The sequence below is a fragment of the Pogona vitticeps genome, chromosome 1 (assembly GCF_051106095.1).
Source record: "Pogona vitticeps strain Pit_001003342236 chromosome 1, PviZW2.1, whole genome shotgun sequence".
Classification (NCBI taxonomy): domain Eukaryota; kingdom Metazoa; phylum Chordata; class Lepidosauria; order Squamata; family Agamidae; genus Pogona; species Pogona vitticeps.
This window is the reverse complement of record NC_135783.1, coordinates 166041084-166185262: the sequence shown is the minus strand read 5'-3', so window position 1 is coordinate 166185262 and position 144179 is coordinate 166041084. Positions and strand designations below refer to the sequence as shown.

Below are 144179 nucleotides of genomic sequence, written 5' to 3'. Positions count from 1 at the left end.
CAGTATGTTATTGCAAAGCTGAAGTGTCTTGCTGTTTGTCTGCCACTGCTTAAAATGTATTAAAGCCCTGTTCAAACATTTAATTTACAATTAACATGATTTCATAAGGAAAGCAGGAGACAAATCATGTCCATTCCCTCACTGCTTTCTTCAGTTTAATAGTAGTTTGAAGATATTTTCAAAGAGGCACCAATGTTAGTTTGTTTCTGCACATATAGCAGAAAGAAAAACAAAAGTTTAGTGGCACCTGTTGGTCTTGAAATGTGCCATAGTATTTTTGCGTTTGTGTTTGCTTTTCTTTTTCTTTCTAATTTTTATATGGTCCTGAAGCTAAGAAAGAACAACGTGCTCATGCAGTTGGAAACCCTGACCCAATGCAGATGCTATGCCTAAAACCTTAGTGAGGACTAATAGTATAGTGGGAATGTAGACGCTTATAAAACTTCCCCTTTCCCCATCCAGAGTCACTCAGATGTCTGTCTGATGAATGAGAAATTCTGAAGTGGAACTTGTGATTCGTTTGGCTGAATGGCTAACAGGACCCCCGCGATTCAGAACCTTGGAGCTCTGTGAATGGGCTTCCAGGCTCTACTACTGGAAAGTCTGAATGACTTACAGATGAGGAGAAAGTGTGGAGGCATGGCTGGTGTGCAGCCCATTCCTCCTTTAAGTGCTTTCTACTTTTGTAGGGACAGGGATTCAGATTTTTCAGGAGATTTTTAGGATTTTAAAGGACTTTTTTGAATCACATTGACAGTCTCCAGAGGAAGACCTCTTCACACTGTTGGTCTTCATATGAATAGAACAATTATGGAGTGGTGGGAGTTTGTGTTCCCTTCCTTCACACTTCATCTTTTCATGGATGTCTGAATAAGGCTAGTTCCAAGGATTCTGTAGGCTATTCTTTACCTGGTCAACTAAAGTGAACATGTATATTTAAATTCCTGTGAATCTACGTTGCAATCAATCTCTGCTGTCTCTTACTGAATGCTTTTCCATGTAGTCATTGTATTCTACTCATATATTTGAAGAATTGGGCAATGTTCCCTGCAAGCTTACATTAAAATACAATTATCTTTCAATTGCCACTATGTCTTTTTTGCTTTTGTTTTGTTTTATGTTTCTTGAAATCCTTGCATAGGCAAAATCAGCTTGTCTATTTCTATAAGCTTTATTTATCTACATTGCTTCTATGTTTCATATGCACAAATTTACTTTTAAAGTTGTTGTAAAATCCAAAACTCTTACAGCCGTGAAGAACGCAAAACTTAAAATCACATCCTTGCAATTACCCCCCTCCCCAAAAAAGGGCAAGAATGAAAACATAAGCTATAGGTAAATTCTTAAGTCATGCTGGAATGCAGGAGCATCTCTTTTAAGGGTAAAAAAAGAAGAGTGAGATAATTCAAATACATTCTAAAAATTGAAGAGTTTATAGCCTAATAAGGCTATGAGCAGCAGGACAAGGAAGATCTCCTTGTTAATGTGTCATTCCCCTCATCTATCAGGAATCAGTGAAGTAGAAAAATCCACTTTGGCAGCTGATAAGAGCGGGAAAGAATCAGACATTCAAACAGGTGGGGGGAAAGCCTGGAAAAGGAATAGGAGAGAGAGGAGATCGTTTTGGAGGAAAAGTCAGGGAATATAAAGGAGGAAGAGACAGAGGAGGATTGCTTGATGCAATGGAAGAGGAAGAGCAAAGAGTGTCCCAAAGCTGCTGGGGAAAAGTAGAAAGTGAAGAAAATACACTAACAGAGGGCTGGACATATATCAAAGAAGACTCTTGGATGGGTGAATGGGTACAGTTGCAAGTACCCAAAGAGGTCACAGAATAGAGTGGTGCAGCCAGGTACCCAGGAAACCATCTTACTGGTGGGGGGGAAACTGAAGAAAGGGAGAGAAGAAAGAAAGAGTGGGAACTCAAGGCTAGAGAAGATCACAATAGAGAAAACCTAAAATGGAGCACTCACCCTAGGATGCATGAACCCATTCCAGCCAAGATCATGCACAGCCCTGGGATTAAGTGGGAGAACCCTGGAAGAGAACCCTAGAAGTTTGGTTTACTACCCACTAAAGTTCTAGAGTTGGGGACTGCTATGTGCACTCCTACTTGTCTGTGAGGACAGGCTGATGTGAAGAATGTAAAGGTAAAGGTTCCCCTTGACAATTTTTGTCCAGTCGTGTCCGACTCTAGGGGGCGGCGCTCATCCCGCTCTTCAAGCCATAGAGCCAGCGTTTGTCCGAAGACAATCTTTCCGTGGTCACATGGCCAGTGTGATTTAGACACGGAACGCTGTTTACCTTCCCACCGAGATGGTACCTATTTATCTACTCGCATTTGCATGCTTCCGAACCGCTAGGTTGGCGGGAGCTGGGACAAGCAACGGGCGCTCACTCCGTCGCGTGGATTCGATCTTACGACTGCTTGGTCTTCTGACCCTGCAGCACAGGCTTCTGCGGTTTAGCCCACAGCGCCACCACGTCCCTCGATGTGAAGAATGAGTTACTCCTAATTCAACCAGAAAATGGGTCTTTGTGTACTGGATATTAATGATGAAGGGAAACTGCTGGGGCAAGAGGACCCACTGTTTGTTGAAGAAAAGTTGTTTCATAAAAATAAAAGACTTTGAATTTGGGGAAAAAAGCTTTCCCTAATTTGTCTAACTGTGCGGGAGATGGAAAGTCCCTTGGGGGTCTTGGGTAGGGTCACAGGCAGATATGAAACAAAAGACAAATAATACAGTGGACCCTCGACTTACAGACTTTTCGAGTTAAAGACTTCTCTGGCCGCAAAATTTAGGTTCGACTTGCAGCCGGAGAATCGACCTACAGACCAGAAAAAAACAAAACAAAACAAAATGGAACAAAAACAGAACAAAAACGTCCGGTTACAAATTAATTGGTTTTCAATGCATTGTAGGTCAGTGGAAACTCGACCTACAGACTTTTCGACATGCAGCCACCGTTCCAATATGGATTAATTCTTTAATACTTTAAGACACATACAGTGGACCCTCTACTTACGGAATTAATCCATATTGGAACGGTGGCTGCAGGTCGAAAAGTCTGTCGGTCGAGTCTCCATTGACCTACAATGCATTGAAATTCTAAAATTAAAAATCTATAAAAATAAACCGTATTATTCAGCTTTTTAGCATATCTCCACACACAGAGAAAAATGCTAAATGATATTCTCAGCCAGTCAAGCCATTTAAGTCTATGCGGGGAAAATCCATGGTGAATATTGTCAGCACCACGGCGCTCGAAAGCACGCGTGTATGCCTGGACAGAGAGTAATCAGGAGTTTGCACACGCTAAAATGGGCTGAGTGAGTCCTAGAGCTCAGCTAGCCGTGCTACAACACTCCATCTTACAAGTCTGCCCACATAAGAACACCCTTGTACTCTCAGATATTACTGTTAGAAAAACATGTGGGCTTTGTAGTCCTTAGACTTCCCTTGCGCCACAGGCAGGACTCCTTAAGTATGCTAGGCCTAGGCAGCACTCTCAGATGACCCTAAGACAAGTCTTACTGTTCAGGAAACCAATTGATTTTTATAATCATTATTTTATTAAAGAATAAGCATGTTTCTAGGTATCAAAACCAAACTAGGCCCAAGCAAGCAAATAAGCATTGTGCTGGTTATTTATAAAGATGCAGTGCAGTTAAGAAAACATGAAAAATAGAAAAGTGTTCAAAAACCTTACAAAAATACAAAAAGCCATTAAAAAGAATAAAAACAGTTCCAAAAAGAAAAATCCAGCAAATGTCCCATTGTCCTTAGAAAAGTCCAAGAGCATAGTCCATATGAAGTATTCCAAAAGTAAAAGTCCATAAAGAAATAATTCATAGGAAATAGCCCGTAGGAAATAGTCCTTAAAGAAATAGTCCTTAGGAAATAACCCATAGGTCCAAGGGTAATCCAGTATAGCATAGGAATCAGTCCATGTAAAGAATGGTCATGATAGACTTCAGGGTTGGTCACGTAAGACTGAAGAGTCGGTCATGAAAGACATAGGGTGAATCACGAATGACAATGTCCATAGGCAAAAAGTTCCTTTTTCAAGAGTAACTGGCAAGGGCTTATCGTACCTTCCCACAATGTCATCCAATCAGTTATTGGTCTCATAAATGAGATCAAAAACCACGAAACAGGAAAAACCAGGTTTCCTTCACTCCCGATTGAAGTGAACTGCTTGAGTCAAACACAGTTCCGGGACATGAACTCTTGGACAACCTGTATTTAAGGCTGTTTCGATTTTACTAAAAAGAAACCACTTAATACCGTAGCTTTACTGTTCAATTACTCAATTTTGGTAACGTAAGGCCAAATTCATTATCTATAGGGAAACTGTTCTGTTCAAAGGACTAGAAAGGCCAATTATTAAACAACATGAGTTTATGTTTTCAGATACCCCAAACTCTCTTCTTCCTTTCTCTCTCTCTCAGAGTTCCTTTTTCCAGCCTCCTGTAAATTTCTCCAACCTGCCCCTTCCTGACATATTCGACCAATCACGAAGGAAAGAATTAGCATAGGGTACGCCCTACTTTCCCACCAACACCAAAGAATTGTTTATAATTCAGGTTAGAGATATTTTGAATCGGCTGTGTTTTTCTCTCCAGCTGCAGCGATAAGGTTGGCGACATGAAGCTGAAAATAACTACTAGTAATTTTCCAGAACTTAGCCTGTGTCAGACTCAAAATGGATTTCTCTATGGTTAAAACATGACTACATAACCCATCTCTAATTAGAAAAATACACTTCATCACACAACCCCGCTAAATTTCTTCTAAATTCAGAACAGTTATTCTGAGCTAATTTGAAGTAAATTGATAAAACAACTAAAAGTAAGTGATTATATATGGATTATAACAAACAATAACAGCAATACAATCTTTTGGCACACCATTCAGATATACAAAAAGGAAACAAGCATGTTAGTTTATTAACCACAGTAACTACTCCAACCATCTTCCATCTTCTTTAGCGGTCAGGAACATCTGGATCTTCACAGTACATCCTGGAAAGTCCATCTGCCACCACATTTAGCTTCCCAGGTATATGTTGAACTTCAAAATCAAAATCCTGCAATGCTAGACTCCATCTCAACAATTTTTGGTTCTGAGACTTCATCTTTTGCAACCAGACTAAGGCTCTATGATCAGTTTGGAGTGTAAATTTACGCCCCCATAAATAAGGTCTTAAAAGACCAATATATAGAAAGAGCCTCTTTTTCAAGGATTGCATAATGTCTCTCTCTTTCCAAGAGCTTTCTAGAGAAGTATGAGATAGGATATAGGTTCCCATCTTCCCCTTGCTGTAACAAAATAGCTCCTAATCCAAATTCTGAAGCATCGGTTTGCAAAATGAAAGGCTTATCAAAATCAGGTGATTTCAGTATAGGGGCATTAATAATCTTCGCTTTTAAGGCTTCAAAAGCCCCTTGGCACTCGTGGGTCCAATTAACTTTGACAGGCTGTCTCTTCTTAGTTAGCTCTGTCAGAGGTGTAGCCAATTCACTGAAATCAGGGATGAATTTCCTGTAATAGCCAACTACACCTAAAAATGAATGCATTTGCTTCTTAGTTTTTGGAATAGGCCAATCGTTGATAGCTTGAACTTTGGCTTGCAGAGTATGAATCTCACCTTGACCAACCAAATGACCCAAATACGTGACCTTCCCTTTCATCCATTGACATTTGCTAGCTTTGACAGTAAGTCCAGCTTGATGAATTCTAGACAACACAGTTTCAATATGAGACATATGAGAGTCAAAATCAGAACTGAAAATAGCAACATCATCAAGATAAGCACTAGCAAAAGGTAGACCTTGTAAAACTTTATCTATCATTCTCTGAAATGATGCTCCTGCGTTTTTCAATCCAAATGGTAGCCTTTTGAATCTAAAAGTGCCTACATGAGTGATAAAAGCGGTCTTATCTCGTGAATTTTCGGCTAAATCAAGCTGCCAGTAAGCATTCTTTAAGTCAATTATGCTGATAAAATTTGCCTTGGCCAATTTTTCAATTAAATGATCCATTCTAGGCAATGGATAAGGATCTGAAACAGTAACACTGTTTAACTTCCTGTAATCAACACAGAACCTTATCTCATCAAGGATTTTACCAGTAGAATCTTTTTTTGAAACCAGAACCACTGGAGATGAGTATGGGGATGATGACTCCTCAATTACATCTTTTGTATCTCTTGTTCAATCCGTAGAGCATGATTGCCAACTGCTCTGTATGGACTAGACCGAATTGGTTGATTCTCAGTAGTGATAATTTCATGACTGACCAAATTTGTGTAACCTGGCTTATCTGAAAAAACATCTTGATACTTTTCTAGGATTTGGTACAGCTTTTCCTTCTGGAGTGAAGTACCTGTCAAAACAAGGTTGTCAGACCAAGTACCAGCATCTTCTAATTCAGCTAGCATATCTACAGGCTCATTTTCAGACTGGTAACAAGCAACATTATATTGCAAAACCATTGCAATTCTGTCTTTATACAATTTCAATCTATTGACATGGTAACTTACAGGCTTTTTATCAGAATTCAACATTTTTACTAAATAATTGTTATTCCCCCAGTTTCTGTACCACTTCCCCTGGACCTTCCCAGCCAACTTCTAACTTAGAAGGTCTGAGGGGGTTTAAAACAAGAACCAAATCTCCCACAGCAAATTCCCTGTGCCTGGAATGTCTGTCATGGTAGAGCTTCTGGGTTGATTGAGCATTTAGCAAATTGTCTTTAGCCAATTCTTGCACAGCTAACAGTTTTTCTTGCAGATTTCTGACAAAATCAGCAACTGGAACTGTGCTGCTTTTCACCACACCTTCCCAATCAGATTTCAGGAAATCCAAAGGTCCTTGTAGATTCCTCCCAAATACCACTTCACTTGGGGAGAAACCACCAAGAGAAGAATGAGCAGAACTTCGATAAGCAAATAAAGCAAATGGTAACAGATCATCCCAAATGTTACCATACACCTGTACCATGGTCTTGATCATCCTCAGTAAGGTTTGTTGACCTCTCTCGATTAACCCATGACTTTCAGGATGATAGGCGGAGCTAAATTTTATTTCTATTCCACTAAGTTCACAAATTTTGTCCATTAAGGAGCTACGAAACGCCCCCACCTGATCGCAAATTATCTGAGATGGTACTCCAGTACGTGAGCACAAGTCTATGATGATGCGTGCGATGGTGGAAGCTCTTAGATTGCTCAACGCATAGGCCTCGATCCAACGACTAGCTTGGCAGATGAAAGAAATGATGTATTTCTTCTTAGACTTAGTTGGAACAAAAGGTCCCATGACATCCATTTGCAAACACTGGAAAACTTGATCAGGTATTTCCATCAAGTGCATTTCAGACTTTGTTTTATCTGTCTGATAACCAGTCCTTTGGCAATAGTCACAAGAACTGACATAGTCCTTCACATTTTTGTTAATACCAGGCCAATAAAAATGCTGAGAAATTCTTTTTATAGTTTTTTGCACACCTTGGTGACCACTAGATGGATTGTCATGAGCTAACCCAAGAATCCTCAGTCTGTATTCCTGTGGTACTACAAGCTGTTGTGTGGGTTGCATGTTCAAGTGTGATTTGGGATGATATTCTCTATACAAAAGTCCATTTTGGCCCCACACAAAGTTAACTTGCTGTGGTATTGGGTTTTGAGCATAGTCATCTGCTTGTGCTCTCAAGGAAGCTAGCGAGGGATCAGTCATTTGCTTCACTTTAAACTCAGCTGACCCCATAGGCACTGATTCCTCTATTTCTGCTTCCGTATTAGCTGCATTACCTTGTTCTGCCACTAGATGTTGCTGCTGTTCTAAGTTTGTAGTAGAGACAGCTTCATCAGAACCACCCCCAGTCTCTGCTTTTTGGCTTTGGGAACGGGTGACCACTTTAACAGTAAGACCTTCTTGGCTTTGCTTGAAATTCAAATAGGTGAGGTCATTTCCCAGCAAGAAGTCAGGTTTCCCCGCATGAGTGAGGCAAAGTTTAGTACCACGCCAATTTTTGAACGATAATTCCATGAACGCGAGAGGAATATGTTGTTCTCCCGCCTCTCCTGAACCATAGGTCCTAATGGGTAACCTTAAATTGTCCAAAATCAGCTCTGGGTGCAAAAATTTTTGGGATATGGAAGAAAGTTCAGCACCAGAATCACTATAAGCATTTAAAACCACCTGTCCTTCATCAGTATGCAAAATCACCTCCTCAGAATAAGTCTTCATAGCCAATTCTTTCTGAGATTCAGGGATCACACAACCTGGGTCCATTAGGGTATACTTTTTCCCCTGTGGAGACTGTCTCATAGTTCCTAATTCTCCTCCTCCACGAACATCTAATATTTGAGGCACATAGTAGTTTACCGCTGCCTGTCTATCACTGGTTAGTGAAGCGGTAGTACTCACACTGGGTTGATTCTGTCTAGGCACTGTACCCATAACAGATTGGCTTTGAGTTGGTACTTGTTGGCTCTCTAAGGTGTTAGGGCTTACCAGAGATACTTTGGGTGTGCCTCCCTTGGATTTGCGTGGTGCAGGTACCGGTGTTCTAACATCTGACTTCCTAGCTTGACTAGGGGGTCCTTGAGATTGTCCACATTCCTTTTGTAGATGAGGGCCCCCGCATTTGAAACAAGAAAAAGTGGGTCTGCTTTGATCTGGAGCTAAACTCCTGCGCTGATCAGTTGTAGTCTGCCTATACTCTTGATAGTAAGGCTTTTTAAAATCAGGCTGGCTTTGTCTCTTAGGTGCCTCTGCCACAACCCTGGCTCTAGGCGCTGGTTCAGGCTTCCTAAACGATAACATTTCGTCAGTCCTCAGCGCAAGGGATTGGAGGTCTTTAAATTCTCTCTCAAGCAAAGAGCTCCTCAACTCTAAAGGAACCAAGTTCATAAATTGCTCCATGAACAATGCCTTTCTCATATCTGCTACAGATCTGATTTTCAAAGAGTCCAGCCATTGGTCTCCTAAAAATTCCAGCCTGTCAGCTAAAGCTGCATAACTCTCATTAGGCAGTTTCTTGATTTTTCTAAAATTCTGCCTCAGTAGCTCTTTTGTATAACCAAATCGTTGTTTAATAACCCAAACTAATTCAGACCAATCATAATCTTCCTCAGCCACTTTGGCTAATATTGTGGCCAACTGTCCAGCAACTTGGGTACGCAGTAACTTAACATACCAGTCCCTAGGTATCTCCAAATCTTGGCAAGATTGCTCGAAATTCTTAAGGAAGCTCAACACACAATCGCCCTCCTGGTATCTAGGTAGACTTCCCCTATCCACACTGGCTATAGAGTCTTTAATTGCCTGTTAAGCCTTTCTCTGTTCTTGCAGCTCTTGCACCTTCTGCTCTCTGCACTTAGTCTTTACTTTCTCAGCCTGATTCAAAGTGTTAACAAACTCCTTTTGGGTCCTCACTAGATCTGCAACCAGCTGGGTTAACTCCTCAGACGCATGCATCGGTGTGGTTGGATTACGACCCCCCGCACCAGACGGATTCTCACCACCAGGTTCCTCTGTAGGTCGGGGTTGGGGATGTTGCTCCTGCGCTCGCCCTCTGGAATTTCTCCGGCTTGGAATGGGTAGTGGGTCAAACTCCTTAGGGTACCCACCAATTTGTAAATCCAATTGGTCTTCTTCTCCTTCTTCAACCGAATCTTCAACAATCGATTGCTCCTCGTCAACCTCCGATTCCTCCATCAGCAATCGCAATTCGCTGGATGTTTTCCTCCGGCTAGTTCTCCTCTCAGTAACATGCTGAGCCATGCTGACTGCTTGCAGCTGCTGAGCTGTAAACCTCCCACTGTTTCGGCAATCAATTACCTCCAGCCATAAAACTGCCCTGAAAACCCTGATAAGGTGCCGTGACCTAGCTGTGCTTAGCAATGAAAAAGCTCACTTTAGAAATTTACACTTAGTCCTTTAACAGAATTCGCCCCCACAACTGACCCTTCTCAGCCAGGGCTTCAGTTGAAAAGAAAATAGAGCAGAGAAAAAAAATATTTAAACAGTTAGCAGGACAACCCATGCTGTGTTGCTGCCCTGTTTCACACTGAAACCAGTCCGTGCCTGACCCTCAGCTTCAATTTACCACAGCATCTGGATAAATCCAAAGCAAACCGTGTGTAAAAAGAAAGCACGGGTGTAACACTACTGAAATCAGGTTGTAAATCAGGCCCGTGGATCGTAACACCGCGGCCACCATGTCAGTTATTGGTCTCATAAATGAGATCAAAAACCACGAAACAGGAAAATCCAGGCTTCCTTCACTCCCGATTGAAGTGAACTGCTTGAGTCAAACACAGTTCCGGGACATGAACTCTTGGACAACCTGTATTTAAGGCTGTTTCGATTTTACTAAAAAGAAACCACTTAATACCGTAGCTTTACTGTTCAATGACTCAATTTTGGTAACGTAAGGCCAAATTCATTATCTATAGGGAAACTGTTCTGTTCAAAGGACTAGAAAGGCCAATTATTAAACAACATGAGTTTATTTAAGTGAACAAAGAAAACATTTCTCTACAGTTTCATTTCTAAGCAACAGCATAACGTTTCAGCACCTTCTATAAAAATTAACTAATGAACAAAACAAAATCTAAACTATAAACTAAGGAAAACAAACGATATTCTTACGCAGTCCATATTGTTAAATCAGGTTCCTTCGTCTGGATCAAAGAAATTCAACGCCATGTTTTCAGATACCCAAAACTCTCTTCTTCCTTTCTCTCTCTCTCAGAGTTCCTTTTTCCAACCTCCTGTAAATTTCTCCAACCTGCCCCTTCCTGACATATTTGACCAATCACGAAGGAAAGAATTAGCATAGGGTACGCCCTACTTTCCCACCAACACCAAAGAATTGTTTATAATTCAGGTTAGAGATATTTTGACTCTGCTGTGTTTTTCTCTCCAGCTGCAGCGATAAGGTTGGCGACATGAAGCTGAAAATAACTACTAGTAATTTTCCAGAACTTAGCCTGTGTCAGACTCAAAATGGATTTCTCTATGGTTAAAACATGACTACATAACCCATCTCTAATTAGAAAAATACACTTCATCACATCTGTTACTAGGCAAACAGTCCTCTTGCACCACATGACTTCTTTCCCATAAACAACAGATGTTATTTGGGTTACTGTGGTTTAGCAAAGAGTCACAACAATTCCCATCTATCTAATCACACCGAGTCCTTTCTCAGGTTCTCAGAACAACATTCTCCCTGCTCGCACTAGCAAACATAGCATGTCAGTATTATACAGATCTTTTATACAGAGAACAAGATGGAACCTCTCTTGCTCATTTCTTAATTACAAAACCCATATTCCTTACAAGATTTTCACTCAAAAACCCATCTCATCACAAATATGAGTTGCTTTTGTATCCAGCTGCTCTCCTTCTTGTTATCTTCCATGTTCAATATAATGTGTAGCCATCAAGATTTGAATGCATCTTCCATCTTGTTCTGTCAAAGTGTCTTACCTCCACGTATCTATAGTAGCTCACATCTCTGCAATTTGTAAACAATTTTTGTTTGCTTATACAAGTTTTTTTCATCTGATAATGCAATATTTCATTTATATTGTTCATTCTTGTTTTTCTGCGTTAGAAACTTAATTCTTATCATATATTTATGGTTTGACTAGTCTTGCTAATATAAGAAATACGAAAATACTAATTCCTGACCAATGTTTTCAAAAGCTAGGAAAACCTATAATCCATATTCTGTATTTACTTTTCCAAAAAATGGCACTATTGGATTACAAATGCCATTTCATCCCCACATTACATCTTTTACATCTTTGTTTATGATAATCTCATATCTATGTTTACAAATTCTAACCACTACATTCTTTGAAAAGCAAAACAATCTTTCAGTTGCCAGAATGTTTATGAATTCAGTGACCTTGCTCTTTCAGAACTGGTTCACTGTTTACAAAAGGGGGCTTGTTTTGAAAGCAACACTTTTAAAATTGGTTTCACTTTTATAGCACCTATTCCTTGGCAATAAGCAGGTATCTGTCACATATGCGGTGGCTCAGTTTGCTCTGGCAGCTGAAAACTTGCATTCTTGCTTTATTAAGGATCACAGTGTTGTATAATTGCTATTAGTATGATCAGCGGGTCTGAATGTTTTAAAAGGATGGCCTGATTAGATTGATTTTTGCCTTTCACTTCCCTTGAGAAAAGGTTTGGCAAGCTCTAAACAAATACTGTATCAGCATGCAGTCAGATGGACAGCGGTGGGTTGGAGGCTATCCCGTGTTTTCAACTGAGTGTCATATGTATGACTATATGCCTCATGGGCAAAAGTCATGGATGTGTCCTCATTGCCAGGAGGAACTCAGGGAATGGGTTCACTCCCTTGAACTCTTGGTTGCAGATCGGGAGAAGCAGAGACAGAGAGGGAGGACCACGGTGAGACTTCCAGGTATCATCCCACCTACAGACAAACAGCTCCTCAGCTGCTGGAATTGGAAGTCTCTGGGCTGGAGGACACCAGTCTGGACAAAAGGGAAACCATCCCCTAGGGGCGATTCCTTCTTCAGGTAACGGGCCTGTATCCAGTTGCACTGTGGATACTCCTTGTGGGGAGGGGGGAAGGGAGCTTCTGGTAGTTGGCAATTTGATTGTTAGGAACATAGATCAAGGGGTCCAGGACAGTTGTGAGGACCACACGGTGACTTGCCTGCCTGGTACAAAGTTTGCGGACATCATGTCTCATCTCGATAGGCTGGTAGAGAGTCCTGGGGATGAGGTAGCAGTGGTGGTGCATGTCAGCACCAATGATGTGGGGAAATGTAGTTGTGAGGTCCTGGAGGCCAAATTTAGGATGTTAGGGAGGAAACCTCGAAGCCAGGACCTCAAAGGTAGCATTCTTAGAATTGCTACCTGTTCCACGCACAGGGCCAGCTATGTAGACAGAGCCCAAGGGTATCAACGTGTAGATAAGACAGTGGTGTCAGGGGGAGGGGTTTAGATTCATTAGGCACAGGGGACTGTTTTGGGACAAGCCAGCCCTGTACAAGAGGGACAGACTTCACTTGAACAAACACAGAACCAGGCTGCTGGAACGTAACATTAAGGTGTCAGAGCAGCTTTTAAACTGAATCCCGGGGAAATGAGGGTGGAGAGGGTAGAGAATGATAAATGATGACAGTTTAGGAATTAGGACTGGGAGTGTGATGAGACGCGATAGTTGGTCCACTGGAATGAGAAGCTGTGGGAAAAAAAGAAACAAACAAGCAGCCCTTCTTGGGGGACCCCGCATGTAGGTGCTTTTATGCAAATACCCGAAGAGTCCAAACAAAGATGGGAGAGCTGAAACATATGTTACATAGGGATAACATTGATATAGTGGCCATAATGGAAACCTGGTAGAATTCAGAAAGCCAGTGGGATACTGCAATCCCAGGCTATAAACTCTATAGGAGGGATAGGGAAGGGCATGCTAGAGGTGGAGTGGCTGTCTATGTCAAAGGAGGGGTAGAATTCAGCAAAATGGAGATGGATGGTGGGTCTGGTTAAACTACCAGGCCCAAGGAGCCATGTAATAGTGGGGTGTGTGTGTACTGTTGTCCTCCAGATCAAAAACATGAGACGGACCTTGAAATGAGGAGACAAATCAGGGAGTTGTCCAAGAGGGATAGGATTGCAATTGTTCTTGTTGTTGTTGTTTAGTCATTAAGTCATGTCTGACTCTTTGTGACCCCATGAAGCAGAGCATGCCAGGCCCTCCTATCTTCCACTGCCTCCCGGAGTTTGGTCAAATTCATGCTGGTAACTTCGGTGACACTGTCCAACCATCTTGTAACCTCAGTCATCCCCTTCTCCTCTTGCCTTCACACTTTCCTAACATCAGGGTCTTTTCCAGGGAGTCTTCTCTTCTCATCAGTTGGCCAAAGTATTGGAGCCTCAGCTTCAGGGTCTGTCTTTTCAGTGAGTACTCAGGGTTGATTTCCTTCAGAATGGATAGGTTTGATCTCCTTGCAGTCCAGGAGACTCTCAAGAGTCTCCTCCAGCATGACAATTCAAAAGCATCAATTCTTCAGCAGTCAACTTTCCTTATGGCCCAGCTGTCATTTCCATACATTACTACTGGAAAAACCATAGCTTTGACGATGCAAACTTTTGTTTGCAAGGTGATGTCTTTGCTTTTTAAGATGCTATCTAGTTTGTCATCACTTTCCTCCCAAGAATCAGGAGTCTTTTAATTTTGGGGCTGCTGTCACCATCTGCAGTGATCATGGAGCCCAAGAAAATAAAATCTGTCACTGCCTCTATATCTTCCCCTTCTATTTGCCAGGAGGTGATGGGACCAGTGGCCATGATCTTTTTTTTTATGTTGAGTTTCAGACAATTTTTTGCGCTCTCCTCTTTCACCCTCATTACGAGGTTCACTAATTCCTCCTCACTTTCTGCTATCACAGTGGTATCATCTGCATATCTGAGGTTGTTGATATTTCTTCCAGCAATCTTAATTCTGGCTTGGGATTCCTCCAGTCCTGCCTTTTGCATGATGTATTGTGCATATAAGTTCAATAAGCAGGGGGACAATATACAGCCTTGTCGTACTCCTTTCCCAATTTTGAACCAATCAGTTGTTCCATATCCAATTCTAACTGTTGCTTCCTGTCCCACATATAGATTTCTCAGGAGATAGATAAGGTGGTGAGGCACTCCCATTTCTTGCCATAGTTTGTTGTGGTCCACACAGTCAAAGGCTTTTGCGTAGTCAATGAAGCAGACATAGATGTTTCGTTGAGATTTTGATATGAAAATGTATTAAATATTAATGTTGTATATTTAAATGTAAAATGGCTGATTTACCTGCATCACTGAAATGATTGTATTCAGGTGTGGGTATCAAGGATTAAGACTTAATGTTTTACAGCTGTGTACATGATGAAACTTTGTGTAACTGAAAATGAAGTACACTGTAATGTATTTTCTGAATGGTTATGGAACTGTATATGAGTCATGTGTAAAATGAATGTCTTTATCTGCTGTAAGTCAGATCACTTTTTCCTATGCTGTGTGTTGCTTCATGTCATGTCATGCTGCCAGAGGAATGTCTATTCTCTATGTATATATGGAAATAGATTAATTTGTTGGTTTTACTCTCTCAGTGTCATAGTGTCATAAGTATCTCTGCTAACCAGTATCTCCTTACTCTGCTGATGTTATGAGAATACACGTTATAATCAAAATTCTCAACGGGGTTATACTCCCAGAGGAGATTTTTTTTTCAAGCAGATAAGTGCTGAATGTCTGGGAGGAAGAAACATGTAAAAGCCAAGGCTGAAGTTGGAACGGAGCTGAAGTCTGATGGTGCTGAAATAACTGAGAGTGGAAGTACGTCAGAGGATGAGGAGCAGACTGTAACAGCAAGTTCCATGATGCAGCAGGCAAGTGGAATAATGTGTACAAAACTGAATGACATTAATTACATGTCCTGGTTTTTTAAGATGGAGATGTACTTGAGGATAGAGTCAATGTGGCAGTATGTTGAAAATCCTCCTGATGATGATGATGATGAGGAGGGACATGCAAACGATGATAAAGTGAGAGCCACAATAATATTGTGCTTGGAAGATTTGCAACTGACTTACATGAGTAATCTGAAAACAAGCCAGGCACTCAGGAATGTCTATGTATGAGATATAGCCAAGTCCAAAATGTGGTCGGTAAAATGAGTACCCAGCTTGCTGGGGGGGCAATGTGTAGCCTGTATAATTAAAAATTGTAAACCGCCCGGAGAGTGCTTGTAGCGCTATGGGGCGGTATATAAGTCCAATAAATAAATAAATAAATAAATAAAATAAGCTATATTGCAAATGTTTAATGCCTGGAGAAGATGTGTCTAACTATACTAAAGAGATGTTAGATTTATTTGTCCAGCTGCAGGAGCAAGGGAGTGAGTTTGTCCAGTCGCACCAGTGTTTCGTGATTCTGGGCAGCCTAGATGACAGCTGGGATAATCTGGTGAGAGGTTTGGAGAACATGCCAGAGAAAGACCTGACAGTGCAATATTTGTCCGGGAGGCTTGTGGAGGAGGACCAGAGGTGACGTGATAAGACGGCAGAGAAGCTTGTTTATCAGCATAAACTGAGATGTTCCATGGATGACGAATTCACAGTCAGCCAAGAAAAAGTTTTAGCTGTTAGATGTTATGTTAGCACAAAACCTGCTGAAATTCAGCAGAATCAGCAGAGTATTGATCAGTCCAGGTAGTCCAAATAACTCACGCACACACAGGCTGCTTCTCCCAACACCAATGTGTATTTACAGGATATATACAGCAGTTCAGTCTGGCAGCATAGCAGGATAGCACTCATCACAAATCAGGAATACATCTTCTGTACAGTTTTATATATACACAGGTATATATACGTATACATATCTGCATGTGACCAATCACATTAGATGTGACATCATCCATGAGTCAGCATCCATGAGTCAGCATGACTCAGCATTGTTACATAACTGTGCAATATAGCTGCTCATTAAAACACACCTTGTTCTATTCAGGCCTGGAAATTATCCTTGTTATAATTGTTATAATTGTTATAACATGTTATAATTGCACCCTTACTGGACATATTTCTAAATACTGTCCCAGACGTGACTGAGTGGAGAAAAGAAAAAAGAAGAGCAAATGTGGAAGCGTGAGGGTCATTTGGCTATCTTAAAACTTGTGAAAACAAGCAAAGTACTTAATGGCTTTTAGATAGTGGAGTTTCTCAGCATGTGTGCCAGAGAAAAGAGTTGTTCACAAACCTAGCCCCTTCAGCTCAAAATATAGTGAAACTAGCAGATGGAAAGTCAGCATCTGCAATTGGAACAGGTTCTGTGTATGTAAACTGTTTACAACCTTGTTTGAAACATATGAAAATTTTTGGTTGTCATACTTGGGCTCATATACCCAAAACATGCAGGAAAAAAGGTAGCCCTAAGGCAAGGAAGTTGATATTTTTTAGGTTATCAAACAGGAAGCAAAAGTTATAGATTTTGTGATCAGTATGGAAATGTGATAATTAGCAGGTCAGCTAATTTTTTGTGAAAATTAGAATTGGTCACAAATTCATGCAAATAGTAAAATACTTTTGCCATTGTCTAAAGATAGACAAGAGGTTTTAAAATTAGGAAGAACAAAGTGAGGCATATGAAGAAGGAAATGAAGCTGTAGGAGAGGGGACATGAGACATGTAGTGAGGCTGAGAAAATTTGTATTCTCAAAGGCTTTCATGGGTGGGATCTGATGGTTGTTGTGGGGTTTTTTTGGCTCTTTGGCTGTGTTCTGAAGGTTGTTCTTCCTAACGTTTCACCAGTCTTTGTGGCCGGCATCTTCAGAGGACAGTAGTCAGAACTGACAGGCCTAGAGTAGCCCTGTAGGAATAGATAATCAAAGTTTGTGAAAAGTTTGTAAGAAAGAGTCTGATCAACTCATTCAGCTGTGAAAGCAACAAGCTGACCAGTTTTATTTAACCCAGCTGTGGAAACAAAATGCTGAAGAATAAGCCTGGAGAAGCTAATCTCTGATTGGCCACTAAGGGCAATAAAGTTAACAGCCTCTGAGCACCGTTTGTTGGGGGGGGGGGTCAAATGGAGAGAGAAGAAGCTACTCTGCAGGACTGATTTACAATACTGGGTACTGCTATGGACTCTGGATATATGCTATGTAAACGGAGTGATATTGAATGCTTTATTGTGTATGACCAATTCACTAAAGAAAGACAACTCTGTATGTATGAATATTGCTACAATACTGCTACAATACAATTTTCTTTATCTTAATGGACTCTCAATTCATTGCTTATCTGAATACTAGTACCCGAATTAGATAAATCTCTGCTGGGGCAAAGGAAAGGGCACCACCTTATCTGTAAAGACCCTGTCAAGAACTCTGTCTGTGCTCTGGTGCAGTTTGTTTGGATAGTTGATTATTTATAGCTGTGGGATCAGCTTTTGTCCTTTTTAAAGCTTCAACAAAAAAGAAGAAAGTGTAAAACCCAACAAAGCCTGGCTCCTAACTTTGCTAGCATGTGAAATGAATGTGATTGTACGGTAGTTGGAGCATTCTTTGGCACTGCTCTTCTTTAGGATTGGGATGTAGACTGATCTTTTCAGCCACTGCTGAGTTTTCCAAACTTGCTGGCATATTGAGTATAGTGTCACAATAGAGTTCTGTAAGGAACCTCTAAAGTGTGGCAGGGAGTCACTGTGATCACAAATCTATTGCTTTTTTATTGAACCTAGTCCTCAAACTCCAGCAGTGCATAGCATTTGTAACCATGGGCAAGCATGACCAACAAAGAACGAGTTTACTTTACTTTCAAAGTACTTAAGCATAGGTTTTGTGATTCCTAAGACCTCAAAACAACTTTGCCAGGTAGGACTACATGTGACTCCTCAATGGTAGCAAGACAGTGACCGTTTCTCCTTTCTGGATGTAATATAGTCTTGCTGTTCCAAGAGATCAAATCTTCCAATTGTCTTTAAAAGTATTTTTATTAAGAAAATAAATATTTTTAGAAAATAGTTTTTAGATTTGCAATAAAGCGGTAGTAAAACATAGCCCTAGGCTTGTGGTTACATGGAACTACTAATCACAATTAAAATAAGAAAAAAGCTAAATCTAAGTATAGCAAAAGGGGGCTTCCCCCCTCCTTCTTTTCTGCTCCATCTACATTTTGTAAAAAAGTGATTTTCCTCTCCCTAAACCTTCCAAAATGACAAGCTCTCTCCTCCCTCTATCCCCCATCTTTTTCTACCTTTTTCAAACCTCCCCCTTCTCCTCCTATTCTCAGCATTACACCAATTAACTTAAAAAAAATAACACCAATCTCCTCCCAGATTTCTCATGATGGATCCCAACTGTTATGTCTTCTTCATTAGCTTTGGAATGTTGCTTTTGCCAGCTTGGGGCCTCTTGGTCCGGCCTTGACTGTTATCTGGATCTCACTGTACAAGCCGAATGGCCTTTAGAGAAAAACAGTCTCACGGCCTATAGCATTCCCAAGTCTTTCAAATCATCTTTCTTAGAACCTAATCAACTCCATTTTCTCTCATCCTCAATGACTACAAGTCCACTCTCCTCCTATATCATATGTAGTACCTTAACAGCATCATCTTTTAAGATTTTAAATATAGTGGTGCCTCGCTTAACGATTGCCTCGTAAAACGACAAAACTGCTTTATGATGAAGTTTTTGCGATCGCAAAATGATGTTCCTATGGGGAAAATTCGCTTAACGATGATTGGTTTCCTGCTTTGGGAACTGATTTTTCGCTAAACGATGATTTAGAAACAGCTGATCGGTGGTTCTAAAATGGACGCCCGCTGTGCAAAATGGCTCCCTGCTGTGTTTTCAGGACGGATTCCCTGCTTTACAGGCAGCAAAAGTGGCCACCCCTACTGTATGGAGAATCTTCGCTGGATGGTGAGTTTTCAGCCCATTGGAATGCATTGAACCGGTTTCAGTGCATTTCAGTGGGCTTTTTCATTTCGCAAGACGATGTTTTCGTAAGACAGCGATTTTCGCAGAACAAATTAACATCATCTTGCGAGGCACCACTGTAGTTCAACTGGAATGCCATCACCACCACTAGCATTGTTGTTAGCAGCGCTTTCTAAGGCCCACTTGACTTCACTCTCCAGGATGTCTGGCTCAAGGTCAGCAACTACACTATCGGGTTGTCCGGGACATCCAGATCTTTCTGGTCTAATTCTTCTGTGTATTCTTGCCACCTCTTCTTGATTTCTTCTGCTTCTGTGAGGTCCCTACCATTTTTGTCCTTTATCATATCCATCTTTGCACAAAAGGTTCCTTTAATATCTCCAATTTTCTTGAACAAGTCTCTGGTTTTTCCCTTTCTATTATTTTCCTCTATTGCTTTGCACTGTTCATTTAAGAAGGCCCTCTTTTCTCTCCTTGCTATTCTTTGGAAGTCTGCATTCAATTTTCTGTAACTTTCCCTATTTCCCTTGCATTTTGTTTCCCTTCTCTTCTCTGCTATTTGTAAGGCCTTGTTGGACAGCCACTTTGCTTTCTTGCATTTCCTTTTCTTTAGGATGGCTTTTGTTGCTGCCTCCTGTACAATGTTACGAGCTTCCGTCCGTAGTTCTCTAGGCACTCTGTCCACCAAATCTAGTTCCTTAAATCTGTTCTTTACTTCCACTGTGTATTCATAAGGGATTTGGTTTAGGTTATACCTGAGTGGCCAGTGGTTTTTCCTACTCTCTTCAGTCTAACCTTGAATTTTGCTATGAGAAGCTGATGATCAGAGCCGCAGTCAGCTCCAGGTCTTGTTTTTGCTGACTGTATAGAGCTTCTCCATCTTTGGCTACAGAGAATATAATCCATCTGATTTCGGTATTGCCCATCTGAAGATGTCCTTGTGTAGACCCCTCTTGCGTTGTTGGAAAAGAGTGTTTCTCCTTCTTGGTCTCAGTGAATACACACTAATGGGTTAATCTGTGTCTGAGCAGAGCACTTTTTAAACCCACACATTTTACAACAACACATTTAAAACCAAGCCATTTTTAAATAGAACACATTTTAAAACAAACCAAGCACCTTTTAAACCCACCCTCCAGCACCTTTTAAAACAAAAGAGAGGTTACTTAGCTTTCAGTGTCTTCTGGAGGACATTTCTGATATTAAAAACAAAAGACTAAACTGCAGTTTAGATCGCCAGCAGCTAAAGAAACCTTTGCAAAACCATTTCTGATTTTAAAAGCAAAATACTTTGACAAAGAAGCTCAGAAAGAATATGTATGGAAACACAACAAATTGAAATTGACTAAAGAACAAATTCAGTCCTTAAATGAGCCCTTAACATATGCAGAAATTACAGAAGCTCTCAAAAAACAAAAAAATGGGAAAGCACCAGGCCCAGATGGGTTACCAGCGGAATATTATAAAGAATTGGAAGAGGTATTACTTAATTCATTTAAGAAGCTTTTAGAATATGTTGAAGCAGAGGGAAAAATACCAAGAACATGGACTGAAGCAATAATTTCCCTTATCCACAAGGAAAATACGGAGGGTAAAGAAATCCAAAATTACAGACCGATTTCATTGTTGAATGTGGATTATAAAATATATGCGACCATCTTGGCAACCAGAATGAAAAGAATTTTAATCCAGTTAATACATCAAGATCAGTCTGGGTTTCTTCCAAAAAGGCAGATGAAAAATAATATAAGGATAGTCCTAAACTCCCTGAAATATTATGAAGCACACCCGGAGAAACAGATGGCCATGATATTCTTGGATGCGGAGAAAGCCTTTGATAATCTCGATTGGAATTTTATGTTGTATTTGCTGGATGTGCTGCAAGTTGGAGAAAGATTTTTGAAGCTAATTAAAGCAATTTATACTCAATAAAAGGCAAAAGTGAGAATTAATGGCGAGCTGTCAAAATAAATACAAATACAGAAAGGTACCAGACAGGGGTGTCCACTCTCGCCACTACTATTCATTCTGACTCTAGAAATATTAACCGAACAAATCAGAGATAAAAAGGAATTGAAAGGGTTGAAAGTAAAAGGTCAAATTTACAAACTTCAGGCTTTTGCAGACGATGTAGTCATTATACTGGAAGATCCATTGCATTCAATAGAAGACCTGATGGTGACGTTGAAAAACTTTGGTGATATGGCAGGAATGAGAATAAACCAAAAGAAAACAAAAATACTTATTAAAAATATAAGAGAACAAGAACGACAGAAGTTAGTAGAAAAGACGAACTTCTAAGAGGAAAAGAGAATCAGATATTTAGGGATCCAAATTACAAAGAAGATGAGTACATTATTTAAATATAATTATATTAAATTGATTAAGGAGATACAGAACAATTTGAGAAATGGGATAAACTACAATTATCGTTGTTGGGAAGAATTGCGACGATTAAAATGAGTGTCTTGCCAAAAATTCTATTCTTATTTCAGACAATCCCTATCATATTAAAACAGACCTTTTCCCAAGAACTTAATAAGATAATTATGATATTTGTATGGCAAGGTAAAAAACCAAGAATTAAAATTAAAGCAATGCAAGATACCAAACAGAGGGCAGGTTTTGGCCTTCCAGATTGGGTACTGTATTATCGATCTTGTATTTTAGATTGGATAAAAGAATGGATAACTAATAGATAAGCTGGTATGGGAAATACATCCCCACCTGTATGTTCTGTTAGTCTTGTATGTTTTGTTAATCTTATGTATTATTGTTTTGTAGGTATTTTTTTAGGTATATATGTTATAAAAAAATAATAAAATTATTTTAAAAATGCTAAAAAAAGAATGGATAACTTTGGAAAATGATACTCAATTTGGAAGGACATGATTTGCAGCTAGGCTGGCATGCTTATTCATGGTATAAAAAGGATAAAGAGCACAAGCATTTTAATTTATATATGATAAGAAGAGCTTTATTGGGGACTTGGAAAAAGATTATACAACAAATTTATCAAAAAACACCAGTATATGTATCACCTATAGAAGCCTTTACACAACCTAATCTTATGACGAAAGCAAAACTTTTAAGATATCAAGATTTGTTTAAAAAGGATTGTGAATTAAGGTCTAAAGAAGAGCTAGAGACACAAAATATTTACATAGACTGATGGTCCAGAGCATACCTGGAATCTAGATATAGAAAAGACAAAACAGAAGGTTTTTATTCAGAACAAATGACATTTGATAAGCTTTTATTAGGTTCAAAAGATAAAATAGTTAAGAAAATGTATAATTATCTGTTAGAAATCAAAATGGAAGATGAAATGGTTAAAGAATGTATGATTAAGTGGGCACAAAACATAGGGCATAATATTGATATTGATCAGTGGTTGAAAATATGACAAAATAATATAGAGCTTACAAGATCGGTTAATTTTAAAGAGAATATATATAAGATGTTTTACAGGTGGCATATGACACCAGAAAAATTGTCGAAGATGTATACAGATGTATCAAATGTGTGTTGGAAATGTGAAGCACAAGTGGGAAGCTATTATATGTGGTGGTCATGTAGAGTAGCGAAACAGTATTGGAAAAGAGTGCATGCTGTGCTGCAACAAATATTGCTTTGTAAGGTTCTATTAACCCCATAACTGTTTTTATTGAGTATGATACCTGATAACATAGATAAGGCAAATAAGTATATAGTTATATACATAGTCACTGCAGCTAGAATTCTTTATGCCAAAAATTGGAAAAGTCCGAACGTACCGAAACAAGAAGATCTTATAGAGAAGATATGGGAAACAGTGGAAATGGACATTTTATCAGAAGTGATGAAGGACTGTCCTCTACAAAAGGCAACTGAAAGATGGGACTTATTCTACAAATGGTTTGAGTCATCAGACATTGCGTGAAGAACATGCATTAAAATGAGAACTTAAATCTGGAAGGCAGAAAATAGTAAAAAGAGCAATTTGGAATTTTGATATGGCAATATGTATAGAATGGATGTTAGTATGTCATTGTTTCTCCTCTTCCCCTTAACCTCAATCCCTTTTTCCTTCCTGTTACCCTTTGTTAAAAATAAAATATTTTAAAAAAGCAAAAGACTTAACTGCATTTTAGATTCCAGCAGCCACCAGAAGAAACTTTTGGAAAACCATTTCTGATTTTAAAAGCAAAAGATTAAACTGCATTTTAGACCCCCAGCAGCCACCAGAAGAAAAATTTGGAAAAACATTTCTGATTTTAAAAGCAAACGACTAAAACTCCATTTTAGACTCCCAGCAGCCAAAGAAACCTTTGCAAAGAAACCAAGCTGCAAAAACCCTGCAAGTACAGTAAATACTGTGTACTCACCCAGAACAGGCAGCCTCTCTGTTTTAAAAAAGAAAGTCAAAAATCCAAAAATAAAAAATTTAAAAGCCAAAATAAAAAATTACAGACCGTACGGTACACTACCAGGCAGTACTAGGCAGTAGGCAGTCTGTCTCCATAGCCACACTCTCTAACTGCTGGGGCGAGCAAGGTAGCAGACAAGCAGCCTCTTCGCTGGCCAATGGTTAACTGAAAGTTCAAATTTCCTGCTTTCCCCGCATTTTTTTTGTTCATAAGTCAAAGCTCCGTTCGCAAGTCAAAGCAAAATTTTGCGAACAGAGCTGTAAGTCAAGGCACCACTGTAGATGCTACATGACAACATTATGGATTGGGCACAGCATGGGAAAATCACTCTTTTGGACTACAGTTCTTATAATCCTCCAGACAGCATAGCCAATCATTTTGGTTGGGGGATTCTGGGACTGCAATCCAAAAGAATAACTTTTGTAAACTCTGATATTAGGAAGGAATGTTGACAAGAATTTTCTGTGCTATGGAATTCATTCATTACTCTAGCATGACACCTAGTGTTCACTCCTGGGCCTTACTTTCAGTGGTGAAGGGACAAGGAACTGAATGTGCTTTGAATATAAAGCAGGATGGTGATATTGAAATTATTGGTCTAATAAACTTGCAGACCAGAAGAGAAGTGTCTTAGTTGGAAAAAAGATTGTACCAATATGTTTGATTAAAAGAACATGCAATTCATTCTCAGTGGGGAAGATTTTATGATAAAAATGACTCTGTAATGTCAAATTATCCTCCAGAGCACTGTGGTACCCAGGATTGATGAAGTCCTGTAAGGTGCCAAAAGCTAGTTTATGTTTGTGATTTGTTTCATGGCCTTGGTTTCAGATTCAGTACTATCAAGCTTTTTTTTTGCAATTGATGTAAATTAATTGTGTCTTTTTGTATGCAAGACCTAGACAGGCAGGTTGTTGAAGAGCTCGTTTGAACTGCAATCAGTTGGAAGACCAACAGACCGAACTGATATCTATACCTGTACTGTAATAATCCTTTGAAAACTCATACATTTTCATTGGTTAAGCTGTGTTTAATAACTGCTAACAGTCTAGGGAAAGTCTCAGTTTCCCACATAATTGGACAACTCATTTGTAAACATATCCCATTATAGCTCTAGCATTAGTATCTTTGGTCTAGGAATTGACATGGGATTGTTAGAAATAACCAGCCTTATAGATTTTTTTTCAGTGTGTAGAAAGAGTTAATAGGTTGATTATAGTTGAAGGGCGTCTTTGGAGTACAGAAAGGTATTTCTTAACATGCTTGCTAGCTGTCCAGGAGCCATGGGCAATAATAGCTTATAGTGTCCCCAAAGGAATAGGATTCAGGGTAGGAGTGAGTGAATGTCCTACATTTTTGTTTTTCAAGGTTCCTGTCCTTTTAACATCAAGAGGGAATTTTAAAAGGGAAGTGAAAATATGTCCTTTACCTCCACTGCCCTGAACCCTCTCTTGCGAGTCCTATATGCCAGCAATATAAGCGTCCTGCTCTGTGGGTGGCCATGTGATCTACTCTAGAGAACAGTCCTTTGTTTAAAGAACGGAAAAGGGAAAGCTATCATCTGTATGAGATTTTGTCTAGTCCAAGCCTGGTTTAAAGACCAAGAACCATAAAAAAGGATAACAGGACCCTTGAAACTGCCTGGTAACATCTGGAGAGCAAACTGAGGAGGCAGGCAAGACACCTGGTAACAGCAGTAGCTATATTGCACTTAGCTATACAGTATTATGTGTCTGTTTAATTTATGGTTATTATTTTTCATATTGCTTCTATATGAGGATATGTGAGTTACATGCAGACCAGTATCCTCCTTTGTCCTCTTTCGATAAATGACAATTTCCTGCTTTCTAGCAACGTTTAAAAGAGTGGTCACTCCATTCTGGGTTGTCTGAAGTGCTGAACAAGAACTTTCTTGTCAGGAGACTAGGGATATGCTGCAACATTTTGTTGTGGGGCCCCACGTATGCATACAAATAGCAAATTCCTCTGTGAAAGGAACAGACTCTTATTACTGTTTGCAAGGAGGGGAGATTTACGTCATGTTCTGTCATAGAAGGTTAGCAGATCAGAATTCTTCCTCTCTTGGCACCACCTTGTGTACATTTTGAGAAGGGAAGAGCCAGAGAAAAGCAAGTGGGAGATGAAGGAACTGAGGGCACAGCTTTCCTTTCTTCAACTCAAGTTCCCACCAATTTTTAAATTCCTCCCTCAACTCACTGGGCAAGCCCTGGGTTTTTCTGTATGTGTGTGTAGGATTCCGTGCATCAGTGGGCAAGTTAGTAAAAAAAAGTATTTCAGTTTGTATGTGTTTGCTTTAGGCAAATATACTATCCAGTGTGATCTTTTAAAAAAGTAAATCACTCATCTAGTGAGACGGCTGCGGTGAGAATACTGAGAACCATTGTCTGTTCGGCACACCTCAGCTGAGAAAACAGGTGTCGTGTTGTTGGAGCATTTGTTGCTGGGCTGGCCAGAACCTTTTGTTTTGTCCTGTCTGCTTGATCACACTTCGGGAGGCAGCTAAGCGCTGCAAGGCTATTGCTCCGGCAGGCATGGAAGGGACAGAGTGAACCGCTTCTGTCTAGAACATGTAAGAACCTCTAACCTAAACAATGATACCAGAGAAATCTACCAGAGAGAGGACAGAGTATTTCTTTCTTCTGGATCTGAAGGTAAGACCGTGAATGATAACTGTTACAGAACATTTTTTCTCTATCATGCTAAATCTAATTAAATTAGCTTATTATAATCCAGTTCTTTTTCAAATCTTCTTGAGTGAACTATGAGTTGTGTAATGTGATAACAAGGAAAAATATTTTACAAGAAATTATAGCAAAAAGTGTAGTTTTGGAGGTGGTAACTGTGTTAGTGCTATCTCAGATGTTGGGAAAAAAATAAAGATAACTTCCCATGCATAAAGTTTCTGCATAGTGTGGAATTCAGGTCTGATATTTGTCATTATACCAAGTCTGATATTTGAGGTTTAGGGTTTCACTCTTTTAGTTTCACTGTTGCTTTTTGATTGTCATTGACTGTTCTCTTTGTTTAAATGAAAGCTGTCTCTATTTGCCTTTTAGTAATTTTCCTTTGTTTGCAGAAGTGCGTAAATTCTTTCATTCTCAAATTACAGCACTCTTGTTTAGTACGTATTTTATTTTCTTGGTTACCCCAGTATTTTTTTTTTCATTTTCCTCTTATTTTTCAGATTCCTCTCATGCCAGCGTATGGAATGAATGATTGAATGAATGAATGAAATGAATACTTCTGAAATCCACATTTAGTTGTTTCCTCTTTTTCTAAACTAACCAATATTCTGCTTGAGATTACTTATTTCTTCTTTAGAGCACATTCTGTGTTTAAACTGTCATTTCCCCCAGTGTTTGAGATGGAAACTTAGGAAAAACAATCATTTTCATGATGTTGAATTTTTCACTAGTATATAGTATACATGACAGATACAACTGTTTTCTGTGTGATGATGAAACAAGGAAACTAGAAACATAATTGGCTCATATTGTTGAGGGAGGCTTGCAAACCTGACACATATTGAAAGAATAAAGAAGGAAGCCCCTTGGCTGTGTGGACCAATCATTGTTGAACTTTGCCATCAATGGTGGAAACACTGTCCTATTATCCACACATTTCGATAACATGTGGAATGGCTCTTTCTGCAAAGTGACATAATGCTCCTCCATGTTTTGATTACCCCCCTTGCATGAAGGATTTCTCTCATTTCCTCAATGTGTATGTAGAGCACTTTTCAACATAAGAGCATAAGAAGAGCCCTGCTAGATCAGGCCAATGGACCATCTAGTCCAGCTTCCTGTACCTCACAGTGGCCCCACCAGATGCCTCTGGGAGCACACAAGACAACTAGATAGCTGTCTCCCAATGCCGCTCCCCTGCATCTGGCATTTGGAGGTACCTTCCTTTTCAGCCTGGAGATTATACATCCCCATCATGGCTTGTAACCTGCAATGGACTTTTCCTCCAGGAATCTGTCCAATCCCCTTTTAAAGGCAACTAGGCCAGATGCCATCACCACCTCCTGTGGCAAGGAGTTCCACAGACTAACAACATTCTTTCTCACTTGCTGTACGGTGTGCCTATATGGATACACTCGGTTAATTTGGATATTGATCAAGTTGCAGCAACGTTTTTTCACAGAATATTAGGAGTTCCCAATTTAATTTGACTTTCTACTATTTCTTTAGAATTGGGCATTCACCTGCCTTCCACAACTGCCTAGTTACTCACTTTTAAATTTTGGCTCCGTCTTTTTTTAAATTCACATTCTGGATCCCTGATATATGATTTATTGTGTGATTCTTACTCCTTTTCTTGGTTCCAGCTTATTGAAAAGAAACTGTTCTCTCTTCACATATCCCTGGAATCTTTGGTAGATATGAATCTCACTAAGACTTATTCCATAATCAAGGACAAGCTCTGTCACGCCGAATTCAATCACCTATGCAATAACCTTAACCCTGTATGTTCCCCTCTTTCTGCTGGATTTTTTCCATCTCAGGATCATTCTCCCAAATATTTCCATTCTCTAGTAAACCCACATCTAAGAAGAGCTTTTATGTTAGCCTGTTTTAATATTTTTCCTTCGGCCACCCATGCCAGTCGATTTTTCAATATCCCTTGTGAAAAAAGACTTTTTTTTTTTGTTTAGACATGCCTGACACCCTGGTTTATATACTGTTTCAATGCCCTGCTCATTCTCAACTCTGAATTTTTTTTCTAGAACCTTGGATCTCCTATTTTTCCAATTCTTCTGAGTCAATTCTTTTTATTTTCATGAGTAATGAATGTAATGTCCTGACCACTGCTGTTGCAGGTTTCTTATCTGCAATGCTGAAATTGTCCCCTGCTTCTCGCTCCTAATTTGTAAAATTTTTGTAATTTTACTTCTCCTATTTTGCTTGTGTTGTTGTAATTTGTAAACGCAATTAAAGGTTTCAGAACAGAACAGACTGACAACACGGTGGGTAAAGAAGTATTTTGTTTTGTCTGTTCTCACTCTCCCAACACTCAATTGGAGTGGATGTCCCCTGATTCTGGTATTGTGTGAGAGGGGAAAGATCTTCCCTCTATCCACTTGATCCATCCTCTGCATAATTTTATACATCTCAATCATGTCCACCCTCAGGCTCCTTTTCTCTAAGCTAAAGAGCCCCAAACGCTGTAGCCTTTCCTCATACGGGGGTGGTGGTGGTGGTGTCCCCCTGCCCAGTCATTATTTTAGTCGCTCTCTTCTGCACCTTTTCCAGTTCCACTATGTCTTTTTTGAGGTGAGGTGACCATAACTGTACGTATTAATCCAGGTGCAGCCTTACCAGCATTTTGTACAATGGTATTATAATGTTAAATGTTTTATTTTCAACCCCCCTTTTAATGATACCTAGCATGGAATTGGCCTTCTTCAGTGTGCCGCCGCACACTGGGTTGACACTTTCATCGAGCTGTCCACCAGCACACCAAGATCTCTTTCCTGATCTGTCACGGACAGCTCAGAACCCATTAGCTGATAACTAAAGTTTTGATTTTTTGCCCCAATGTGCATTACTTTACATGTTCTTATATCGAAACACATTTGCCATCTTGCCTCCCATTCTCCCAGTTTGGAGAAATCCTTCTGGAGCTCTTCACAATCCCTTTTGGTCTTCACCACCCAAAAAAGTTTCATGTCATCTGCAAACTTGGCCACCTCACTGCTTATCCCTGTCTCCTTAACCTTAATTAAGGCCCTGGTCAAATGAGGGAAATGTTTTCTATTTCTTCTAGGTCCCAGAAATCCCATGCTTGGGCAAAAAATTTTCCGAGGGTCCCATCCCAAAAATCAATTGCAGAGTTTTCTGTTCCCCTAGATCCTACCATACAGCATGTTTATTCCATTTCCCCTGTACAAAGGCAAGCTGGGACAATTGCCTCAAGTACTCCAACTATTTTGGATAGCTCAGGCATTAACAATGGAGGGAATCACCTAAGTGCTGCCGTAGGGGACCTCCAAGCTGGAAATACATTTGCCAACTGGTCACTGGATTTCTAGAAAGGGCTTCAATTGTATTAATGGATCCACCCCATAAACCTTCATATTCCGCAACCCCTGGATCCAACAGCAAACTTGAAGAGGAACTGTCAGAAGGAGCCCATGGATTGCATAGTGCACATGCCAGAAATATTTAGACTCAACTACACAATCAGTGGTTGTTGTGGGTTTTTCGGGCTGTCCTCTGAAGATGCCGGCCACAGAGACTGGTGAAACGTTAGGAAGAACAACCTTCAGAACACGGCCAAAGAGCCCGAAAAACCCACAACAACCATTAGATCCCGGCCGTGAAAGCCTTCGCAAATACATTACACAATCAGTGTTTCCTCTCAGGACAAGCAAGCCAAAACACCTTTGATAAGCTGCACTCTTTAAAACAAGAAATCTCTGACATGAAAGCAACATTGCAATCTATTGCTGCTCTGATAGAGCTGGGGATTTTAAGAGCAGCACCTCCACCAAACCCCATCAGTACAGACCAGGGAGACTACCAGGCTGGAAATGTGATGGATACATCAGAAACATTAGAGGAAGATTTTTGCTCAGCCTTAAAGGACCAGCATAATGCATAAGTGGACAACTAATTCCAAGACTTCAGGGTCCCTGGGTGGAATATGTGATTTAAGAAGTTCTACTGAGGTCTTCAGTCTAACCTTTTCCAATACAGGCTTAATATTTATAGATGAATGGCAGGGTAAAAATATTTTCAGTAAATAAGAAATCAACTTTCAGTCCTCACCTGTGGTGGCAATGTGCAGAATAGACTCTAATGAACAGTCCCAACCAGAAACCTCAGGGAAGACAGGTCTTGATATGGATGTGTTAGTGCAATCATCAGCTGAGTGCCATATTACTATTTTCAACTAGCCACTAAGGCCAAATAGTGTATCAGTATCTAATTTAGAAGGTTCACAGGATATTTCAGATATACTGGAGATGACTGGGACTCCTTAATAGATATAAAATGCTCCTGTGTTTATCCTACAAAGCCTGAAATGTAGACAGGCAAGATGCTTTGGACTTTTGCAGCTGGTAAGCATGCCCATAACTTCTGGAACCTGTTATATTAAAAGTAGAGCAATATAATTCAAATAGGGAATGCATATAATTTATCCAAAGACCAGGTTCAAAACAGCTATGAAACCTACCCACAACTTAGCAAATATGAATACTGGCAATTTTGAATTAAAATACAAAGACTGCCTTATTGAAGGAAAAATGCCTAAAAAGCCTGATTACAGTTTATTTCAAAACCAGAACCCGATTATGTGTCATCCCCCAGTTCAAATCCAGCTGCACAGGCAATGTCAGTGAATGGAACTCTCCAAACACCATCTAAATATAAATTTCACAAGTCCTCTATGTTAAGGCTCCTATTGCTGTTGTTTAGTCGTTAAGTCATGTCTGACTCTTCGTGACCCCATGGATCAGAGCATGCCAGACTCTCCTGTCTTGTACTGCCTCCCAGAGTTGGGTCAAATTCATGGTGGTTGCTTTGATGACACTATCCAACCATCTCATCCTCTGTCATCCCCTTCTCCTCTTGCCTTCACACTTACCCAACATTAGGGTCTTTTCCAGGGAATCTCTTCTCAACATATGGCCAAAGTATTAGAGCCTCAGCTTCAGGATCTGTCCTTCCAGTGAGCACTCAGGGTTGATTTCCTTCAAAATGGATAGGTTTTTTCTCTTTGCAGTCCAAGGGATTCTCAAGAGCCTCTTCCAGCACCACAATTCAAAAGTATCAATTCCTCAATGATCAGCCTTCTTTATGGTCCAGCTTTCACTTCCATACATCACTACTGGAAAAACCATAGCTTTGACTATGCGGAATTTTGTCGGCAAGGTGATGTCTCTGCTTTTTAAAATTTGTCATTGCTTTTCTCCCAAGGAGCAGGTGTCTTTTAATTTTGGGGCTGCTGTCACCATCAGCAGTGATCATGAAGCCCAAGAAGGTAAAATCTGTCACTGCCTCCATATCTTCCCCTTCTATTTGCCAGGAGGTGATGGGACCAGTGGCCATGATCTTAGTTTCTTTCTTGATGTTGAGCTTCAGACCATTTTTTGCACTCTCCTCTTTCACCCTCATTAAGAGGTTCTTTAAGTCCTCCTCATTTTCTGCCATCAGAGTGGTATCATCTGCATATCTGAGGTTGTTGATATTTCTTTCAGCAATCTTAATTCCGGCTTTGGATTCCTCCAGTCCTGCCTTTCGCATGATGTATTCTGCATATAAGTTCAATAAGCAGGGGGACAATATACAGCCTTGTCGTACTCCTTTCCCAATTTTGAACCAATCAGTTGTTTCATATCCAGTTCTAACTGTTGCTTCTTGTCCCACATATAGATTTCTCAAGAGACAGATAAGGTGGTGAGGCACTCCCATTTCTTTAAGAACTTGCCATAGTTTGTTGTGGTCCACACAGTCAAAGGCTTTTGCATAGTCAATGAAGCAGAAGTAGATGTTTTTCTGGAACTCTCTGGCTTTCTCCATAATTCAGCGCATGTTAGCAATTTGGTCTCTAGTTCCTCTGCCCCTTCGAAATCCAGCTTGTACTTCTGGGAGTTCTTGGTCCACATACTGCTGAAGCCTGTCTTGTAGGATTTTGAGCATAACCTTGCTAGTGTGTGAAATGAGTGTAATTTTATGGTACTTGGAGCATTCTTTGGCACTGCCCTTCTTTGGGATTGGGATGTAGTCTGATCTTTTCCAATTCTCTGGCCACTGCTGAGTTTTCCAAACTTGCTGGCATATTGAGTGTAGCACTTGAGGCAGATACTGGGACTCCTTCCAGGGACTCCTTCGGCTCATAATAAGACTGAGGTGGGTCTCCCTTAGATTATGGACAAAATTGATTTGGCCTATTTTAGATATTTGTATAGGCTAAATGATATGGGATGTGGTGGCACTGTGGGTTAAACCGCAGAAGCCTCTCTGCTGCAAAGTCAGAAGATCAGCAGTTGTAAGATCGAATCCACGCGACGGAGTGAGCTCCCGTTGCTTGTTCCAGCTCCTGCCAACCTAGCAGTTTGAAAGCATGTAAATGCAAGTAGATAAATAGGTACCACCTCAGTGGGAAGGTAATGGTGTTCCTTGTCTAGTCGCGCTGGCCACGTGACCATGGAAACTGTCTATAGACAAAAGGCTGGCTCAACGGCTTGGAGATGGGGATGAGCACCATGCCCTAGAGTCGGACACGACTGGACTAAATGTCAAGGGGAACCTTTACCTTTACCTTATAGGCTAAATAGCATGGAGAACCACTCCTTGACCAAGTGGTGTTGGTTAGCAGATGGGCACAGATGTATCAAGACAAGTTAAAGGTTTACAGTCTTTCGATGGAAAGATTTCTTTGTTTTAGTCCTCAAGCTCTTAGGAATCGGATCTTTGACTCTGATGCCAGCCAAGATAGGGCTACCCCATTCTACTTTGAGGCACTATCCTTTCCACAGCACCGCAAAGCTTTTTCAGAACTTCAGTTTCAACGGATGCCCTCTGCATATCCTGAAGGGTGGAACCCCAGTTTCAGAATGAATAGGTGTCTATGGCTGTAATCAGATTGAAGATATAACTCACTATTTATTGTTTATATGATTTGATAGGAATAACTGAAATTTGGTGGGATGGTTCCTTTGACTGGAATACAGCAATTGAAGGATATATATTGTTCAAAAAGAACAAAAATAATATAAAGGGAAGTGGAGTTGCAGCATATGTCAAAAATACACATGCCTGCACAGAAATACATGAGGAGGAGAGTGGCTGTCCCATTGAGAGTATCTGGATAAATCTAGTGGGGGCAAAAAACAAAAGGAACTTGGTAGTTGGAGTCTACTACTGACCGCCAAGTCAAAGAGAGGAAGCGGATGAAACATTTGAAAAAAAATTGCATGGTTTTCAAAGCGACATGATGTAGTAGTCATGGGAGATTTCAATTATCTAGATATATGTTGGGAAGCAAATTCTGCCAAGTATGGCCCTTCCGAGAAATTCCTGGCTTGTGTGGCTGATAACTTTCTCCTACAAAAAGTGGAGAAAGAAACTAGAGGACTAGCTATTCTTGACTTGATTCTAACCAATAGAGACAACTTGGTGGAGGAAGTGGCAGTAAGGGGAACTCTGGGCAAAAATGACCATGTTCTACTAGAATTCTTGATGTCAAAGCAAACCACAGTATAGCCACACATATATGCTGCATTTTTTTAAAAATCCAGTTTTAATTAACTCAGAACAAGGATGAATAAGGTCCCACGGCAGGAGATCCTAACAAGAAAAGAAGTCTAAGAAGGGTGGGAGTTTCTAAAAAAGGAAATTCTAAAGGCACAACTACAAACAATTCCAACAAGAAAATAAAAGTGGGAGACAACAAAAAAAGGCCATTGTGACTTCACAAAAAGCTCAGAGAGGACTTGAGAACAAAAAAGGACACATGTAGGAAGTGGAAGGAAGGCTGGGCCAAAAGGAAGAGTACAGACAAGTAGCAAGGAAATGCAGGAATGGCATTAGGAGGGCAAAGGCTGAGAATGAGCTGAGGCTAGCTAGAGATACTAAAAACAACAAAAATGCATTCTTGACATTTGTGCAGAGCAAAAGACAAAGAAAAGAAACAGTGGCTCAACCACTCAATGCACATGGAAAAATGATAACAGAAGACAAAGAAAGGGCAGCAGTTCCTATTTTACTTCAGTTTTTTCCCAAAGGACTCTCCAGATAAATGTGAAGTGCAGTTGGAGGGGACAAGATTGCATCTGGAGATTGATAAACAATAGAAAAGGAATACCTTATTACCTTGAATGAGTTCAAAGCTCCAGGGCTGGATGAACTGCATCTGAGAGTATTGAAAGAACTGGCTGAAGAACTCTCAGTACCACTGTCTATTATTTTCTTGAAATCACAGGAAATGGGTGAGGAGCCAGATGATTGAGGGAGGGCTATTGTTATTCCTATCCACAAAAAGGGCAAAAAGGAGGAACCTGGGAAATACAGACCAATCATCCTGACTTCAGTACCAGGAAAAATTCTGGAACAAATTGTAAAGTGGTAACTATGCAAGCATCTAGAAAACAAGGAAGTAATAACTAGAAGCCAACATAGAGTTGTCATGAAAAAATCCTGCCAGACTAATCTGATCTCATTTTTTGATGAGGTAACCTCCCTGATAGACAGAGGGAATGCTATAGCCATTGTATATCCTTACTTCAGCAAAGCTTTTCACAAAGTGCCCCATGATATTCTGATTAGCAAGTTAACAAGGTGTGGGCTGGATATAATAACTGTCAGGTGGATACACAATTGTAGATCACAAGCTGGATATGAGCCAACAGTGTGATGTGGCTACAAAAAAGGCAAATGCTATTTTAGGATGCATTAATAGAAGTATAGTGTCCAAATCCCATGAGGTACTAGTTTCCTTCTATTCGGCACTGGTTAGGCCTCGTCTTGAGTACTATGTCCAGTTCTGGACACCTCACTTCAAGAAGGATTCTGACAAATTGGAACAAGTTCAGAGGAGGGCAACAAGGATGACAGGAGGCTGGAAACTAAGCCCTGTGAGGAAAGACTGAAAGAATTGTGCATGTTTAGCCTTGAAAAAAGAATACTGAGGGAAGATATGATAACACTTTTCAAATATTGTACTTGAAAGGCTGTCATACAGAGGAGAGGCAAGATCTGTTCTTAGTCAACCCAGAGTGCAGGACACCCAACAATGGGCTCAAGCTACAGGAAGCCAGATTTTGGTTGAATATCAGGAAAAACTTCCCAACTGTTAAAGCAGTACAGCAGTGGAACAAATTACCTTAAATTACTGTACTTCAAGAAGTGGTGAGTGCTCCAGCACTGGAGGTGTTCAAGAGAAATTTAGACAACCACCTGGCAGATATCCTTTGGATTCCTGCATTAAACAGGGGGTAGACTCAATAGCCTTATAGGCCCCTTCCAACATCATTATTCTATGATTCTATAAGTAGGTGAAGACCTTTCTTTTCAGGCAAGTAGGTTTTTCAATGGACTATTGTAGCTTACTGTTTTCACTGTGTTTTGTTGTTGCTTTTGTTTACCATTTTAGTGTGGTATTTGTTTGATCCTTTTAGTATTTGTATACTTACTGTTGTTAACTTTACATAGTGCCTTTTAATTGTTGTAAGCCACACTGGGTCCTTTTTAAGGAGAAAGGTGGGGTAAAAATATTTCAAAATAAATAAATAGAGAAAAAGAGAGAGAGAGAAAAGAATCTGGAGGGCCCTAGCTGCCCCCACCCTAATCTTGTGAATTTGTGGCAAAAAAAAAAATAATCTTAACCAAAATGAACCACTAAAAATAACTAAACAAATAAAGGGAAGGGCTCTGAAGTGCCTGCACTGCTGGACAGTATGAACAAAGTACTGTATATTGATTAACAGCACACTCCGTTTATAGTGGCTTGCAAAGAAGGGAAATCCCTTTTGCTCAGATGGCTTGTGACCAGATCAAGTAGCCGTCCCCCACCCCTGAGTCTTGGAATGAGGCCCCCTATCCCTGAGCTGTCCCTGTCCTTCTCTTTCTGCCTAGGCAGCATCAAGAAAGCTGGGTCCTTTTGAGGGCTAATCAAAGAGGCTTCCCCTGAGGCTGCTGGTGGTATTTTCCTTTTCCTTTTTTTTAGGTCAAACAATTTCCTGTTCAGCCACCTACAATTTTCGTCAAATGAATTACCCCTACAAAAGACTAAACGAAGGGGAAAATCACCACAAATGCTGTACATAGGCTACAAAATGTAGCCTGCTCCACTTTAACATATATTTTAACTCTTTAAGAAACCCTAGTGTTTCAAAGCATTTCTGTCACAAAGCATTTTTGTCCTTGTTGTCACGCATGGGAATTGTTTGGCTATGCCAGCAGCAGTTATATATGCATGGCTGCGTTACTAGATGTGCTGGAAAAATTGTTCCAAGTGCATGAAAAAAATCAGCTTGTTATTAATGGCACACTGAATTTCCTCTCCATCCAGAGGGATTTATATTACAGGAGTATCTAAGGAGAGAAAAGCTGTTTTCCTTTGATGCTTTTAGTGTTGTGCATCTAAGATCGTTGTTTTTTTTAACCTGGTATTTTGTATTTTTCTTTCCCAAGATGAAGCCATCAGCTGTTTAATAATACTCCAGTTGCAGGAAGAGCGTGGTCCCATTTGCTGCTCAAGGCCATAGGCAAGCGGTCTTGGAATCCTCTTTCCCCCATCCTCACTCCCAGCTCAGTGTGATTATTATTTTTAAATGTCACTTGAACTGAGGCAATCAGCCAGGTAAGTTGACCCTGAACTGGAGCTGGTCACAAGAATGAATTCTTTTTGAGTGCTCTGACAATGCCACAAGCTATTCATCATCCTCTATTTCACTACTTGGGAAGGTGGCACTGGAAGTTGCTGGGCAGAGAAGAGACAGCCTGGCTGTTAGGAATACAGTGGACGATGGATGGAACAGCAGCCTTTGCTTTTGAGAAATGGAAGGAAAGATGGCATGTGGGCAGCAGTGGATGAGATGGAAATAACTCATGTTCTGGGAATGTAGGCTGCAGCATCTCTGGAGGGAGGGAAGTGTAGGAAGATGGAAGGCCACAGTGACCACTGATGCTGCTACTAGCCCATATTCTAACAGTTCCCCAGCAAGCAGATCTCTGACAATGCTAACCCCTGGAATTGGTGTAACACTCCAAATTGGAATGGCAATCAAACGACATTCCAACTTAATTCTTCTTAATTTATTGAGAAGCATAAATTTTTGATGTTGGTTGCATCAAATCATCTTTGCCCTAAAATTTAATTTCTTTTTCTCTGTGTCATAGAGATGCATCACTGATCTGACCTCAAGGGAACTTTTTCAGACACCAAAGAACTGCAGCCAAGGGAAGCTGTGTGACTTTGGCAGAAAAGCAGCTGCATCATTTGTAAGAAAATCTTGCCTAGCTTTGAGAAGTTCCCCAATCCAGACAGCCTAGCATGTAATTACTACTGAAGGCATCTATGTACAAATGTACACAATTTGTTCAAAGCTCTTAGAAGACTCGCTTCAGCCTCACCAATAGCTGTATGTGTCAAGGAGGCTATTGGGACTGAACAGCAAATGCATGCAAAAGTTCTAGGCTGTTTGGAAATGGGAAACTTACTGAAACTTGATCAAATATATTAAGAAATTAGGTGGTTCTTTTTATATCTGTTTAGAACTTTCCTGCATTTACTTAGGTTTCACTTTAGTTTTATCTGAGGGTAGAAAAGATGCTACAAGTGGCCATGATTAGAAGAGGAAAATCCTTAATTAAGTTATTTGACCTCTAGAATATTCAAATTAGCTTGCTTTGTTGTGACTGGTCTTTAGGATATAGAATAATACAATAGTGAAGTTGAAAGGGGCCTACAAGGCCATCAAGCCCAACTTCCTGCTCAGTGTAGGAATACAGATACCTGCCAGCTGATTGTCTAAATTTCTCCTGAATGGCTCCAGTGTTGGAGCACTCACCACCTCTCAAGGTCATTGGTTCCATTGCCATACTGCAGTTTGTGTGTGTGTGTGGGGGGGAGGGAATATATTATATTCAGCCTTAGATTTCAAAGAAAGCCCTGCCTTCCTGTGAAGTGTTTCCTTTCCTTCTCTTTTCTTGGTTTGTGGCAATTGTTTGTTTGCTGTTGATCTGTTCATTTGGTTGCTAAGTATGTTTGCAATTTTATGTTTATGCTTTTTGTTTTTTCTCCTATAAATTTCTTAGAGTTAGTTACTGACTGTGGCAACCCCAGACCTACTGGAGTATCCCACCCTGTAGTTATGCTGCCACCAACCATTCCCTATAAGGAGTCACACAGACCAGGAATGGATTTTAATAAATAAAAGAACAAGGTTTATTGAAACAACAAACAGGGTAAATAAAAGAATCAGGTAAATAGGATAATGTAACGTGGCATAGTCCCAATCACACACATACAACAGCTTGGTTCCCACGGAACACCTTAAGGTAACGCACAGACCCTGAACCTATCAGTTCTGGCTACCTAAATAGAAACCTGAACCTATCAGGTATGTACTAACTGACAAACAGTTGTACCCAGTCTGACACACAGACTCCAACTCCTACTTCTCCACACAAGCTCCAAATATATATACAGTACAGCTCCTCCCCCCTGATGTCCCGCCTTCCACTCCCCATAGGATGGAACTTCCCTCCAAACCCATGACAGACAGGTACCATCAGTGCTGTATGTGACACCTCCCCTCTTTATAAGTTGTTTTGCGGGGGAAAAGCTAAAGTGCTTTTCTCCAAAAAACAACCAGGATCAAAACACAAAACCAGTTATACATTATAACACAATCCCATAACCCATACTTACTCACTCTAGGTCAAACATATCAGTTATGCATTTAAACATTAATATTTGCAATACATTAAGTTACCTTTATTAATACAAACCAAGCCTGTTCAATAAACAGGTACATTTAACTTTTGGTCACCAAAATATACACAGTCCATGGTTTCTTCGCCGTCTTCACTCGTCGGGTCTTCTTGACAAGGCGTCAGCAACACAGTTCATTGACCCTCTGACCACCTTCACTTCAAAGTCAAAATCTTGCAGGTTTAAAGCCCACCTCATAAGTTTACTATTATGGGTTTTCATTGTCTTTAACCACTGCAGTGGTGAGTGGTCAGTGCACAGAACAAAATGTCTTCCCCAGATGTAAGGTTTGGCCTTCTGAATCGCGTATACTATGGCCAGGCACTCCTTTTCCACGGTTGCCAAATGTCTCTCACCTTTCTGGAGTTTCCTACTCAGGTAGGACACTGGATGCTGGTCACCATTTTCATCCTCCTGGCAAAGAACTGCTCCTACCCCGCTGTTAGACGCATCGGTGTAGATGATGAACTCCCGGTCGAAGTCGGGAGCACGCAGCACTGGATAATGGACGAGCGCCTCCTTCAACCTCTGGAACGCCGCCTCACAGTCGCTGGTCCACGGGATGCGGTCATCAGTCTTCTTCCGCGTCAGATCGGTCAGCGGAGTCGCCATCTCGCTAAACCTCGGGATGAACTTTCTGTAGTAGCCCACCAACCCAAGAAATGATTTGACTTTTTTCTTGGTGTTGGGTCTGGGCCAATCACGAACGGCTTCTATCTTGGCCTCTAGGGGTTTGATCACTCCTCCCCCTACTATGTGACCCAAGTATTTTATTTCTGGGCTACCCAGCTGACACTTGCTTGCCTTTACTGTTAGCCCTGCTGCACTTAACCTCTGCAGCACTATCTCCAGGTGTTTCAGGTGATCTTCCCAGGTATTGCTGAAGATCCCTATATCGTCAATGTAGGCCACAGTAAAGTCACTGAGCCCTGCTAAGGTCTGGTCCATCAGCCTTTGGAATGTGGCTGGTGCATTTCTGAGACCAAAACTAAGGACTCTAAACTCATATAGACCGAAAGGGCTGCAAAATGCGGTCTTTTCCTGATCCCTGGGATCAATCCTTAATTGCCAGTAACCCTTTACTAGGTCCAACGATGAAATGAACCGACAACCCCCTATGGTTTCAATCAGGTTGTCTAGCCTGGGCATTGGGTAGGCATCAGGAGTGGTTACGCGGTTTAATTTCCGGTAATCTACACAAAATCTAATGCTCCCATCAGGCTTGTCCACCAGGACTATCGGAGAGGACCAAGGACTAGAAGAGGGGACGATTATGTTCTCCCTAAGCATCTCGTCCAGCTCCTTCCGCACCTTGTCCCTATAGGGTCCCGTCACTCGGTACGGGGATACTGCTTGCGGGGGTGCATCCCCTGTGTGGATCCGATGCATCACTCCCTTCACTATCCCCGGCTTATTTGAAAAAACCTTATGATATTTCGTGAGCAGCACTTTTAGTTCTTGCTGCTGGTCTTGGGTGAGTGCAGGACTGATCTTCACCTCATCTGGGTTGTATTTCACTTCCCCTCTACCCTCCCAGAAGGGTAATTCAGCTTCCTCACTCTCAGCTGCTTTTATGGCAAATAAAACCCTCTGTTCCCCTCTGTAGTAGGGTTTCAGGGCATTCACATGTACCACCCTCCGTGCTTGGTGTTCCTCCTGTTCTATAAGGTAGTTCAGATCCGACACCTTGGAAATGACCCTGTATGGTCCTGCCCATTTGAGCTGCAGTTTGTTCTCTTTGCAGGGCCTAAGCCAAAGCACTTCCTCCCCTGGGTTAAAGTGCCTCTCCCTGGCTTTCTGGTCATATCAGGTTTTCTGTCTGACCTTCTGAGCTTGCAGGTTTTCTGCTGCTAGCTCTAGGTTTCTCTTCAGGTCATTCATTAAAGTGTCTATATACGTCACAACATCTTGTGGGTCATCCTGGGTGATCTGCTCCCAATTTTGTTTGATTAAATCAAGTGGACCTCTTACTTTTCTCCCAAACAAAAGTTCAAACGGACTGAACCCGGTACTGGCTTGGGGCACTGATCGGTAAGCAAACAAAAGGGATTGCAGCTTCTGGTCCCAATTGTTTGGATTCTCTGCCAAGTAAGCCCTAATCATGCGCATCAGAGTCCCATTGAACTTCTCCGTTAACCCATTACTTTCGGGGTGATAGGCAGTGGTTTCCTTGTGTTTAATTCCACAGATTTGCCATAACCGTTTCATGAGCTTTGATGTAAACAATGTGCCCAAATCTGTGATTATTTCTGAGGCAAATCCCATCCTGGACATATACCCCACCAAGGCATCTGCCACTGTGTTAGTTTCGATGTTAGTCAAGGGAATGGCTTCGGGGTACCTCGTGGCATGGTCCACAATGGTGAGAATGAACCGGTTCCCCCTCTTTGTGGCCTTGGGCAAAGGTCCCACAATATCCACTCCTATACATTTGAACGGGGTGTCAATCACAGGCAAAGGGCACAACTTCGCTTTGGTCCTGTCACGGTTATTCCCCTGCCTCTGACACACATCACATTGTTTACAGAACTCCTTGATCTGCTTCCCTATTTCAGGCCAGTAAAAATTTTGTGTGATTCTCTGCTGTGTTTTGTTCACCCCCAAGTGCGCAGCAAACATGTCAGAGTGCCCCCTTTGTAAGATCATGGGGCGATACTTTTCAGGTACCACTAGCTGACTTCTGATCCCATCTCCCCCTTTTGAGACATTCATCAGGGTCTCTCTATATAAAATTCCCTTTTTCTCGTGAAATCTCGCTGGGGTTTCAGGTGTTAGCTGGGTGTCTGTCACCTTTTCAAAACACTTTCGGAGAGTGGCATCTGCCTTTTGCTCTCGGCCAAATTTGCTGTCTGTGGCTAAGGTTTCTGCCACGGCTTCGGGACTACCCTCATCTGCTTCAGCCTCGGGCTCTTCAGTACCCCCCTGAACTGTCCCCGTGGTAGCTTGTGAGCGTGTAATCACTAGCACCCGTTTCACATGTTCAGCCAGGTCATTTCCCACGAGCACGGCTGCTGGCAGAGTCGATGAAATCGCTAGCCGCCAAACTCCCCTCCAGCCTTGAAAGCTCACAGGTACCTCAGCTACTGGCAGTGAGATCACCTGCCCCTCAATCCCTGCCACCTTCAGGCTCTCATTTGGGATTATATGCTTCCTAGGAATAATGTCTGGATGGCACAGGGTCACCTGGGAACAAGTATCCCTTAGCCCCCTATACTGATGGTCAAGTATTCCTACGTCCACCCCAGCGGTCTCAAACAATCGCGAATCTGTCCTCACTAGTAAGCAGCGCTTGACCTCCACAAGAGGACCATTTTCCCCAGCCTGATCAGCAGATGTAACTGGTCCAGAGTGAGTCGCCATGGCAACAGGCTCCCTCAGTGGCAAGGAGCTTTGCTCTGTCTGGACACAGAACACAGCTTTTGGCTTGGTTCCACTCAAATCATGAGGCAAATTTCCCTTTAGCTGCTTTAATTTCTCACACTCTGAGATTAGATGGCCCTTTCCTTGACAGAAATAACATTTTCTGCTGTACTTGGAGTCTTTCTCCTCTGTTTTTGGTTTTCCCTCCAAAATCTGAGGTCTTGGTGGTTTCCTGTCAGAGGGCTTCCCTTCAACATGGGCCCCTCTCTCTTGCTGGTTTTTCCCTGGTCCCTGAGAGTACCGGCTGTAGGTTTCTTTGGGCTTACCCACAGATTTCCCCTCAGCACCTAAGGGCTTCCTTATTTGGGAAATAAAATCTGCAATCTCTGCCGCTTCTGTCACCGATTTAGGTTTCCTCTCCCTCACATGGAACTTTAGTTCCCCATGCAGGACTGAATAAAATTGTTCCAGCGCTATCAGGTCTTTGAGCTGCTGGAAGGTCTCTGTCCCCTCCTGAGACAGCCATTTCTCTAGCAACCTCACCAGTTGGGCCCCCACTTGGGTAAAAGTCTGCTCTGGTTTTTTTGTGAGTGACCTGAATCTTTGCCTCAGCTGTTCAGCATTTATCCCATGCCGGGCAAATACCAGTTTTTTAAACTCAGCGAAGTCCTTCAGCAGTTCCACTGGCATCTCTGCATAGACTTCTGCCAGGCTGCCACTGATTAAAGATCGCATAATGGTCATCTTCTCAGTTTCCCTTACTGAGAAGTCCACAAACGCTCTTTCCACGAGGGAAAAGAACACCTCAGGGCAATCTCCCTTGTGGTACACAGGGAATTTCTTCAGGTCAGTTTTAGACAGGCTGCCTTCCCCATTCCCTGGGTTCCCCTCATTATTATTGTTATTCCCATTTCCACTCATCATCTCCAGCTTCTTCAGCTCAAACGCCATTTTTTCTAACTCCAACTGTCTCTGTTTCTCTTCCTTTTCAAACTCCATTCTTTCTCTCTCCAATCTTTCTTCTCTTTCCATTCTCTCTCTCTCTAATCTTTCTTCTTTTTCCCTTTCAAATTGTCTTTGTTTCTCTTCCCTTTCAAACGCCATTCTTTCTAACTCAAATTGTCTTTGTTTCTCCCTTTCCCTTTCCTCCATCTCCCTCACCCTCAGTTCATGCTGTTGGGCTAGGAGCATTTTTCTGAGTTCTGAGGTCAGTTCTCCCGTGCTCTCATCCTGCACTGAGCCAAATTCCTCCTCAGAACCTTGGTCTCCCTGTGGTTCTCTCACTTCCCCCATTTCTGCCATTTGGCTTCGAGTCAAGGGCATAATCCCCCCAGACCAGGCTGCCTTCAAAAGTCACGCCTCAAAATAAAACGACGACTTTTTTCCTTTTGCCTCAGAAACAGCCTTCTATAGACTGCTGCTGTTCCTCCAGCACCAACTTGCAACTGTTGCCAGACAGAATCCACCCCCTCTGCTAGGCCTCTCAGCAGACAGGCTAGATCACTGTTACTTCACGCAGCTTTGCCTCAGCCCTTTCCCGCCAAAACAGGTTGCCTCAGAGCTCCTTAATCTAGTCCCCCAATCTGAGTTTGCACGTTCTTCCACTAGCCTACCTCCCCGTGAGGTAAGCCTAGAAGATTACCTACGCGCCCTCAGATTTTCCCTGACTAGACCCCCCTTGCTCTGGGCACACTTGCCAAGGCTTTGCTGGACCACTGGACAACTGGACCAGTCGTATCCCACACGCTGGACACCAATCAATGTGGCAACCCCAGACCTACTGGAGTATCCCACCCTGTAGTTATGCTGCCACCAACCATTCCCTATAAGGAGTCACACAGACCAGGAATGGATTTTAATAAATAAAAGAACAAGGTTTATTGAAACAACAAACAGGGTAAATAAAAGAATCAGGTAAATAGGATAATGTAACGTGGCATAGTCCCAATCACACACATACAACAGCTTGGTTCCCACGGAACACCTTAAGGTAACGCACAGACCCTGAACCTATCAGTTCTGGCTACCTAGAAAGAAACCTGAACCTATCAGGTATGTACTAACTGACAAACAGTTGTACCCAGTCTGACACACAGACTCCAACTCCTACTTCTCCACACAAGCTCCAAATATATATACAGTACAGCTCCTCCCCCCTGATGTCCCGCCTTCCACTCCCCATAGGATGGAACTTTCCCTCCAAACCCATGACAGACAGGTACCATCAGTGCTGTATGTGACACTGACATATTAAATGCCAATTTAGGAGAAAGGAGTGGACTCTGGAGAACTAGTGGTTATTCTCCTCTATGGGTCTCTGTACTTCTACTGCACAGCAAAAAGGAATTTTACCAGAAATTCACTTCACTTTCCAAACCCCCAGGTGCTTCAAGAAGAGATACTTATTTGAAAGAACTTCTTATCTTTCATTTATTTTGTATACTTCAGTATATTTATTCCATTTTTTCTTTATGTTATCCTGATTCGATAATATGGTCCCTGGTTGATCTTTCAGCACCCCAAATATTGGTTTAAATTTCCTTCAGTTTCTTCAGCTTTCCAGAAATCTTATTTTCCCTTTAATGTTTTTCTTTCTTTCTTTCTTTCTTTCTTTCTTTCTTTCTTTCTTTCTTTCTTTCTTTCTTTCTTTCTTTCTTTCTTTCTTTCTTTCTTTCTTTCTTTCCTTCTTTCCTTCTTTCCTTCTTTCCTTCTTTCTTTCCTTCTTTCTTTCTTTCTTGCAGGATCATAATGGGTCTTTCTGTCTTGATGTGCACATCTCTGAACATTTACATTTAAGATTCTTATCTTTTCTGCCATCAGTTGGCTTCTCAACTGTCAGTAACAATTTTAAGAATTTATCAACAATCCACTGAGATTTTTCCTTTATTTCTGGCTGTAGGCTAGTACAGTGATGCCTCGACTTACAAACATCTCTACTTATGAAATTTTCGAGTTACAAAAAGCTCCGACTGCAAAATATTGCTTCGACTTGCGGCCGGAGGGTTGAGTTATGGATAAAAAAAACGCGGGGGAGGTGGGGAAAGTGCAAAATTGGAACTTTTAGTTAACAGTTGGCTAGTGAAGAGGCTGCTTGTCTGGTACCTCACTCATCCCACCAGTTAAGTGAGTGGATACGGAGAGAGTCTTCAGACTGTTTGGTACAGCCTGGTATTGTAATGTACAGACTGCATTTTTTGGTTTTTTAAATTTTTGTTTTTTGGATTATTGACTTTTTTTAAACAGAGAGATTGCCTGTTCTGGGTGAGTACACTGTATTTACTGTACTGTAAAGGGTTTTTTTTGCAGATTGGTGGGGGTTATGTTTCTGTGCTCTGATGGGTCTTGCAATGTTAATTTAACATGTGAAAAGTAGACTGTAATATTAAATTAAAATTATATATGAAAATTAAACTATAATTTTAAAATGTAAAATTTATTTGTTTTGCATTCTGTGGCTCCTAGGGTTTGTGTACTGTGACCCCTCTTTTGTTAAAATGTGTGTGTTTAAAATGTGGCTCCAAGGTCTGTCTCTTTTAAAAGCAGAAAATATTCTGTGAGGGGCTGTGGTGCTTGTTGATGCAGCCAGGCTTTAAAATGGAGTCTATTGTAGACTCAAGGCTCCCCCCCCATTGTCTTCTCTCTCTCCATCATCTCTCTTTTTGTGCTTAACAGCAAAAACCTTTGTCTGAGGGGTCTGTGTGCCCCAGTGATGACCTTCTTTCTTTCTTTCCTCCTTTTCCCATTGTTCCTTCCCTCCATCCCCCTCCTTTCCTGCACTTTTTTAACCTAAAAGGTGCTTGGTTTTGTTTTAAAGGTGCTTGGTTTTGTTTAAAAGATGCTTGGGTTAAAAGATGTTCTGTTTAGAAGGTGTTACCTCCCCCCTCCCTCCTTTCCTGCCCTTTTTTTTTGACCTAAATTCAACTTAGGTCAAAAGAAGAAAAATTCTCCCCCTAGTGGTAGAGGACAGATTAACCGGCTTTGCATTAGTTCCTATGGGAACTAATGCTTCAACTTAAGAATGCCGCCTCTACATAAGAACCAAAAACAGCTGGAATGGATTAATCAGTTTTCAGTGCATTCCTATGGGAAATTTTGCTTTGATTTACTAAAGTTTCGAGTTGCGGCCACCGGTCTAATACGGATTAATTTTGTAAGTCGAGGCACCATTGTATAGCTAGTAACCCTTTGGCTAGTAATCTTTTTGTATTCCCCCCCCTCCCTTATATTATAGCTGCAAAAATATAAGCAGAAGACCTAGGGCACTTTAAAGACTAACAGACTTATTTCATTATGAGGTTTTGTGGATTACAATCCACCTTCTTAGTCATATATTGGATGTTTCAATCTATGTCTCTGATTTCAATCCACACCTTTTCTGGCTCACAGTCAGTTGTGTTTAGTAATGCACATCTGTTCCTTACATGTTTTTTAAATCCTTCTGGGATATTATTAGATTCTATTTTGGCACTACGGTTGCTTCATTGTTGTTTTTGAGCTTTACTATGTTTTTTGCTATTAGCAGTTCATGGACTGTAACATTTTACTCCTGGTCTTGTTTCTACGGAGATAATAGTGTTTCTCCATCTTCTGCTTCCAATTATATATAGTCCATTTTATTCCTAGCCATCTAGTTGCACAATTGTCTCTTCTGTGGTATGAAGCATGTATTTGCAGTAAACATATTGTTGGCTTCACAGAATTCTATGAATTCTTCTCCTGCTTCATTTCTAACCTCTAGACTAAATTCTTTTAACATATTTTGTTCTGCTTTGTTTTCTACTTCTGCATTTCAGTCACCCTGAATTATCAGCACAGCCTGTTTTGGTATCTGATCACTTTTTTCTGCACATTGGCATAGATTCTTGAAGAGGAGAGCACATGAAATTGTAGAAACTCATTTAGGAATAAATCCATTTAATTTCATCCATCAACTTATCTCTGGCTAAACATGCCTATGACTGGGTGGTTGGCCCTTGACAATATGCCTCTGTTGTGCAGGGGTTTTTTAAACCTCTTTTCATTGTAATGATAACCTGAAGAGATTTTTTTAAAACCATCTTTCTTGCCATCACTCTCATCGTGCTTCTATTTTAATAATGTGATATGACTGAGGACACAATCCTTTGTATATTAATGCCACATACTGTTGTGTGCTTTTAAGTTGGGACTGCAGCACCAAAAGGGTTTTCAAGGTAAGTGAGATATTTAAAGACTGGTATTTATTACCAGCTCCACACCTCTAGTCAGTTTCCTTGGCTGAGGAGGGATTCAAACCCAGGCCTCCTGACTCCTAGTCCGTTACTCTATCCATTAGACTACACTGGGTACCCCATATAAATCTATACACACACTGTGCATCTTGATAAAGTAGACTGTAGTAAGTATAAAATCCCGCAGCATGAAATATTTGTTATCCCTTAACAAATATACAGTATAGGACGGAAGGGGACATGGCTGAAACAGATTAACATAGTTTCTGCACTAGAAATGGTTAAATATGTAGGAAAAGTTACCACTATATAAGGCCAACATTCATACAAGATCAGACAATTGGGTGTCTTTCTAATCATTTTAGGGATTATGCACCACTAAAATTTGCTGAGTTTTATCTACTACAGTGCACTGTGTATATACACATTCAGGAATAAGTTCATTGTCAAATCTCACTCACTCTAGCTGTGTCATCTGAGTGGCCTTCACCCCTGAAGTAGGCTGATGGGGAACTATTTTCCCCACTTGAGTATTGGCCAACTGGCTAATTCTTACAATGCAACCTTTCAAAAAGCAAAAAGCAACATTCCTCAGAACAAGTCTTGCCACAGCCCTGATTGACTGGCTTATGTGTCTGACAGAAAGCGCCTTGCTGTAAGCCTATCCAGATATTTAATACATTTATGCAGCCAACACAAAAGAACAAGTTTTCTGGACAGTTGACAAGTAAATATGATATAGAAATACAGTATAAAATAGTATAAACTATGAAAAGTAGCACACACTTAAAACACAGATTTCAAACTGATCAATTTTTGCAACCTTTCCTTATTTCTCAACCACTTTTCTGACTTTCCCTTAGTTTAGAAAATCCAATAAGGAGAAATTACAGAACTGATACAAAGTGCCTTTTGAATAACAGCATTATAAAAGCTTCATCTGAAATCAGCCGACCTACATTGAATAGATGGGCAAGTAGTTGGAATAGCAGAGAGACAGAAACCCTGTTCAGGTGTTCTGGAATAAAAGATTTAAAAAGGGGGGACTGTAATTGTTTTGATCATTTTTAGTCCTTTAAAAATGTAATTGAAAAGAAGCAAAAGGAAAGCATCTGGAATCAAAGCACCTCCAAAATACAGCCCACCCAATTACAAATTAAATTGCAGAATACCAGGAATTGGGGGGTGGGTAGGGGTTTGACTGTATTTGGGAGGCTCTTGTTTGTTGGTTCTCTCTTCTTCATGTCCTGTTCTTTTCCAAAGAAATAATTTAAGAAGGACTTTTGGAGTGGGATAATTTACAATCCATGCCTCCTAAGCCCTTCACAGCCATGTTAGTGGAATTCTGTCATATACACAAAAAGGTTTACTTCTGAAGATGCTACCTAAAACATTGAGTTAAAGAAGTGCAGCAATACTAACATGTCAATTGTGCCTTGAATCTGCCAGATTTTATCACATATGTGGGAAAACAAGCCTAGATGGGGGGGGGGGGAATACCCCCAGGAGGTGCATTCCTTCTTAACCTTTCCTCACATGGTACAAAGAGCACCTGATAGGCATATTCGAAATTGTTCAACCATCCATTTCTAGCTTGCTCTTTCAAATCTCTCTCTTTGTGTGTGTGTGTGTGTGTGTGTGTGTGTGTGTGTGTGTGTGTGTGCGTGCGTGCGTGCGTGCGTGCGTGCGCGCGTGTGCCTCCCATATCCTTTTGATGAACAAGACAAATGTGGCATTACAGCTGATATGTTGTTTTGTTTTTCTCATATGACAGCTTGGGTTAGCTCTTGTAACCTAGTTAGCAAAGTAGATGCTGTGTCCCTTGAGGGGCTGGCCTACTGCTCTAATCTCCTCCTTGTATCTATGCTTTTTTGCTGTCTCTCCTCTCTCCTTCCTCCATCACAGATTGGGGTTGGGAGCCTGTGTCCAGTTGTTAAGGGAAGAGGCCACTGTGGTCACCCTAGCAAGGGGAGAGGAGCACTAGTATCCTATTCAAGGCTTGCCTTCCCTTCCTCCAAAGCAGCTTCCACAGTGCTCCTGGGACTCCAGAGTAGTCTGTCCATAAAACATGAGATGTCTTGCTGCAGCAGCAGGCACTCATGGCGGCACAACCAAGATTTTAGTGGGGGGTGGCAATAATTGTACTGGCAAGCACTTGCATATACCTTCAAGAACAAGGAGTTACAGGCTTATCTATCAAATTACATGGACTAATTCTCAGGAGTGCTATAATCACAGCCAGCATCTTTCTCTTACCAGTGTAGGGATAGTGGGACTCAGACACAGAAAGCATTACAGTCAACCCTCGACTTACAAACGGCTCGAGTTACAAACATTTCGACTTACAAACCACTCTGAGAGAAAAATATTGACTCGACTTGCACACTTAGATTCAAGTTACAAACCAAAAAAAATGTGTTTGAGGTGGGGAAAGCATGAAGTTTGAACTTTCAGTTAACCGTTGGCCAGTGAAGAGGGTGCTTATCTACTTCCTCGCTCTTCCCAGCGTTTTGAGAGTGGATTTGGAGACAGTCTTCAGACTGCCTGGTACTGCCTGGTACTGCCTGGTACTGCTGGTATTGCCTGGTACAGTGCGGTACGGACTGTATTTTTATTTTTTGGCGCTTTTTTAATTTTTGATTTTTGGATTTTTAAAAGGTGTTCCCTCCCTCCTTTGCTGCCCCCCCTTTCCCCAAAAGGTGCTTGTATTGGCTTGTCTTGATTTAAAAGGTGCTTTTCAAGGTGATCTGTTGTCTGAAAGGTGCTTGTTTTTTTCCAGAAGGTACTTGTCTTGGCTGAAAATGTGCTTTTCAGGGTGTTCTGTTGAAAAGGTGTCTGTTCCCTCCTTCTCTCCCTCATTTCTTTCCTTTTTTTTTAAACCTAAGTCATCTTAGATTAAAAGGAAAAAAGAAAGAAATTCTGCCCCTAGTGGTAGGAACGGATTAACCGGCTTTGCCTTAGTTCCTATGGGAAATGCCCTTCAACCTAAGAACCAAAAACAGCCGGAACAGATTAATTGGTTTTCAGTGCATTCCTATGGGAAATGCTGATTCGACTTACAAACTTTTCGACTTACAAACTGCCTTCCAATACGGATTAAGTTTGTAAGTCGAGACCCCACTGTATAGGCATGAAGAGGATTTAAGAATCAAAGGAAGATTTGGGAATGCTAAATGTTGTTGGATCTAAACTGGCAGTAAAATGAGACTTTGTGTCCAGTGGCACAGTGGTAAATTTGGAAATGGAGCTGCCCATCTTGACAGACCCCATTACCAGCCACGTACAGGAAAGACCAAAAATGCAGGCAGCTGGATTAGTTCATATAATCTGATGTTATCCCAGATTGGATCCGGCCTAACAGAGTTGCTTAAAAGTGCAGTCTAAGATTTTAAATGATTCTTACATCCACACACAAGGAGCGGGTGGTTTGGGGACAGGAAACCACATGACACCTCAAAGCAACCCTATTTAGCCCATTCTTCCCTCTTGGTGTTGATGCACCCCTATCCATTCCTATCTCCCCTTATGTGAGGAGTGGGGAAAAGCTGGATTTTTTTTCATCTGTTGGTAAGGGCTCAATCACACTTCTAAAAGAACCCCAGTTATACCATTTTTGCTGTTATTTGGATTGTTTCAAAATTTTCCATTCATACTATGCAGAATTAACATTGAACCATTTGCCCCAGCAATTTGTTTATTTCCTCCTCACCAGGAGGGTTGTTTTAAAATGCACCAATCATGTATCACTTCATTCCTTATAGTTTCAGTGTGTGTGAACATTGTTGTTGATTTATTTCCTTTGCAAAGGTGTCATGTTTTTGGTTGCTGTGGCCACTTTGTGGCTGCTGTGCTTGTACCTTTTTAAAAAAATGTTTTAAAATGATATCAATGAATTGCTAGTAGCAACCACCACCACTAAAACAAGATGAACATATTGCTCAGAAGGTGACAGCCTTCCCCCATCCCTTGCAAATGAAAGAGCTAGAGCAGAGAAAGGGACATTTTCTGCTTTAAATTGTAAAGAGGGTTGCTGCATTAACATCTGCCCTCTCTCTTTTTTTGCCCTCCTCTTCAGAATACTTGTAGCACTATGGGGCGGTATATAAGTCCAAAGAAAAAAAATACTTTGCAAGTCTTTTAAAACCCATTTTCTCCTCCCAATGCTGCTCAAAAGGGGAAAGAAAAATGAAAGCCAAGAACACACACACAGAGAGAGAGAAAGAGAGAGAGAGAGAGAGGGAGAGAGAGGTGCAAAGAAATGAGGAAAAAGGGAAGTGAGTTAAGGAAGAAGGGGAAAGGGGGAGGAAGAAAGAAGGCTTGTGCTGCTTTATTGATATACAGTGGTGTATGAACTTAATCCATATTGGAAAGATGTTCGTAAGTTGAAAAGTTCGTAAGTCGAAGCACCATTTCCCATAGGAATGCATGGGAACAGGATTAATCTGTTCTAGCATTTTAAAAAAAAGCAAAAATAAAAATAAAATTAAAAAGAGCAAGTCCCATGCTGGGACTGTAAAACAAACAAACAAACAACAACTCCAAAAATCCAAAAACAAAACAACACAGCACAGAAACATAACCCCCCAGTCCAAACTTACCCTCCAAACCCCCACCCAGAATAGTTTTTTTAAAAAGGAAAAAGCAGCACCTTAACAGTCCAAAGCCTCCCGGACTTCCACTGCTGCTGTGACCACCACCGCTGGGAGGCTTGAGCCTGGTGGGGGTGCTTCAGCTGATCACCTCCCGGCTTGCCTCCCACTTGCTCCGTGCCACCCTCCCTGGGCCAATGGCAGGAAATTCAAATGGCGGAGGGTGGCAAGGAGCGAACAAGAGGTGAGCCAGGAGGTGAGCAGCTGAAGAAACCCGGCCAGCTCAAGCCTCCCGGCACTGGGTCACCCTCGCCACCCGCCGCCCCCGCCAGAGTGCCCAGAAGGCTCAAGCCTCCCGGCTCTGGGCTACCCCCACCGCATCCCTTTCCCTAACTGTTGGGGTGAAAGAGCTACAAAGAAGCAGCCTCTTCGCCACCAACAGTTAATAAATTCAAATTTCCCACCCTTTCCCCCTGCCTTTTTATGTTCGTAAGTGGAAGCTCCGTTCGCAAGTCGATGCAAAATTTTGCGAGCAGAGCTGTTCGTAAGTTGAAATGTTCGTGGGTAGGGGTGTTTGTAAGTAGAGGCACCACTGTATCACTTTTGTATTTTTCTCAAAAAAAGATAAGGGAGGGCTGATTGCCCCAAGAAGCAGTAGAGAAAATAAATTGATACAAAATTAAAGAAACTGTAGCCTGCTATAATGGTTCAAATAGAAAGAAATGTAGTGATGCAGTTCAAAACAATGTAAACGCTTCCACCAATATATATGTATACCATGCGGCCACTGGAAAAAAATTATAGATACAACAGAGGGATGAAAAGAATAAGTATAACTGGGGTTCTTTTCTCATGTGTGGTTGAGCCCTTAGTGACATTTCACTGCATTAGCTTTCCACCAGAGTGAAATAGCAGTGGAATTTAAAGGGGGGAAAAACACCGTCCTCTGCTCCTCTTCTCCATCCCTCACCTGTTCTGTGTCTCCTTCTCGGGGAGCAGAAGAAAGCAGTATTTCTTTTTTTCTTTCTTGGTAATTGACATATAACTTCTTTGATGTGCCAATCCAAATAATGATCCAAATTTGTACTGAGTGGTATCTCTAAAATCCAGAGGAAATCTAGCTCAGTCGATGATCTGGCAACCCTAAGACAGAACCCTGATTCACCATTCATGCCAAGGGGGTGAAGGACAGGTTGCCTACCTGTAATGGTAGTTCTTTGAGTGGTGATTCACTCTTTGGGCAATCTGCCCATGCACGGAGCCTCATTGGAAACTTCTAGAGCTTCTCCAATCAGAAAGAAACATGTCAGTATAGGCCTCACCCCCACTATATGCACCTTGGCACCAAGACTCTCCCCTCAGTTCAAGTGAACTGCCACCGCGAGTGAGGGTGTAACAGAGAGGGGAGGATGGGTGGGATGTGTGAATCACAGGGGACTACTCAAAGAACGACCATTACAGGTAGGTGACCTATCTTTCTTTGTGGCCTCTGTGAATCACATTCTGTGTGACTAGCAACCTGCTTTACCTGGTAGGAGGATGTCACACCAAGGTTGAAGAAAGCACAGCTCTTCCAAAAGAGGCATCCATGTTCTGCCTGACAAACAAACAGATAGAAAACTAATGTATGGAAAGAGGTTACAAGGGAAAACAACACAGTCTCTCTTTCTCTTTCCTATAGGAATGACTCACGGAAGCTGAACAAGCTCAACAAACCAGACTCTCAGTGGTTTGAAAGAAAACAGTTGAAAGAAAACTGAGGGGAGAGTTTTAGTGCCAAGGTACATATAGTGGGGAGGCAGGGCCTATACCAGTGATGGCGAACCTTTTTGAGCCCGAATGCCCAAATGGCAACACAAAACCAAATTATTTATTTTGAAATTTCAACACTGCAATTAAACCTGAATACAGAGAGACTTGACTCATAAAACCAGAATTAAAAAGGCATCAAAAGCTAATCACATTTGGTGGGTTGCATTGCATTCAAAAGTACCCAGTAAAGGATTTCTGTAAAAAGGATTTCTGTAAAGGATTTGCCTGCCCAGCCTCTTTGACATCACAAGACACTACATATGTGCCAGGTCTGCCATTGTGATGTGATAGGGTTGCCAGATGTAAGGGTGCTGGATGAAGTCTCAAATAATTGTTGCGGTTTCCTAGACAGGGAGAATAATCTGAAATGTGACAAAACATTTCAGCTGTCATATTAATAGTTAATAAAACTAGAGAATGCTGAACTTCCTTTCCCCCACATCTTTCTCAGTGATGTTACTGAACATATGGTTCCTGCTGGTACATCTTTTACAAATTACTATTTATTTATTTATTTATTCTGTCATTAGTTTAGTTTTTCTATTCATAGTGCCACAATGAAGATTTTAAGTTCAGACATTGTGTTAAGGTCAGTAGAATGTACTAGTTCCAGGCATGGATTATGCAGCCTCTGATCTTCCAGATGTTGATGAACTACCATTCCCATCATTCCTCACCACTGATTATATTAAGAGAAGATAATGTGAACCAGAGTGTATGAGTATCTGGCTGCCCACAGTTAAACCATCCCTGCTGTATAGGATTGTACTGTTAACCCTTAGAAAGAAAGAAAGAAAGAAAGAAAGAAAGAAAGAAAGAAAGAAAGAAAGAAAGAAAGAAAGAAAGAAAGAAAGAAAGAAAGAAAGAAGGAAAGAAAGAAAGAAAGAAAGAAAGAAAGAAAGAAAGAAAGAAAGAAAGAAAGAAAATTACTCTGCACACTAATACTGACATTACCAAACAGCTATACTGTTTTTTTTCCACACTACACTTTTCCATTTGCTAGTTAAAACTAGATGTAGCAGAAATGATGGCACTGGGGCTGTCATACTTTGGGCATATCATGAATAGAGAAGGCTCAATGGAAAACACAATAATAGTAGGAAGAGTTGAAGGCAGCAGGAAAATGGGAAGACCAAATATAAGGTGGATTGACTCCATAAAGGAAGCAACAGACTTAAGTGTATAATTGCTGAGCAGGGCTGTTGAGGACCGGACATTTTGGAGTTCATTCGTTCATACGGTCACCATAAGTTGGAGACGACTTGACAGCATATAGCAAAATCAATTGAAGCTAGTCCAGAGATGGACTAATTATAATTATAGGCCACATTTCAGCTGTAACAGTTTAGTTTTAACACAAGTTTAAATAATTCAAAGTTAAAATAATAATATTAGGCACAGCAGCAGAATACAAAACCAGCTGTGTGCTGCTGCTCTTCCCCAATGCTCTGGCTGATGTTTTAATAGTAAATCACATCAAAGACAGAGCCTATATCTGCCCCATAGCTCTTTTAAAGTGTGACAACAGCAGCAATACAGGAAGTAGCACCTTGAGCAGGAGGGAGAACAGTTATTGCTCCCTGGAAAATCTTCTTTCCCCAACCAGCTGTTCTTCAGAAGAAGAAATAGGTCAGCATAAAGCCTCCAGGGGCTGTGGGCAAAGTGTTCAAGCCCTTCCTTTGCAATTTTCATCTTCAATCCACCCTTCCCTTAATTTTCTAAGGAAGTAGCTTAGAGGAACTTTAAAAATGAAAGGATGCTTTCTTTGCTGGTAATTTTTTAAACCTAAATCTGGTGCATATTGGTAAATATGGGTGCTACAATGAGAGAAGTGCAGATGAGGGGAAGCAAGGAACCAAAAGAGAATTTGGGGGCTGGGTGGGTAGACAGAGGTGATTTCAAGCCCAATAGAGTTAAGCAAGTATTTGGATCCAGAAAACTGCAACACTTCAGTGTTCAGTGACTCACCGGTACTCTGCACTTATTCAGAACTACTTTAATTGCCATGTGCAAGAACATGTCCTCAGGCATCTGTTTTTATTTCCAGGGACAAATCCCCGGTGACAAGATTTACAGTATCTTGTAAATATAGCACTTGGATCTCTGAGACTAGTATGTGAATCTTCTCATTCCTTTTGGACTCACCTGGATACTTATATTTTTGTTCTTGTGGTCTATTTGTGGCACATGTGGATCTGGATTGTCCACCAGATTTGGTTCTTAGGCTGCCAGGCTCCATTGTGCGCCCACCCAACCGCCCACGGTTCCTGCTTTTCATCTGTGAAATATTAGAAGATATCAAAGCTATCCTAAATTCAGTACAGTTATAAAATGGCAAAGAATTTGTCATTCAGCTCATATTTATTATACATATAATAAATCTATTGATAATTACAAGAAGAATAAGACAATGTTGACCTTAGTTGATAATTTCAGACTTATTTTAGACTTATGACTATGACTGTTTCAATTAAAATTCTAGTTCAAGCTATAACATTTCTGGACACAATTGCACAGCATCATTGAATAATGGAAATTGGAAAGGGCTTGGTGTCACGATCCCCACATGGTTTTTGCTTGTTTCACCAAACTAAGAGCTCACGCTATGTGCTCCTCATCCACTCTCAACCACCGCTCTCTCTAAACTCTCAGTCTCCCTGACTCTCTCTAATTCCCTATCTGAAAATCCTCCTTCCTCCTGCTGAGTCTCTTATATCTTGTGACTCTGCCCCTCCAGCACTCTCATTGGTCTATGCAGATAGCATATGAATATTCATGATGTGGGCAGATGCCACACCTGGTTCTTCCTTTTTTGCCCTTTTTGAAGATTAGGGACAATGTCAGCTCTCCTCCAGTCATCTGGTACTTCACCCATCATCCATGCCATGAACACTTATATTCTTATCCTCAGCTCTAGCAAAAGAATGTTGAAGGCTGTTTTTACTAACATTCCCTGAATCTGAGAGGACTCATGCATAGAAGTGTATGGTTTTGGATAATCTGATTTAGCTCTAAGCTTCCACAATAGATTTTTTGCTTTTTTAGGTGCAACTAGAAGTAAAGTATTTACTCATGGGTGAGCAAAATAACTCTGATACAAGCTTTCTATTTCATACAGAGGCAGAACAATTTGACATTTTTTCTCAAAGTAAAGTTTCAAGCTCACAATGTGCTTGAAACAGTGCTAAATTTTTCCAGAGCTTGGAAACTACTTTTAAGGAAAATGATCATGATTCACGATGCTAACTATAACTGATACCATCTATATTGAGCACTAGTATAATCTACTGGTGTTCAGTTCTGGATGGCTTCAAAATAGCATTATATGGTAACTATATTTCTTCATAAATATAACTTTCCATGGTCTTGCTTTTACCAAATATTTCCCTGCCTTGTATCTCAAGCCACCCACATGAAGGATTGCAGACAGATTTATTCAAGGTGTGAGTCAACTATTTAGCTATTAGAACATGTTGGGGCACTACAGCATGCAGGAAAAAGAGGAATCATTCAAAGGCTGGGTTTAAATGGCCATCAGATATTTATAACACCTAGTGAAGTAACTATATTTCTCTTTTTAAGAACAGTGAGGAGTGGAGGACTCTGATATTGTCTGTGGAAATTATAAACTCATATCTTTCTCCCCTGAGAAAATGAGATTGATTAAATATTAGGAACCACAGTCATGAGTTGACAAGACTAGAACAGAGTTCTTAATGACAAGACCTTTTGGAGGTCACTGATTCATTTGGTCACTATTTATATGCACGGTCATATGTAAACTGGTTGGCTGAGCCAGAATACCTAAAGCTAAAGCTAAATAAAACTATTCATTTTTAGCTTTAAATATTATTTTTAATGATGTAAGCCACACTGGGTTCTTTTAAGGATAAAGTTGGGACAAAAATATTTTATATCAATAAAATAAATATATCCATCTTCTTAAACAGTTAGAGGGCCTCCTACTGTGAGGCCTCATGAGAGCTCTTAGAAGGCCTATCTCCAGCAGACTTAATGGTGGATGCTGTGATTGCCTAAGGGCCCACCAAACTTCAAATGATGGGGAACATGGAGCCAGTCCTCTGCATAGGGCTTTGTGATAACCTTGCTAACTGTTTGCCAAGTTCTGTGATGTAACTGTAATAGTACTGATATATTTGGCAAAGTTCAGAGAAATATAATACCACTAAAAATAATTAGGCAGCAAGGAGGTGGGGTTTTGTCATGGTGAAACTGGTTGGGTTTTGGGAGGGCTCCTGAAACTGACTGGGACCCCTCGGTTTTGAAGTCCCCAATGTAGGGGGCAAAGGATGGTCCACTAGGAAAGACAGCATCTGAAGCAGCAGAGGTGACAGAAAAGGGAGAGATGTTGGCGGAAGTTGCTCTCCCCCATTTTTTCTGAGTGCATGGACTGAGGTGGAAGCCAAGTTGGGCAAAGAGCTGGGAACACCCCTTGCAGAGACCAGAGGAGTACAGAAGGATATTGGAAAATATCCTGACCAGGACTCTAAGTAACTGAAGACATGTGTTTTATATAAAGAAACTTTTATGGACCTAAAACAATGAAACAGAAGAAACTGAGCTTAACGAGTTAATGTAAGCAGATTACAAGTCAACCTGCTAAAGTTACAAACGGAGAAAGTCAACCTCATACATAGATTCCAGAAACTTTCAGAACAAAAAGGTGAAGACACAGCACATTTGGTAACTAACTTTTAGCCCCATTTATGGAGATGTGACCAGAAGTACAGCAAAATAAAGATACAGCATGAAGAATTAATACAGCATGCACCAGGAATAGCAAACTCCCCAGAGAAATTCACGTTAAATTCATGAGGATGGTATTTTGAGAAAAAGTTATAAGAAATATGCAACATGAAGGATCCACTATACAAGGAAAAGAAATTAAGATTTTGAAATTTCCTGAGAACAAACTCAATTACATATAAGTGGTTGATACCTGAAGGTGTCTCTTTCCAGTTCCAGTTGCAGAGATATTCTATTAACTCAACAATGAAAGCAAAAGACTTCATGAAAAAAAGAGAGAAGAAATGGCTGGTTAGTAAAGAAGAGAAAAAGACAGATGAGAAACAGTACGAGGAGCAATCAGGTGGATCATTAGGACCAAATTCAGAAGGAAGTTCAGAATTTCAGCTAGAAAACCAAATGGGAAGTACCAAAGGCAAGCATACCATGGAAAAAAGAGGATCTAAGAAAAGGAAAGAAAACATGAATAACAAAGATGGATAAAATGAGCCTCCAAGAAATGCATGAAAAGAATAGAATAACATCAGACGTAAAATAATTTACGATCAACTATAGGAATTAAAATTGGACACTACCTGTTTTTAGAACTTATAGTATGAAAATCAAGAACTGCTTTATGAAATGTTTTTGATAAGTGTTGGAAATGTAAAATACAGGAGGATGATTTTAACCATACTGGGTGGACAGTTAGGGAAGCAGGAAATTATTGGATATTATTGCAGATTAGTATATGAAATGTTGAAATATTGGGATTTTTTGTGAGGTTAAACTGGAATGGTGTTGATTATTATGTCTGAGATTGTAGATAGAGAAATGAAACATTTGATAATACACGTAATTACTGTAGCTATAATATTGGAAATAGTATAAGAAAACAGAAACATATTTATCTTTAAAAGGACAGAAAAATTTGGAATTACTTTATAGTTGGACTCAAAATATGGACTGGAAAGCATAAATAAAAGAAGAAAATGAAGGTCCAATCAAGGAATGAAGAGATTAGGAACCATAGTAATTCTGGTAAAACCTGTTGTTATTTTTTGTTAATTTTTTTTATTCTAATAGAATTATATAAGTAGATGTAAAAGTATCCTCACACTCTCTGGAATTGTACCCTCCCCCTACCCATGTCCTCTCCCCCATCCCCCCATCTCTCTATCCCAAAATCCTACCCCTATTGAAAATGAATAAAAAATTAAATTAAAAAAATAAGCAGCCACCTTAAGGAGCTGATGCTGGTAGGTAGGTAAGATCCGGGCAGACTAGTCATGTGAAGGTGTAGAGGGACAGAGCTCTGTATGCCACATAGTGAGCTCTGTGTCCCAAAGGAAATTTGCTGCTCTCAGCTGCACAGTCAAAATAACAGTGCTGAAAGTACATTTCAGTTTCGAGTTCAGTCAACTTCAGCAACAACCTTGTTGTCCTTCACCACATCCAGTGCATTGTCTATGCCTGACTGTGTAGTTCTTCAAGAAGTTCCTTTTTCCTTCTTGATGATAATAGGCTCCCACCCCGAGTCCCATTCTACCTTCTGTGTCCTCAGGCCACCTTGCTTCCCAGATCTCCAGGTTATCTGCCAGGGGACAAGGTGGACAGCCCACTGGTTGGAGTGTTCCCCTCACATTACTTCAAGTCTTGGAAATGCAATTATTGATATATACTACAGTGGTGCCTCGCTGAACGATTTTAATTGGTTCCAAAAAAATCGTCACTATGGGAAAACATCACTAAGTGAAATGCGGTTTCCCATTGAAATGCATTGAAAACCGGATAATCCGTTCCAGTGGGAATGGATTGCCGTCCTTAAGCGAAAATCGCCATAGAAAACATCGCTAAGCGAAACACGGTTCCCCAATTGAAATGCATTGAAACCTATTCAATGCATTTCAATGGGGGGGGAATTACAACAAATTTAAAAAGAGTTGGAACAAAGTCAAATTAGTTTAGCAAAGGGTTTATTAAGTGCACTTATGATTTCAAGCATTCTAAACATTTTTTAAACATTTGTAAACATATAAAAAACAGCCAAGATGGGGCTGCCAAAACCATCGTTAAGCGAAACAGGGGGACCCAAACTGTCATCGCTATGTGAAGCATGGTCCCAAATATCGCTATGCGAAAATCGCATATAGGGAACATCGTTAAACGGAGCGCAAGATCGCTCCAAAAAAGTCATCGCTAAGCGAATTCGTCGTTAAATGAAGCACTCGTTAAGCAAGGCACCACTGTATTTTATTTCACCTTCCAACCCATTCTGTGGCCTAGGAAACAATTGTAGTCTCTTGGAAAGCCCTTCAAATCTTAAAAAGTGCTGCTGATAAATATTAATTCAATCATGATACTCTAGGTAAGATTTTATTGTGCCTTGGGAGGTCATTGGTATGATCATTTCCCTAAATATCTTTGAGTCATGTTGGTTCCTTGAAAATCTGGTTCCAGTGTTGGTTTCAATGATGAAACAGCAAGGTTAATGAACTTGTCAGACCTTACTTGGAGGTGCTGTGTGTAAGCAATCCCCCATCTCCAAGGAGATTAAGGGGAAGCCGGAGAAGGAAAGATTCCAGAAAATTAGTCAGTCCTTATGAGCTAAGACGAGCCCTAGATCTCAGCCAGGACCTGCACTAATTTTCCTTCCTCAAGTCCATCCCCTTTGTTAAGTAAAAACAAGAAACACAGACAATCCATGAGTTTACACTCAGGCAAATCTGGGCTCTATATGGTAGCAAATACACATGGCCAATTAGATAGGTTAGTCTGTTCAAGAAACCAATGCATGCAATTCCAAAACATTACTGCTTTATTAAGACATATGGTTCAGAAAAGAATTCAGATTATAGTAAAGCATTTCAGTTAGAAACGTTTTCATATCAAGGCTGACAGATCACCCCCACCACTCCAGCTATAAAAATAAAACAACTAGATGCATTCTAAACTAGGATAATGCATAAGCGTAGTCATTCTTACTTATCCTGAGACTTCACAGTCCATAGTCCAACAGGTAAGGTAAAATCCAGTTGTAATCCATTAGTCCATGTTGGCAAAAACGCTCCATTCAAAAGTTATAATCCATTTTGGGAAAAAGCACATGTCTGTCCTTTCTCAGTCAAACTCCATTTTTTCCCTTCTACCAACTTCCTTCTTCTTCCCAGGATGCCTCATAAGGAACACCCCCTCCTGGGTCTTGTTGTCCCGCCTAACTTTCTCATGGGAGCTTGAGTTGTTATCATGTTTTGTGGCAAAATTATTATGACTACCAGGAATGTAACTCTCTGGCTCTCCTTAGCAACTAGATAACCAGAGAACGAAACAGCATGTAAAATTTTCCTACCACAGACACAGACATTAAATCAAGATGGATGCTATTGGGACAATTTTAGGACTACATATCCCATTCTCGTAACACATAAAAACACAAATCATCGCATGCCACCCCTGATAATTGTTAAAATTCAGAGCAGTTAATCTGAACTAATTTTAAGAAATCAAGCAAAAGTAACTAAAAAGTAATTCAAAGTAATTAACTGGTTATACCTCAAAATTCAACTACAAATTAACTATAACAATACTGAAACATAGCACACTGTTGAATACATTGTTTCAACGTTCAGGTTCATAAGAATCTTCACAGTACATTCTAGAAAGACCGTCTGCCACAACATTCAATTTTCCAGGAATGTGTTGAACTTCAAAATCAAAATCTTGCAATACTAGACTCCATCTCAACAATTTTTGGTTGTGAGATTTCATCTTCTGCAACCAAACTAACGCTGTGATCTGTTTGGAGGGTAAACTTAAGCCCCCATAGGTAAGGTCTAAGTAAATTTAATGACCAAAATATAGAAAGAACCTCTTTTTCAGGTACTGCATAATTTCTCTCTTTTTCCAAGAGTTTTCTAGAGAAGTATGAGATAGGATAAAGGTTCCCATCCTCTCCTTGCTGTAACAATACGGCACCAAGGCCCAATTTAGCTTTTAAAGCATCAAAGGCACCTTGACACTCTGGTGTCCAATTCACCTTGACAGGCTGTCTCTTCTTAGTAAGCTCTGTCAGAGGTGAAGCCAAATGACTGAAATCAGGAATGAATTTTCTGTAGTAACTGACTAGGCCCAAAAATGAACGTAGCTGTTTCTTAGTTTTTGGAATAGGCCAATCATTAATAGCTTGTACTTTGGCTTGCAGAGTCTGAATTTCTCCTTGCCCAATCAAATGACCTAAGTACATGACTTTTCCTTGCATCCATTGACATTTGCTGGCTTTGAGTGTCAGTCCTGCTTGCTGAAGTCTGGACAAAACAGTTTCAATGTGAGACATGTGAGAATCAAAATCAGAACTGAAAATAGCAACATCATCAAGATAAGCACTTGCAAAAGGTAAACCTTGTAAAAGTTTGTCTATCATCCTTTGAAATGAAGCACCAGCATTCTTCAAACCAAATGGCAATCTTCGGAAACGAAAAGTTCCCACGTGCGTGATGAAAGCGGTCTTATCTTGTGAATCTTCGGCTAAATCGAGCTGCCAATAAGCATTCTTTAGATTGAGAATGCTGATAAACTTACCCTTTGAAAGATGTTCGATTAAATCATCCATTCTAGGTAATGGGTATGGATCTGGAACAGTAACACTGTTTAACTTTCTGTAGTCAACACAAAATCTTACTTCCTCGAGAATTTCACCCATAACGTTACGTTTTGGCACCAGTATCACCGGAGAAGCCAAAGGGGAGAATGATGGTTCAATCACCCCCAAAGATAACATCTTTTGTATCTCTTGTTCAATCTGGATAGCATGATTACCAATTGCTCTATATGGGCTAGACCGTATGGGCTGAGTATTGTTCTCAGTAGTTATCACGTGACTGATCAAATTGGTGTAACCTGGTTTATCTGAAAACACATCTTGGTATTGTTCTAAAATTTGAAACAACCTTTCTTTCTGATCAACGGTACCTGTTAAAACAAGATTGTCAGACCATGTACCTGCATCTTGCAATTCAGACAACATATCAATAGGTTCATTTGCAGCATGAAAATATTCAGCATGACATTGAAAAATCATTCCAGATCTATCTTTGTACAGTTTCAAACTATTGACATGGTAAAGAACAGGTTTCTTATTAGAATTCAACATTTTGACAAGATAATTGACATTTCCCAATTTTTGAACAATTTCTCCCGGACCTTCCCAGACAACTTCTAACTTAGAAGGTCTGAGTGGGTTCAGAACAAGTACCAAATCACCCACAGAAAATTCCCTGTGTCTGGATCTCTTGTCGTGGAGGAACTTCTGTCTTGTTTGAGCATCCAACAAATTGTCTCTGGCCAACTCCTGGACAGAGATTGCCAAAATCCAGCTTGCTGAACTGAACTGTAGACAACAACATTTTCATGACACAAAATGTAAAAGTACTGTGTTTCCCCGAAAATAAGACAGGGTCTTATATTAATTTTTGCTCCAAAAACGCATTAGGGCTTATTTTCAGGAGATGTTTTATTTTACAGTCATGTCATCTTCTGGTTGCTGCACAATAGTGGAGGTCAGGGTTTCACTTAACTAGGGCTTATTTTTGTGGTAGGGCTTATATTACGAGCATCCTAAAAAATCATACTAGGGCTTATTTTCAGGTTAGGTCTTATTTTGGGGGAAACAGGGTACTATGCTTTTAGGGTGGTTTTTAGGGCATTTTCTATACTCCTTATAATTGTTCCAATTCCTAACCATACAAGGTATCAAACCTTGACAAACTGAGATGGCAAATGACTCTAAGCTAACATGTCCAAATACATATTAAAGTCCACATATGAAGCTCATTTCACCCCAGTGATGTGTGCCATATCAGTGTGAAGGTATATTTTTCCACTGCCATTCCATCTGCACAATAGCAACCCATCTAACTCAGGTGGCCAGCATTTGGGACCCTCAGAGGTTTATTGTGAGTTGAATTACATTTTGCAGATGCAATTATTAATATCAGCTCTGAGGAATGCCACAGTTTTGTCAAATTCTGAATCAGAAATTGATGCAGCTACATCCAGGGATGGATGCAATCTGATTCTACTGTTATGGATTCTTTTTAGCTTGTGCAGCTTGAAAATTCTCACAAGCTGCTTGAAAAACTGAGGCGTTTAAAGGGCCTTTGGGAGGAGCCAGCTCTTAAAGCCCCGAGAAAGCCAGCAATAACACTACTGTTGTACAATCCAGCTCTAGATCCCTTGGCAATAGAAAACTACCTACTGATGTGTATCAAATCTACCATTGCTGAGGAATTTCTTGAAAACAGGGGCATCATGTTAGCTTCAAGCAGTTTTGTGTGACACAGTTTATTTAGATCAGGGGCTCCCAACCTTTTTGGACTGGTGAACACATTTAGAGTTTTGAGAGCATGGAGCTGGCCATTTTCACAAAATGATTGCCACAGGGGGCTTGTGTGTATGTATGTGTATGATGGTGTACCATCAACTTGGAACTAACATTTAGCAATCCTAAAGGGGATTTCATTGTACATGATTTACTTAAGGAATGGTTTTCCAGTTCTACCTCCCTCCCCAGCGAGCTTTCATGACTAAGTGGGGATTCAAACCCAGGTCTCCTGAATACATCACTCTGTCCACTACATCAGTGGTCCCCAACCCTGGGCCTTCAGATGTTCTTGGACTCCAACTCCCAAAAATCCTGGCCAGCAGAGGTGGTGGTGAAGGCTTCTGGGAGTTGTAGTCCAAGAACATCTGGAGGCTCAAGGTTGGGGACCACTGCACTACACCATAGCCAGGCAGTAGGCACTATTTTCCCAAAAACTAAACTGTTGAAGTGAAAAGAAAAAATAACTTTCCCAAGAACTATGTAGAAAGCAGAGGTGTGGTGAACTCAGCCCTCAAACACAGAAACAGACTTTTGAGCTCTGATTTCCAGCTCCAGCGCCTAAGGCAAGCCAGAGAGCCTCCAAAGGTAATAACTTGGCCAGGACACTGAGTGCAAGGCAGAATGTCCCACTCCTTTTATCCCTCCCATGAACCTTGGTTCTAGCCTTCCCAGGAGTAGCCTTGTGGGTCAAAAGAAATATCAGTTAGCACATGAGTTGTCCAGCAGTGAGTCCAGTAAATAAAACTCCTTTTAAAAAAATATGTTTCCTGACAGAATTTGGTTGCCACCTGCTAGTTCATCTATCACTTTGTTATATAACCAAATTCTTATTAAATGAATATGCGGTATTTATCTCAACTTTGGACGTGAGTTCTGCCCAACCTGGTTGCACTCCATGAACATGACTGTAATAGATATAGCATGGAAGGACTGGCGACAAGAATTAAGTCACAGAATCTGACAAGGAGGTGAAGTACATTTGGTGATTTCTGGTAATGTCCTTTTTGATACAGCACTTTTTGATAACACACAAGCAAAGCTATGGACTTTAAATATGCAAAGATGCCTCATGATTTTCATGAAAACAAATAAATGGTGAAAAGCCACACAGAAAAATTAGACTAAATCTTTTTAAAATATTACTTTCCATTATTTGCTTCCAATTGCTTTTAATGCTGCCAAATGCTAGTTTATTTAGCTTCATTTTCTATATCTTCTGAATAAGTTTTATTTTCCTTGTGTTTTGATAGGGAAGCTAATACTGACTGGCATTTGTACAATAATTTCTGCCAGGTTACTTGATCATGTGCAGTGTGTGAGGCCTTCTTTGAGTTTCAGGCTGTTAAATACCAGTTGAAAAAGACAGAAATACAACAGACTTCCCCTCTCCTCCTCTGCTTTGTACTTCCCCAGATCTGTTTTAAGTGGTTTCTGAATTCTCTGGATAACATTTTGTGTCTTGGTGTGGGCTGGAGGGAGAGTGGGAGTCTCTTCTGCCAAGGGTGTTTTCATTGCTGACAAGAAGGCACTGTTAGATATCACTCATAAAACTGTAATTCAGGATTGCAAGTCAACACATGTATTTTGATAGAACCATCCTCCTCTTTTCAGTCTCCAACACACTGCTGTATGAAACTCTGTCATAATTGACCAGCTACCAAGGAGCTTAGCTCTGCACACATTTTTCATATTAGCCAAGAAAGCATGATCTATCATATCTAATCTGTTGAAGCAAAGCCTCTTTTTTAGTCTGTTCTGAAAAGGACAGCAATGCACTACTGGAAATTATTTCTGCCTCAGTTGATTGCCTTACAAAACCCAATCTATACATTAAAATTAAAAAATGGTGAGTGGAGAATGATGATCTAAGCTAAGATGCAAAAAAAGAGAGAAATGAGTATACTCAAGTATTTGTAAATTATGAAAGATGGATGTGACTTGGCAGCACTAATAAACTAGAAAGTTACAAAACCCAGATAATCCATAAAAGAAAACAAATTAATAGCTAAATTTATGAAGCATCACTCTTATAGTGAAACATGCAGATTTTCTTCCTTCCTAGCACCGGGTCTGTACACAATTTTCAGTGAAGCACTTCAGTATTGGCTGTTTTCTTTTTTATTTATTTCCTAACCATTCTCAATATAAATTTGCCATTTTCAAAGGAGTTAGTTATTCAGCTGAATTTATTTGTGCCACGATTGTGGCTCCAAATCCCTTCTTAGGTCTGTCATTTGGTGTACGTTTTAATACAAATTGATCTAATTTGCTCTCCCAAAATTATGTGAGCCAGGATGTCATTATCATTCCATTTTTTCATTTTCAAAATTGTATTTCTCTGATCAAAACATGTGTACAGCAATGCATATAATGGGAGAAATGCATAGAATAAATATATGCAATGGGAGCCGTGCTCAAAGAATGTGTATAAAATGCATGTACTAGGGCAAATGTGTACGAAAATGAATACATTAGAAGAAACATGCAAAAATGAGTGTGCATGTTTATGTTGTTCTTTCATACATGTGTACATTTTTGTGACAAGAGCCTTGCCACCAACGTTTTGCATAATTTCAGTCATTGAGAAGATATATCTAAGGTGTGTTTTGGATTGGCACAAAAATAATTGCACATATAGGATACCTGCTTTTCAATGCATTTCAAAATACTATGAAACATTCTTTGCATGGATGTTCTGCTGTTTGGTTACATTAAGTACTGAAACATAATCAAGATACAACAGATATATTATTTGTCAGAGTATCCAGTTCACAAGATTCTCCACACCACATGTTGTTTACGTAAGAAGAAATGTTGTGACAGCTTACTGAATAGAATCTTAAAGATTTCTAATGGCGGAATTACCCCTATAACTCAGTAGTAAAGAAGCCTTGGAAGTCTCTGTGGGCCCAAATGTGAAATGATTGGCATGCAAATCCACAGGTCTCTATGCTGGAAACAACAGTGAGAACCAGCCTTGAGGTATTTCAAATGGCACAATTTTACTTGCACCACAGTCCAAGATCAGACATGCTCCTTTCTGCCTTTCCCTTCTTACATTTATGCAATTTAGTTAATTTGAGGTACTGTACTGATTTCAGAAACATGCAGCATGCTCCTCACCTGTATATGCAGGTTTCTTCAGGTACAAAGGAAATGCCAGGCATTTATGATGTTATGCTCCCCCCCTTTTTTTGCTTATGAACAAAATAATTAAAATACTTGCACAACACCCATTGTAACTTGTTTCTGCCTCCTGTCTCGAGACATATTTTTAAACTTTTATCGTCTTTCTCTATAAAAGTCAGAGAAAATCATCTCACATTTAACATCAAAAAAACTAAAGAACTCATAATTGATTTTAGGAGGAAGAGAAATGTACATTTATCACTGTACATAAACGGTGAGGAAGTGGACAAAGTTGGTAGTTTTAAATTTCTGGGTACTTACTGTCAGCAAACACGGGTCCAAAAACACGTGTAAGCCTGGACAGAGAGCAATCAGGAGTTTGCACATGCTAAAATGGGCTGAATGAGTCCAAATTCAGCTAGCCATGATACAACACTCCTTCTCACAGGTCTGCCCACATAAGAACACCCTTGTACTCTTAGATATTATTATGAAAAGGTCAAGTGGGCTTTGTAGTCCTTAGACTTAACTTGCACCACTGACAGGACTCTAAGTAAGCTAGGCCGAGGCAGTACTCTCAGATGACCCTATGACAAGTGTACTGTTCAGAAAACCAATTGAGTTTTATAATCTTTATTTTATTAAAGAATAAGCATGTTACTAGGTATCAAAGCCAAATTAAACCAAAGCAAATAAACTAGCATTGTGCTGGTTAGTTACAAAGATGTAGTGAGGCAAAGAAAACATGAAAAATAGAAAAGTGTTCAAAAACCTTACAAAAACACAAAAAGCCATTAAAAAGAATAAAAACAGTTCCAGTCCAGGAAATCATTAGTAAAAACAAAATAATCCAAGTAGGTTATAAAAAGGCTATAGTCCTCAGTGATCCTGTAGAATAAAAATCCCTAAACAAAAGTAAAAATCCATTATATGTCCCATAGTCCTTAGAAAAGAAAAATCCAGTAAATGTAGCATAGTCCTTGCAAAATTACAAGAGCATAGTCCATATGGAGTATTCCAAGAAAAGAAGTTCATAAAGGATATTCCATAGGTAACAGTCCATAGAAAATAGTCCATGCATAGTCCTTAGGAAAAATCCCATAAGTCCAAGGATAATCCAGTATAGTAAAGGTTAGTCCCATGTGTCACGAATGACTGAAGGATCGGTCTTGAAAGACAATGTCCATAGGCAAAAAGTTCCTTTTTCAAGAGTAACTGGCAAGGGCTTATCGCACCTTCCCACGATGTCATCCAATCAGAGTTCGTTACTAGGCAAACAGTCCTGTTGCACCACATGACTTCTTTCTCATACGCACCAGATGTTATTTGGGTTACGGTGGTTTATCAAAGAACCACAACAATTCCCATCTATCTAATCACACCGAGTCCTTTCTCAGGCTCTCAGAATAACATTCTCTCTGCTCGCCTAGAAAACAACTTGTCAGCATAGCAAAGATACTTTATACAAAGAAACAAGATGGAACCTCTCTGGCTTATTTCTTAATTACAAAACCCATATGCCTTAAAAGATTTTAACTCAAAAACCCATCTCATCACACTTACATCTCAGAGGACCTCTCATGGACTATAAATGCCAATATGCTAATGAAGAAGGCACAGAAGAGGCTGTATTTCCTGAGAATGCTTGGCAAGTTAAATTTATCTCAGCATTTACTTCTGTCATACTATCGTAGCACCATTGAGAGTGTCCTAACCTATGGCATTCTGGCATGGTTTGGGAGTAGCTCTGTAGCGGACAAAAAAGCTCTACAGAGAACCATTAAAATTGCCCAGAATATCATTGGGCTCCAGCTACCAACCCTGGATGACATCTTCACATCCCGCTGTCTAAGGAAATCACATAGCATCCTGAGAGACTCTTCCCATCCTGCTTATAACCTTTTTGAACTGTTGCCATCTGGCAGAAGATATAGAACAATTAAGACTTGGACCACACGTTTTCTCAATAGTTTTTATCCCAGAGCTATAATTGCAATTAATAATGAGCTTAAAGACCACCAGTAGTGAATAATTAGTTGGACTGTGTTACTTGGCCTGCGGTGTAGATGTTTGTATTTTTAGTGGGGAACTTTTAGTGGGTGGGGAGTGTTTGGGGAATTTTATGTGTGTGCATGTGTCTGGTCTCTGGGTGTCTGTGAATTTCGTTGTATGTGTATATACTTACAATGACAATAATGATAATGATAATGATAATGATAATGATAATGATAATGATAATAATAATAATAATAATAATAATAATAATAATAATAATAATAATTATTATTATTATTATTATTATTATTATTATTATTATTATTATTATTATTATTATTATTATTATTATTATTATTATTATTATTATTATTATTAGCAATTTTCATGATGGTTAAAGACTTCTCCTTGGAAAAAAGAAACAAATGCCCACTAGTTCAATTTAAATGGGAGTTTGAAAGGGAGGGTATGTGTGTAAACAAAAGCATGATCAGTTGTTAAGAATTGTCCAGCTGCCTTTCTGCATTGAATCTGATATAGGATATATTTCTCATTTCAGCATTGGAAGAAACTGATCAGGCCAACAAATCCTGTAACTCACTGGTGTGTGTATGTGTGTGTGGTTTTTTTTTTTTTGCATTTGCTCAATAACTACATTCATGTTGAGCATAAATTCTGAAATTATAGCAAATATGTACAAATGCAGTCATTTTGTACACAAGAGCACTGAATGAAAAGAATTTGGTACACAAGCCCATGCTTGAAGTCAATACCTTGAAGTCAATGCCAGTGGATAAGCAGAAGCAAAATGAAATTGCCTTTCTGGAAATGTCAGATTGTCATAGGGAAAGGGGTTTTAAAAATGCTTGCCTGCCAGCCAGCCAGCTGAAAACTACTTTTTGCATAGATTCCAATTGGTTTCAAACCCTTGACCTTGTCAGTGATGGCTATGGTGTCTGCACACAGATCTTGGTTATGCTCTGAAGGTCTCAAAGGGTTTCTTTCAGGATTAAGAAATTAACCGTTTCCTCATATACAAAACTTAAGCAAATAAAATCCAATCATTAACTCATGTTCATCGCACTTTTTTTTTTGCTAAAGAGGAAACATTAAGAATACACCTTCCTCTGAGAAGTGTTACGGCGAATTTCAAATCTTCCCTCTGTTTGTCATAAAGGATGTGAGAAATGGGGGACCGTTTGCCAGGTGTTCTTCCTGGATTACAGAATTAGTCAGAGGCCAAAACTCTGCTGCTTGCCGCAGGCTGTTTTTTGTAGATCCCCAAAGAGTTATTACAAGTTTGCTGGAACAGCCCAATAAAGGTGCCTTTGACTTCAAAATGGGAAGAAAAGAAAAAGAAAGGCCTCTGATTATATATATGCTGTAAATCATCTGGGTGTGTCTAACTGGTGATTTGAAAGTAAAGGAAACTAGGGAAGGACAGACCCAGCTTGCAAGCAAGCAAGCAAGCAAGCACAGTCGTTGCCTGAGGTGCTTTTTGAGCAGTCAGCTAAAGTCAAACGGCAAACTTCATGCCTAAACATTTCACAGGAATGGTTTTGGTTCCCAGCTGCAGGTTTCCAAGGGCAGAAGGAAAGCTCTTCTTCAATGCTGTGCTCTAGAGGATCAGGTGTGCTTTATCCCCTACTTGTTTGTCTTCCAAACAGAGAAGCATCAGCAGCAGAAGTCTGCTACCTTTTATCCACTAAACAACCAGTCCTTCCAGTGGATGAGACGCAGAAGCAAGCGTTCAACGAAAGTATGGAGCCTGAGAGTACCAGCACCGAGATGGCTTTGCTTAGCAATATCCTAGCAGCCTATTCATTTCTCACAGGTAGTCTTCTCACCACTTCTGTTTATTGGATGTTGTGCTGAAGCTGTATCAATGTATCTGACCTACGTAATGTTCCTTTCAGTTTTTCCTGCAATGCTTTTTATTTCTATTTGTGGAGAGAATCAAAGGAGATGAGTAAAGGAGGGGGCAGGAAAAGGGCAATATACTGTATATCTATAATTACCTGTGATTTTTGGTGTTCCCTTTCTGTGTAAGAAGTGGTGGGAATCAAGCCCTGGTATAGTGCAAGACCAAATAAAAATAAAACAATACACTTTGTTTATATTTTAATGGATTTGTATGCTTTATATTTATTTATATGTTAATAGATTTATGATTTTATGGAATTTCAATATTTATATTTACATTTTCATAGTTATACCTAGTCAAAATTCAGTGGATGTTCAGATCATGATAGTAAGTTAGCATTTGTTAAAGTACTGTCATGCAATCACGTCTCAGATGACCTCACAGCACTTCCTAGAAAAGCAGGCCAGTGCTACTAGCCCCATTTTTTCAGATGAGGGACTGGAAAATGATGATTAGTTTAAGGCCACCCTGTCAGGTGACAGTTGGTGGAACTTTCCAGTAAGTCCTAACCTTTGCTAGTTGTTTGTCCATTGAACTAATCATGTTAGGAATGGGTTCACGTGTTTTAAGATTTTATAGTGTTAAAATTGGATTTGACCTCAACATCTGAAGCTCAGAACCCCGTAAACTTAAGGCTTCTTTTGTTGTTGTTGTTGTTTTTGAGATCAAAGGCTTCCTTATCAAGCAGCGAAACCTTCTGCCCTGTATTTTGTGGAATTAATTATTTGTGTGTTTTGTGTTTTTTATTCTGCTAGATCATTTGCGTTCTGTTCAGCCAAAGAATTAAAATAAAACAAAACTGTAGATGATGCCTGATGAAATTTCATCTTTATATCCTGTTTTGAATAGGTGTATCCTTAGGTCAGGGACGTGATGGCACTGCGGGTTAAACCACAGAAGCCTCTGTGCTGCGAGGTCAGAAGACCAGCAGTCGTAAGATCGAATTCACGTGACGGAGTGAGCGTCCGTCGCTTCTCCCAGCTCCTGCCAACATAGCAGTTTGAAAGCATGTAAAAATGCGAGTAGATAGATACCACCACGGTGGGAAGGTAACAGCGTTCCGTGTCTAGTCACGCTAGCCACGTGACCACGGAAGCTGTCTTCAGACAAACGCTGGCTCTATGGCTTGGAAATGGGGATGAGCACCCCCCCCCCCCAGAGTCAGACACGACTGGACTAAATGTCAAGGGGAACCTTTACCTTTACCTTATCCTTAGGTCACATTTTTAAAATCTGCTTCTCTGTGGTATATCTTGCATAGAATCTTTCACTTCTTTGTTTTGATAATGTTGAAATTATAGAGGTAACTCCTCTGTTTAAATTTGCTGGGATTAGAGAGTTTGAAAGATGACTGCATTCCCCCAGTTCTCTTCCAATTTTGTTCATTTTTTAAATTATGACTTCAATTTAACTCAAGTTGTCTTTTGATATGAAAGGGAAAACCAAAAGAAAACCATGTTTCTGTGAGAGAAAAAAAAATCATTCTTTGGACCTTTTAAAAAATAGTATGTTCCTCAAATTCTTTTTTTTCTTTGAAATTTTGCTTCTCCTGAAGAAACGAATGGCTATTTAGTTGAACAAAAACAAATAATCTTTCAAAGAAAGTGTACTCTTCTGGGTAAACATGGAAATTTAACTCTGCGTGTTTACCCACTCATATTTATTGCATGATAACTTTCTGAAAAGAGTAGACCCCAGCTCAGGGGTCTTGTGGTCCTCCTTATCCAACTGTTCATGATAAGCTCTTTGTCTAATTAATGTCCCTTCTGCCATTGCTAGTTAGAACAAGTTTAAACATCGGAGGGGGGGCTCATACAAGAAAGATGATGTAACATAATGGCCAGGAGAGTGCTAATGAGCAGACCCAGCAGGGAGCAATGAAGTTTGATTTTCAGTGTCAGTCTATCCATTTCAGTGCAGTCCAATATCTTTTTAATTATTTCTTGATCTGTAGGTGTTTCTTCATTTTTCCAATATTGTGCAAATATAATCCTTGAGGATGTTAAAATATTCAATATTAAATATACATTTTGTTTATCAACACTATCTGGTATTATAGCTAATAGAAAGAGTTCTGGCTTAAAATCTACATGTTTTTTGATTATTTTAACAAGCGATTTATGTATTTTTTCCAAAAAATTTTTACTTTATCACATGTCCACCAAATATGATAATAAGTTCCAGTTTTTTAATGACATTTCCAGCATTTACTTGACTTGTTAGAATACATTTTAGCTAATCTATCGGATGGTAAATGCCATCTATAAAACATTTTATATAAATTCTCTTTATAAGATGTTGCCATTGTCGTTTTATAGTTTCTAGAGCAGTGGTCCCCAACCTTGGGCCTCCAGATGTTCTTGGCCTTCAACTCCCAGAAATCTTGGCCATCAGAGGTGGTGGTGAAAGCTTCTGGGAGTTGAAGTTCAAGAACATCTGGAGGCCCAAGGTTGGGGAGCACTGTTCTAGACCACAGTTTTTTGCCATTTTTCAAAGTCAATATTCAGTTTTTTTTGCCCATTGAACCATCATTTCTTTGACCTGTTTGTCCTCGATTTTCCAATTTAAAAGAAATTTATATATTTTCCTAATTAATCTATCATCTGATGTTAACATTATTTGGTCAAAGGTTGTCTGTTCTTGATTTGCATTTCTATCTCACTTAACTAGTAGCAGAGCCACTACTCTTGATTTTCTACCTCATCTGCAGCCTACCAACTCATGCTGCCCGGGGGTGGAAAGAGAGGCCAAGAGGACTACCCTGAATCCTGTTAGTAGTCCCAGGAAGAGGAGACTTGTTGAATTGCTGGGATTTATATAAGTGTTGACTCACCATTAAGCAGTACATTCTGTTCTGACTCACTCTAGTTCAGTAGTTTTCCTCCTTGGATCCCAGATGTTCTTGGACTGAAATCCCAGAAACTTTCACTACTAACTGAACTGGCCAGTATTTCTGGGAATTATAGTCCAAGCACATCTGGGGACCCAAGGTTGGGAACCATGGCTCTAGTTGGAACTTCTTGTTATGATTTGTTAGCCACCCAGAACAGTGGCCTGGTCACTAGATGAGTAGGACAAAAATTTTAAAACAAACAAACAAACAAACAAACAAATAAAGAGTGAAGTATTTTCACAAACATAGTTATGCTGGCAACAAAATATTGTGCATGGCAGGTTTTAAACGCCACTGTTGAGTGTTTAAATGGAAAACATTATTCATACAAAGTCACTTGCTGAATATTTTAAAGGAGAACTTAATTCTAGAAAATGGAAGCATTAATGTTAGCCAATGTTCCACTTTCCAATGTAATGCTAATCTCCAGTGTGTTTAGCTAATCTATGGTTTATTTATATACCCAAACCCAATCTGGCTTCCACATAATAGTTTTTTGGGGGACAAAAAGTGCAGATCCGAAACTAGTTGAAGCTAGTTTGTGATTCTGAAACAGCATTTTGATGAAATGATTTTTAAAACTATTTTGTGGAATAAAAGGGATTTTTGTTCATACTTTAATCAACTATTCAACATCCCTTAATATCCTGGTATTAATTTGATTAATCACCTTTTGCAGGAATTTGGAAGAAACCTTGAACTGCTAGCATATTGCATAAAAAATTTACTATTTATGGTCAGAAAGCTTCTAGTGGGAAAATGGATTTTGGGGAGGGTTGGCTGGAAAAGGGTAAGGAAAAGGGGAAAGTGTAAGATTTGATAGAGGGCACCTTTGAAAGTGCATTGAGCAGCTGCAACTCTCCAGTAGGAGAGCATTTCTGTTCCCCTCTGCATTTCTGTAATAAGCCAGTCAGGAAACTAGGGTTGACGCCTTGCCAGTCCTTGGCTAATTCATAGGGCTTCAAGGTAAAAACTTAGTTTTCTTACAAGAGGCAGAGGTGGCAACAAACCAACACTGTGGGAAACCAACTACTGTTCCTTCCTGGCTTATTCAACAAACCATGGGTAAAACAATCCATCTGTTTAGTGCTGTGTCTGAACTGGGTTGATGTAATTTTTGGTTCTAAGAGCCACCAAGACTAAATAGTGCTCCCAAAATGAACATAGCTTCCATTATTATTTATAAAATCAAGTGGAGATTTTAATCTGCATTTTCTCATTCTAATCTGATACTGTGATTGGTTCTTCTGTGATAATCTGCCCATAGATCATACACTTGCAGAATATAGTATTTATTTCAAGAACAGTAAAAACAGAGCTGAGTGTCAATATGGTAGAGTGGATAGAGTGTCATACAATGACTCAGGGGTCCTGGGTTCAAATTCCTGAGGAGCAGTACTGTTAAAATCACACCTTCAAAATAACAAACAAATGGCAAAGTTTGCTACTTCTATGCCACATCCATTTTTGGAACCCATTTTCTTTTTTCTACTGACATTTACTCTGAATATAAAAATGAAACGGTGACATTCCATGCTGCCATCAGCTGGAACTTGAAACTTGATTTAAAAAAGGTTTCCCTTTAATTTAGTAAGGATGATATACAGTAGTTACCAAAATTCTTTTATTATTGCATCATGGTCTTGAAAGAGCTTTCAGAGTTCTGTAAAGGCTTTTATTCTGTGGAGGAAATGGCTGCAAATAGTAGAGAGATAATAGTGTCTGACTGCACTTTATAGGCGGCCATGGCTTGGTTCAAGTGCTGCTGGAGTTTCACCTGTGTGGTGTGTAGGCACTGAAGGTGATTGGCAGCTGCAGGCACCAGGGAGGTATGCTTGGGTGGTCTCGTGGATGCTGCTCATAATTTGAAAAGGAAGGGCTTAGTTCTGTAGAGGAGTGGTCCGTGTTGTTGTAAGCAAACTCTGCCAAGGGGGAAAAGTCCACCCAGTCATCCTGATCGAAATTCAGGAAGCAGTGGAGATACTGCTCGAGGACTTGGTTCACTCGCTCCGTCTGCCCATCTGTTTCTGGATTATGTGCAGAGGACAGCCACCTTTCCACACTGAGAGGTTTTAGGAAAGCAGTCCAGAACTCTTGTGCTACCTCTTGCCCCACCATTAGAGGCATATTTCTTGAGAATCTGTCATTTCCAGAGTAAAACAATTTGCAATTGTCTGATTGAAAGTGTACTATACCAGTTCATTTTACTTCCAACTATTACAATTTTTAAATAATCAATCTCTTGGTTTATGATTTCAGCCTTATTTTATCTTGTACCCCATACATTAATGTTCTAATTATATGTTTTATGCAGAATTGGACTTCTCTCTCTCTCTTTGCTCAAAAATACACTATGTTAACAATATACTTACCTGTTTCTACCGGATCCATCAGACCAGATAAGTTAAGATGAAATATTTATGTTTGTAGTCTGACTGCCTTTGTTACATTTCAAACTTTAGGGTTGTGTCTTCTCATTTGCTTGTGATTTTGATAGCAAAAGTCCAGTTGAACTGGCAGTCCTTACATTTTTTAACAACTTGAAAATTCTTTGTAATATTGCCAGGTGACAACTTAATCTGATTTGCCATGTTGGTGGGAGCCTTAGGTTATCTTAAACTGATAGCTAACATTAATGGTTCATTTTCCATTTCAATCTCACCCCAGTGATAAGGATACCCCAGTGGATACCTTTTGTTGCTTATCACTTGCTCTTACTGAACCACTTCCATGTTAGGTTGACTACCATGTCTGTGATCTCAGAACTTCTTCAGAGACCTTGTGTGATGATTAACATTGAATCAACATTTTTCCTTCTACATGTTATCCAGACCACCTTGTGTGGCATCCCTTGACTTATTCATATCTCCAAACTCTTAACTGTGAATCTTTAAGCATTTTCAGCCACCTTCCCATTCCTAAAAACTCTAAAATGTTTGTGGTTTTTTTTTGTTGGGGGGGGGGGAGAAATACTTCCAGAAATTCTCATTAATCCTTCCAAGCTTTCCATCCATGGCAGTCTGCTTTTGTGTGGAAGAAATAAATTACGTATTCTGGAACTGAAGTGTCCACCATGCTGCCTAAGAATCTCTTGGATCTTATTCTGACTTCTTCTTAGCTTTTAATCCTTGGAGATTTTTGCAACAACAATGAGGGCTATTCCATGCAGCTAAAATTTCACATAGAACTATATGCATGTTTATGACAACTACTTATCTTTGCATGCATTTTTGGATTGAAGAACAGAATCACAAAAGTAATAGAAAATTAGATTTTGTACTTTATCAATGAGATAACAAAGCAAATGTAATTTGTTCTCTTTGCTGTCTTATTCATAAAGATACAAATTAGGTGAAACAATCTTAATATGTGAAACATATTTCTCCACCATCTGTAATTCTATAGTTTTGGTGTAGTTGGCCCCAAACATTTTTCTGCAGGAGGCAAAGATCAAAATGAGTACTTTACTGTTCCACATGCAAAGGCTAGCCACACAAGCAGCTGCCTCTTATTTCAGCTTAAATGGCTGAAAAGCAAGTCATATACAGCATTATTCATTCTAAAACTAAAGATGAGCACACTGATCCATGTGAATAAGACTAAATCCAAGATTCACAGGCAGTGCCATCATTAGGATTAAGTATAATTCCACATGCATATTCTGTGCTCCACATTTCTGTGGAGAGAAATGTTAATTCAGTTTGTCAGTAGGGATAGGCCTAGTTTTCCTTATTTACTGACACTTTTCCTTCAGTTTGCTGTTCTGGCATGACATTCCAGGCAACATAGGGTAATCTCCAGTTTAAGGATGAGATTTGACCTTGGACTCCTCAGTCCATGTGTCTGTGGAAATTTTTAAAGTTTATGAGGAAAGGCAGATAAGTGATTGTTGCACAGGTCCTAGGCAGTGGAGGAAAGCTGTGGATCTATAGAAGCAAATGCCTTGTAATTAGAAAGATGTAGGCTGGAATGAATACCAACACAGAAGCTGACATAAATAATTTCTGTCCAGTTGAGAGCAGGGGGGATGCCAAGGTCAAATATATGACATTTGAGCAAAATCCTCACAGCACTATGAGATTATAACACTCCTTTGGAGTATGAGTCTGTGGTGGCCCATCACATCTGACATTTATCCCTGAAAGTGTTAATTCCAGTATGATATCAGATAAACTTTCAAGTTCATAAATGTAAACTGAGATATCAAGGTATAAATAGTTTAAATACCATTGTTTCTCTCATGGTGAAGTATTCTAGACATCTACATCTTATGTAATCTACTTATCCCAAGCAGAGAATAATTAGTTCAGGCAACAGCTTGCTTAATTCTACAAACTTTATTCATCTACATTGCTTGTACATTGTGCATAAAATGAAATCCAAACGTATTAAAAATACATAACTTTTTAGAAGTTACAGGGATTCTTTAAAAATCATTCTTACAGCTATGAGGAAAAAACTATTCATACAAATGCTTACATTATGTAAAAGTCATCAAAATTCTTACCACAAAGTATATAAAAGCAAAACATAAGTTGCAGGCAAAACTTTTAGAATCAAAAAGAGGAAAGAATATGCCAATTACAGTCTAAATATGAGAAGCTTGTAGCCTCAAAAGGCATAATCAGAGAGAGAGAAAGCAGAGAGTGCGACTGTAAAATAAAGATTACATTTCCAAAAGTTTAGATTTAAATATTATAGTTTGGAGCAATTGGTTACATTAAAACACATGAAAAATATTAGGTTTTCTCACCTAAGCCATTGCCAATTGCCAGTTTGATCTATTGAGAAAAATAAAACCATGTTGTCTCTATGCTGTTTCTGCTGTTCATGTTGCTAGTTTCTGGGCTGCCAATGTTCCTTGAAGTCCAGTGTTTGGCATGTGTATTGATGGCATCTGTGTCGCAGTGTTTCTTCCCTATATTTATACAGTGGTGCCTCGCTTAACGAGCGCACCGTATAACAACGAAATCGCATAGCGATCCGTTTTTTCGGATCGCTAATGCGATCGCTCAATGTTTTTTTAATAGGGCAAAATTCGCTTTGCGAAGACCGGTAAGCGTTTTGCTTACCGATCTTCGCAAAACGAAGCCCGACGATCAGCTGTTCGGCGGCCAAAATGGCTGCCGGAAGCCCGGAAATGGCCCAAAATGGCCACGCGCAGCATTTTCGCGCCCTCATTAAGCGAGGGGAGGGCGCGAAAATGGCTGCCGGCCATTAAGAAGCATCGCTGAACGGTGAGTATTCGGCCCATTTGGAACGCATTAAACCATGTTTAATGCGTTCCAATGGAATTCCCTGCCCCGTTCAACGATGCGAGGCACCACTGTATTTGTCTCATTTGTTTATTTTATACTGTCCTATATGTTAGTAGGTTGCTGTTAGTTCAGTTCTAAGGGTATTGTTTTTGCTTCTCCTACAAACTCCTGAAGAAATAACTCATTGTTTATGATTTGACTTATCCCCATTAACACCGGCTACAGTAGCAGACAGATAGGGAATCTCCTTGGTATGACTTTGCTGAGGAAGCACAGTGCTGGTGAAGGAATCTGGGAGGTACTTATCTGCTATAATCGTATCACAGGACTCTAGGAGTTTCATGGTTTTGGACTTTTCCCAACATTAACTCAAGTGTTAGATTGCTAGGAAAAAGATCCTTTCGTATGCTGTTGTCCAAACCTCATTTTCTTAAGCACAATGTATATTTTCAGGATTGCAATTTTTCCATTCCCTTCTGTACATGCAAAATATCAAACCTGGATGCGAAGTGGGGTGATTAAAAGAAATAACAAGGTGAAGAAAAAGAAACACCAACACACCTTCCTGTCTTCACCCAGCTGAGCTTGCACTAGTGATACTTTGGTGAATGTGTCTGAATCTGCACCTAAGATTGCCCAATCCATGTTGTGTCCTGTGGAATACTTAAAGGTTTTCCTATGTCTGTCTTTAGAGAGCAGAAAATGGAGGAAAGATGGCTAACAAAGGAAACAACAGGAAGGAAAGGATCACCTCAAAGATTAATCCCATTATGGAAGAGAAATTGGAGGGTCTAGTGTCACGTGTAGTCATTCTCAAGACTCATCCGGAAAAATGAACAATTCCTGGAAAAGGCAGAAGCATGTTTGCAAACTGAACATAGGAAGGGAGAAACAACTGCTGGTTTGAAAACCAGAAAAAAATGGAGCCCATGAAGAGGAGCAATGGCAGCATATCACTTTGAGGACAAAGAAAACAAGAAGACTATCCATGCATCTAGAACTGAACAACCGATTTCATGCTGTCCCCCTGGAAGAAGATGTGCAGACATCGTTTCAGTGACAGGACAAAATGCAGCTCAGATTGTTATAGGGAAGACAAGCCTGCTGGGTATCCCAAAGAGGAAAAGATGTGTGGTGCTAATTTGTCACACACTTCTTAGAGGAACAGAATCAGTTTTCAAGGGAAGTATGTTGTCTCCCAGGAGCAAAGATTAAAGATGTGACAGAGAGGCTTACCCAAATTACCAAGCGCGCCGATTATTATCCCCTCCTTCTCTTTCACGTTGGGACCAACAGTACAACAAAAAGAGCCTAAAAAAACACATCAAGGGACTATGAGCAACTGGGCAGGAAGGCAAAAGAACTGGGAGCTCAGGTGGTGTTTTCATCTTTACTTCCAACGGAGGGTCAACATCCTATGAGGGAATGGAGGATTGCAGAGGAAAACCGCTGGCTCAAGGGATGGTGCTGTCAAGAAAACCTTGGATTTCTGGACAATGGGCTACACTGTCTACATGAAGGGCTCCTGGCAGGAGATGGGCTGCACCTCACAAGGAGTGGGAAGAACGTGTTTGGCAGACATTTTGCTCTGCTTATCCAAAGGCCTTCAAACTAAATCTGCAGGGGGAAGGAGGACAACGTCTAGGTTGAAACCCAAAGCACAAACCCCTAGACGCTGAACTTGACAATGAGGAAGGAAGTGGTGGGAAGGAAGGGACACTCAAGTATAAAACATGAGGCACAGGAAGCAAACAAAAGGTCAGCCATAAAGGGCTCAGATGCATATACACGAATGCTCAAAGTATAGGGAACAAACAGGGAGAACTTGAAGTCATAGTATGTGAGGGCAGGTATGACACTGTTGCCATTGCCGAAACTTGGTGGAACGAAACCCATGATTGGAATATGCTGCTAGAAGGATATAATCTGTTCAAAAGAAACAGACCCAACAAAGAGGGGGAGGGGTTGCACTGTATGTAAAGAATTACTACTCCTGTACTGTAAAAAAGGAGACCAAAGATGAAATCCTTCCTGAAGCACTTTGGGTGAATAATAGGGGGAAAACGAATGACATACCTGTAGGCGTGTACTAGAGGCCACCTAACCAAGCAGAGGAAATAGATGAACATTTTGCAGATCAATTAGCTGAGATGCTTAGGAAACTCACTACTGTAGTAATGGAGGACTTTAACTACCTGGATATCAACTGGGAAACCAACTCTGCAGCAAGTGGGAGATCCAATAGGTTCCTGACATGCCTGGCTGACAACTTTATCATCCAAAATGTGGAGGATGAAACTAGAGGGTCAGCCATACTTAATACATACTAATAAGGATGCTAACATGTGCTGGATTATGGAGAAAGCCAGAGAGTTCCAGAAAAACTGGGGGAAAAAAAAGAGCCTCATGGTGCAGTGGTTAAAACGCTGTACTGCAGCTAAAACTGTGCTCACGACCTGGGGTTCAAATCCCAGGTAGCCGGCTCAAGGTTGACTCAGCCTTCTATCCTTCCGAGGTCGGTAAAATGAGTACCGAGCTTGCTGGGGGGGGGCAATGTGTAGCCTGTATAATTAAATTGTAAACTGCCCTGGAGAGTGCTTGTAGCGCTATGGGGCGGTATATAAGTCCAAAAATAAATAAATAAAATAAATAAATAAAAACATCTACTTCTGCTTCATTGACTATGCAAAAGCCTTTGACTGTGTGGACCACAGCAAACTATGGCAAGTCCTTAAAGAAATGGGAGTGCCTGACCCCCTTATCCATCTCCTGAGAAATCTATATGTGGGACAGGAAGCAACAGTTAAAACTGGATACGGAACAACTGATTGGTTCAAAATTGGGAAAGGAGTACGACATGGCTGTATATTGTCTCCTTGCTTATTTAAGTTATATGCAGAATACATCATGTGAAAGGCTGGACCGGAGGAATCCCAAGCCAGAATTAAGATTGCCGGAAGAAATATCAACAACCTCCGATATGCAGATGATACCACTCTGAAGGCAAAAAGTGAGAAGGAATTAAAGAACCTCTTAATGAGGGTGAACGAGGAGAGTGCAAAAAACAGGCTGAAGCTCAGCATCAAAAAAACTAAGATCATGGCCACTGGTGCCATCACCTCCTGGCAAATAGAAGGGGAAGATATGGTGGTAGTGACAGAGTTTACCTTTTTGGGCTCCATGATCACTGCAGATGGAGACAGCAGCCACGAAATTAAAAGACGCCTGCTTCTTGGGAGGAAAGCGATGACAAACCTTGACAGCATCTTAAAAAGCAGAGACATCACCTTGCCGACAAAAGTCTGCATAGTCAGACCTATGGTTTTCCCTGTAGTGATGTACGGAAGTGAGAGCTAGACCATAAAGAAGGCTGACTGTCAAAGGATTGATGCTTTTGAACTTTGGTGCTACAGAAGACTCTTCAGAGTCCTCTGGACTGCAAAGAGAACAAACCTATCCATTTTGAAGGAAATCAACCCAGAGTGCTCTCTGGAAGGACAGAGCCTGAAGCTGAGGCTCCAATCCTTGGCCATCTCATGAGAAGAGAAGACTCCCTGGAAAAGACCCTGATGTTAGGAAAGTGTGAAGGCAAGAGGAGAAGGGGATGACAGATGATGAGATGGTTGGACAATGTCATCGAAGCGACCAACATGAATTTGACCCAACTCCGGGAGGCAGTGAAAGACAGGAGGGCCTGCCGTGCTCTGGTCCATGGTGTCACGAAGAGTTGGACACGACTTAATGACTAAACAACAACGAAATAAGGAGGAAATAGTTGAGGGAGTGGAAATTGTAGGAACTTTAGGAAAAAGCGACTATCTCATATTAGAATTCACAATCATGCAGGCAAGGGTAACTGTACCAAGTCAGACTAATATTCTAGATTTTAAGAGAGCTGACTTTAACAAACTAAGAGATGTAATAGGAAGGATTCCATGGATGGAAATCCTAAAGGGAAAAATAGTTCAGGTTGCTTGGGAAACCCTGAAAGGCGAGATAATAAAGGCCCAAACCAAAACAATACCACAAAGATAGAAAAACAAGAGACATCTGACAAGACCGGCGTGGATCCACACAGAGCTCTCTGACAAGTTAAGAGACAAAAAGGATAAGTATAAATATATGAAATAGGAGCTCAGAATTAGAATAGAATACTAGCAAATAGCTCAAATCTGCAAGGATGGAGTCAGGAAGTCTAAGGCTCAGAATGAGCTAAGACTCGCAAGAAATGCCAAAAATAACAACAAAAAAGTTTCTTTCAACACATAAGGAGCAAGAGGAAAGTCAAGGAAATGGTTGGTCCACTAGTGGGAGAAGATGACAAGAAGGTGACAGGCAACAGGGAGAAAGCGGAACTGCTTAATTCTTTTTTTGCATCTGTATTTACACAAAAGGAAAAATTGGAAAACCCTGTAAAAAGCAGCACTGTGGGAGACAGGAGAGGAATCAGGTCAACATTGGCAAGGAAGTGGTAAAAGAACACCTAGCTGCTTTGAATGAGTTCAAGTCTCAAGTCAGACTACCAGAGGGATTTGCAGCTGGCTAACCAACAGCACCCAACGTGTGGTTTAGTATTGCTCTTCTGCCCCCATCATTTCTATTTTCTCCCTTTCCTCCAGGAGCTCTACCACTTTTCACTTACTGTTCTCATCTTTCTTTTCCCCAATGTTTTCACTAACAGAAAAGGTGAAAACACACGTACCAAAAAGAACACACCCATGTATGTGCCAAAACAAAAAGGACACGACTTTAAAAGGCGATTGAACTATCTCTGCATGCCCCATCTTAGTAAGATATATTGTAAACACATCACACCCACCAACATGAGACGACTTGGGAAAGATGCACACTGGGCAAGGAGCCCATCCTCCTAGGCTTCCTGCACATAGCCAATTTTTCCCACCATATTTCTTTCTGTCAGCAGTCTTTCTCCTCTCCCTCCCCTTCTTTTTTCCTTCCTCCTCACCAGCACGTTCTCTTTTCTGCTGTCTCCTCAACTGGATCTGTTCTCCACTCCCCCCCCCGCTCTCCTTTCCCTCCTTCCCTATTTCTTTGCTCCCCCTTTTTAATTGCACACAATGTTCAGGTTCCTTCCTTTGTCCTCAGGCAAATTCACCTTCCTCTAAGCACTCAAAACTCTGGCTCTGGATGGATGGATGAATCTGTCAGTTTTGTTTTCTTCGCCATTTGAACTTTTTACTGTCATGTCCTTCCCACGTTGAAGAACACGTAGAGATACTGTGGAGTGGAGCTTGAAGAGCACGGAGGCTGGTGTGTGTGTGTGCCAGGATCAAAAAGAGTTAAGCCCTTCACTCCAAATTATCATCTCTAGTTTTTAGTTTTTTGCTTTCAGCAAAAGCTGCTGTTGGGTTTTTCGTTGTGCATCTTAGTTTTGTCTATAATTGTTAAACAAATGGGTTGCTGTCTTTTGTGACATCTGTTTTGTGAAGACAGTCACAGTAGAAACATTTTTCCTGTCCAAATAATACACATCTTTCAATGAATTAATATAAAATATTTTATCCTGTCTTCCTCCTTAAAAAGGACCTAAGGTGACATCATTAACAAAAATATTTAAAAACTAAAAACAGTAAGTATACAAATATTAAAAAAGAATTAAAGAAGTATTATGTTAAAAATGATAAATAAAATTAATTACATTTTAGTGGATTTTGTTTTCATTTGCCACTATGTCACAGATGGAAAAAAGTAAGTGAACTTAGGTAGCATAAAGTACAACAGGTTGCATCTTTTTGGAGTATTTTGCTTGCACAGAATGAAACTTTTATATTTTTAGATCTCATAATTATGTCAAATACTAAAATTATCGTTGATAACTGAGTTATAAATGAAGCAGCAAAATATAGTGTATATTGTGGCACAGTGTACCATATTTTTCCATGTATAAAATGACACTTTTCCGTTAAATAATTAGACAAAAAATTGAGGGTCGTTTTTATACATGGAAGGCAGGCGCTTTCCCCTGCCTTTTGCAAAGTCACGGGGCTTAGCAAAAAGGAAGGAATGGCTCCCTTTGGGTAAAGCAGCTGTGAAGGGGGGGCACAATCACAGCTCTTTGATCCTGAAGCCCTTTCACGGTTGCTTTACCCACTTCCTAAGCCCCGTGGGGCTTAGAAAGTAGGTAATGCAGCCGTGAAATGGCTGCACAATCGCAGCCCTTTGATCCTGAAGCCCTTTGATCATTTTGACCACCATTTTCCTTTGTCTTTTGCGAGGCCACGGGACTCCCTTCCTTTTTGCTAAGCCCCACAGCTTTGCAAAAGGCAAGGAAAAGTGGTGATCAAAGGAAGCCTTTTGATCCCTGCTTTTCCCTTCCTTTTACTAAACTCTGTGGCTTAGCAAAAGGAAGGGAAAAGCAAGGGTCAAATTTTCTAATTTGGGATTAGAAGAGGCGGGGTTGTCTTATACATTGGGTCATCTTATAAATGGAAAAATATGGTATATTTCAGATTTCCCCTGAATGTTGTAGTTTTTTTTGCCTAGAGGAGGAAAAACTTGTTTTCTCCCCCCCCCGCATCAATATTTCTGGCAAATGTATATATTTAATACAGATTAATAAAATGCATTGATTATTGCTTCATTTGACAGATATTTATAGAAATGCTAGGGTGGGAAGATAATGTGGAAGAAGAGAAATTGTATCATGATTGTTTAAGTCACTGGGAGGTGTCAAAGACATGTAAGTGTAATTAAGCAGTCCACATATATATGGTGATGGACACTTTATGACTAATCCAGGTGTAGGAGAATGACAAGAATCCTACTTGAGTTCTTGTAAGGTTTGTGTAACTTGCCATGGCTTATGGTGCTTAATTGCATGCCTGTGACTGAGATGTGCCCCAATACTTTAACAGGTAGCCACAGTAAATTACAGAACACTTATGGAAGACCAATAGGATTACAGCCATAGAATTTAGCTCAGAAGAACAAGAAAATGCTAAAATTACAGACATTGGAAAAACAAAATTTGTATGGTAATATAGATCTCTTTGACTAGCTGAGCTGATTAAAACTGCCTTCAAGCAGATTCCAACTTGTAGTGACACCAGTAGAGATCCTGAGATGTATGTGATTTTTAAAGAATATATTTGCCATTGTTGCAGACCCCAAGTGAGTTCCTACTGCTGAGGTGGATTTGAATTCAGGTCCCTTGAGTCTCAGTCTGATATTCTATTTGCTGTACTACACTGGATCTCACTAACACCTGTTGTAAGAGGAAGAGTGATAGAGGGTCTCTAATCTCAAGCTGCCTATCCTAGAATAGGATAACTCAGGAACAGACAAATAGTACAGGAAATACATTGACAAATAATATAGAAAATGCTCTGAGACTAAAACAGTGAGATTCACATTTTTTTCTCTGACTACATGATATAAAATTCCATGTGAATCAACCCTGAGTAGAGGGACTGAGTAGGGGGACCCCAATCCATACCTTTTTCCTCTCTTGTTAGGGCTTCTGCTTTTTTGGAATTGAATGCATTTGCATCACTTCAAATGGTTTCAGTACTTGAGCTAATATGGAGTTTTGTAACATTTCTAGTTGAAGCCATTCCAGCTGGCTACAGCAGCATTGAGAGAGGCAAGATAGTGGGAAAACTGGCTGCCTTTTGAATTATCTCCTCCCCACACACGGTGTCTGGGTCTGCTTGTTTCCGTCTTCTCTTCATTTCCCATCATATCCCATCCTTTCCCTTCCTATTCTATTTTCCCCTTTTCTTTTATATGCATGCTGCCTAGCACTAGGACAAATAGCTGATTGAAGGGGGTGGGTGGGAAGAGCAAAGAATCAACAGAAAGAGGGGAAGAATTTTTACATCAGCCTTGTTTCCAGCTTGTTAAGGTAGCTCTGCTTTGGCTTCTCAGATTTGCTGGAGGCATGAGTAGAGCAGAACTACTTCAACAAGCTGGAAACAAAGCTGATGGAAAACTTTAATTTCTTTCTCCCTATGTTGATTCCTTGCTTCTCTCTCTACTCCTTGGACACTAAGCTTTTCTAGTGCTAGGGCAGTAAGTCTTTAAAAGGAAGTGTGGCGTCCACCCTTGTGCCCCTTTTGCTTGACCTTCAAGCCTCAGAGCACACAAAGGCAAATTCTCCTCTTTAACACTGCTGCCACCAGGTGATCCCTAAATTACCATTTACCTCAGAAAGATTCAGGTTCACACTTCAAGTTCCTTTAAATAAAACTTTGATTTATTGATAACAGAGTTTGATTCATTAATATCTTCAGTAACTAATCACACCTCAGAATTTCCCAAACTACACACTCTATTACTTTCTCTGACTTTTCTCTAGTGCCTGACTCTTACATTTCTCTACTTCACTCAGTCTCACTTAATCTAACTCTCTGACTCTGCCTCTTATAGCATCTCTCTTGACTCCGCCTCTCAGCAACATGAATATTCATAAACCATTACATAATACAACAAGAACCATAGATCTAATAAATAGAGAACACTACAGGAAGGAAGGGAGGAAAGATGGAAGCAAGGAAGCAAGCAAGCAAGCAAGCAAGCAAGCAAGCATGCATGCATGCATATCCAGGGACCAGGTGTAGGAATTAAAGGAATCAAACTGTTAAGAAGCTGCAAACAAGCCTTGTTGCCAGTTTCCTCCTCTTCACTGCTTACTCCTGTGTGGGCTGACATGAATTAACCTGGGGAAATCCAACCTCCCAGAAGCACCTTCAGAATGTATCCATTCACATTTTTCCTGCTTTATAGCCATACCTTTATATGGTAGAATGTGATGAGGAACACCTGGAAAAGACTTCATCAAGAAGTTTAAATTTATCTTCTGTAGCTTGAATAAAGACAAAGGCTTTTAGTCTCACTATATACATCAATCCACTCACGTACATAGCATTATTTTTAGTACCACTTGACTATTATCTATTAACTGTTCATTATGAAATTTTATTTTCCATTGTCAGTCATTTCTGTATTTCTTTCCCTTCTGGCTCACTGAATTAAAATTGCTATCCAAAAGAGTTTATCTAGAGGTTAAACTCTCTTGTGCATAGACAATGCCTTTCCATTACCATACATTAGTTAATCTGCTTTTCTATGCTAGTTGCCCTTGTCACCTCATAACAATTATGTGTTCCCAATCATCACTGGGGTTTCTGCCTCTCACTACTGTGTTTTCCGAATCTACCTTCCCAAGCTGTGTATCTACCAACTGCAAAAATACATTGCCTCAGTCAGCAAATATAACTGGGACTGCTTCTCAGTAAAGTGTGCCCCACAAAGATTTATACCAAATAAAACATGCTGGCCCCTTAAGATGCCATTAGACTTTTTGTAGTTGTTTCCACTTTAAATTATTAATTTTTCTTTATCTCATCTCTGTTCTCTACATATGATTTACTAGGCTTTCTTCTCCTGTCCTGGAATTATCAAAATAACAATAAGCCTGCTGTTTTATTATGTTTCTTTCTGAAAATCATTTCTCTTGTATCTTTCAGAAAATCCTGAGCGTGCTGCTCTGTATTTTGTGTCTGGCATTTGTGCTGGGCTCCTCTTGACCCTGCTGGCCTTAGTGCTCCGAATCTCCTGCCAAACAGATTGCAGACCATCATCCAAAAAAAAGCCACCCCGAGACACGGACACTGACAGCAGTGGTAGTGACAATGATTCAGACACGACGTCTGACCTGTCTGCGCGGAGGCAACGCAGATTTGAAAGGACTTTGAACATGAACATTTTTTCCTCTGCGGAGGAGCTAGAGAGAGCTCACAGGCTGGAAGAAAGAGAGCGCATCATCCGGGAGATATGGATGAATGGCCAGCCGGATATTCCAGGGACCAGGAGCCTGAACCGGTACTATTAATGGTTCACAAATAATACAGACATTTTTACTGCAGTCTTTCTAAATCTGTTAGGAAGGGGGTTAGGTGGGGAGAAAGAGGGAAATGGCGTTGCTGTATAATCTCTTATGCAAAGAGATTTCTGGAGGTATACTTACTGTATTTTTTGCACCATAAGACTCACTTTTTTCCCACAAAACAGGGGTGTGGAAAGTCTGTGCGTCTTATGGAGCGAAGAAAACAGATTATATTTTCCTGTTTTCTTCTCCTAAAAAATTGGTGCGTCTTATGGAAAGGTGCGTCTTATGGAGCGAAAAATACGGTAAATGAAGCATTAAATGTTCCAGAGGTACCACGCCATGTAGATAATAACTACCTTCCCTTGCTTAATTGCCGCCTGTTATTTTCTTGCCAATCTCTCTTACTATTTGTTGTGGTACAGAGGGCAGCATGGAAGATTAAAGGCATAAAAGCCAATGTTTGGTGAAGAAGGAACTGAAGCCGAAAGGCACAATGAGCAACTGTCTTGAGACTTTACTTTGGATGCTGATGGAACTGATCTACTTACCAAAAAGGATGAGGGCAAAAAGCAAGATAAGAAAGAAGAACAAAAAACAAAACAAAACAACTGTTCCAAGAGCATTTCCATTCTGTGAAATCATTTTGGTGCTTGGATGTTCAATGTTCTGTTACATTATTTAAGACTGTGTGTTTAATCTTTCTTCAGTGGCAGCATTTAATTGACACCTCAGGGATAAAATCCTTTCCTAACTTTCATTAATATATTCACCTCTGCACATTGGCCTTTCACCCAGTCTTTCTCCTACAGGTACCTTACATTGTTTTAGGAGTTGTGTCTGTGATGAATAAACGGTTAACAACCTCTAAGAGGTTTAAAGGAGGCTTTGTGTGTGCCCCCACACACAATTTTAAATGCTTCACAATCACGTGCCTTATTAATACCAAATTTCAGTTTTTAATAACTGTGATGCTCAGTGTTTCATATAGTTTATGAGAGAGAAAGTGGTTTGTTCTGTCAGAAAAGCTTTTTATTGTGCAATCTGACTTCTTCGAATGTAGCATTTTATTGTGGATCCAGACATCATTAGTGCTATACACATGAATAACTCTCTCATGGCTTCTTCAATTTCTATCTCCTTTAAAAGTGTTAAGAAAAAGAAGGATAGAATAGCTATATTTTGCTTTTTTACTGGTAGATCTAAAAGATCTTTGCCTGGAAGTAGCAACAACAAAATGATCAAAAGATACAATCTGAGGATAACTTCAAAGTAAATTCTGCTTTCCTCATTTTTGAATTCAAATATTCAGTTCTGGGTTGATGCTTTCTCGCAGTGAAACACAAATCTTCTTTTTATAGGTACTCTAATGTTGCTACCATGATAAGCCCAGTAGTCTCTTCTTGTTAACATTGAATTCCTGCCCGAGCAGACAAGTGTAGTGAACCAAGCAATTCTGAGAAGGCCTCCCACACCACACTGCATTTCAGTGGGTTTCAGCAGAAATAGGCCACCCTATCATGCACATGGCATATGCTACTCATTTAAGCAATACCTGTTGGATGCTCTAACGCAACCTTGCTCAGGACCTCCCATATATCAAGGTGATACACGGTTTATTGCCTTTATTCTGTTTGTCAGGGCATAACTATCCTGACAAAAATGCCAGTGAGTTAATGAGGCATAATTTCCCCCTTCCTGAAACTACGGAACTGACAATTAACCCTTAGGTGGCCTAGATTCCACACACAAGAACAAGCGCTGCACAGAAAAGAAGGTCACTTGGTACATTGGAACACTGATATGTAAAAAGAGTGGGTTATTCTTTAGAGAGATGCACACAGTTATTACTGAAGCTCAAGTTAACTGTTTCTGTACATCTATTTCCCCAGTATATTGTATTTACTATAGTCTTTTCAAAGGGTTTTATTTAAACACCTTGCCTTATATTCTTAGATCTGAAAAAGGTCTAAATATATGTGGCTCAGCCACTGCACTGAAATACTATAGACAAGACCAGCAACTCTAGCCTCATATTCCCATTACCAATATTATGAAACAGGAAACCAAGGTGTGTTTTAGTATACACACCTCTTCTGATTCTCATTTAATCCCAGTTGGCTAGCTTTTACTTGGATTCTTGGCATGTCACCCAGTGCACATTTAGACTGGCCTGGATTCCTAATCTTTGCCTGTTTGTCGTTTTGACCGTTTGTCTTTAACAAAGTATCTAGCTAAGTTATAAAGTAAAATATGTAGTAAGTGTTTTGGCCAATTGTTTTGGAAGAAACTTGTGAATAAGGAAATGAACTGTTCAGCACAGTTAGCCAATCAGTGAAGCCATCAGCAGTTTGGCATGGTCTTGTTGATATAAAAATTGAAGACTCATTCTCTCTTGAATTGTGGATGACTTTTGCAATTATGGAAAAGCCAAGCCTTAACTTAATAGCATAGCACTGAAATCCGTTCTGTAGATTTGCCTCCAGACAATGTGTTGATAGCTATGAAGCCATAGTAATGACATGGGTGGGGCAGCAGATATACAGTAAGCATTCGTGCAAAGCCTGATGCAAGCTGCTAGTGCTCTAACAAGATGTATTTAAGGTAACATGCTCTGCTGTCTTTTGCCATTGCCATTGTTACTCTTTGTAATATTAATGCAAAACTCTTTTGGTGCTGGCTGAGTGATTCTAGGAGATGTAGTTGAAGAAAGAAATGTTTTCCAATCTCTACTATTATTACTGAACTGGTAGTGGGGGAAAAAAAAATCACATTCCAGTTTATTTTCTGCAGGGTTCTAGGAGCTTAGCCAAGATCTTCATTTACTCAGAGGAAATGAAGAACTGAGAAAAAAGAAAATAAGAGGAGGAAGATAACTTATAGCTGCTGTGGCTCTTAGCTTCTTGGAAAGAGGTTTCAGACAAGGACAAAGAAATGACAATATTGTAAAAGGACTGATGCTACACTTATTTGTCTTTGTAGTATGGTGTGGTCCTTTGAACTTCTTATTTATATATATGTCCTACTAACTTAAAAGCAGTTTACAGTGGTGCCTCACTTAACAATGTTAATTGGTTCTATAAAAAAATCGTTATGTGAAAACATCGTTAAGTGAAACACCATTTCCCATAGGAATGCATTGAAAACCGGTTAATCCGTTCCAATTGGAACAGATTAATGCTTGCAATCATTAGCCCACCTCCTGAAACCTATGCAAACTTAATTTGGCATTGTTCTGAGTCGTCGTTAATTTTTGGTGATTTTTTCTCTCTCATTGAAAAGCACTGGACTGTCCGTCCAATGCTTTTCAATGAGAGAGAGAAAAAATCACCAAAAATTAACGAAGACTCAGAACAACACCAAATTAAGTTTGCATAGGTTTCAGGAGGTGGGCTAACGATTGCAAGCATTTAAAACAGGCTTCAACCAGTTTAAGACACTTTTACAGGAGCCAAAAGGGAGATCGGAAAGAGCTTTAAAAGGGAAACGGAGATCAAAGAGCCCTTTCCGATCTCCCTTTTGGCTCCTGTAAAAGTGTCTTAAACTGGTTGAAGCCTGTTTTAAATGCTTGCACTGGTTAGCCCACCTCCTGAACCCTATGCAACCTTAATTTGGTGTTGTTCTGAGTCGTCGTTAATTTTTGGTGATTTTTTAAATTCTCCATTGAAAGCCCTTGAACGGACCATTCAAAGGCTTTCAATGGAGAATTTAAAAAATCACCAAAAATTAACGACTCAGAACAACACCAAATTAAGTTTGCATAGGGTTCAGGAGGTGGGCTAACGATTGCAAGCATTTAAAACAGGCTTCAACCAGTTTAAGACACTTTTACAGGAGCGAAAAAGGGACATCGTTAAGTGAAATTCCTCCATAGAGAACATCGTTAAACGATTGGGGAAATTCCTCAAAGAAACCCATCGCTGTGTGAATTCATTGTTGTATGAAGCAATCGTTGTGCGAGGCACCACTGTATACTTCAGAAAATGTCTGTATGAGATTGATGTATTTGTGTAGATTAGCATACAGAGATTGGAAAAGTTGCCTTCTTTGAAAATGTCTTCCAGAATCACCCAGTCGATATTGTCAGTAATTATTTTGGCTGAGGGATTCTGGATGGTGTAATCTAAAAATTAATTTCTCCAAGCTCTATGCTGAATTTCGTTATATACTACAGCATAGCCCATTGTACTGAAATAAAACAGCAGCAAGGAGGTGAGCGGTCAGAAATAAATTATACTGAAAGAAAGTGAAAATAAAATATGGAGGGTAAAATTTAGGAGTAGCCCTTTTAGCTTAGTAATTGCTCTGCAATATATACAAAGGAATACCTTTCAATATTTTCAGCAAAGCAGCTGAGCTAATCAGTTGCAGTGGAAATGTAAAAAAAATTATTGTGCCACCTTAAAGGCTAACAAGTCATGTGAGGCATAGCCTTTTTTTTCTGAAGGCACCCAGTTCATCAGATGCCTAAGAACAGGGCCTTGGTTGGCAGATTATTATACACATGCTTCAGTGCAAGAAATGAGGTGAAGAAACTGAATTTTTTTAAAAAATTACAAATTTTGAGCATTATCTTAACTATGATAATTAATTAATACTAATTGAATGGCAGCACCGAGATCTTCAGAGAGAAGAGCTAATTATGATAAATGTTGGATTAAAAGTTGAAAGAAAGTGACACTTGGCTAAGAAAATTAAGCTACAGTGTATTAAATTTGCATCTGTGCAGAAAACAAACACCTTTCTGTATTCGCGAAGGCTTTCACGGCCGGGATCTAATGGTTGTTGTGGGTTTTTCGGGCTTCTTGGCCGTGTTCTGAAAGTGGTTCTTCCTAACGTTTCGCCAGTCTCTGTGGCCGGCATCTTCAGAGGACAGCGGATTTTGCCCCCACAGATCAGGTGATAATGTGTCACTTGTGAGGGATATCCTAGGGTACTCTCATGGATCTTTTGCTACCAGTAAAAGCTACATTTGTTTGTTTGTTGTTTTTTTACTTATTTAACTTGTATAGCACACCAATTAATGTTAAAAACTACTCTGGGAAGTTTAAATCCAAAATGAAAGAAGCATAACATAAATCATAAATAATACACCAAGTACTAAACCTTGTACAGATTAATATTTAATAAGATTAGACTGAAGGCAAAATGCCACCAGAAACTCCTGTTGATTGCAATATGTCATTCATACAGACCAGCAGTGTACGTGGCTGCTTTAGATGGTTCCCTCCCCACACCCATTTTATTCCGATAACAACTTTGTAAGGTACGTTTGGCTGAGAAGTACTTACTAGTCCATGGATACCAAGTAAGCTTTATGACTAAGCAGGAATTTGAACTTGTGTTTTCTTCTTCCAAGTACACTTACCTTTATACTTGCTGCCCCGAGTAGACGTTGTCTATAGGGGCGGGGTAAAAATTGAATAAATAAATAAATAAATAAATATAGTATATTGACTACCAAGTCAGCAATTGCAGTATAAATGATACCAAAGCTGTAACATATTGGCTGGGGGGGGAAAGGCAAGAGTCTATGTACTTGATTTGTGTTATATACAAACTATGTCACAGTTTGCAAAATATGAAAATTAGGCCATCCAGATTTGGAGAAGAGGTATATGGCAACTCTAATCTTTCTGTAACAACCACCAGCTATACTTTCAAGTAGCCTTTCTATCTTTTCCCTTCTCAAGTTAGAAAAAGCCTAACCTGTGAAGCCACAACCCCAAGGCTGTAATTCCATACTAGAGATGGGGACAAATTTTAAAAAATGGCAATTCATTTTGATTCATGATTCATCAAGGTTAACAGATCAACAAGTATGAATATACGAACATTCTTCGATGAATCAATTTGTTGATTTGCCTGTGCTTTAAATGGCTATAAAGCTGGCCCCTAATCACCTAGAGACACCACATTTCCAGAGAAGCTTCATCTGATGTTTTTTTTACAACTCCCGAAAGTTTGTTGAACATTGGATAACAGACTCCTGCCTTATATAGACACAAAGAGGACACCCCCATTAAAGCTCACCCCAGGTACTTAGAGAATCTGGAATCACAGCGGAGCTTCCTATGTCTTTCCCCAACATGCCTGCCAACTTTGGTGAAGATTGGATATCAAATATCCGAGTTATTCACCCACAAATTGGGTCCCCCTAGGAGAGTTTACCACACAGCACAGAAGCCCATTCTGCCTACCAGCTGCTGATCAGAGGCCAATAGGCAGCCATCCCCCTCCCACAGCCAGCCACCCCAACAGCCTACCCCACCTCTTCCTTTCCCTACCTTAGCCCCCACCCCACCGATACCCCCTTACCTTAACTGCTGCTGCCGAGGTCTCCTGGCCTCCCAGCCATGCGTGTAAAAGGGGGAGAGTGGCTGCCGATTGCAAAGCTGTGGCTTTACTTAAGGTAGGGAAGCTGCAGCTGCCATCTTTGCAAAGGGCAGCCTGGATTCCCTTAAGGCAAACTAAGTGAATCTAGGCTGCCCTTTGCAAAGATGGCAGCTGCAGCTTACCTTCCCTAAGTGAACCCACAGCTGTCATCTTTGCAAAGGGCAACCAGTCTCCCTTTTTACATGTATGGCTGGGAGGCCAGGAGACCTCGGCAGCAGCGATTAAGGTAAGGGAGTGTCACTGGGGGTGGGGTGGGGTGAGGGCTAAGGTAGGGATAGGAAGTGTGTGGGGGCTAGGCTGTTGGGGTGGCTGGCTGTGGGAGGGGTATGGCTGCCTATCGTCTTCCAATCAGCTGATCAGTGGCTGGTAGGCAGAATGGTGTTTGTTGTTTTTAATACGAAGGAGGTGTTGGTGGGGGTGGGAGAGGGCTAAAGTAGGGAGAGGAAGGGGGTGTGAGGCTGTGGGGTTGGTTGGGCTGTATGTGGGGGGTAATCTGCCTATCCCTACCAATCAGTTGATCGGTGGCCAGTAGGCAAAATGGTTTTTTTGTTTTTAAATACGAAGGATGAATAAAAATGGGTAAATATTCATCCCTTCATATACGTAGGGGTCGCTGGAACCCACAAATACAAAGGGAAGACTTTTTAATGAATTGGCTATTTTCGTCAAAAAAGCTGATCTGTTGTTATAGTCGTCCCCATCTCTATTCCATACCCATTTACTTGGAAGTATGCCTCATTAACCCCTGTTCAGTCCTATTAAGTCCTTATTCAAGCAGATATACTGACTACTATGAAGGGAGATGCTACAGTCTCATCTCATCTATATCCTGTGACCTCACTCTTGGAGGCTTTCTGTGTGAAAATCTTGCTGAGGTAGGCATTCACATCATGCACTACTTGATCAAATAAGCAAGTTTTGAACAGGCACCAAAACACCACAAAGGAATTTTGATATTTTGGGGTACAATGCCTGTTGTACCCAAAAGGAAAGGAATTCCAAAGGCAAGGCATGAGAAGGAAAAAAAAAAGCTCTGCCTCAGGTTGACACCAGATGTATGTGGGAAAGTGACAGAATAGTCAGAATGATTTGATCTGCAGATCCAATTGAATTAGCAAGTTGCTGTGAAAGATGTTCTTGCAGGCAATCTAGTCACAAGTTGTTAAAGGCCTTGTACATTACTATCACTGGGCATCTATTCATTCAAAGTAGGTACAGTATAGTAATATATTGAATGCATCTATTCATTCAAAGCAGGTATAGTAATGTATTGGCAGCCAGTGCAATGCTCTGAGCAGCAATATTAGTATGCTTACGGTAGGCTACCCTAGTCAGTACATTCTGCATTATCTGCATTTTCCAGACCAGAGCCATTCAAAATGAAGCCTCATATGGAATCTCAGTCTTGCTAAGGACATTGTTCCCAAACTTCATTGCACAGATTAAGAGGGCACATGGTTGGCTGAGTTGTTACACGCACTTCTACAAACTCAAGCCCCCAAAGCTGAAACTAGTCCCACAACCAAAGAGCATATTGGTTTGTCTTGAACAGATCTAAGGTCCTCCATCTGTTGTGTGGATAGTGAAGAGCAAAAAGCAGCTATATCATTGGTCTGATGTTTACAGCCAGGACAAGGTCTCCCATACAAGGTGAGCAGTAAGACAGCCTTCATCTCTGTTACTAGTATGTCCAAATGACAAAAATAATTTTGAAAATATCATTTGTGAAAGCAGTTTTGCAAATACCACACCTACTTATAGGATGCATTTTATTCATTAAACAGCAGAAACTGGAACCCTATTCAATCATTGTGTGGGAATGTTGAAAGAACTGGCTGAAGAACTCTCAGAATTACTGTCCATGATTTTCTTGAAATCATGGGAAACGGGTGAGGTGCCAGAGGATTGGAGCAGAGCTAATGTCCCTATCTTCAAAAAGGGCAAAAGGGAGGAGCCTAGAAACTACAGACCAGTCAGGCTGACATCAATCCCAGGGAAAATTCTGGAACAGATTATAAAGTAGTTGTTACATACAGCTATGACATCACCTGCCCATCACTGCTGAAGCTGTGTGTCATCTGCCAATGGCGTGACGGAGGGTGGGACATAAGGGGTGGAGCTGTTGTATATAAGGGGAGTGAATGGTGTGAGAGATTCAGATAGGGCCAGATAGGGCTTTGAGATAGGGACGGTTAGGGCTTGGAGATACTGAGAGATAAGACCTGTGCTACATTGAGAGAGTCTGTGAGAGTGGGTGTGTGATAGTTATAATATTATAGTGATTAAAGTATTATTTATATTCAAGTGATTTACCATTCCTTTTGTTTGTATACAATAAGCCTAAATTTTTATTTTGAATTCATACTTTGGCCTGAAGATTCATTTGAGGGAATGGTTGGTGGCAGTGGGAACAAGAGTGATTGAGTGTGACATAATGGCCCCTTTGTGAGGTATAAGGAGGCTGTTACAGTGGTCATTATGCAAGCACTTTGAAAATAATGCAGTAATAACTAGAAGCCAAAATGGATTTGTCAAGAACAAATCCTGCCAGACTATTATATTTGTTTGTTTGTTTGTTTGTTTGTTTGTTTGTTTGTTCGTTCATTCATTTATTTATTTATTTATTTATTTATTTATTTATTTATTTATTTATTTATTTATTTAATATCCCACCTGTCTGGTCTTGTGACCACTCTAGGCGGCTTCCAAACAAATTAAAAAAAAACCACAACATATAAATATAACAAGATAAAGAAGAAATTTTAAATCAATAAACAGATTCTTCAAGATGGGAAAAATAACAGAAGATAAATGAAGAGGGGAAAATTAAGTATTAGCTGGAGGGAAGGCCTGCTTAAACATCCAAGTTTTTAATTGGTTCTCAAAAATACCCAGCGATGGAGCCGCACAAATCTCAGGAGGGAGGTTGTTCCAGAGGCGAGGAGCCACCGCCGAGAAGGCCCAGTTTCTTGTTTTTTCCTTCCGGGACTCCTGACTCGATCGAGTGATACGGGTAGATCTTGGTGGGAGTAGGCATTCCATCAAATATTGAGCGCCCCCATGTTAAGATGGGGTCATAGCTGGACTATCTGCCGGAGATGAAAGAAGGCGGTATGGACCACTGACACCATCTGAGTTTCAATGGTGAGCGCCGGGTCCAGATGGATCGCCAGGCTGCAAACCCCACTCTTAGTGGTAAGGGTCACCCCCCAAATGAGAGTTTCCCAAACCACCCTCAGAACTTCCGTCTTGTCCAGGTTCAGCCTCAGTCCATTTTCCTGTATCCATTGCAGTACAGCCTCCAGGCAGTGCTGAAAGGACAGAACGGCATCTCCTGCAGTTGGTGAAAAAGAGATGTAGATGCCCCACACCCCCTGATGATCCCACCCAGCGGCCTCATGTAGATATTAAACAGCATTGGGGAGATAATCGACCCCTGTGGGACCCCACAATTGAGATTCCACGGGGCCAAAACACTGTCCCCAAGCTGTACTCTTTGGGGGCGGTCCGTCAAGAAGGATCGGAGCCAGGCAAATGCCAGGCCACCAATTCCCAACTCAGAGAGCCTCCCCAGGAGGATACTGTGGTCGACGGTATCAAAGGCCGCCAAGATGTCGAGGAGGACCAACAGAGACATTTTACCTCTGTCGGCCTCCCTCAACAGGTCATTGTACAGGGTGACCAATGCCATTTCTGTACCGTGGCGCGGCCTGAAGCCCGACTGAAACGGATCCAAGGCATCTGTTTCATCCAAATGTGCCACCACCCTCTCGATCACTTTGCTGATGAAAGAAACGTTGGCAACGGGCCTGTAATTGCCAATTTCATCTGCCACCAAATTAGGTTTCTTCCTTATGGGCCTAATGAGTGTCTCCTTGAGGGCAGGAGGAACTCTGCCCTCAAGGAAAGACCCATCATTAATTGCTGTGGCCCATTCTGTTATTATAGGCCTGGCTGCTTTGATTAGCCAGGCCGGGCAAGGGTCAAGGGAGGAAATGGTGCCATGAGAGCGATCAAGCGCTTTGTCCACAGTATCCGGCGTCACAGGCTGAAAGAGATCGATAGTCACCGGGCAATACGGAGCGCTGGACATCTCAGCTCGACTCACTGTATTTAAAAAAGGAGAGAGGTCCCGGTGGATGGCCTCCACTTTAGATTTTAAAAATGCTGCAAATTGGTCCGGTGGAAAGCTAGGGGGAGGCCCATCACTCAGACCAATTCCGGATAGGTCGCGCACTATATACTGTAGAATAATTCCGCCTGCTGATTTGAAGCTTTGCTTATCCGGTTAGCAAAGTATACATGACTGGCAGCCTTTACCTTAGCCAGGTAAAGGTTAGTTGCGACCCTGACAGCTATCCAATTGTAATCCCTCGGGTTCTTCCTCCACTTGCACTCTAGCCTTCTCCTAAGCTGCTTCATCGCTGGAAGGTCCTGGTTAAGCCAGGGCACTGGCCGAGCTCTGCATTGGAGAGGGCGTTTAGGCGCAATCGTGTCTATAGCCCTGGTGGCAGCGTTCAACCAGCCAACAACCAGAGCCTCAACAGGAGCTCCAGCCAGGCAGCCGCAATATCTTTCATGGTGTTCTGGAATCCTGCCGGATCCAGTAGCCTTCGAGGGTGGACTATAGAAATAGGTCCCTGCTCCCTGCGAGGGGGGAGAGCCACTGAGATGTTACATTTTATTAGGTGGTGATCTGATCATGACAAGGGGACCAACACAAGGTCAGTCACCATCAGACCACACTCACTCCAATTGGTGGAAAAAACAGATCTAGTGTATGACCACCCATGTGTGTGGGGCCGTTGACATGTTGGGACATGTTCAAGGAAGCCATGGTTTCCAAGAACTCAAGAGCTGGCCCAGAGATCTCTGCCTCTGCGTGAATGTTGAAATCACCCAGAACGAGCAGCTCTAGGGATCTCAACAGTGCCGTGGAGACAAAGTCCACCAGCTCCGGTAGGGAAATGGCATGTGGCGGGGAGCACGGTAACCCAGCAAGATCCCAATACCTTCCCTGGCCCCTATCGACACGTGGAGGGCTTCTAGACCCGGTTTTACCACCGAGGAGCGCCTAGTAACATCCAAGATGTTTTTGTATATAATGGCTACTCCCCCCCATCCCTCCAGTCTACCCTGATGCTGGACAGCATAAATGGGCAGACAGGCAAGTGCTAGGGGAGGGGCCCCCTCTCCGCCTATCCACGTTTCGGTTATGCATGCCAGGTCTGCATCCTCCTCCAGAATATGATCGCAAATCAGTGGGGACTTAATGGATACAGACTTGGCATTCAACAAGACCAGTTTTAGAGTGGAGGGCTGGCTGGTCTGGCTACCTCGATACTGATGGTTGACCACAATCCCAGAATGGTGGACAGCCTTCAAACATCTATTCACCGTTCTTCTAACATGAGTAGGGGCTATGTCAACGCCATATCTCCCTCTACCCGTAATCACTGAGATGTTTTGAGGCCCCTCACTGGGGGAGCAGGCCTTCCATTCCATGTCAAAGAAAAAGAAAAAAAGAGAAAAGAGATAGAGAGAAAAAAGAGAACACACTAAATTAATACAAGCAGATTAAATAACAGATTAAACATATAAACCAAATACAGTGCAATCAACTAAAAATTCCAGTTATAAAGTAAATTACATATAATAAAGAAAAAAGAAAACATTGTTTAAAAGAAATGGCCACAATGTTTATCCCCCACATATAACCTTGATCTGTCCTCCTCTACCATGTAATATTGTCCTTTTAAATGTTATTGTCCTTTTAGATGTTATTGTCCTTTTAGATGTTACTGAACTTGATGTTGTTAAGCATAATGTTGTTAATGTTAGTATTAGTGGCGCTGGAGTGTGAGTCTTACAATCAGGGCAGGTCCCAAAGATCTCAATGTGGACGCAAGAAATAGCAAGAGATAGCAGGAGCAGCAGAGTCCAAGCTGGAGGTGATACTCTCGCTGCCATTTCCCTCCCTTGCAGAGCAGTTGAGGAGCCATTGATGATTTTCCTAAGGGTGCAAACGGGGGGCGTATGTCCTGGGAAAGATATTACCGGCTGGGCACCCAACATGGCAATCTCCAGGACAAGCCAGCTAAGGTCAACGACAGGTAGATCTCTCTCCCCCACTGGTTTTACTAGCCCCTAGTATGCTTATGTGGGGATTCAAACATAGGTCTCCTGGGTTCTACTCTGTCACTATACCATGTTGCATACTTTCATTCATTTATTACCCACCCATTTCCATAGAAGGGAGGAACTAGCCCCTTCATCTCCATCATCACTTTCACCACTTGGAGAGTGACATGAATAAAGTGCAAAATCCTACTTGCATGACGATCAAACACACACACATATTGCCCTTTTTTGCCTCACAAAGAGAATATGTCCCTGTGGATCAGCAAGAAAAGTATGTGTGGAACCTACAGGTGAGCAGATGTTTCTCATGTTTAGAGATGCCACTGTCCAGGAATTAAAGATGGATGACTCAATATGGATTATTTTGCCAAATGTTTGTTGGAACAGCATAGTATCCATTTGTTCACTGAAGAACAACAGCATCTCTTAAGAATCTAAGTAGTGACAGATGGCACCAGAATTCTCCTTTCCATCTATTTGCTATCTTCTGTTTCCGTGGCATCCAAAGGACAACAGAACAGCTGATCCAGATGGCACAGTTAGTCCTGAAATTCCGTCTTCTTAAACTGTAACATGCAATGTATATAGTGTAAGGTAAAGGTAAAGGTTCCCCTTGATAATTTTTGTCCAGCCGTGTTTGATTCTAGGGGGCAGTGCTCAACCCCATTTCCAAGCCATAGAGCTAGCGTTTGTCCGAAGACAATCTTCCGTGGTCACATGGCCAGTGTGACTTAGACGCGGAACGCTGTTACCTTCCCACCAAGGTGGTCCCTATTTATCTACTCACACTTGCATGCTTTCGAACCGCTAAGTTGGCGGGAGCTGGGACAAGTGACGGGTGCTCACTCCGTCGCGTGGATTCGATCTTATAGCTGAAGATCTACAGACCTTACAGCACAGAGGCTTCTGCGGTTTAACCCGCAGCACCACCACGTCCCTGTATATAGTGTAGAGAGCAGTAACTGATTCTGGTAATGGAATGCTCTCTGGGGTTGTGTACTTACCTCTTCTACAGTCCACCAATGTTTTAATTTTAACTGTTTCTGTGAATTAAATTACTGAATTTAATCCTGCAAAGATCAGCCTATCACGGTGCCTTAGTATTCTACCAATTCCCAGTTACTGACGATTTTGGGCTGCAAAACAGAGCTGGTTTTCAAGCCTGCCACAAACCTTGTTGTCCACACATTCATGTCCAGGGGTGACTTAGAACCCCCTAAATTTAATCCTGAGCTGGCTATAATGCGACGGCTTTCCATTTGGACAGCACCTTGCATCCAAAAGGACATTTCATATTTCTAATTTGAAATGCAACTATTGTATGCAGGTGAGCAGCCGATTTAGATGAATGGGGTGTGAGTATATTCTCACAAAGGTGTGCTGTAGAAGATTGCTTTGAGATACTCTGATAAAATAAGTGATTTTTAAATTTATTTCCCACATGTTGAAGCATCTTCATTTCCTTTCAGATGAAGTTAACTGTCATGTTAAGCAGCAGTATGACAAAATCCAGTGAGTTTCGTGTATAGGAATCTACATCCGCTTCCTTCCAGCAGAATGACAGTCAAGAAAATTTAGACTAGCCGAATAAGTCCTCCAAAGATCCATGACCTTTTGAGCATGTGCTAGGTCTAGAAGTATCGAGAATTAGTTCATTCAAATGATTGACAAGTAGGTCCCTCAAATCCTTCATTTTGTTTTGTTTTATTTAGTTTTAGTTAGGTGAGATCCCACCCCGAAATCAAATTCCTCTTTGTCAGCTTCATCTTGCTATTCTAGCACTTCTCCACATTAAACCAATTTGGTAGAAGAAGCTGTGCTATTAGTCAAGAACAGACGCGAGATGGCCTCCCCACGTGAGTAAAGTTTCATAGTCAAATGAAATCATTTTAGTTTATTTGCAGCCCAGAATGACTGTTCCCCAAATCACATAGACTGGATCATCAGTATTGGGGAAAAAAACTGATTTCTGTTTGTGAGATGGCTTAAGTCCTAGCACCCCACCTTCATCAATTCTCAGAGCTAATTGGCTAACCATGAAAGTGTTGTATGTGTGCTGTGCTCATGAACATCAAAAAGGCAACAGGGAGGGGAGGGATTTGGACAGAGCCAGTAGGCAGCTTTGTTTGGACTCACTGTGGCACTTGGAGCAAAGGCAAGGAAGGGAGCACTGCTGTCACAATTAGAGGTGGGGACGAACTGCCAAAATGACAGTTTGTTCTGGTTCGTGGTCCATCAAATTTGATGAACCATGAACCACGAATTTCATCCCTGTGAACCAACAAAATATGAATCAGCTTGTTGGTTCATCAGTTTTTTTAAGGCAACTTCAGGCTGTCTAAAAAAAGAGCTGAGCCCCCCACCCCCACAGCCTGCCACACTGCCCCCTTAACACAGCCCTCATTGCCTCCCTACCTTGGCTGATGCCATCCTTGCCTGCAGTCTGTGCCACTGTTCCACATGGTGATGGCCTGCACCATGGTGGCCTCTGCTACTGCCATCCATTGCCACCTGTTGTAGTGGCCTCTGCTGCCATGGCCTGCCTTAAGGGAATCCTAGCTGCCCTAAAGATGGCGGCCACCATCTTTGCAAAGGGCAGTCAGTGTCTGTTTTGGCAGCCTGCGAGGGCAGAGGCTGCTGCAGTGGACATCAATGGATGGTGTCAGTGCTGGGCGGCAGTGGATGGTTGCATTGCTGTGCAGAGGCAGTGGTAGGGAGGGGAAGAGGGTGGGGTACAGGCTGTGGGGGATATGGCTGTGGCACTGGCTGGCTGCCTATGGGCCCACCTATCAGCTGTTTGGTTAGGCCCAGAGGCAGAGTGGGAAGGCCATAGGCTTCCTGCACGGGACAAATAAAAATGGAGCAATATTCATCCCTTCATATTCATTGGGGTCTCTGGAACTGATGAATATGGAGAGATGAATATGAAACAAATCAACATTTTTAAATGACTATCGCTATTTGTTGTTTTTTTAAAAAATGCATCCCCATATCTAGTCACAATCCATGTACTGTCTTATTTCACAAGGCCAGGCAGCAATGGCACAAACAAAAACTCCCTGTAGGAGGGGAGATGGGAGCCTTCCAAATATTCCAGCAGCCAAGAAAACTCCACTTATGGCATGTATATTGAAGGCGGCATGGGATGCAAATTCTAGCAAGCATAGCACCGACCGCTATAGCTGTTGCATTGATTTTGCCATTCGGTTGGCCACTGGAAAAAAAATCCCTGCCTTTTATTTTACCTCTTTTTGTTTGTTTCATTTCTGATCCGCTTTACTCCTGGCGAAGGAACCAAGGTTTAAAATAAGTGATTAAAATAAGTAATGCTAAAACCACATTATTAAGTTATAAACAATCTAAAACCATCATCATGATTATATAAACATTTAAAAGTGTTAAAAAGACAAATAGAAAATTACATGTCCAGCATGCAAAATATATTCAGCTATTAACAGCCTGCCTAGAGACGCAGGTCTTCAGCTGTTTCTGAAAGGGTGAAAGTGAGGGGCCCATATAACTTAGTTAGGGAAAGGATTCCAGAGCCTGGGAACAGCCACAGAGAAGGCCCTCTCTTGTGTCCCCATTTCATATCCTTTTAGTCACTCCTGCTAATAGAAATGAAACAAATAAATAATAAAATCTTGGTTGCAAGGTTTCAAATTCCACAAAGCTATTCTCCAGAAGAAGAGAGCAAGTTTGACAAAACTGAAACTGGGCTGCCCTATTGGTAAAAAGATGTTTTTTTTTTAAAAATGCATTTTGACTTTTTTCTCAAGGCATTTTCTCCAAATGATGCTAAGAATATCTTGTATTCTGATATGCATCATTTCTTAATGTTGCCAATGTGATACATAATGAGGGACATTTAAATAACAAATGTATGTTTAAATTTAACTCACATTAAGGAGGTGATGAACTATTGTTGCTAAAAATAATCTTAGAGTCTGTTCATAAAGGGAAAGTGGCAGATACAGAACAGAAAGGAAATGAAAACATATAAATCAGGGGTCTCAAATTCAATTTATCTGGGGGCCGCTGGAGGCAGAGTCTGGGTGAGGCTGGGCCACATCAGATTTTCCGCCAAGCAGAGCAAGAGCCTGAGGAAGCCGCCCAGGAGTTTCCTTAGCCTGGCTGGGGCTCCGAGGAGGAGGAGGAGGAGGAGGGGTGCACAAGCCCTCGTCACTGGCCACGACCCCCTCCAGCTCCTTCTTCACTACCACCAGCAGCAGCAGGATGAAGAAGCAGAGAAGGGAGGGAGCGCCGGCGACCGCCTAGCCGGGGGGGAGGGCACAACATATAATTGAAAAAAAAACCCTCACAAAATCGCCTTGCCAAAGGAGAAAAGCCCCCACCGGCACCCGCAAAATTAAACAGAACGGGGGGCCCCCAGAGGCGCTTGCAGGCACGCACACATGCACAACAAACAAACAAACACACACACACGGAGGTCCAGCAACCTTCCTCTGAGGGCCTCCCTCAAAAAAAAGGCACACTCAGCAGCAGCAACTACCCCCACCACGACAGGGGAGCAAACTTTGCTAGGCGAGCCCAGGCAGCCTCCAGAGCCGAGGCAGCTGAAGCAGGACGAAGAGGAGGAGAAGGAGGCGGAAGTACTGCCGGGTGCTGAGGCGGCCACTGGCTGGGCTGGTGCTGGGGGTGCCGAGAGAGAAAGAGAGCCAGAGAGCCGCTTCCCTGGAAGAGACGGCGGTGGCCGCTGCTGTTGGTGGCGCTGTTGGAGGCGCTCTTTGAGGACAGGCTGGGAGCGAGCTCCACTCTCAACCATTGCTCAGCGGTGGCTCAGGCACTCGGGGAAAAAGGCTGGCAGCACACCTTGTTCGCTGGCTCTCCCCCAAGACAGCGCCTCTTGCACCCTCCAGGTGGGCTGGCTGGCAGGCTACAGTTCTGAATGGAGGGTGCAAGAGGCGCTGTCTTGGGAGACAGCCGGCAAGCAAGGTGAGGCTTTTTAAAAAATCTTGACAGCAGAGGATGTGTGGGCGCTTCGGGGGGGGCAGGCAAGGCGGGGGCTGCAAACTATCATCTGGTGGGCCGCAAATGGCCCCCGGGCCACATGTTTGAGATCCCTGATATAAATAAACAATGAAGAAACAAACAAACAAGGATAAGTCCATTAAGCCTTTAGGAAAAGAGTCCCCAAAGGTTCACAGATAAGACTAAAGTATTAAAAATGCTGCAAAATGGACAAGTTCTGCAAGGCAGATGGTATGAGGAGAAGAAATTAAAAAATTATGCTAGCTAGATGCTGTGAGCATGAGGTCTGCAGTTTAGACTTGGTCTCATGGCTGAATGAATGACAGAGGTGTTTGTAGGATGAGATTATACCTATCAATGCATTCTGTGATGAAGAAATATTGCTAGCTCTATTTGTGAAAAACCACAGCAGAACACTTTGAGACAAGAGTTGAATGACACAGTCTTGGAAGGTCTGTGTAAATTCTGGTATATATATCTCCTGCCCCCTCCCTTTCTCCAGAAGGTAATGAGAATTCAGCCACAGAATGGACATTCTACCCAAGTTCTGGTAACCGCACTTATCATACAGGCAAGAAGTGTATATTTGATGGTGTCCATCTCCGAAACAAAACTACATCATCTGAACGGACAGTGGAAATGTATATAGGAAAAAAGAAATGCGGTAAAGCTCCAGAATAATTTTTTTGTTTTTAATCCTACTGTGCAAATGGGACCAATTATACTTCAGACCTTAAATTCTCATACAGTATATTCACATGCAGATTTTTCAGTGTGGTCCCACCAGTTCAGTTATATCTATATATAGTTAATATACTATATAATTAATATTTTTCCTGGCTTAATTGCTTCTTCACCTGCCCCCAGAGCTCTGAAATTATGACTGAACTCTACTCAGTTTTAGTTTCCCCACTTTTTTATTGATGTTATTTATTTATTTATTGCATTTATACCCCGCCTATAAATACCACTCTAGGCGGCTTCCAACATATATAACAACATATAAAAATATAACAAAATTTTTAAACATCAATAGACAAGTTATTCAAGATGGGAGAAGAGAAAAAAGACAAAAAGAAGAAAAAGAAAAAAAGAAATCAAGTATTAACTGGTGGGAAGGCCTGCGTAAACATCCAAGTTTTCAATTGGTTTTTAAAGAAAAAAATTAATTTTTTGGCTTATTGCTGTTGTGGCCATAAAACTATTATCATTACATGGTTGTTGTAGGTTTTTCTGGATGTTTGGCCATGTTCTGGAGGTTTTTTTTTCTAATGTTTCACCAGTCTTTGTGGCCGGCATCTTCAGAGGACAGGAATCTGTATTCTGGTGTAGCATGTGTGACAAACACGGCGCTCGAAAGCATGTTTGAATGCTCGGACAGAGAGTAATTTGGAGATTGTACATGCTAACACGTGCTGAGTGAGTCCTAGAACTCAGCTAGCCGTGAACAACTCCCCATCTTAAAAGTCTGCCCTAATAAGAACACCCTTGTACTCTCAGATATTACTGTTATTTATTTATTTATTTATTTATTGAACTTATATACTGCCCCATAACGCTACAAGCACTCTCTGGGCGGTTTACAATTTAATTATACAGGCTATACATTGCCCCCCTCCCCCAGCAAGCTGGGCACTCATTTTACCGACCTCGGAAGGATAGAAGGCTGAGTCAACCTTGAGCCGGCTACCTGGGATTTGAACCCCAGGTCGTGAGCACAGTTTTTAGCTGCAGTACAGCGTTTTAACCACTGCGCCATGAGGCTCTCTTTTTTTTGAAAAACATGTGGGCTTTGTAGTCCTTAGACTTCTCTTGCACCACAGGCAGGACTCCTTAAGTATGCTAGGCCGAGGCAGCACTCTCAGATGACCCTAAGACAAGTTTACTGTTCAGGAAACCAATTGATTTTTATAATCATTATTTTATTAAAGAATAAGCATGTTCCTAGGTATCAAAACCAGTCTAGGCCAAAGCAAGTAAATAAGCATTATGCTGGTTATTTACAAATCTGTAGTGAGGCAAAGAAAACATGAAAAATATGCAAAGGTCCAAAAACCTTACAAGAAATCAAAAAGCTAATAAAAACAATAAAAACAGTTCCAATAAGGTAATCCATTAGGAAAAGCAAAATAGTCCAATTATGTTAGAAAAAGTCCATATTCCTCAATAATCCTGTAGAAGAAAAATACTGTACAAAAAGAAAAATCCAGTGTAAGAATATGTCCCATTGTCCTGTGAAAAATCCAAGATAATAGTCCATAAGGAGTATTCCATGAGAAGAAGTCCGTAAAGGGTATTCCATAGGAAATAGTCCATAGGAAATAGTCCATAGGACAAAGGGTAATCCAGTATAGTCCATGTATAATCCATGTGTGTAGGCCACAAGTAAGTCTCGAAAGACTGAAGAATGGATCCTGAAAGACATTAGGGTGAGTCACGAATGACAATGTCCATAGGCAAAAAGTTCCTTTTTCAAGAGTAACTGGTAAGGTCTTATCGCTCCTTCCCACGATGTCATCCAATCACAATCTGTTGCTAGGCAAACAGTCCTGTCGTACCACATGACTTTCTCTCCCATGGGTAACAGATGTTATTTGGGTTACTGTGGTTTTCAAAGAGTCACAACAATACCCATCTATCTTATCACACAGAACCTTTCTCATGCTCTCAGAATAGCATTCTCCCTGCTCTCACTAGCAAACAACCTGTCAGCATAGCATAGATCCTTTATACAGAGAGACAAGATGGAACCTCTCTTGCACATTTCTTAATTACGAAACTCATGTGCCTTACAAGATTTTAACTACAAATACCATCTCATCACAGCGTGTGGGATAGTTGAGTAAGTATTTGTAGCTGTGGGATCAGTGTTTTGTCCTTTTCAGGAGATTGGGTGATTATGATGATCAGGTTTTTTTTTTGTTATGAATGTATTGTGATAAGGGGGAGATGATCTGTCACTGTGATTGATGGGTGTTGTCAGCTAGTCTTTTGTGTGCAGTGATCACCAGTCTTTGTGGCTGGGTAGAGTTTATTGACCTTTTTGCAGGCTGTATTTTTCAGTGCTGGGAGCCAGACTTTGTTGAGTTTTAGGTTTTCTACTTTTTTGTTGAAACTTTGCTGATGTTTGTGGATTTCAATGGCTTCCTTTTGTAGTCTAACATAATGATTGCGGGTGTTGTCCAGTACTTCTGTGTTTTGAAATAGGATTTCATGTCCACCTTGTTTCAGGACATATTCAGCTACTGCCGATTTATATACCTGGCCACAACTGCAAGGTATCTGGTGTACTCCTGCAGTGGTGAGGGGGTCCTTTTTGTCCTTTGCTGACCATAAAATTTATTGTATTTTTGTGGTGGACCCAAATACTGTTTGTAGGTTGTGTTTTTTCAGAAGTTTTCCCCTTTAATGTATTGCAGAAATATTTTATTTGGGGGTGGCTGTTTTTCTTCTTCAGTTCAGTGTTGTTTTCTCGGTGTGATGGCTCTTGTGATTTCATTCTTGGCATAGCCATTTGCCTGTAGGGCCCAATTCAAATGGTTAAGTTCGTTGGTGAGAAATTGAACTTCACAGTTCTGATTTGCACAATCTACCAATATTTTGATTATGCCTCTTTTTTGTCATGGGTGGTGGAATTTTTATGTTGGTACTGGTCTGTGTGGGTGGGTTTTCTGTAGACCTTGTATCCCAATAGGAGGTCAGGTTTGCATATGACCATGACATCTAAGAAAGGGAGTTGACCCTTGTGGCATTCACCCTCGTGTCCCCTGTTTGTCTCACTAAACACAGAGCTCACAAAGGCAAACCAAAACACCTCTTGACACGTTGCCACCAGTTGATCTCCTTATCAACTTACTTTACCAGAAAAGATGAAGGTCCATTCAGTACTGACTTTTTAATAAAACAGGTTTATTGATTACAGTTGGTTTTTGGAACAATTCATAGGCACATTCCTTAAGTTTAATCAAGCATCAATTTCAATCTTCTATATTAATTACCACAGTTCTCACTCAGATTCATCACTCCTCAGACCCCTCTTTCTCTCTCCTAACACCAACTGAATTCCTAACACTGATTGAACTCAGACTCGACTGACTCCTATATCTTAGGCCCCACCTTTTAACATCCCTTTTGGCCCCACCTCTTAACCACATTAGCATATAACTCATGAATAATACATAACTTATTGCATAAGAAGGATGAATGCTACATTCCTCCCCCTTAAACACGTTTTCCGTCCTAAACAAACATGCATCATTGCATAAAAATTCTACTTATCCTCTGGCAACATTCTGCAAGCAATAACAGCATTTTATATAACAATCACAATATCTTATCACTCTAAACATTTAAAACAATCAATATAGTTAAAACATTTGCATTAATAAAGACATACCAATCTCCTGCATTATTCATATCAACACAATTTACATTACATTACCTCCGCATCAATAAGGCTACTCACCATTATTTTTACCATCATTCTCCACCTCTCAGTTCATCCCCATTCAAACTTGGGATTTTAATCATTTTTCATAACTATATACAAACAGAGCATTTAATACAGCATTACAAACTTGGTTTAACCCCCCATTAGTCATTTGGCTTTCGAGGCAAGGTATCAGCACCCACACTCTGAGTCCCTTTTATGCTGTGGATTACATAGTCCAAGCCTTGCACATTCCTGCTGTCATCTGCTTGGCACAGCACCTCTCCAAGTCCAATGCTTGATGTATCTGTGAAGATGGTGAACTCCCTGCTCTAGTCAGGTACGCTGTGGACGGGTCCGATTGTTACTGCCTCCTTCAGCTGCTCAGATGACTGCTGGCACTCAGGGGCCCCTCTGATGATCTCTGGCTCCTTCTTCCATGTTCTCTTCAGTCGACTAGCAGTCATTGGGCCTTCTGATGTCCACTGGACATCCTCTGCTTGCTGTTTCCTTGTGAAGCCTGTTTTCTTTCTGGCTCAGGGCTTCACTTTCTCAGCTGGGGAAAGGGTAGGCAGTTCCCGCTCCTCCTCCTGAACATCTCTGGATGAGTCCTTCTTTGCGATCTTAGTATGTCCGCCTTCCTCCTCACTCACAAATTCAAAATTGTAAAGTTTTCCCTATGTGGGGGGCCACTATCATGGGTCACTTTAAGATCCTCAGGCGAGTTTCTTTTAAGTGCAATTTCAAACGATTGGTTTGTCTTAGATGCACTGAGCTTGTTATCTGATTCTAGTTCTTTATTCATTGATATGTTAGGTAGGGGTTTGCCTTGCAAGGTTTTAAGGTCTATTTCAGGTGGAGAGCTAATAGACTTGGTAGCCCTCTAGCTCTGGCACAACACATCTATAGGTTCTGACCCTGCCAAAAGCAATTTACTCCCCTCTATAGATCTCGGTCCCACTACTTGGTCCTCAGGGCAGAATGCTCTTTCCTGGGCCTCATACAAATCTTTCTTCTTTCCAGGAGTACTTCCAAAGCTTGGCTCTGCCACTTCAAAGGACTTTTACCTATATAAAAGATCCTTATCCAGGAAACATCTCTCAAGGCATTCAGGAGACAATAAAGTAGGTGAATTGGCAGCTTCAAAGCAACCCACCAAGCTACTGTCCTCCTTCTGCTCCTGAGCAAAACTATTTTTATTTGGGTTTTTCAAAAGCATGAGATCAGCTTCTGGACGGCTATTAAGCTGACTTTCTAAGGGACTTTCTCCTTCCAGGCTTCCCTCTGCTACAGTATCCATTTTACTGCAGTGGGTGATTTCTGCCCCCCTTATGAGCATGTTAGTGCAAAAGCACTCTTAACATGCTCTATCAAGTCCCAACCGATTAGAAAAGCAGCCCGTCCTCTGAAATGGCCACTTGCCACTTTCCAGACCAGTTCCCATAAGTTATTTGATCCTCTGCCACTTTTGAAACTACAGTTTCCTTCCCAATTCCTTTTAAGATCACTGTTCTGCCTGGAATTATGTTGTCCTGAGTTATTAGATCTGAATGTGCGATAGAAATTTGTGAACCTGTGTCCCTTATAGCAATGTACTTCTTTCCATCTACTACTATTTCTTCACCAGAGTTTTAAATAAGAGTTTTGTCAGATTTTATATAAAAACAGTGGACTGTAGTGGCTTCTGGTATCTCCACAAGATCAGCAGCAGCTTTGGTTGCCATGGAGACAGTCTTATGGTTACAGGCTCCCTCAGTGGCTTCAACTGGTTTCAAGCAGTAAACTTTCTTGGTCTGATTATCATCTTTTCCCTCTTTATATCTGTTTTTCATGCAATTTGACTGGATATGCCCAGACTCACTGCAGTTATAACACTGTCTATAAGTCCTTCAATCATTCTGAGGTGATCTGTTAAACTTTTCCTCAGAGTTCAATTGCTTTGGCAGACTAGGCCCTGGCAACTCAGGCGAGGTGCTACTCTGGCCTTCTTTCCCTGATGTGCTTCTGAGGTAATTTTTATTGAAGGGTCTCTTATTGTTGTCCCAATTTTGCCTGTTAAATTTTGCCTCAGAGAACCTGGGGTTTTGTATCTCACTTATGGAATTTGCATTTTCACCTGCTTCTATTAAATTTCTAGGATTTTTGTCTTTAACTAAGTAATGCAATTCCCCAAACAAAATAGAATAAAATTGTTCTAACTCAATCAGGTTTTTCATCTGTTCTAGAGAAGTGACATTTTCATGTTCCATCCATTTGTCTAAACATTGAACCAAGTTAGCCCCTAACAGAGAATAAGATTCTTCAGGCTTTTTAGTAAGGGAACGGAATTTTCTCCTCAGGTATTCTGCATTTATGCCAAATTTTGAATATACTATTTTTCTATAGGCTTCAAAATCTCTAGCTTGCTCTAGAGGCATCTGAGAATACAGTTCAACTGAATTCCCACTTATTTGTGATCTCAGAATTATCATCTTTTAATCATTCTTGATATCAAAGTCCCGACACGCTCTCTGAAATGAAAAGAGGAAAGATTCTGGGCAATCTCCTTTCCTATATTGGGGAAATTTCTTTAGATCGATTTTTGAGAGATTTCCCTCACTAGAGCTGTTAATATTGTTGTTATTATTACTATTGTTTTGGGGAGCAATTTCTAATCTTTTCATCTCTACAATGGTGCCTTGCTTGACGACAATAATGTGTTCCGTTAAAATCGCTGTTAAGCGAAATCGTCGTCAAGCAAAATGAAAAAACCCATTGAAACGCATTGAAAACCGTTCAATGCGTTCCAATGGGCGAAATACCACATCGTGCAGCGAATATCCTCCATAGGGTGGCCATTTTCCAGTGCCTGTTAAGCGAAGAATCCATCCTAAAAACAGCAGGGAGCCATTTTGTACAGCGGGGAGCCATTTTGTGAGCCGCCAACCAGCTGTTTGGAAATCATGGTAATACGAAGAATCGGTTCCCGAAGTAGGGAACCGATCGTCGTGAAGTGAATTTTCCCCATGGGAACATCGTTTTGTGATCGCAATAGCGATTGCAAAAAATCCATCGTAAAGCAGATTCATAGTTTAACGAGGTAATAGTTAAGCAAGGCACCACTGTATTTGAAATTCCATTTATTTCAATTCCATTTTTCTGGCCTCAGCCCTCTCCTTTTGTCTGGTTTCTAGTTCCCTGAGCTGTAGCTCCTGAGCTTTCTCTTCAGCCCTGGCTTTTTCTCTAATTTCCATTTCCTTGAGCTATAGTTCCTGAGCTTTCTCTCTCTCCTTAATCTTTAATTCCTTCAATTAAATTTTTTATTGTAATTTCCATTTCTCAAAATCTTAAATCCTTTTGTCTCCCTGAGGAACCCTCAGCAATCTCCTCCTGTTTCATTGGAATTAAAGGGTCTCCATTTCCCTTCATTTCTTGAGGTAAACTCTCTGCCTCATGACTTACCTTTTGGCTACATTTGGGGGGCATGTTTACTTCTGAGATAATTAGTCTTGAATGTTTTTACTGATTTTACAAAGGACCTGTCTTTTTGCTTGAATTCCAGTAACTATTGTTGTTGCACTTCCCTCCAGCTCTTCTGGCTGTTCTCCAGCTAACAACTTTTTAGTTACTGTGTCTCTCTATGTCTGAGGTATTCTTGTTCTCAGACACCCAAAATAATTTTATTTTTCAAGCCTCTGTTTTGATTTTCCTATCCCCTCAGATCTGCTCTGACCTCTGGCTTCTGCTTTTATCCACCAGTGCTCCCTTCTCTCAGAGCCTTGGATTTTAAGCTAGCCCACTGGTCTTCCAAATCCTGAGGTAAATGAAGAGGAATTTTTCCTCCAAAGTCATTCCCTATCTTTAATCCCCCCAGATCTGGGATCAGAAGCCCCTCCTCTAAGCTTTTCCACAAAATCTCTAGCAGGTCACCGCTTCTTCACCACAGACCTCTAACTAAAAAGGTACCCATGACTCAATTTTTTTTCCATGGTGAATTGTATATTTGGGGGATGCTATTGAGATTGTTTAGAAATTCTTCTAGTTTTTCTTCACTGTGGCTCCAGATTGTGAAGGTGTCATCCACATATTGTAACCAGACTGTGGGTGTGAAGGGTGGAGAAGCCAGGGCCTGTTTTTCAAAAAGTTCCATGTAGAGGTTTGCTATAACCAGGCTGAGGGGGTCCCCCATGGCCACTTCAACTGCTTGTTCATAGAAATCATTATCACACTGAAAGTAGCTGGTCATTAGGCAGCATTGGAAAAGGGCTGTGATGTCTTCTGGAAAGATATCATTACACTTTTTTCCCCTTTGGGTCAGAAGACTAGTGTTAGTAAGACATGTGTTTTAACAAGAGTATTATAAATGCTAGGGCTTTCTTTCTTTGGATCCATCCAGACAAGCTGTTCTTCTGGATTAATGGGGGTTGTAACTATGATCCCTTTTCTACATTGAACCAGAATTACTCACTGCAAGATTCTATACTGTAGTCAATTTTCCTTCGATGTAATCCAGATTGAGTTTGTACATTGATAATGTCCCCTCTTTTCCTCTCTCTCCCTTCTCTATTCTCCATCCTGTCTTTACCTCTTGTTTGTTTCCCTCCCTTGATGTTGTGTAATTTGGGTTTTGGGGTTTTTTTCTGTGAAGAAGGCGTTGTTGCTTTCCGCCTAACATGGAGTAAAGTCTGCAGAATTTGAAGGAAAGCTTTGAGTTGTTACCTCTTTTTTTGGGGGGGGAGAATATGTTCTATTGGTTTTGCTAGGCATGAAGCAGAGGACAAGAGGCAGCTGTGCTGGGGAGACTCCCCATATTTAGAAAGTCAGAGGGAGTACTGCTCTGTGCTGAGGAGAACACTCCTATCACTGACATCACAGCTTAAGCCAGGGGAAGTTCTAATTGTATACACATCATGCAATTACTGTATACAGTGGTGCCTCGCTTAGCGAGTGCTTCGCTATGCGATGAATTCGCATAGCGAGGGGGTCCGGGCCATCGCTGGAGCATTCGCTCAGCGATGGCCCCTATGGCGATTTTTCGCTTTGCGATGATCGCTAAGCGATTCGCTTAGCGATCTTCGCAAAACGAAGCGGGGGAGAACAGCTGATCGGCGGTTCCAAAATGGCCGCCGGAAGGTCCGCGCCGCATTTTTGCGCCCTGCCCTCGCTTACCGAGGGCGCGAAAATGGCGGCGCTATGGGACAACATCGCTTAACGGTGAGTTTTCAAGCCATAGGAACGCATTGAACGAAGTTCAATGCGTTTCTATGGCTTTTTTAGTCCCGTTTAGCGATGTTTTCGCATAGCGAAGGTTAATCCGGAACGGATTAACCTCGCTATGCGAGGCACCACTGTATACTCGAGTATAAGCCTAGTTTTTCAGCACAATTTTTTTGCTGAAAAAGCACCTCCTCAGCTTATACTTGAATCAGTGTCAAAATTACATGGTGTTCTCTGGACTCTCCCACTCATCTATGTGCACCTGCACCCTCTGTGGGTGGTCCGATGACCTGGGTTAAGTACACTGCATTTCTGCTTCCTGGACACTCCCATCCTCCTCCTTCTGCATATTCTATGTACCCAACTTCCTCCTCCCACCTTCCTCCTCCATCCTCTATCTCCCTCCACCTTGTTACGCAGCAGTAGAGCAGTAGATAAGTGCAGCATCCAGTATGAATCCTTCCTCCACAGAGAGTGAAGTGTGTCTCACAGCTCAGAAGGACAGCATCTTCAAAAACATTTAACCTACTGATTCCTCAATTGATGTAATTTAATTGGTATCTGGTTTTATTTTTGAAATTTACCAGTAACTGCTGCATTTTCCACCCTCAGCTTATACTCGAGTCAATAAGTTTTCCCATTTTTTTGTGGTAAAATTGGGTGCCTCGGCTTATATTCGAGTCAGCCTATACTTGAGTATATACAGTAGAACTCCCCCTGAATCAGCTGTGATCTTGTTCAGGACAAAGGAACAGATGAGGGCAGAATAGAACTGGAAGGACAGGGACTAAAATAAAAATAAAGTTCCCAAATGAGAGAAAATAATCTTGAAATAGAAGCAAGGGGAAAGAACTGATTTGAGACTTCAGTAATGTCATGTGGCTCTGTTAAACTAATTCTAATCAATGGGAAACAGAAATTCTTCTTAAATGTGAGCAACTAAGACATGTGGATAGACTCTTTATTTCTTTTACTCGTTGCTTTTAAATGTTTAGAATTTAGAGCCATTTTTGTATTTTTTTAAAAATATATTTCAAAATGCATTTAAAAACAACACATTGGTGACACATTCGTAATGAGTAATGGCTGATGAATTATGGGGCAGTTTTTTTAATTGTACTGTCAACTGTTCATAAAACTGAAACATTATAATGCTCAGCAAAAAAATCTACCATCATCAGATATCAGCTGTCATATAACAAACCTTTGCTTTAATTGATGTGACAACATCAGTAGATAACAAATCTTTGCTTTAATTGATGTGACAATATTTCAAATATTTAAACAGTGCTATTTTTACTCTCTTCAGGTTTTTCCCCCTCTATACCCTATGTATCTTGTTTCTTCTGTCTTCTTTCATGGACCTTGTGCTCCAACCCCTGATCATTTTTTTTGGCTTCCCTTGAACCTGCTCCATTGGACCTGTTCCTCCTTCAAAAACAACTGGATATAGTACTTCCAATAATAAGTGTGTAATAAAAGGAAACCATGACTTCTTGCAACCTGTATTCTTGGGGGCAAATTTACTCAAGCCAGAAGAATGACTTCTTTCTTTTTACAATGGCTGACTTTCACTTTCACAAGTGTGGTAGTGCAGCCCCTCTGGGTTTTCCACTGTGAGAGGCCATGCGCGTGTACTGTTATTGTTCAGTGACATGGCTGATTCCCCACAAATCCTTGATAGCTCCGTCATAGGCAGTTTCAATACCATTACCTGGATGCTGAAAATAAACAAAATAAAAACAACAAAGAGTTATGTATTAACTCAGACTATATTAAATTTATTATGGTGTGAACTCTCACATGCTACAATTTGTGGAGAAATAAGTTTCTTAAGTCTTTAAGTTAGCATAGGACTCTCGCTTTTGCTGCAACAGACTAACATGGCAATGCCATTAGAAGTTCTTCATGTGAGGAAATTGACAGAGGGAAAGTTTTGCATCCTCTCCCCTCATCTGAGTCACCACAGAAAGCATTGGACTCTTGGCAAAACTTTGGATGTTAGGTCGGACATAGTGGTTGCTGGGGAAAGGAGAATGTGCAGTACTTTCCTTCCATGAATTTCCTTATCTTTGGATCCAAGCATATGATTTTTGCAGAAAGCACACTCACACAGTTAGCACTGTACCATTTCAAAACTGTGATTGTGGGCTTTTCCAAGCAGGATAAAATTTTCACTCCTCGTTCTCCTAGCTGCTCATAAAGAAACACAGGGATTAGAGAGATTCACATTCAGATTGCATTTTGAAAGCTACATCTCTGAAAATCATTTTTCTTCATTTTTTAAATATTTTGAAAATATGATGGAAATCCACTTCACTGCGGCAGCTTCCCTTCTGAAGTTATTCTTTTAAGATATTCTTGTTTGTGTGCAAACTGAAAGTTTCTGACTGGGAGGCTTTCACCATAGAAATAAATTTTGGTTGGGAGCACCATAAGCACTCAATTCTCCTGCAACAGGAGAACATGAGAATAAAAATAAAATGTGCCTTCTGGCTTTGCTTTGGGGAGATAGGAAAACATAAAAACTGTGCAAACTACATCAGGGATGAAACTGTAGAAATGTAGAAAAATACCAGTGGCATCACTGCAGACTCAGGTGTGCTGGAAATAATTAATTTAAACTAATTTTAAGTTTCCTATTTCTCTGTTTCTGCTTCTGAGGCTCCCTAGAGATAATTTTTGCCATCAGAAAGACTTTGAGAGCTTGGGGAGGGGGCAGGAGGGGAATTTTTAAGACTTAAGAATGCTTTTGGTTACTATTAAAAGCTCCCTCACCCATCCTGAGGCTCCTAAGTGCTTCCTTAGGGGGATAGGAAGCTTTAAATCGATTTCCAGCTCCCTGATCTGCTTCAAACTGGCGGAACTGCACCAACAGGATTTTGCCCACTGGATCAAATTCTTTTAGTACAGATTTCCAATTTAACTGTACTGTTGTTTGTAATTAGTGGACAGAGCTGCTTCCAGAAATGGCATTCCATTTGTGACACAGGGTGACCACCCATATGCATGTCCGGAGCAAAGTACAGACTTCCACAAAATGGGATCAACAAGGCCTCTTGTGAATTTTGGGAGGCAAGTTATATTCTTTTCTTTTCTTTTCATGAAATTATAGAATCATAGAAAATGAAGTTAGCAGAGGTTTATAAGGTCATTGAGTCCAATCCCCTACTTAATGCAGAAATCCAAATCGAACTATTGTGAGGGTTCTGCTTTTACCTCAGATAAAATTCCATGTCCTTTCCCTGGCTCAACTTTTCCATAGAAGGCTCTTCAGTAACTTTCAAACATTCAATGTTCATTTCTGGCATGTCCAAAAAACTATTAGTATCAACTTTGACATTTAGCAGCTCTTCCCTGACAAATAGGGTCTGGAACAGGTTCATTTCTTGAACTACCAAATAGTTCTCATAAGATCCACAAAAGGTTATAGGGTCAGTATTCATCATAGTTAGCCCTGATGTTATGATGCTGTAATCAACTGCGGATCCATCTCAGAGTTGTTCTATTTAGCCCACACCTAGTTAGCGTGCTAATCAGAATGCCAGAGGGCACTTTGTCAAAAGCTTTGTTGTAGTCAAGATACATTATGTCTACATCACGCCCACTATCTGCCAGGGAGATTAACCTATCCAAAAAATGAGATCAGATTAGTATGGGAGTATTTATTTGGTCTTGACAAATCCATGTTGGCTTCTGGTTAATACTGCATTGTTTTCAAAGTGCTTGCAGAGTGACTGCTTTAGAATCCCAGAATTTTCCCTGGGATTGATGTCACACTGACTGGTCTGCAGTTCCCAGGTTCTTCCTTTTTGCTCTTTTTGAAAACAGAGATAAGCTTAATTCTCCTCTAGTCATCTGGCATTTACCCATCCTCTATGTTTTCAAGAAAATAATAGACAGCCATTCTGAGAGTTTGTCAGCCCGTTCCTTAAATATTCTTACAGGAGTAGGTGATACCTTTAATTGACCACAAAGAATATTATACCAAACAAATAAACAAACAACAAAAACCTCAAAAAACAAATACTGAGCTTTCAATAATCAATCATCTTCTCAAGGCTGTGGAAGTGAAAGGAAAGTCCGATGCTGCAAAGAAAAATGCTGCATAGGAACCTGGAATGTCAGATCTATGAACCTTGGGAAGCTGGATGTGGTCAAACAGGAGATGGCAAGAATACACATTGACATCCTGGGCGTCAGTGAACTAAAATGGACGGGAATGGGCGAATTCAAGTAAGACAATTATCTACTATTGTGGGCAAGAATCCTGTAGAAGAAATAGAGTAGCCCTCATAGTTAACAAAAGAGTGGGAAAGGATGTACTGGGATACAATCTCAAAAATAATAGAATGATTTCAATATGAATCCAAGGCAGACCTTTCAACATCACAACAATCCAAGTTTATGCACCAACCACCAATGCTGAAGAGGCTGAAATGGACCAATTCTATGAAGACAACACCTTCTAGAACTGACACCAAAGAAAGATGTTCTTCTCATTATAGGGGATTGGAATGCTAAAGTAGGGAGTCAAGAGATAAAAGGAACAACAGGTAAGTTTGGCCTTGGTGTTCAAAACGAAGCAGGTACACTGTTTGACTCAACATTAGTGTGCAAAAGTAACAGGATTCTGTTAAGTATAATCAAACCACGAAGTGATTTGATTTCATGATGATAATGGCTTTTTGGCTTTCTTCTTCTTCTTAGTGGTATGTGTAAAAAGAAGTTCGATACATTTATTCCTCTCCAACACTTGCCAGGAATTCCATGGTATGTATCTAGTATTTTATTTAATATTTGCTTTGTTGTTAAGTTGCTGTTATTTGTTTCCAGAACCTACCTATTGTATTACTAGCCTCAATAGGCTTGACACTGTCCTGCAAAAAATTAAAATGTGAACATGATAATAAAAATGCAAAAGCATGCACAGTCATTTTGTAACTGATTGCAGACTTGGAAGATGACTGAAGTTACAGTGAAGAATAGAAGCAGGATTTCACACCACTTTTATTTTACTTAAAACAGGGGTCCCCAATCCCTGGTCCGTGGCCTGGTGCCAGTCTGTGGGCTTCCCAGGACTGGGCCACAGAGCGGATCTCCACCCACCTGCATGCACGCACGTTGGGTGTATTGCACTCCTGGTGGTGCGTGTCACGCTCATGGGGAGGCGTGTCACGCTCATGGGGGCGTGTTGTGTTTGCACGCATGTGCAACACACTCCCCCGCACGTGGAGCCATCCCCCAACCGGTCTGTGGTTCCAAAAAGGTTGAGGACCGCTGACTTAAAATTAAATGTAGGGGTGAAAAGTATTATTCGCAGAGTAATCTTTAAAATTAAAAGGATTAAATGTATTCATGGAGACATCTTACTCCAAGGAGGTGAATCCGTCTGAATCATCTATAGCTGTATTTATAAATATATTATAAATATTTTAAAAATGGCTGGAATCCTGTTGTCGAAATTTATCCTTGTAAAGCTGATGGAGTTTTCCGCTGCATCGTTTAGTCAGAAATGGAAAATTCATTTCTGAAGGTTCCAAGGCTCCCATAGACTCTCTTTTGCGAAGGGGAAGCCATTAGTGGGGAGTTGTGGAATGGTTGGGGGTCTTTAATTTCCAAACTTTGATGGCAACAGGATTATTTTACTGATGGCGTTGGTTTTTTGAACTTAAAGACTCCCCCCCCATCCTGTTCCACCAACAGTGAAAGGAATTAGAGATGGTCATGAACCACCAGTTCAGTGGTTTGTGCCAGCTCATCCTTTGGCGAACAGGTATCCAGGGCTTCCCAGCCCCTGTTTCCTCCGGCGTGGGCCCCACCTAGGTAGCAGCTAGAGAAGGCAGGGAAGCTGGGGTGCTGCCTCCGAGTAGGCTCCCGCCGGAGGCAGCGGGGCTGGGAACCACTAAACACCTGTTTGTCCAAGTTTGTGCCCATTTCTAGAAGGGGTCCCAAGGGAGCCTTTGAGCCTTTTGGGGAAGGGACCCAAATTTTTTAATTTAAAAAAAAAGAGTTGCAGCTGATGACATTATCAGCCTTATGCAGCCAAATGTGCATAACAGGATTTCAACCAATGAACTGAAGACAGATTTTTGGTGGCTACAGTAGCATTTCAGTAATTACCAATGAAGTAGTCATATTAGTCTATCACAGCATGTTGGGGAAAGAAAAGAAAAAAATTAAAATTAAAATATAGAAGCACTTTAAACTATTTCATTTTACTGTGAGCTTTCATGGATCAAGGTCCACTTCCTATAATTAAATATCTAATATTTTCAGTCACTTTGAATTTAAACTTATCTTCCATTTTTCCTATTTCCTCTCTAGAATAACTGTATACTATCATTTCAGATTTTTTCCAATTTGATTCCACTTAATCCCCCAAACTCTTTTAGGTGTGTTGGGATTCTATCTATAGCTCCTCTTGGATTATCTACCATTAACAAAGTATCCTCTGCAAATAAGCTTATTTTAGTTTTCTACTAAAATCCAATCCCTTTTATTGCAGTGTTCGATCATCTCCCCAATGTTATTTAACATCTATATAAGGCTGTTGGGGGGTATCATCTGATGATCTGGAATTTATGTCACCAATATCCTGATGACACCCAGCCCTACATCACTTTTTTCCATCTTCAGTGGATGCTGTTGCATCCCTTGGGTGTGCCTGGAGGCTGTTCTGCAATGGATGCAGTCAAATGGACTAAGGTTGAACCCGGACAAGACAGAGGTCCTGCAGGTGGGTGGCCCCAATGTCAGTGGTTTGGGCAACTCCCTCTCTTTTTTGGGGGTGACTCTCACCACAAAGAATTTGGTTCGCAGTCTGGGGGTTGCAATTCTATTTACATCCAGCAGAGGGAGTCCTTCTCTCAACTACACTGATTCCCTTTATCATCCAGTGAAACCAAATATTATTCAGAGATCAGTCATTCCTTTCCTTCCGCTTCGCCTTCCTTATCTTTAGATCTCCGTACAGCTAAAATGTTTTCTTTTTAACAATCTAATATCTACAGAGCTCTCTCTCTGTCCTTTGAGTATTTCAATTCTTTTAACCAATCTTTCCACAACTTTTTGATTTTGTTTTAACAACTCTGTGCATCTTACTGTGGGAGGGAGGGCTCCATTATAACTGATTTTTTCTTTATAGCTCTTTAATTGCTACAAACAGTGTTCACAAGAATGCCCCGCTCTCTCCCTTTAGAATGATGTATTACTTTATTAGGGCTGTTAATCTTTCAGCCTGTTTCTACACTTCAGCAACTGAGCATTTGTTCATCAGCTGGCTAAAGATTTATGGTTACAGCCAGATTTTTTAAAAAAATCTCATTCCTTTAGTAAAGTCCCCAGAGGTATTTGCTCTTTGGTACTCAAGAGAGAGATTTCTTTTTCTTATCTGGGTGCTACTTTTATTCTATATTTTAACGGAGGCTTCAGAGAGAAAAGAATTACTGTTTATCCATCATTTCTGTCAGACACCACCCCACAAATAAAAGTTTATCTGACAGATGGTTGTCCACTTTTCTCTTGACTACTTCCAATGCTAGAGCACTCACCAGCTCCTGAGGTAATTGCTTCCATTGTCATATTCCTCTAACAGGACATTGAGCAGGAAGTTGGACTCTGTGGCCTCATGCACCCCCTCCAACTTCATTCTATGATTTTTCTTGATATTCAACCGAAATCTGGCTTCCTGTAAAGGTAAAGGTAAAGGTTCCCCTTGACAATTTTTGTCCAGTCGAGTTCGACTCTAGGGGGCGATGCTCATCCCCGTTTCCAAGCCATAGAGCCAGCGTTTGTCCCAAGACAATCTTCCGTGGTCACATGGCCAGTGCGACAGACACGGAACGCTGTTACCTTCCCACCGAAGTGGTCCCTATTTATCTACTCACATTTGCATGCTTTTGAACCGCTAGGTTGGCGGGAGCTGGGACAAGTGACGGGAGTTCACTCCATCGCGTGGATTCGATCTTACGACTGCTTGGTCTTCTGACCCTGCAGCACAGGCTTCTGCGGTTTAGCCCGCAGCGCCACCACATCCCCTGGCTTCCTGTAACTTGAGGCTATTGCTACATGTTCCCCACTCTGGAAAGATCAAGAACAGATCCTCCTACCCCTCTGTATGACTACCTTTCAAGTATTTGAAAAATGCAACCAGATCTCCCCTCAGTCTTCGTTTCTCAAGGCTAAACATGCCCAGTCTTTCAGTCTTTCCTCATAGGATATGTATTTCAGCCCCCTGATCATCCTTGTTGCTCTCCTCTGAACTGCAGAAGAGATGTCTGCAGTTTCCAGGTTTCTCTCTCTCTTTTTTCAGATAGGGACAACGCTACCCTCTTCCAATCATCTGGCACTTCATCCATCCTCTATGATTTCAAGAAAATAAAAAAAAAATAACAGTGGTTCTGAAAGTTCTTCAACTAGTTCCTTGAATACTTTTGAGTGGAGTTCATTGGGCCCTGGAGATCTGAACTTGTTGAAAATAATAAGGTATTCCTTGATGATTTGTTTATCAGTCTCAAGCCACAGTCTTCTCCTCTCTATTTGTATTTACCATTTGCCTGGAGGGTCATAGGCTATCTTCCAGGAAAAGACTGAGGAAAAGTCAGAATTGAGCACTTCTGCCTCTTTTTTTTGTCATCTGTCATCATTTTTCTACCTCCATCGATGTGCTGAGTCACTGTTTCTTTTCTCTGTCTTTTGCTGCACATGTACCTGAAGAATCCCTTTTTTGTTGTTCTTGCTAACCTCAGCTCATTCTCAGTTTTTGCCTTTCTAATGCCATCCCTGCAATCGTTGACTATTTATCTATAGCCTGTCCTTCCTTCCACTTCTTATATGTGTCCTTTTTTATTTTCAGGTCCTCTCTGAGCTTTTTGTGAAGTCAAAATGGTATTTTTTGTTGTCTTTTCAACTTTTTAAAAACTCTGTGGAGTTTCTTTCTGTTGCTGGCCTTCCTGGCCACAGCTCTCCTACCCCCTTACCCCTCATCTCCGCTTTGCGGTTCTGTATAAGAACATAGCTCACAGCTTCCTGCACAGCAAGGGATGGAGTTTGTTTGCCTGTCTGAAAGCATTCTTGGATTAGCCGACAGCACCAGCCACTCCACTGATATGCTCAATAGGATTGTGTGGTTGGGGATCCCAAGTGAGGGTATCCCGTGAAAGTTGGCTGGAATCACTTGAAGATTAAAATGTTTGCCTGGCTTCTGTGAAGACCGTAGCAGGCTGCAACGTGATAAAATAGCTGGCCTGGAAAAATTCAAACGAGGAAGTTCAGCAGCAGATACTTTTTTAAAAACTTTTTTTTCTTGGGAGCTTTGTGTCTTTATAAATTTTGGAGCATAGAACAGAGAGAGATTGCTTCATTTTACATCTTAATGTTAGTTTCCCTTGATCTTGGCAACAGACTGGAAAATAGTGTGGCTTTAACTCCCTCATGTGGCGGTTAAGCCTCTCTCAGATTAAGGGTATGGTAGCTATAAGAAAATACCCACAAAAAAAATGAGGCTGATCTGAAAACAAGATCAGAAAAAGCATCTTTGTTAAACTGTTTTGATTAACTTGAATTTATAGCACATTTCTCTTTTTTACATTAACATTTTAACATTTACTTTAGAAAAAATAATTTGTACATCTCTGAGTATTTAATACAAAGCTGAGTGCAAAATGATCAAACTTCAGAACCTCTCTCTCAAACCAGAATATTTCTAAATTCACATATATTGGCTGAAATCAATAGTCACAACTAGAGAAGGCCCATTGAATCAGTGGACCTTATGGAAGAGTTGACTCACCAAATCCCCACTGATTCAAGGGGTCTACTCTAGTTGCCACTTACGACTGAATTTCAGCCATTGTCATACATGTCACTGGGCTCATAGTATATACAAAGCAACTGAGTCCTTAAGGAGAGCTGCTTTGCAGATCATTTTTATTGGTGGCCCTGACAGATTTCTCCTGCAGCCCAGCTGTTATGCATCTCATGGCTTACTCTGAAACAAAGTCTGTCTGCTACTTTGCATATTGACTGGAGACAGTGCACATTTCCCAGAGAATTTATAAAGTGTAGTCAAGAAACTTTAAATTCTCCAACCTGTCAGAGAACATGTAAATTAACCAGGAAATGTGCAGATTCCCAGTGGGGTGTGGGGAAAGTGCACATTGTCTGTTCAGTTTACATGATCCTTGACTTAGATATTTAAAGCAGAGGTAAAGATGAATTCTAAAATTAATTTGGGGTAATACATTTATTAGGTCAGGCAAAAGGCACAAACATGGATGTAAGAGTTCGAGATCTCTAGATCTCTTTGTTGGGCAAGGCAGGGGAGGGAATCAGGGAATGGTTGAACCTGAGGTTATGTGGTTTGCATCTTGTTTTGCAATCTACTGAAGAGGAATGAATGTGCTGTAGCTTGTTAAATGAGACTCATCAGGAGATACAAGCATATTAGGTGTTGACTGGAGTAGTCCCCTAGGTTCGCGATTGATTATGATGATGTGCCATCAAATGAATTCTAAGTTACAGAGACCCTTTCCTCGGTTTCCTAGGCATAAAATATTCAGAGTGGTTTACCATTCCCTACCTTTGAGGGTGCTCTGGAATTATGCAGCTTGCTCAAGGCTATATAGGCTGTCTCTTTTCCTGGGAGGCACAGTCAGTCCCAACCTGTAGCTACACAGAGCTATCAAGCCAGTTAGGGCCAGGAAAGGCCAAGTAATCTGATTCTGAAAACACAAAACTCAATTGTAAATTGAGAAATCTCTCTTGGCAAAACCTAGTTAAAAACATCTAGATATCTCATTTCGCCTTATCACAATACTGCTCTTAGAATGCCTTTATTTAAATATATGCTGATGTGGGAAAATTATGTTCATTTGCCTTTAAAAGCCAAAAGGGCATTTTGCTGGATTAATAAAATTTCTCAGTAAACTTCTCTGTTTCCCCCCCCCCCCCACCTTCCCACATGCGCAGTGTGCCTTTCCGCATCAAGGAAAAACAGCAAGAACTTGAACGAGAAAAGATGGATGTAAAGAATATGGAGATGTGGAAGCCTGCACCAAGTTTGCAGCATTCTTTGTTTGCAACTGGGATGTCCAGAAGATTAACTTATCAGTAATTTAAGGGAAACCCATTCTTTATAATTCTTTAAAATTCATTGTGACCTGAATGATCTGATGTTCCTTAGTGAGAAAATGCATTTTACACATGCCTTCTTTCAAAGCTTTCTGAGTTAATATCATACAGGACGGAATGTGGGAAGGTGGCATTGGTATCTGCTAACATGGATTGGAGAGGACACAATAAAGGAAAGGTTTGAGTGTATAGCCCATTTTTTCTGACATTTCTGTGCCACTACACAGATGGCAACTTAACAAGATGAAGTCTTAATGCCAAAAGGCTGATGGTTTTCATAAGCCTAGTTGAAATGTGGTAGAATGAGACTGGAATGTAAGGACTAAAGGGAGTGATTCATTCAAAAGAAACTGACCAAATAGGAAAGGAAGAATGGAAAACACATGCTTTTAAAGGAATCTATGAATATATCTCTCCTTCCATTTGAATATGGAAGCAATGCAGTGCCCTCAATGGACTCAGCACCCCAACCCCACCATGCCCATTGCCAGACAGTAGGTGAAGTGCTTGTGCTTTAAACCTGTTGACAGAAGTTTACCAACACACTGATACTCTGGCTGCCTTCCCCAGTGAATTTGCTTTGAAAAACGATTGATAGGATCATACACACATGCCATATTGCAAAGGAATAAATCAGAATGTAACCAGGGGCTAACTGGGGGAAATAAAGGCAGGAGGAGAAGGGGACGGCAGAGAATGAGATGGTTGGACAGTGTCATCTGAGATAACAACATGAATTTGACCCAACTCTGGGAGGCAGTGGAAGACAAAAGGGCTTGGTGTGCTCTGGTCCATGGGGTCACGAAGAGTCGGACACAACTGAACGACTAAACAAGAACAACAACTAATGGTTCTGGCACTCTGATTTTCTATGATAAAATGGAAGGTCTGGCATAGTTGCTTTCCTGAACATTCTATCTTCAAGAAGGGGGGGAGGGAAAGAGAAAAGGCAATTAGCTGTCCTAAACAGGGATGGAAAAGGATTGCACTTGGATCATGTTTTGAGAAGGCTTTTCCAAAATCCACGGATGGAAAGAATTTGAGATTAAGAAGAAGAAGAAGAATGAGAGAAATTGAATGGACAAATGTGCCATCGAAGCGGATAGTTTGGGTGGCAGTTCTTAAAATCATGAATTTGGATCCTTGTGTATTCAAATATGTGTGTTGAGCTGAACTGAGATGGGCCCTCTTCTTGTCACAGCCTCCTTAATGTTAAGCACAGCCAGTCACAATGAGATGCTCTTCATGCTCCATGCCGGTGGCTGAGCATTTCGTTCAGTTTGTTTTTGGTGGGGACGTAATTCATGAATTTCTTCACAAATGTGATTAAAAGAACTTGAGCATTAAAAAAATTATAGTGGGAGATAGAAAGAACAGATTCATCCATCCATAATCCTATGTCTGATTCTGTTCTATAAGGATGAACTAGATGAGATGAGTGGCCCTCATAGTCAACAAAAGAGTGGGAAAAGCTGTAATGGGATACAATCTCAAAAATGATAGAATGATGTCAATACAAATCCAAGGCAGACCTTTCATCACAATAATCCACGTTTATGCACCAACCAGCATTGCTGAGGAGACTGAAATTGAACAATTTTATGAAGATTTACCACACCTTCTAGAACTGACACCAAAGAAAGATGTTCTTCTCATTCTAGGGGACTAGAATGCTAAAGTAGGGAGCCAAGAGATAAAAGGAACAACAGGGAAGTTTGGCCTTGGAGTTCAGAACGAAGCAGGACAAAGGCTAATAGAGTTTTGTCAAGAGAATAAGCTGGTGATCACAAACACTCTTTTCCAACAACACAAGAGGCGACTCTATACATGGAAATCACCAGATGGGCAATATCGAAATCAGATTGATTATATTCTCTGCAGCCAAAGATGGAGAAGCTCTATACAGTCAGCAAAAACAAGCTGACTGCGGCTCTGATCATCAGCTTCTCATAGCAAAATTCAAGCTTAGACTGAAGAGAGTAGGAAAAACCACTGGGCCACTCAGGTATAACCTAAACCAAATCCCTTATGAATACACAGTGGAAGTAAAGAACAGATTTAAGGAACTAGATTTGGTGGACAGAGTGCCTGAAGAACTTTGGACAGAGGCTCGTAACATTGTCCAGGAGGCAGCAACAAAAACCATCCCAAAGAAAAGGAAATGCAAGAAAGCAAAATGGCTGTCCAACGAGGCCTTAGAAATAGCAGAGAGGAGAAGGGAAGCAAAATGCAAGGGAGATAGGGAAAGTTACAGAAAATTGAATGCAGACTTCCAAAGAATAGCAAGGAGAGACAAGAGGGCCTTCTTAAATGAACAATGCAAAGAAATAGAGGAAAATAACAGAAAAGGAAAAACCAGAGATCTGTTCAGGAAAATTGGAGATATTAGAGGAACATTTTGCGCAAAGATGGACATGATAAAGGACAAAAATGGGAGGGACCTAACAGAAGCAGAAGACATCAAGAAGAGGTGGCAAGAATATACAGAGGAATTATATCAGAAAGATTTGGATATCCCGGACAACCCAGACAATGTAGTTGCTGACCTCGAGCCAGACATCCTGGAGAGTGAAGTCAAGCGGGCCTTAGAAAGCCTGGCTAACAACAAGGCCAGTGGAGGTGATGGCATTCCAGTTGAACTATTTAAAATCTTGAAAGATGATGCTGTTAAGGTGCTACATTCAATATGCCAGCAAGTTTGGAAAACTCAACAGTGGCCAGAGGATTGGAAAAGATCAGTCTACATCCCAATCCCAAAGAAAGGCAGTGCCAAAGAATGCTCCAACTACCGTACAATTGCACTCATTTCACATGCTAGCAAGGTTATGCTCAAAATCCTCCAAGGTAGGCTTCAGCAGTATGTGGACCGAGAACTCCCAGAAGTACAAGCTGGATTTCGAAGGGGCAAAGGAACTAGAGACCAAATTGCTAACCTGCGCTGGATTATGGAGAAAGCCAGAGAGTTCCAGAAAAACATCTACTTCTGCTTCATTGACTATGCAAAAGCCTTTGACTGTGTGGACCACAACAAACTATGACAAGTTCTTAAAGAAATGGGGGTGCCTGACCACCTTATCTATTTCCTGAGAAATCCATATGTGAGACAGGAAGCAACAGTTAGAACTGGATATGAAACAACTGATTGATTCAAAATTGGGAAAGGAGTACGACAAGGCTGTATATTGTCCCCCGGCTTATTTAACTTATATGCAGAAAGTGAGGAGGAATTAAAGAACCTTGTAATGAGGGTGAAAGAGGAGAGTGCAAAAAACAGTCTGAAACTGAACATCAAAAAAACTAAGATCATGGCCACTGGTTCCATCACCTCCTGGGAAATAGAAGGCGAAGATATGGACGCAGTGTCAGATTTTATCTTCCTGGGCTCCATGGTCACTGCAGATGGAGACAGCAGCCACGGAATTAAAAGACGCCTGCTTCTTGGGAGGAAAGCGATGACAAATCTTGACAGCATCTTAAAAAGCAGAGACATCACCTTGCCAACCAAAGTCCGAATAGTCAAAGCTATGGTTTTTCCTCTTGTGATGTATGGAGGTGAGAGCTGGACCATAAAGAAAGCAGACCGCCAAAGAATTGATGCCTTTGAATTGTGGTGCTGGAGGAGGCTCTTGAGAATCCCCTGGACTGCAAGGAGAACAAACCTATCAATTCTAAAGGAAATCAACTCTGAGTGTTCACTGGAAGGACAGATCCTGAAGTGTCTGCGAAGCAACCAACATGAATTTGACACAACTCCGGGAGGCAGTGGAAGATAGGAGGGCCTGGCATGCTCTGGTCCATGGGGTCACGAAGAGTCGGACAAGACTAAATGACTAAACAAAACGACGAGATGAGATCAGGTGAAAATGTTGACCACTTCAACTTGGAATTCCTTGAAATGAGGAAGGGAAAGTTGCAGAGAGTCAATTGTGCATCCTGAAAAGGTTTTAAATAAACGCTACATGTAATCCCAGGATTAGAGAAACATTCAAGGAGAAGGGAGGCCAAGATGTGTGACTTAGAAGTATAATTTTTTGGGTAGAGTGGGCGGCATATAAGTTAAATAAATAAATAAATAAATAAATAAATAAATAAATAAATAAATAAATAAATAAATATTGAATGTACTAATCCCATAAAAAACCATGGAATGTTTGGAATATAGGTGCCATCCATTCCACCTAATAAGGTTTTTCCTTCCCAAAACCATGTACTGTATAAATGTCAAATAAAATGGGCAAATATGTGATAGAATTATAGCACAGAAATATGAAGCAGGAAAAAGGCATGAAAATGTGCCAAAAAATTTGCAGCACACAGAAATAATTCTCAGATGTACACAATTTTTTAAAAAAAACTATGTATTTGTGAAGGCTTTCATGGCCGGCATCTAATGGTTGTTGTGGGTTTTTCGGGCTCTTTGGCCATGTTCTGAAGGCCAAACGTTTCGCCATTCTCTGTGGCCGGCATCTTCAGAGGACAGCACTCTGTGCTCTGGTGTAGTTTGCTTGGGAGTGGAGTATATATGGCTGTGAGATAGGCTTTTGTCCTTTTCTGGAGATGGGTGATTAGTGTGTCTTGTTGTGGGTGTATTGTTGTGATAAGGAGCAGAGATTATCTGTCACTGTGATTGATGGGTGTCATTAGCTGGTCTTTTCTTTGTAGTGATCCCCAGTCCTTGTGGCTGGGTAGAGTTCGTTGACCTTTTGCATGCTGTATTTTTAAGAGCTGGGAGCCAAGTTTTGTTGAGTTTCAAACTTTCCTCTTTTTGTTGAAGTTCTGCTGGTGCTTGTGGATTTCAATGGCTTCCCTGTGCAGTCTGACATAGTGATTGCTGGTGTTATCCAGTATTTGAAATAGAGTTTCATGTCCAGCTTTTTTTAGGGCATGTTCAGCTACTGCAGATTTTTCTGGTTGTTTTAGTCTGCAGTGTCTCTCATGTTCTTTGATTCTGGTGTGGATACTTCATTTTGTGGTTCCAATATATACCTGGCCACAACTGCAAGGTACTCCTTGCAGTGGTGAGGGGGTCCCTTCTGTCCTTTGCGGACCATAACATTTGTTGTATTTTTGTGGTGGGCTTGAATACTATTTGTAGGTTGTGTTTTTTCAAAAGTTTCCCTATGCGGTCCGTGACCCCTTTGATGTATGGCAGAGATACTTTATTTGTGGGTGGTTTTTTTCTTCTTCAGTTTGGTTTTGTTTTCTTGGTTTGATGGCTCTTGTGATTTCATTTTTGGAGTAGCCATTTGCCTGGAGGGCCCAATTCAGATGGTTGCGTTCGGTGCTGAGAAACTGAGCTTCACAGTTCCATTTTGCACGGTCTACCAGTGTTTTGATTATGCCTCTTTTTTTGCTGTGGGTGGTGGTTGGAGTTTTTGTGTAGTACCTGTCTGTGTGGGTGGGTTTTCTGTAGACCTTGTGTCCCAGTTGGAGGTCAGTTTGCGTATGACCATTACATCTAAGAACGGGAGTTGGCCCTCTATTTCTTTTTCCATGGTGAATTGTATATTTGGGTGGATGCTGTTGAGATGGTTCAGAAATTCTTCCAATTTTTCTTCACTGTGGCTCCAAATTGCAAAGGTGTCATCCACATATCCAGACTGTAGGTGTGAGGGATGCCGAAGCCAGGGCAAGTTTTTCGAAATGCTCCATGTAGAGGTTTGCTATAACTGGGCTGAGGGGGCTCCCCATGGCCACTCCATCTGTCTGTTCATAGAATTCATTGTTCCACTGGAAAATTTGGAAGAATTTCTCATGGAGCTTGGGTTTTCACATTCAATTTGTTTTTGGATTATGGATTTTTTTATCTGGCCATTCCCAGAGGGTTAGATTGGGGAATTACACCTCCTCAGCTCTCATTCTTAACACCACAAGGATATGTGTTGAACCTTTACTTTACTCGTTGTATACATATGATTGCACATCCATACAATATTATTACTTAATTTGCAGATAATACAACAGTGGTAGGACTTATTTCTGAAGGGGATGAGTTAGCCTATCGGGGTGAGGTGAATTGATTGCTCTCTTGGTGCGAAGATAACAGCTTGGCCCTTAACATCAAGAAGATCAAGGAGATTATAGTAGACTATAGAATAAAAAAATCCAGATATTCAGCCCTTGGTTATAAGTGGAGAGCAAGTGGAACGGGTAACCAGTTTTAAATTTCTGGGTGTTATTATCAAGAAGGACTTGCCCTGGGGCGCTCAGCATAGATTATATTACCTGAGACTTCTCAGGAGACAACAACGAAATGGAAAACTGCTGGTGACCTTCTACTGCTGTATCATAGAGAGTATTTTAACCTATTGCTCTGGTATATGGTTTGCCAATGGTACAATGGCAGATAGGAAAACGCTCCAGAGGATTATTACAATGGCTGCCCTCTTCCCTCTTCGGAATATCTCTATAATTCCCGATGTCTTAAGAAAGCCCAAAACATTCTCAAAGATCCATCCCACCTGGGCCATTCCCTCTTTCAATTGTTACCATCTGGTAGGAGGTATAGGATAATTAAAACAAAGACAAATAGGTTGAAAAACAGTTTCTATCCCAGAGCTGCAGCTATATTGAATTCCACTGTATAGTGTGATATTAATATGTTGTGCGATGGGAAATTGAATGTGAAGGATGTGGATGTGAACGAGAGGGATGTGTTTCATGTGTAATGTGCTATGTTTTTATGTTGTTTTTGTGTGTTTTATTATTATGTGTACTGGCGATGGAATTTAATTTTGTTGTATGGAAATACAATGACAATAAAGTAAATTCAATTCAATTCAACATGTTGGTGGCATTGAATGCAGCAGGCTTTGAGAGCATCATGTGCATGGTGCACAAATTACACCTGGTAGTGTGCAACGCCATTGGCCTGGGCAGCCGTGTCAAGCCTGAGTGGGACGCCAGCGCCCAGGAGATGCAGGCACTCCTGAAGCAATGTCACCAACTGGTGGGCCATTTCTCCTGCAGCCTGAAAGCTGCCTGCTGGCTGCGCAAGAAACAGGCGGGGCAAGAGACATGCATTCTCCTGATGGACCTGCCAAACAAGTGGAACTCCATCTACACCATGATGTCCCACCTGGTGGAGCAGAAGGCCATTTTGGAGGACATCATGTCCTCCATGCCCATTCTGCATGGGGGAAAAGAGGTGGGCATCAGTGCCATGGATTGGCTGGCCCTCTCCCAGATGGTGGGGGTGCTCAAGGACTTCCAAGAGACTACTGATATCTTGTGTGGCTATATGGCCAGGCAGAGGCAGGTTATCTCCCTGATTCATGCCCTTCATCAGCCCCTAGAGTCTGCTGTGGTGCCAGGATCCTCCCTCCTTCAACGTACCTGGGCCTTGGTGAAGAGGCTGCAGGCAGGTGTGTGGAAATGACTCCATCCTGTCTGCAAGGACAGAGATTACCACATGGCCTGCCTGTGTGATCCTGGAATCAGGGGTGGCTTGGCAGCATGCCCGTCAGAGCTTGAGGAGTGGAAAACGGATCTTTCTGCTGAGGTCCACGGGGGGAATTGGGCGCATGATGCTTGTGTGGGGAGCCAAGGATTCCAGGGCACAAGACAGAGGAGGGGGAGGATGATTGGCAAGAGCCACAAGCAGGGACTTGCTGGTGAGGGCCCCAGTCTCCATTACTGGAGCTCTGTGGTGACTTGGGCAGTTGCCACAGAGGACAGACAAGTGGCAGAGGAGGACCCAGCAGAGATGATAGTGCCAGAGTATCTTGCTGAGCTCTCCCAGCTCCCCCCCATCAGCTTCACTCTATTTCTGGACCAGGAAAGTGATCCTATGGCCAGAGCTGTCTAACGTGGCCACGGACCTCCTTTCCACTCCTCCACCAGCATCCAGATTGAGTGGATGTTCTCCCATCTGACCATGCCACTTGCGTTTGGATACCGTAAGTGTGGAGAGATGGTCATTCATCAAGGTGAACCTTTCCTTGTTGGGATTCCCCTTGTTGAACCAAAGAGGAAGGGTCCCAATGACTCGCTGCTACCACACTGCCTGCCTGCCTGCCTGAGGCCTCACTGGTTCACTGTACCATCTGCCTCCTGCTTGCCTGCCTGCCTGCCCACCCGCCTGCATGCCTGCCTGCCTGCCTTCTCCAGGCCAAAACATGCTCTCAATGTCTGTTTCTGGCTTTTTCAGGCCAAAATGTGAATTCAAGCCTCCAAATCGTCCTTCTTGGGCCAAAACCTGCACTCAATGCCCATTTCTGGCCTTTTCAGGCCAAAATGTGAACGCAAGCCTTCAAATGGCCTTCTCGGACCAACACCTGCATGCAAGTGTCCAAATCCTAAAGTCAAACCCTCTGTCCCACATCCATGTGGCAGAATTCTGCAACTATGCCACCAATGTAAAAAAGAACCCTGCCTGCCCCAATGTCCCTCCCCATGCTATCCCAGAAGAATCACATTGGTACTTGAGGTGCCCGAATCCCGCCTTAGTGCCTGGGGACATGCCCTACTCTATGTGGAAGCCCAGCAACTCAGTTCCAAACATCTCAGTGCCTATCCTGCCAAAATGCAAAACACCCCTGATCCTGCTGAGGGCATACCCTGCCAAAATGCCCAATGCCTCAGTGCCTGCTGGGGGCAAAAAAAAACTACCTCAATGCCTTCTGCCTCTGTGCCTGGTGGCAAACTTTGCCAGCTGGCGCTGTCTCTTTCCTGGGGGGAACCACTTTGTGGGTGAATAACTTGGATGTCCAAAATCCAATCTTCACAAAACCTGGAGGACCTTTAGAAGAAAGACATGAGAAGCGTCTCTGTGATTTTGGTGTCTCTAGGTGCCGGAAGCATTTTAAAGTGAAGATGAATTGATGAATTGGTTTTTCGATTCATCCAGAAAATATTCATAAATTTGTAGTTATTGATTCAGCGACCTTGACAAATTAGAAATTGCAACAAATCGCCATTTATTTTATTTGTCCCATTTCTATTTGTTTCTTATGCCCCTCAGCCAGCAGATCCTGAACATAAGGTTGTTCCTTTTATTTACTTGTTGAATGCCCAGCGCTCATATTACAGACACTATAAAATGATTTGTGCATAATGGTTATTACACTGATGTTTGCCATCCATAGTTTTTTTTTTGTCCTGGATTTGGACTTTTTAAATGAAAGCCTAAAGATAAATATAACAAATACAATTAGTTCAGAAATAGATGGATTTCCATAATTGAACTTATAGCTTTAATGGAGTCATACAACACTGAATACATATGATATTCCTTGGAGAGAAAGAGCAACTGCTGGCATTGCTGCAGCTGAATAGAGATTAATTTAATTGGCCTATTTGCTGAAGCATCGCCCCAAGCCATCCATCAGCTCTCCTTCTAAGTAGCTTGGCCATCTGGTGTTTGTGCATCCTTTCTGCAACACATTCAGTGTATTCTCAAGATTGCTTTTCCAAAAGCTCTCTTTTTCAAAGCTGCCTCATTTACATTCCTGACTGCTTTAGAGATCAGTGCTAGGATTCTGGTGCTTCAGAAAAGCCTTGGTTGGTTCTTGGAGCTGCCAGGTAGAGACTGGTGATCTTAAGGCTACCAGTTCTTGAAAGACAAAGGAAATCTGCCATTAGAGCACAGACTGAGACAAAAAAAATGCTCAGATGTGTGAAAACCTAGAAAAATGGAGCAAGAAACAGGGTAAAAGATTTTTAGAAGTGGGGCTGGAATTACAATACAGAAAGGTAAGGAAGAGATAGCTGTGTTAGTCTGTGCAGGCATATTGAGCAAAATCCAACAAAACAAAACAAAACAAGCAAACAAAGAAACAAAGAAGACAAAAACATCTCACTACTTCCTCTATGGCAGCCGCTGTACAAACCTCTCCTGACCTGTCCATTGAACCATTCATGCCAGGTTTTAGTGAGGGAGCCAGAGAACCAGTGGAATTTGTGGGGCAGAAAGGAGTGAAAGGAAAGCCAGGTCAGCCCAGCACCTGCCACAGGTGCTAGTGTCTATGTGTTCCAAAGAGTAATACCTCTAATGATAGAGAAGAATATCAGTCTACTCCTGTGTTTCCCTAATCATGGGTGTATGTCAACCAGGACATATAATATTCCTTGCCCCCTGGAGGGCATGGAGGAGACTACAAACAACATTTCCCCCTCTCTCAGGAATGGAAGAAACATTTTCAAAGTAATGGTTATGATATATTGCTTTAAATTCCTGGACCCAAGATTGTCAACAACGTTAATAGTACTACCAGATTACTAAAATATCATAGAATCATAGAATAGAGAAGTTGGAAGGGGCCTATAAGGTCATCAAGTCGAAACCCCTGCTCAATGCAGGAATATAAATCAAAGAAGATCTGCCAGATGGCTGTCTAAATTTCTCTTGAATGCCTCCAATGTTGGAGCAGTTGCCATCTCTCAAGGTAATTGATTCCATCGCCGTACTACTCTAACAATCAGGAGGTTTTTCCTGATATTCAACCAAAATGTGGCTTCCTGTAACTTGAGCCCATTGTTGTGTATGCTGGAATGATGAAGAACAGATCCTGCCACTCCTCTGTATTTCCTTTCAACTATTTGATAAGTTCTATCATATCACCCCTCAGCCTTCTTTTCTCATGGCTAAACACGCCCATTTATTTTCAATATTTCCTCATAAAGGCTTGGTTTCCAGCCCACTGATGATCCTTGTCAGCCTCTTCTGAACTTGTTCCAATTTGTCAGCATCATTCTTGAAATGCAGTGTCCAGAACTTGACATAGTACTCAAGGTGAGGCCTAACCAGTGCTGAATAGAGGGGAACTAATACCTCACAGGATTTGTAGACTATACTTCTGTTAAAGCAGCTTTAAAATAGCAGTTGCCTTTTTTTGTAGCCAAATCACACTGATGGCTCATATTCAACTTGTGATCTACAATGACTCCAAGATCCTTCTTGCTTGTAGTATTGCTGAGCCAGGTAAAGGTAAAGGTTCCCCTTGACAATTTTTGTCCAGTCATGTTTGACTCTAAGGGGCAGTGCTCATCCCCATTACCAAGCCATAGAGCCAGCGTTTGTCTGAAGACAATCTTTCATGGTCACATGGCCAGTGCGACTTAGACACGGAACACTGTTACCTTCCCACTGTGGTGGTCCCTATTTATCTAATCACATTTGCATGCTTTCGAACCGCTAGGTTGGCGGGAACTGGGACAAGTGACGGGCGCTCACTCCGTCGCATGGATTCGATGTTACAGCTGAAGATCTACAGACCTTACAGCACAGAGGCTTCTGCGGTTTAACCCACAGCGTCCCCCATCTTATAAAGGTGTGTTTGGTTTCTTTTTCCAAGGTGCAGTAATTTGCACTTATCCCTGTTAAATTTCATCCTGTTGTTTTCAGCCCAGCCTATCCAGATCATATCAGATCAGTTTGAATTTTGTTTCTTTCAGGGTATTAATTATTGCACCCAATTTTTTTGTCATCTGAAAATCTGATTAATATTCCCTTCACCCCCTGATCCAGGTCATTAATAAAAATGTCGAAGAGCACAGGGCCTAGGACTGAGCCCTGGGGTACCACACTTATTACTTCCACCCAGTATGAAAAGGAGCCATTGATCATCATCCTGTGAGTACAATTCTGTTGTCTACTGTATATCCATCTGACAGTTGTTCCATCCAGCCCAAAACAGGGTTACTTTCCCCCAGACTTCCCTTTGCTGCTATTTCTTCTGCCCATAAAATCTCTATTGGTTAGAATCAAGTCAGGGATAGCTAATCCTCTAGTTTCTTCCTCAACTTTCTGTAGGAGAAAATTATCCGCAAGTTAGCTAGAAGTTGCCGCCATTGTTCTGGAATTAGAAGCATCAACCTCCAGTGTATCAACAGCCACTCTCACACACTGGTTCCACACATTTCAGATCTGGTGGAGAGGGCAGGGACAGAAATGGGCAAGATTCCTAAGGGGCAGATGCCACTCTTACGTATGTTTACTGCAAGCTCTGTCAACAGATGGGTTAAGATGAGGTTCATGCTCAGCATATTATGAGCTCTGTTTATAACTGAGGTTTGCCATCTATATTATATTTTGTGGTGATTTATAAAAGAAGCTGACAGCTTCAGAGTGCTGAATGGATTCATGGTTTCATTTGATTAATTGGCTTGACCTTTTTGTTCATTTTCTAAATGATAAAAAAATATTTAGGAAATGACTAATGGATCCTAAATCTTCAAAACCAGGACACCATCAGATGTTAGGAATTATACTGAAAAGTGAAATTCAGAAGATAGCCATTTAAATGAAATCAATTCTACTTTGGCCCAATGCTGTGTGTGCCTTTGTTGAACACAGGAATGCCACGGTTTTATCGAGATGTCATGTAATGCTATATAAACAGCACACTTTGCTTTTTTCATCAGCCAGAATAGTGCAAATGCACTAATGTCATGGTATATATATATGAAATATATATAAAATAAACAAATAATACTTGAATTGGCTTTGTTCACTTGGGTATTCCTTCACAGGGTACTGCTTGTAACAGAGCCTGGCCAGGATGAAAACAGGCAAGCCACAATCATCACAGCATTTCTGGCGTGGGAGTGAGAGTGACGCACCCAAGCTCCAGCCTGCATCTTTCTCACAGCAGCTTCCTGGGAGGCCTCCAGATGTACAGTTTTTCCCAGGCAAGAGCTGGCCCTCAGAAGGAGAGAAAAGAGCTAAGTCTCAAACAGCTGGAATCCGGAGGGCAAGCTGTTGGTCTACTATTTGAATTGTCTTGATAGAGACATATTAGAGGGGCTTAACACATACTACCGGGTTAGAGGGAGGATGAGATTCCACCCTAGAATTCCACCAGTAAGAAATCCTACCTACACCCCCCCCCCGGTCCATCTGCCAGCCTGTTGGCACATACCTTGCTTTCCTAATCCAGGCTTCATCAACACACTTCCAATTTATGGTGACTCTAATAAGGGTTTCAAGACAGTTGAGATGTTCCAAGAGTGGTTTCCAATTCCCTTCCCAATGATTTCCTAATTTCTCTGAATAATATAGGCTATTCAGAACATCTATTCCTATATTGTACATTAAAGATGTTTTTATGAGAAATGTGGCTTCTAATTGGCCCAAGCCTGAAGTGGATTTTCTGAAGTGATAACAATCTCCAGATAGGTTACATTTCCCATGTTTGGAATGTAACTACAAACATGAACTTTGACTTCTTTTTAACCACTTCACTGGAAATTTTCATCTGGAGGAGAGGACAGAATGACATTGGTGCTGTTTTATACAGGTGCTAAGCATCCAGAGAGATTAGCTCTTTAGATTCCTTTACTTCAAAGAAATCAGACAATAGGAATCTAAACGAAATGAATCTATGTGCTTTAGATTCCCAGTGAATGGCTTTCATGGAATTTGAATTACTAGATCATTCTGAAACACACACATACAGAACAAGAGAGGGAAGTAGGTCTAGAATCTGTTAGCACACTTATGAATAAACAAAAGATCTGGGAATAAGAAACATGAAATGTTACTGGAAGCCTCAGTGTTTCTTTATGGATGTCTGGGAGCTGGCCAAACAGGCAGAAGTCAGTGGGTGCCCAGAACAAAAGAAGAAGTCACACCTTTAACTTACCTCCTGTTACAGAACACCTCAAAGAAAGAACTGAGAGGACATACTAAAGCAGCCCCAAAAGGAATCTGTATATTCCAGGTCCAAGCTATCTCTCTGCTAAGTATTGGGTAGACAAGTGTAGCCTTTGTTGTTTTCTGGCTTGATTCTCTTAAAGTGCCTGATACTCTCTTGGTATTTTGATATAAGTATTTTTTTGCAATCTTAATAAAATACAAAAAATCATTTCAAGCAACTATCTGAGTTTTTGATTGAGAGAGTTATGTACTAAAACTAGATCTTGCTTTGACCAAGCTACAGTGATTGTGTGTGTTTGTGAGTGGGTGTGCTGGCAGCTCTCTGATGTTCAAGGCTGATGCATGTTCTAAGTGCCTTACTTTGTGGATGCTTCAAACTCCCTAGAAACACTAAATCAAATAAATTGGAGTTTGGGGGTAGCATGGTTTCTGTCAGATTCCATAGTCTTCTCTCAAGGATAGCACGACAGAGGGACTATAGAAAGGGATCCTGTGTAGCTTCTATCACACCCTTTGAAAATCGTTTGGTACTTTACAGAAAGCCAGAGATGTTGCCAGAGTTCACAGTCCCCAGCTTGGATGATAATGCTCACCACAAGTACAAGAAGCAAAACACTACATTGCACCACATTCTTCTCCAGCTCAGATTTTAATCAATGCCAGAAAAGAATACAAAAGTGTCCTCCCCTCCCTCCCTTTTTCTCTGTCCAACCTTGATCTGCATCCTATTATAAGAGAGTAAGTTTTACCTTAGCTGTCCTTTTTTTCATGTCAAGATGGGGATAACACCTATTGAGTATTTCCTGGCATAATAAGTAAAACACCTCATCCAGAACAAGCTGCCACCTTCACGGACCTGGCAGAAGGGTTGCAGCTTAGTGGTATCTCTAGGTAGGGTTGGGAAATACTCCTATATGAAATCTGGCAGCAATCTCACTGCCTATCTGTGACCTTGAGCCAGCCTGCTGTTTAAGGACTTGCTATTTAAGAGTCAGTTTCGCTTTGAAGAGGCAGGCTGGTGAGCAGGACTCACCGCTGTTTCACTCTTCTTTCGGTCAGATATTTCACTCTAGTTTCTTTTACATCTTAATGAGGTTATTCATAAATCAAGGCTTACTTTGTTATTGTGTATTTTCCACCATATTTTTGTTCTCTTCTCCTCAGGAAATTGGGGGTGGAGTTTCCCACAGCTATTCTGCCATAAAATGGCCTCCCGTCTCTAATCTATGCTCGGGTGAATTTTCAGAGGGAAGAAAAATCAGGTTGCTGCCCAATCTTCTACCCATCTGGAGCTCACCAACTGCTTCAGAGAGACCTCTCCTGGTCTCCCCTTTGGTTCCCCCCTTTCTAGAGGGACCCTAGACCGGATGGTTCCAGCTTTTCCCAGGAGCTTTTCCTGGCAGCTGCTGGCTTCACTGGTACCAAGCTCCGCCTCCCATGCTTTGGTGGTGTTAATGTTAGGGAACTCTTGTAAAAATCAGGAAATGAAGGGTGGGAGGTTGAAAGCTTTGTCAATTTTTCAGTCCATGATGAGTGTAGATGAGATCCCTAAGACGTGTGTCTGAGCTGCTCATGGATTCCTCCCTTGCACCCATATCAGGCATTAGCCAATGCTCACCATGCCATGGTTTCTGCCCTCTTCCTATGCGTCACATCTCTTTCTATAGTCTCTTTGTATGACCAGGCCTTCTGAACCTGCAGACATGATCCTTTAGTCTCTGGGGGTGGATGGGTTTTGACCCCTTTCCCTCAGAAATATTACCCTTTTTCTGTGTAAGAACAGGATATGGATAGA

General features: G+C 41.0%; 1 protein-coding gene and 1 long non-coding RNA gene across 3 annotated transcripts; one reads left to right on the top strand and one right to left on the bottom strand.

Moving 5' to 3' along the window:
* Positions 1-26025: 26025 nt before the first annotated feature.
* On the top strand, positions 26026-141914 carry EVA1A (eva-1 homolog A, regulator of programmed cell death). 2 transcript variants are annotated; one of them, XM_072976776.2, is made up of 6 exons: positions 26026-26562; positions 72246-72412; positions 90142-90496; positions 122365-122427; positions 140255-140359; positions 141259-141914. In XM_072976776.2, exons 2-6 carry the CDS (start codon positions 72340-72342, stop codon positions 141335-141337), a joined length of 675 nt encoding a protein of 224 aa, XP_072832877.2. In that variant the 5' UTR covers positions 26026-26562; positions 72246-72339; the 3' UTR covers positions 141338-141914. The 2 variants fall into 2 exon arrangements, with proteins under 2 accessions (XP_072832877.2, XP_072832873.2); XM_072976772.2 differs by lacking the exon at positions 26026-26562 and having other exon boundaries at positions 71208-72412.
* On the bottom strand, positions 90562-90932 carry LOC144583760 (uncharacterized). The gene is made up of 2 exons (XR_013537694.1): positions 90805-90932; positions 90562-90636 (listed from the first exon to the last, which is right to left on the bottom strand). It is a non-coding gene; the product is annotated as an uncharacterized LOC144583760 (long non-coding RNA).
* Positions 141915-144179: the final 2265 nt, after the last annotated feature.

Excerpts from the sequence above, each read along its gene's own strand:
- EVA1A (XM_072976772.2), top strand. The coding sequence starts at position 72,187 with ATGCTGTGCTCTAGAGGATCAGGTGTGCTTTATCCCCTACTTGTTTGT. Across the intron at positions 72,413-90,141 it reads AGCCTATTCATTTCTCACAG|AAAATCCTGAGCGTGCTGCT; the intron begins GTAGTCTTCTCA and ends TGTATCTTTCAG. Across the intron at positions 140,360-141,258 it reads GAGCCATTGATCATCATCCT|GGTACTGCTTGTAACAGAGC; the intron begins GTGAGTACAATT and ends ATTCCTTCACAG.